The sequence below is a fragment of the Seriola lalandi genome, unplaced genomic scaffold (assembly GCF_002814215.2).
Source record: "Seriola lalandi dorsalis isolate HSWRI2012SDOR001 ecotype SW California unplaced genomic scaffold, Sedor1 jcf7180002054544, whole genome shotgun sequence".
NCBI lineage: Eukaryota > Metazoa > Chordata > Actinopteri > Carangiformes > Carangidae > Seriola > Seriola lalandi.
Genome location: NW_019525097.1, coordinates 1,057,607 through 1,175,663, shown reverse-complemented (window position 1 = coordinate 1,175,663; position 118,057 = coordinate 1,057,607). Strand labels below are relative to the sequence as shown.

General features: G+C 40.1%; 5 protein-coding genes across 8 annotated transcripts in view; all 5 read right to left on the bottom strand.

Moving 5' to 3' along the window:
• opn5 (opsin 5) overlaps nt 1–5,394 on the bottom strand; it is a 42,719-nt gene extending 37,325 nt beyond the window's left edge. Inside the window, exon 1 of the mRNA XM_023415202.2 lies at nt 5,262–5,394. Within this exon, the coding sequence (XP_023270970.1) occupies nt 5,262–5,394 (133 nt within the window). The remainder of the gene's footprint in view (nt 1–5,261) is intronic.
• Nucleotides 5,395–30,796: 25,402 nt separating this feature from the next.
• Nucleotides 30,797–33,374, bottom strand: LOC147818635 (uncharacterized). Its single transcript, XM_087176212.1, has 3 exons — nt 33,250–33,374; nt 31,190–33,066; nt 30,797–31,011 (listed from the first exon to the last, which is right to left on the bottom strand). Exons 1-3 carry the CDS (start codon nt 33,372–33,374, stop codon nt 30,830–30,832), a joined length of 2,184 nt encoding a protein of 727 aa, XP_087032338.1. The 3' UTR covers nt 30,797–30,829.
• An 11,473-nt stretch (nt 33,375–44,847) lies between these two features.
• On the bottom strand, nt 44,848–96,473 carry cd2ap (CD2-associated protein). Of its 3 annotated transcripts, none has more exons than XM_023415026.2 (19): nt 96,169–96,473; nt 85,093–85,250; nt 78,884–79,061; nt 76,935–77,035; nt 76,159–76,288; nt 75,025–75,203; nt 72,662–72,749; nt 72,125–72,219; nt 70,398–70,496; nt 69,364–69,417; nt 66,168–66,204; nt 64,789–64,851; nt 60,707–60,857; nt 60,358–60,467; nt 56,980–57,095; nt 56,177–56,260; nt 52,169–52,377; nt 51,504–51,567; nt 44,848–48,200 (listed from the first exon to the last, which is right to left on the bottom strand). In XM_023415026.2, exons 1-19 carry the CDS (start codon nt 96,170–96,172, stop codon nt 48,159–48,161), a joined length of 1,962 nt encoding a protein of 653 aa, XP_023270794.1. In that variant the 5' UTR covers nt 96,173–96,473; the 3' UTR covers nt 44,848–48,158. The 3 variants fall into 3 exon arrangements, with proteins under 3 accessions (XP_023270794.1, XP_023270795.1, XP_023270796.1); XM_023415027.2 differs by having other exon boundaries at nt 56,980–57,092; XM_023415028.2 differs by lacking the exons at nt 85,093–85,250; nt 96,169–96,473 and adding an exon at nt 83,486–83,522.
• Nucleotides 96,474–104,459: 7,986 nt separating this feature from the next.
• Nucleotides 104,460–109,779, bottom strand: tcf23 (transcription factor 23). Its single transcript, XM_023415117.2, has 4 exons — nt 108,367–109,779; nt 106,873–107,025; nt 106,405–106,569; nt 104,460–105,279 (listed from the first exon to the last, which is right to left on the bottom strand). The coding sequence occupies exons 1-4, from the start codon at nt 108,532–108,534 to the stop codon at nt 105,142–105,144; spliced, it is 624 nt and encodes a 207-aa protein (XP_023270885.1). The 5' UTR covers nt 108,535–109,779; the 3' UTR covers nt 104,460–105,141.
• Nucleotides 109,780–109,918: 139 nt separating this feature from the next.
• On the bottom strand, nt 109,919–117,504 carry ephx1 (epoxide hydrolase 1, microsomal (xenobiotic)). 2 transcript variants are annotated; one of them, XM_023415116.2, is made up of 9 exons: nt 117,353–117,504; nt 114,498–114,692; nt 114,230–114,410; nt 113,929–114,147; nt 112,875–113,004; nt 112,391–112,605; nt 111,814–111,922; nt 111,530–111,652; nt 109,919–110,942 (listed from the first exon to the last, which is right to left on the bottom strand). In XM_023415116.2, exons 2-9 carry the CDS (start codon nt 114,678–114,680, stop codon nt 110,735–110,737), a joined length of 1,368 nt encoding a protein of 455 aa, XP_023270884.1. In that variant the 5' UTR covers nt 114,681–114,692; nt 117,353–117,504; the 3' UTR covers nt 109,919–110,734. The 2 variants fall into 2 exon arrangements, with proteins under 2 accessions (XP_023270884.1, XP_023270883.1); XM_023415115.2 differs by having other exon boundaries at nt 117,341–117,500.
• Between the last annotated feature and the right edge of the window lie 553 nt (nt 117,505–118,057).

The window sequence follows — 118,057 nt, the reverse complement described above, 5'->3', positions numbered from 1 at the left end:
CAGTGATCACTGTCTAGCCTCCTGGAGGTGTTGTGGGACCAACTAGACGAAACACTGGTGAAAGGAGGTTCCCACCTGATGACCCCAAAGACATGTTAGTTATCACTGCTCATTAGTCTGTACAGCTAAATTAATAGTTATCATAGGACATGTTAAGCTTAGGGAGCTATTCACTGAGTCTGGTCCATTTTCTGTAGCACAAGCTTTGTGTTTATCTTAAACTTGTCCCTATCATTTATACTGTGACTGAGCTGACCTATATCCCCATACTACAATCCATCACAACTTCTCTATTCTTCTCCCCGTTGTTACATGAAAAGGGACGGAAGAATTCATGCCTGTGTTCCCATGAAGGCACCAAGCAGGGTTGCTAGGAGATTGACGACATAAGGCAATTTAAGTATTCACCATGATTCATTTTTAGTTGCATAATACTGTTGCCTATCACTGTTTTTCCCACTTACTGGAATAATACTCTATGCTGACATAGAAAATAGAGGTGATGGCAGCCTGTATCTGTACAGGGGGGTAAGTGAAGAAGCCAGATAATAACTAAAACCACATAAGCTTATGACTGCTCACATTCAACGCTTTCATATCCCACTGCTGATATAAGCATGTCAGCAGACCTCCACTCAGCCCACTGACAGATAAAAGAATCTGTGTTTGTGTGGGATCAGTGTGTATGCAGACCAACACACAGATTAATATGTTGTTGTCAGGCCTTTGTTTAGATGAGGCCTCCTCAGGATTATCTTGTTCCTTACAGGCGCTTGGTCCGAGAGTCAGTGTGTGTGCATGAACTGGTGGGGTGAGGTGGGAGGGGAGAAGGTACAGAGCGGATTAAATTATATTTCTACATGATACTTGTTACACCGTGGCACAGCTGGTTCTCCAATGGAATAAAAATATTTTATAACTGCATTGAGAGTGGAAGCGGAAGACAATGAGATATTGTTGAAAGTAGAGCCCGACTGATCTATATTGGCCTATCAAAGATATATCGGTATTGGCACATATATTCTCAAATACGCGCTGATATTAATACTTTTGTTAAGAAGCAATAATGCAGTGGAAATGCTCGGGTCAAGTCAAGTTATATACGCAGCATTTTATGTATATTTTATTTACATTTTATGGATGTTTTTTATTTATAGTCATTTATTTTTATAGTTATTTTATTTAATTCCCAGTGAAATTTACCATTTCAGTGCATTGATGTCATTTTGGACAATAAAGTTTATTGTTAAACTGTAAAAAAAATCCTGCTTTCATTACATATCTTTTTCACAAAGGTTTACATATATATATGTACACATACTAAAGTGCCTCCTAATTAGATTTAATCAGGTCTGTCTCACCCTGTCTTATCTTAAATATCAAACCACCCACATGACACCTGACTGTATCACTATTTGAAAGAGGCACATAATGTATTTAATTCCTGTCTCACCCTTCACATTAAAAAGAGATGCAGAAGCCTTCGGTTTAATTTGTAAGTAAACAAAACCACCATTACTACAGTGGCATCTCACTTGTAAACCCACATACTAACACTGTAATGTATGTAAAGGATCTTTATTCTTGATTTGAAGAGAGATCCATTAGAACCTGGTGCATGTTGGAGATATATCCAACAGTTTCTTTTAAAAAAGATTATCTGAAAGACTCAAAACTCTTTGATCAAGTTTAGTATTTTAAACTGCACACCATGAACACCACAGTGACTATTCTGTGCTGTTATCAGCTGCTACAGCAATTAAGAAATTGTAAAAAGGAAAAATGTAATAGCAAAATCCACAAAGAAAGCTGGAGACTGAGCAGTCTGCCTGAATTTTCAAGTTTTCAGTGAATGATGTTTGGCATTTGACGAGGGTTAGGTCAGGAGAGTTTATTTAAGATTTGGGGAAGTTGGAAATCTTGTGTGATGCACCTTTCTTATCTTAAGTTAGGACAGGAACATTGACTTAGGAACCACTCTTCTCTGTATTGACTTTTGTCCTTAATCAGATCCTAACCCTTATTACCATTGTTACCAAACAACATTTCTGTAACATCGTTAACTCTGTTCATTGATATGCAACTTTGCCCACATGGAACCAGAAATACTAAAGGATAAAAAGTATTAAAGATTTCTATCATCATATAATGTAATCCTACAAACTGCTGCAGCATTAAAATCCACACTAACATACTATTGGCTGGATAAAAGCACAGGGATTGGTTACCCTGAAAACTCATTAGCTGCTTAAAAACACATGTAACTGGCCCTAAGCTCCTGTCCATGCCTCTGAACTACCATCAACTGTAATATCCTCCATCAGTGTTCACAGATCAACACTGACAGAAATCAAAGGGCAGCAGTCCTGCAACAAAACTCTATTTGAATGTTTATGTTCTCGTATTTTGCCGCTAAAATTATCCCCATTTCCCACAAATCCCCTTAATAGCCTTTACAACTAGAACTTGTACTTCGCCTTCCCCATTAGACCAAAGATTTAATAGAACAAGGACATGATTTATTGATCTTAAAAAGAGAAAACAGCAACTTTACGTACTGTAGATTTGCCAGTCAGTACTAAACTTACACTGTGACCAAGCATGATCTTGACAACGACGCCCTTTGTGCTCCTGGCCGCCTGAAGCCATGTCCAAAGGGACTTTATTCCCAGGAACAGTCAGTAATTTGATTTGCTGTAGAATCACAGTAATTGTAGTCAGTCATCTGCACATTAAAAAAAAAATGTTCTTTGGAATAATTCTCGTTTAAATCCGAGACAATTAAAGAGCATATAGGTGGAGGAGGAACCCTGAGTAGAACACAGGGGGCAGATGGTCCTGAGGTGTGATGGATTCCAGGTCGAGGACGGGGGCCTTTGCCGCAGCTGTAACTTAGTTGTGAGGTAAGGTATCAAAGCACAGCCGGGTGTTTGCATGTAAAGACAATCAAAGATCTCTTGGAGGGGGCAGAAGATAAAACTGGATAACAAGTGACTGGATAACAAGGTACTGGAGAGCCATATTAGAGATTACACAAGCCCCTCCCCTGGCCTGTGGGGTTGTGTGGGGTGTGAACGCTGACACCGCCATTGGTCAGTGAATCTCAGCCCCAAAATCATTCTGAAATTACAAATTACAATTTCTTCCGGACGCGATTCCAAATTCAATTTCCCTTCTAAATTACCTCGACAAAATACAACAAAGATTAAAGAAAAGTCCAAAAATGAAAAGAAATTTGTGGAGTTTTTCTAGCAAAACTTTATTTTTTCCTTCTTTCCAGCCTCATTAATCACCTCTAAACCTCCTCAGATTCATCTTGGTTGGGTTTGGAATGATGCCGTGTCCCACTTCCTCCAGCGACGCTGCTCTAGTGACCCTCGTGCTACTGTTGCTTAACCACTGAACTTAACTGCTGTCTAGTAATATATTAAAAAACAATATAATAATCGGCCACAGGGGAGTTTTATAGAACAAGTACTTCAAGCATTTTTTGCTGATTTTACATCTGTCCTTTTACTTAAGAATGACTCTGAGTGCAGGACTTTTACTTGTAGGCGAGTATTTTTACATTGTGGTGTGTTGTTACAGTTACTTAAATTAAAGATCTGAGTACTTCCTGCCACTGACTATGTTAGGTTACTGACACACTTAAAATGGAACAGAGCCATTGTTAAGAGTATTAATATCTGATGAATCGGCCGGAGCCTCACAATATTCACTGTTTATTCATTTATTTTGCATGGCTCTCTGGTCAGTTAGATGGGAGAGTTTTTGAGTTATTTCTTCTTCTCTCTCCCCACTCTTTCTCCTGAAATAGGCGGAAACAGGAATAGAAATAAGCCGCCCACCCTGAGTCTGGTTCTGTTAGAAGTTTTTTCTGCGAAAAAAAGTTTTTCTTCTCCACTGTCTCCAAGTGCTGCTCCTGATGGGAACTGTTGGGTTTCCCTCCGTAATATTGTCTTGACCTTTCTCTGCAAAGTGCCTTGAAATCATTTATGTTACGATTTGGCGCTATTTAAGGAAAGTTGAACTGAATTGAATTAAATATAATTACATTTGTCCATCCGCAGTACTGGTCGGTAATTGCTATGAATTAGCTGCACGTATACCACTGTGTGGCTAACTGTTAGAGCTTCTTACATTTGCTAACTCACATGTCTCTGGTTTGTCTTCAAACAAGAAAACACAGTGACCTAAAAACACTAACAGGTGACATTATCATATGCGTCACCATTGTCTTTGATCCATCTTTTATGTATTTCTTTACGGCATTTATTTGATATTAACCAAGATTACATTACAGCTAAAAGAATTGCATTTCATTACTGCATGGATTGTGCTAGAGAAATGAATTAGAAATACCATAATACGCTTCAATAGGATATTTCAAGAGCATGAAATGAAACTAAAGTAATTCCAGCAATTACAACAATACAAAACCACAATGTTTCCAGTTGTGCTACAGTACATATGTGTTTTCCAAAGAGAGATAATACCAGTGACATTGATGCTAACAAAAACATCTGTAGTGGAATTGCAGAACGGAGCAGAAGTCTGAGTAACTGAGCGGATAACGCAGCTCGAGGAGAAGATTGAAACGCTGCATCAAATACATCAGAGTGAGCAATACATTGACTCTGTAACAGCTAACGTACAAGGTGCCAAGACACAAAATGCTAACATTGACATTTACAAAAGACAAGTGGCTCTGAGATCCTGAAACAAAGACTTTTCGCTGCTGCTGGAGAAATTGTTGATTGAACTGATGACGTGTATCGCTCCCCCCTCACCGCACCCACTGCTCCACATCCCTCTCAGTAGATACACTCACAGGTCTGTTGCATATTGTCATTGTTCTAAGAGACACACATGTACAAACCGAAACATTGCACAACTATAGAAAATAAAACACTGTGCACAGCAGCGCGGGGACTATGAACTACGGCATTCCTTCATATGCAGTCTGTCAAAGTAAAATCAAACCTTAATCACAGCTGCCTGTGTCCTGCACACCAACGTCTGGAGAGTTCAACCAACTAACATGACAAACCTCAACCGAACTGCTTCTTAGTGGCTTCATAACGTGTTATGTGTTCTCTGATATCAGTGTACATGAGTAAGTTCAGGTTCTGGTTATTGTATGCGCCATCTTTCTTCTTCTGTTTGATTGCAGCAACACTTGATATCACATTCAGTCAAAAGATGAAATAAACATTTATGCAGAGATGAAGAGGGAGTATTTTTCACAATAAGAGACCGACCTATGATGCAGATGTAAAAAGCCGCCACCATATCCGCCTCCCTGGAGAGTCTCGAGGCGAACGGGTCGCCACGGAGCAGATAATGGGGGACAAATGAGGGGTGCGGCCACGTCTCGTTCTCCATCACTGCCATCAATGGGGAATGCCCTGTGAAGTGGAGGAAAAGGCTTAAACAATGAAGGCGCTTCCACACACACACACACATATGGCATCAGGTAAGCAGGACGCATAACTGCATAAATATACCTACAAAACAATTCATGAGCCAATATATATCATGACTCCCCCCAAGCCAGCAATCACAAACAGATGCCACAGGTGTCACCAAGAGATTGCCTTATGTCACTCTAGCAGTGAAGGGAAACCAGCAGCACATTTTGCAGCTTTCCTGACGGATGAGATGATGATGAGCAACTGAGTGAGGTCTAACTCATTTGTGCAGGTTCAAAAAACAGAAAAGGAACCCCACAGTTTTTCTTCACAGAGAGACAGTAGGAAAACACACAGGTGTAAATAATAAAATGAAGCATGGCTAAATTTAATTTAGCTGCTGACGTGTGACATAGCAAATTGTAAACCTGTAATACAGACCAAAGTGAAGAGCCAGTGTTAGCTATGTTAGCTAGTTCTACAGATTAAAAATGTGGCAGAATTAAGTTAAATTAGCAGCTAAAATTAGCTGCTCCCATTAATACTGTCTCCTCACTATAATGCTAAACAATAAACCAAGCTCACAACCTAGTTAGCCAGTTAGATATGTAGCATGCACAGCCGTTACAATAAGTAAATTAAAGATGTTACTTATGTTCTGTGTCAGATAGTTGGCATTGTTGTTGCTAACAGGTGCTAACTGGCTAAATGTGGTAGCAGCTGAGCTTATTTGTTTAAGAGGCAGGCGACATGTAATGGCCTGAAAGGTGCAATGGGGAAATGACAATAATAGGAACATTTTTTGTTGAGGTAATGGAGTCATATCTACACATCTTTCCTTCAGGAAAACATACACATGCCCTAATTTAAACATAGCTTACAGAACAACCAAAGAAAAACCACACCTGATATAGATTTTAAATCTTCCTATCCTATGCATGACATAGGGCCTACGTTATGTTACCTGCTACATCTCTGCTCTCCAACATTTTTTCACTCTGACCAATAAATAAAAAATAAAAAAATCCAATTCTGTCAGGAACACTCTCCTTCAAATTTACTGTTGGTGTCCTGGTGAGCTCACTTCAAAGCAACTGCTTCCCAATCTGAAGGTCATCTCAAAGGAACCCCTGCTTCTCCCCATGGTAATAAAAATTAAATGAGCTAAGACATGGCAACATGTTGGGCGTTATCTCTACATATATGACAACAAATTTTATGGGGAGATATATAGCTGAAATTCCTGGTGCATTATAGAAAGAGTGATAAGGTAATAGTACAGCAAGCAGCTGGGAATGCAGTGAAGCTGCTGACAGCAACAATACGACCAGAGACCGAATAACAGCCTTTAGCTGTGTGGAGCCATACGCTTAAACAGATTGCTCTTTGATGTGGAATGTGTGTGAGGGTGGATATTTGGCCCTCAAGCTGATTGCACCATTTCAATTGACAGGGCTAATGACTTGTTGTCCCATGAACCCTATACACTTGGGCTGGCTCTTTTTAGGGATAGTGGTAGAGAACAGTCTCGTATTGGTTAACAGGGGTGGGGGGTAATGAGAAGACGTGACCCGATGTCATGACAGCAATCATTGAAGAAGGAAGCTGTGGCAGTGGGAAACAACAAACAGCCCAATATCAATCAAAATTGTTGACTTCTGTTCCATATCCTGTTGCCCAATCAGTAAGCTAAGCTATAGTTGCTCTCTTTGCTAATGCAAAACATATAAAAACCGGTGATCTGTGATTAACAAAGAGTCATAACTTTAAAACATCTGAGAAGTAATGGAGGGATGCATCTTGGTTTCAACACCCTCCCTGAAAAAAATGGTGAATTAAAGTAAAGCTGTTGGCTGCTTTTAAAGTAACATTAGCTTGTCTTACAGCGTGCATTGTGTTTGAAATGAGAGCTGCAATTTCAAATAATGTTTACACACACCTCAAAGTGAACATTTACTTTTCAAAGACTAAAGAGAAAGAAAAAGAAACTGTGCTGGTTCTTCCAGCTAATAATCTGTGTCCTCCCTTAGAGAAGTGAATAGAGGTGGCAATTAGGAGTCACTTTGCTGATTCGAATTCTTTCATTCAGTTCAGGTGACGTATTCACAGTCACTGACAACAGTATGTAGCTGATAAGTAAAGCTGATATAATTATAATCAGATAATGATACAGCCACCAATATAACACATAAGAGAATCAATCAAGCTTGATACAGACTTGATTCAAGTTTTTTTTTTTTTTTTTTTTTAAAGGCATTGTTTGTTAATTACTTTAAACCTAGTTTGGCATTTCTGTACTTAAATTACTCCTTACTTATCAGCCAACATGTACCTTGATACCATCAGCAAATATCAGCGTGGACAGTCATTTCAGTTTAAAGATTCTGTGTAAACGAACTGAACATTTCTACACAACTAAATAGATTATGTCCTCATTGCATTGTCGCTAGATTATGAATACAATAAATATGAGTACATTATCTGTGTTTGTGTGCAATGAAGTGATAATTGCGAACACTGTAATTAAGGCCGCGGTACCATGAAGCTGTTTACAAGATTCTATGAAGAAAAGTAATCAACTCTTCAGGTCATACATTTGGAAAACAGATGCTGATGATAGCTTATAGCTGAAATGCTGTCGTTGCTTGCCCCACATTAAATAATAAGACTATTTTCCTGTGAGTGCCGGCATCTTGTTCATACATTTGGAGAACCTGTTGGATATAGAGAAAGTTTGTAGTCCAGCGCTTTTAAATAAGACTGAACTGACAGAGCAGGCTCAGAACTTTCACTGATGCAAAGTGGATATAACACTTTAAATACACATATTTATGAAATGCAGCATCCACCATGTCCAAGCTGTGTACAATATGATCCACCATACAATCTATCAACTTGATAGACAAACAGCGCCAAACAGCCCTATCACTGGACAGAACATTATTAGATATTGGTTGATTACTATATCTGCACATGCAACTGCAATTTGATTAATGTGTGGTGAATGTCAGAGAGGTTAAGGTCTTATATCCACTATTAGTCTGAGACAAGATGCAATCTCCAGTCTGTGGTGTGAAAGTAACATGCACTCCTCCACCAGCCTGACCTCCACATCCTTTGTTTTCGCTTCACTGCACAAAGAACACAATTCAATCTGTGTCATCACAGAACATTACACTTATACAAGAAAATGGAATTTCTGTGATTGCTGGCTTCTGCAGAAGATTAACCTAAACTGGGTTGCTGGTATGAATTTGTATGAAGAAGCAGTTGAAGTAGTTTTAAGAGTAAGCAAAAATAGAAAGGGATGAAAATTGCAAACTTTCTTTGTAGGCAGTGAAATAAGTTTTAATGTGAGTCATATTGTGTAAGTGAGTTGAAATACTTAGAGACAAACATAAGTGCATATAGCCTATAAGCCAAACCGCATTGCTTCATAAATATCCGGAAATGTGCATGTGACTTGACCTGTGATTACAGAAAATGTATGTAATGAAAAATGTATGAAATGGAACTGGTTCAGACCATTAACTTAAAAAACTACAACATATATATGAAAGTCCTTAGAAATATTACTTATTCAAGTAATAATAATTATTCAAGTAATCAACTTAAATGTGATGATTGTATTTTCTTTGGCGCCAAGCACCCAAAATATCATTCACTGCAGATTTAGAGGAGCTATTTGTAAGTTTTGCTATTGCTACATCGCCAGTGTTAGCATTAACAGCTGTTTACTTAACAGTCTTGCCAATAGCTTCAGTCATTGTGTATTTTACAATACAAGAGGTTATAATAAGCCCTCAGAGCAGTGCTACTTCTTCAGGGCAGATTGGACGTTACAGAGACTCAGGATCGGTAAGTGGCGAGACGGGCCTGCCGGGCTGGAGCTAGCAGGTAAGCAGGCGAACTCAACTTTGTCAACTTTTTTTCCCCAGTACAGCGCAGGCGCGTGCTCCAGTGAATTGAATCCTTACAGTACCATGCTTGTTTAACTTAATGTCTACAGTCTGTAGATAAAGACGATGAATCAAATCCATAACACCAGCTCATGAAGCATGTACCACACAACAACCTTTGTAGTCAGGGCTCACTAACAAGGTATTCAAAAGCAAAACTGCCACCACATCAGATCCACACATGCAAACAACAACAGCAGACCATGTCACCAGATAAATCTGAGGAGTCATCAGATGATTAATCAGAGAAGAAAGAAGAAAAAACAAAGTTCTGGTTCACTAATCTGTTTTCAGTTTTTAAGACTTGTTCTCTAATCTTTGATTTTTGGTGAGATATTTGATTATTTCAACATTTATGGAAATTAAACCATGTGAGAAGTTTAGAGGGATAAAATCACAATTTGCTGGATTGTAAACAACTCACACATCTGAAATCTGACCCATATCAAACACTGCTTTTTATAAGATGTCAGAAGCCAAAACGTTGAAATGTACTTAATTACTTTGAGTGAAAGCAAAGAGGGTGTTTCTTTAAAACCTAATATCAAACAGGTAAAAGACTAACTAAGCCACCACAGCCACACAAAAGACTATTAAAATGAATAATAAACTCTGTGTCAATGTCAAAACTTCTCTCTCAACAACTAATCGCCCAACTGTCTCACTGTTCATGACTGAGCACCAGTGTTTGCTAACATTAGATACTGGTAATGAAATTACAAGCTAACGTTGGAAATGAATGGGCGCTGTCTGCTAGCTATCGTCAGTTAGCTAAACTGTAACTTGACGCAAAAGTTAGAAACAACATAACATCAGCGTTCGTCTGTAGATACTTCACACAGTCTAATTCAGAAACAGTGGGTAAGACAATAAAGTGTATGACGCCAACTGAGTAGTTTGCTAATGCCACTTACATTTTGAATCACTGTCGTACGGGGACACGGACGCAACGCGAGCAACTGGCGCGAGCAAGGAAAGTAGACAAGATTTAACGTGAGGGGTTAGGAAATGGTACGGTCCACTTAAGGGGTGTCTGAAATCGTATCACAGGATTGTTCCAAGCTGGAATATAGGAAATATATTGTAATAGTTTTAATTACAGGTTAGAAAAATATATAGATGTTGCAAACCCCACGGATTGTTGTTTTTGCCTCTTTTTTTGGGGGGGGGGGGTCCATATCTTAATCGGCCCCAATACCCCCCGTAATTCAAACCCTGCATATGGTCTCATATACCTGAATTACTGACAAGAAAGTGAGTTCATAGGCAAAGGTCATTATTATAATTTGTTTGTTTTTGTTTCGTTTTGTTCAAATTCATAACACTGACAGATTATCGTTATAAAATTGCTTGTTATTATTATAGCCTGTTACATATTCTCTCCTTTTAGCTTTGCTTTTTATCTCAACCAAGAGAGAGAAATGTCTGGCTCTTTAGCTTATAAGTGCTCTGTTGTGCTCCTGGGTAATAATTCTCTGTTGGGATATCACTACAAGTTCCAAACACTAACAGATAAACCACAACCAAACTTATTCCCAGCCCTGCTTAGAAAGTCATATTGTACAGGCAGTATTTATGGAGAAGAGGAATTACCTACAGCAACAGGGTCCATCTTGATAGAATTAAGATGTTATTGATCGAGTCTTAAGTATGAGCCGTGAAATCCTGTGCATCCAGGATCACAAGACCAACTCACTTCATTCTTTCAGTTCATTTAATTGTGTGCAGCTGATTTCGGTTGAATTCAAGGCTCCACTTTTAAGTCCGATCAAAGTTAATCCACAGATAGACAATTATTCAATGATTGTGCTTTCCCCCGGAGCCACCTGATCTCTAACTAGGTCAGTCCATGCTCTTTTGTCTAAATTAAGTGCTTAACATTGGCTGTAAGAACAAAACATTTTAAGCCACTTTCTTAAAATGATATTTTTATTTTTCTATCTTAGATGACCTCTTCTTTATCCAGAAGACATTCATTGTCACATTAAGAAATTGCACGTGTTCCCTGCCTCTTTCTAACATGTATGTTAAGAGTTATTTTATCCTCTAATTTAGAAAACTTCATAGTCTGTCCTCTCTTTCATATAAAGCAAAGGCTTTCGGCTTATAAGACTTTCCTCCTCAGTTTACCCATGCAGAGCAAAAAGCACCACATGCTGAGGATTTGCTGCCTGCACAGTGATGCAGCAGGTACCTACAGAAATTAATCTTGTTAATCACAACCTCTAACAGAGGAGCACTATGATACGGATAATTACAATTACCGGTAAGTGCTTAAATCACCAGTGCGGTCAAAATACATTACAATAGGACCCATTTTCTGCCTGTGCAGTTAACATGAATCACCACATGTCCTCAGGGGATATTACTCTTACAGATCCGATGATGAATCCTCATTGTGTTGATAAAGCTTTTGCCAGTTTATCTGTTTTATGACAATAATTAAAGCGCCAACCTTTAGGGCATTTTTTGGTGAAAAATGTTTTTTCATATGCGCTAAAAAATCACAGTACAGGAGATTATTATGTGACTTGGTTATTAGTCATGTGTGTGTTAGTGAATAATGTCTGTCACTCAGCTAACTGTGTAACTGTCTACAGACCAGTACATGACAGCTTATGCTAATAACACTTGAACATTGTTTTTCCAAGGAGGATTATATTCAAAGATCCCCTCTGATGAAAATCAAGACATCATACATCACAAACCTAAGGAACCAATCCTATGGCTAAATAAACCTGAACCCCTAAAACCTTGTCAGTGCAGAGCGCGAGAATCTGCGTTAGCACAATCGCCAACACTGTGTGTGCCATTGCCAAGCTAACAAGCTAACAAACAACAAATAAAAGATGCGCTACTACTGCTGCGCTAACTGTTCTCGTCCGTCTGCTAGTCTCTGATTTTGCTGCACGACAGACTCCTCATCTGAGTCTGGATCTGACTGAGGGTCAAACATGTGGTTGAGTCTGTCTGATGTTTCCTGCTGCAGGGCACAAGGTCTGATCCAGATCTCTCAATTAGGAAGTGAGAGTAGAAGTGCCTCCAGCCCCTGTCTTCCTTTTATTCACTTTTGATGTGTGAAAACCATGTTAAACAAAATATTAAAACATGTCTTGAGAGGAACTTTAAATATATATTTAAATATTTCAGGGTTTTTTGGTTTTTTCTATTATTTCGATGTAATTTTTTTGCTGTATGAAGATTGTGGCACCTCAAATCCAAGTAGCATGTTCTCATCATGTGTTGATTTTTAGCTGCAAAGCTTTGTAAGTCATGAATAATTTTTTTTTTTTTTTAAATCTAAGTATGAATGCATTTGGAGCATTTCTGTGTGTGACTTAATGCAGCAGAACAATCTACAAAAACAACACTGAGTCAGTTTATCAGAGCTGGACATTAAATATGACCAGGAACAGAACAGACTGAAAACACTTAATAAAGCTGAGAGGAAATGTAGATTTGGGTAGTAATTCACAGTTAATCTGTCATATTACAATTACATTGTCAATCATCATTTTTCAGCGCAAACTGTCGCTTTTTTGATCTTTTAATGGTCGTCCTTTCTTCCAGACAGACACTGTTTTTCTGATTAAAAATGAACAGGCAAAGGCTTGAAATGCACTCCACTAATCAAGTAGAGAGTAAGTCAAGAGTGAGCAGCATGTCCTCTCTTATGAATGTAAAACTGCTTGTTGCAGGGAGAGCACTCACTCCCATGAGAAAACCATGAAAAGGAACCTTTTCTATCAATACGATGCTGTATCGATTCCCTTAATTATTCCTGATCAATTTTCTGTGTGGGCAAAAAGGTAGGTCATCAAGGGTTTCGAATGTCAACCCAACTGTTTTATGATCTCTGAATCTAACCACAAAGTATAAACGGACCCTCAGTAGTGGACTCTATATAGACAGATCTTTCAGTATATTGCCAGACTATCCAGCCTTACTTGAAATGACCATTTTACAGACATTACAATGAGACCGGTCGTCATCTTTCTTTATGAAATGTCACTGTGTGTGACAAAGCTTTTCACTTTGTCGTGCAAAACACCGCGAACCGCTCAGCATACATTCTTATGAATACTCTCAGATACCGCCACCTCCTGGCATCTGATCCAGCGTTCATCGAGTGACGGTGCCAAGAGAAAGTTTGTAAACCAATTGAATTACCTGTTTTTCTGCTTAACCAGTCATAAAATGTGTCACAAGCATAGGGAAGATAATTTTGCATTTTTATGGCACAGTTCAATTAAATATTCACAGTACTGGTGGAAGAAAAAATAAGTAAACCCTTGGATTTTATTACTGGTTGAACCTCCTTTGGCATCAATAACCTCACATAAGCGCCTCCAGTAGCTGCTGATCAGACCTGCACAACATTCAAGAGGAATTTGTTCTGTTCTTCCTACAGAACTGCTTCATCTCTATTGGATTAAGGTCTGGGCTCCGACTCCAAAAGGCCGTTTTTCTGTTTAAGTCATTCTGTAGTACATTTACTCCAATGACGTTTTCATGTTGGTATGCAGTGCTTTTTTTACACTTTACATATTGATGCATGTTCTTCCCCAACAATTCGACCTTAGTCGTATCAGTCCACGTAAAAGAAAACATTTTCTGTGTTGGGGAGTTTCAATGTGCTTTTCTGCAGTGATTGTCTTTTTCAGAGCAGCGACTTCATCTGTGGACACCATGCTACATTCAACCATGCACCATTTGTGTATGGTCGACTTATAAACATAGATGTTATCAGTTCCAATGCTTTTTCTAAGACTTCAGCTCTTACCCTGGGGTTCAGTTTTCTGAGTTACACTTTCAGAGTCAGCTGGCCACCCACTTCAGGGGAGACTAGCCACGGAACCAAATCATCTCCCTTCATCGACCATTTGTCTCTTCAGTATGGACAGGAACAATACAATGCTTTGTGTGTCTTCGAAGACGCTCAATCACCCAGGTCATGGTATCCCTAAGAGCTGTGCAAGGCTAAAGGACTCGCTCAAGGTTCTTGAAGACGTTTCTCCTCATCTGAAAAGTTTCTACGTCAAGTCAAGTACAGCTCTTAGAGAATGCTTTGTGAGATATTCGTTGAAACAGATTGTGTTTGCTCATAATTGTAAGATACATAATCTTGGATGAAGATTTTACCACATTTTCAGTCAAATGTGTACATTAATGCAGGTAACGGTAAAGGGCTCACTTGCCACTATATTTAAGGATATTAAGAGTCCAGAGTCTGAGTGTTTATTGTTGTAACCGTGACAACCAAGGTCAAGTATGTGTACCACCAAAAGGGGCACTATTTCAGGAGACACTGCTAAGGTTTTCTGCCTGGGACCTGTTAGCTTTAGTCTGTGTTTCAGAACAGTACAATCACAAAGCTAACGTTAACTCATCTACCCAGCTAGCTGCAGCTAGAGCTACAGCTTATTTAGTTGGCAAAATTGACGGTCACTGGCTAGAAATGCGACCGTCAATTATATTTTCTCAGTTAATCCAATCAATCACCCAACACAGAGCATGAAGGTTAAAAAGGAACAGGTAAATAGATTATAAATTCTGTCATTTCAAGGATGCTTTATCTCAAAAGAGGCTTTGATTTCTTTCAGAACGAGTGTCGTCACAGGAGATTATGTTAATGCCGAAAAAGAATGAGACAAAGGTTACAACACAGATCTGAACATGGTCAAAGAAAAGAAGGAAAATCCAGGTTTTGTTTCCTTTTCTGTGCAGCTAAGAAGTCAGAATGTCTTTCAAAGAGAGGGCTGCTTTTTCCACAGTGGATTTTATAAGTCCGGTTAGGAGACTAAACACATTAGACTGCCATGGTCCATAACATGACGGTGTAATGTGGCTGGAAACGAGGGCCTGAACCTGATGCAGGGGCAACATCTAACACTTTGGAGCAGCGCTGCCTACAGCGCTCGATCAAACATCTGAAGGGGGATCAGTTTCTCTGATATCTGCATATACGGATGTGACCTGGAATACAAAACACTCCCTACATCAAAGAGTACGCATCACATATTCAATACGTTGGGAAAGTCTGGGGTGTTTGTGGTGAGAGCTGAACTGAACAGAGCAGCACACACAGGAAACACAGCTGAATGGTCACAATTTAACAGAAATGGAGAAGAAACAAAGAGAGAAATCTCAATACATTCACGATAACATCTAGAACCTACCTGGGTCATTATTCCTGGAGTGATGATTACAAAACTGAATATGGAGAAAACAAAACTATTTTCCCACCTTACGCCCCTGCAGCTGTAAAATGAGAGCTTGAGTCATTAATAATTAAATTTTATTTGATCTTTCCTCATACTCATGCAGTTTGATCGGTGTGGTCAAACAGCGTTGAGAAGGTTTATGGGAAAATTTTACTGAATCTCAAAATGAACTGATTTTTTTTTTTAAAAACTGTGATAAAATATGACGATGGAAAAACAAGGAAGGTGATGCGAAATCGCACATTTTTGCAGGTGAGGTTGAAAACAACGCAGCAGACATTTAACACCTCAGCTAGAAGTTCACACACGTGTGAGAAAAAATCTTTAAAAAAAAACATCTTTAGTAGGATCCAATTGGACCGGGGCCACAAACAGGGGCACGTAAAAAAGTGTTAACAGTTAGACTAACACATGTCTTTGGTCTATTCATGAGATTTGCTGACAATAACAAAAAATATAGAAAATCAGCATCTTCATTCTCCAGCACAGACATATGTTTATCTGAGTCTTTAAAGTCAAACTTGTTACACAGCTGCGTGCGACTCCTGCCGAAGCCTCTCTCTAATCTCTTGTACCCAATCCAACTTTTCCAACTTTCTAAAATTAATTTATCATTATCTTATTGTATCTGTGTCACATCCGGTCACGTCTGTCAATATAATTCAATTTGACTACTTTTAAATGGATTCAGAAGGATTCAGTATTCCTCCAAATTTTTTTTTTTTTTCTTGGCAGAACAGAAAAGGCTTTTAAATTTAATCCAGCTGGTTTTTCTCCGGGATGAAATTTACACACAAAGATATTTGAGAGTTAAATGAATCAAAAAGGGAAGTATTTAAATACAGACTTTATTTTTGGTTTGTTTGGCTACTCTATCACTTGACTTAATTATAAAGTCAAGTCATCACCTGCTCTGACTTAATTATGTGCTAACAATCCACTTCAAAGCAGTTCTCCTCCAACTTCGATGCACTTCGCTTGGATTGTCTTTTCACACAGAAACATTTGGCATTTTGCCAATGAGTCAAACAGCGACCACAAACTTCTGAAATCACTCAAAAGGTTAAAGGAAATTAAGCTGGTGAAACTCTAATATCGGTTAAGTTAAGTTAATTACATGAGCGTCTGAATTATGACGAGAAAGGCAATTCTTAATGAACTTAAAGTGCCTTCACATTTGCATTTTACTTGTTTGGGGGATGCCCGGTGACCATGAGACCATATATCTTCATATTAAATTTCACTTTGTGCTTTGTACTATCATGTTGTTATTTATATTTCAGGATGAACCGATAAGTAGTTCAATGATCATTATGTGGGTTATCAGGGTAAGTGTGAAACAAGCCATTAAACCATGTTTAAGCACCAACCCGTGTCTGGTTGCTGCAGGTTATTCATACACGTCTTGGCCTTGACGTCATGCTTTGGGAAATTAAAACCTAAAACCTAAAACTGTTCTGTTTCTGTACATATATTCATCACGTTTCATTTTGCTGCAGCCAAACCGTGATGATATTTGACATTTCATGCTTCAAACTGACCTGGGAAGCACTTGGAAATGTTTCCACGGCACAAGCAGCTGATTCAAACAGATCCCAGAAAGATTTTTCGCAAATGAACAACAATAACTTTTCAGCTGCTTTCAGCCTTTTTCCAACACAAGATTCAAAGATTCCTACTTGCTGTCCTTCTACTTACTAACTGAGCTTCTGTAGTTGTAGTTCTTTGTGTGCTGGCAGTATTTATATAAATCATGTGGAGCTTCTCTCGTCTGGATATTTGCAAGTGGACAATGGTTTGCAAAGTTTAAGTGGGACAATTTTTTTCGAGAGTGCGGTGAATTACAACCCCAATGCCTGACTTTAAGGAAAATTTCATGCACATATTTGCATGAAATTGACAGTTTTTATATTAAATCTTTAAATCTGACGGCGCAGTTTAAATATCCAAACCTATTTTCACCACAAATCCCCGTGTTTCAAGTACATGTCTCCCTCTTTTCTGCTTTCAAACTACGCTCTCTTTTTCGAGAGCGTTTTAAACAAAATGTTTTCAAAGGAAGAAACTGTCTGAAGACACAGTTTTTACTGCACTGGCAGATTTATTATAAGAAAATGAGGTTGAAATTTCCTCATATCATTCAAAATGGTAATGTTTCTGTTTCTCACACTACTATTACATATAATACAGATTATAAAATCAATAACTTTTAATGCAGGTCATGCAGTACACTCTGAAAGTGTATCTCAGATGTATTTCTGTGTTAGGACTGTTTACATCTCTTACCACAAAATACTGAATTAAAATACATAAAGTGTGTAAAGAGTTTAAAACTGAAATATCCCTCTAGTCATCAAAAATCTATATTTATCTCAGGAACACTGTGTTTTGTTGCCGTAGCTTTTACTGATCTTCAATTCAACCTTTTGATTTGTTAGATGAATCCAGATCAGCAAAAATACAAACATACTTTGCATAGTTTTACGAGGTTTATACAACATGACCTCTCCTGGTTGATGAGAATTGCCTTTCAACACGATTTCGAACTGATCACCTGATTTAATTACCTGCTACAGAAAATGACATATAATTACACGTGTTTCTGCTCCCACTTACCATAGCTGCATTTACATGGACTCTATATCTGGGATTGGTGTTGATGTTGCTCTTACACGACACTGCTGTTGGGTTTCTGGAGTTTTCAACAATTTATTAATGAGGGGTTTAACAGGGAGTTAGACCTGTTGCCCCCAAACATAACTGACAACACTCTGTAGGATAAAATATGAGGCTAGACTGTAATTTGTTTTGCAAACAAATATATAGCCCATGTGACATATATAAACTTGAAATACTTGGTTTCGTAACAATGCTTTATGCTCATTTCTGTATTTTGTTTTATAAACCACCTCGTTGCAAAGGGAAGTGTCATCTTTTTTCTTACTTACATACTGGATTACATTTATTATTGGATTATTAGGTTTTCATATGGTCAATAAAAATTAAACAAAATACATATCTTATGAATGTGCCATGTTATCAGTATTTTTACACATGCAGCTGGGAGCTCTGTGGGACCCCAAGTAGGAAACTCAGCTGAGAAAATCACACCTTGTTTGTTACATGTGCATCAAAATATTATATATATTTCTTCTAATACATTATGAAATAAACGTGCTGGCAGTATTTAATTGAACGATCTTATTTTATTTTATGTTAATTATCTACTATCGATTTTGGACACTAGACAATGGGAAAACAGCATTTACATGTTTTTAATATAATAAAGGTTTATCTAACAAAACGAAGCAGCAAAATAACGGGGACACATTTTAAATATTCAAATATTTGACTTTAAGGTAAATGTCGTGCACAAAATCGAATAAAATTACCATTATTTTTTTTTTTAAAGAGAAAAGTCCTCCTACTTAATGAAGCCACAACAACATCGTTCAGTTTCAGCAGGGAGATCATTCAAACATTAAGACGTGTCATGTTCACACATGTTGATGTTAACATTATTAACATTTACGTGTTAAGTGTATGAACTGTTCTCACTGTGGGAGGAAGACACGAGACAATAAATACTAGGGGGTTTGGTTCATCACTCACCCTTTGGTCATCGGTCACCGGGCATCACGAGCACGAGTTTAACCGCCACAAATAAACTGTTCCGATGTCAGAAGAAGAAGAAGAACAAGAAGGAGAAGAAGAAAAGAAAAAAGCTGCAGGGAAAAAGTCACTTCGCGTCCTGATGATGAAAAATATCCGTGTGGATCAACTTTACCTCTGAGCCTCCACATGAGAGCAGAAGCATCAGGTCTGAATGTCTGACTTCAGGGATCATTTTGTTGAAGCGCGTTAGTCAATAAGCTCCATCAAGTGAAAAGAACGGCAACTTCCGGTCAAATCTTTCAACAATAAAACCCCCTTCTCTCTCTCTCTCTCTCTCATGTTTTCACATTAACCCTCTCTGGGACTGAGCGGTTCCTCGCAAAGCTGTGGACTAATTGTCTGTTCTGAAAGCTTTTTCACAGTGAATAAAGCAGCAGCAGAAGAGAATGCCTTTAGATCCCCAGGGACCGATTGGTTTATTGATCAGCACCGATGATGACTCAGTTTTTCTAATTTCAGGATTCAAATTATATTTAAGGCTCATTAAGGAACAAAAAGCAAATTGAATAAAACATTCATTAGACTGAAAGTCAACAATGAGCTAATGGACACATGAATTTCCCCTAGGGAATAAATAAAGGATCTATCTATCTATATTTTGCATTGCAGAGGCTTTTGGGGGACATTTGTGGTTAGGGCTAGTTTGACTCTCCATTGAGCTGCTGGACTCCTGTGAACCGGTTTCCTGCGCCAGAATGACACCTGACCCCAGATTTGTTGTGTGGTAATTTAACACAACACAAATGAATAAAGGAAATTGCATGTTGCAACATTAAAACTGAAATAATCAAAGTCTTAAACCAGATTCTAACACAGGGACCCTTTGCAAAACAGAGCTGCAATACAAGGTAACAAAGCTGAGCAACCTTCAAGCAGGTTGTATCCCACCTTCATCAATATAAGGCAACAGAGGCCATTGACTATCGGTAGTGGGAGAAGAACTCAGATCTTTTGCTTAACTACAGTGTAGAAATACTCTGCTAGAAGAAGTTTACTTAATACATGCAAGTATTAAGTAATGCAGACTATAGATTATAGATTCATATAAAAATATCAATATATAATATAACCTTTATTTTGGAAGGAAATTGTCAGATTTCCTGCTGCATGTGTGTGTGACTTGACCACCCGCTGTCTGTTGCAGAGCTGCTGCTCTCTGCTGAAGCGTTGCTGCAGACACTGATTGAATCTCAGGGAAAGATAAAGATGTGGTTTACTGAGTGACTACTGAGGGATTAGGAAATTAAAAACTTTCACGGAGCCATTTTAAACATGACAAAGAACACACACACACATACACACGACCACACACACACATACACACGCGCACACAACTCATACTCTACTATGAACAATTAATCTATAATTTTCAAAACAGCTTGAATTACTTTACTTCGTCTTAAAACTTCTGTGCACCAGTTGGATTTTGCAACGTTTGAATCAAAGTAGCTGGGTGAGTGTTGAACCTGCGAATGCATATTACATAACATCTTTTTTTCCCCCAAAATGTTGCCTATTTAGTCATGAACATTTATGAGTGATCCAGTAAAAAATGTAGCAGATTTCAGGTAAACACCAAAATCCTGCAAAGTTGGATGGTGGGTCCAGGTGGGCGGGGCTTAGGGCATGGCTGAGAGTGATGACAGAAGTCCTGACAGTTCGTTTTAGGGCTCAGTTTCGGAATACAGGCTGTGGATACTTTCACATTATTAATATAGAACCTAGATCTGCTTTATAATCAAAATAGACATGGAAATCTACCTTTATACTATGTGGGACCTTTAATGTTATAGTGAAATATTCCAGATTTGAAACCAGATTTTCAGTGGCTTTAAGGCGGGAAACCCCATCTTATTCCACACACTACACGTCCTCACCATGAAGTGTAGGAGGAACCTCTAAGAGCAACTTTACGTTATAATGATTAACAGTATGTATGGCCAGAGCAGGAATAGCCAATGAGAGACAAGAATTTTACCCTCATCTGCCCCATTATTCATTCTTAGGAAATTCCCTCAGTGACATTCTGCAAAAACATAAAGTATCAACTTAATTTTATTCTTATTAATACATTAGACATAAGGAAGGGAGGAATTTTCTGCTGCTAATACACGAGGTACGTCAGAGAAAACGGATTTAGAACCAGATCTACAGGTGCGCACAATGAAGACGAGTGGAAGGTTATTGCAAACCAAATCAGTGCAGCTTTAGTCTTGTGTTGTTGTTTTTCACCGTTGAGAAATTACAGGGAAACAGCAGCTGCAAATTACAGGCTAAATTTATCCTATTATGTGTATTTCTCTAAATAACAAATGATTCATCTTAACTGATTCTAAACAGTTGTGCAGGGAAGAAATGCTGCATGTCCAGTTTCCCCGTGCGCCAACACATGACAAATGTACAGTACATGCATATAAATCAGCCTCTGGCAATGAGACCGAGACGTTATTTAGTGGTGGTTGTAAAATGAAAACTATAAGACTCTGTATTTGTCACCTTCCCCTGACCCTGACTCGTTCAATACACTAACTGCACCGTGCAGCATCGTGTAGCATTTAGCAGCTGAAACAGGTATTTCCACAGGAGTGCATTGATTTCCCTCCATACATCAGAAAGTGACAAGGAGCTAAATGAGAGGCGTGTTCCTCTCCAATGGACAGTTTCTCCTTTAAAGATGATAAAACTTTTCTCTGTTTTAACACCTTATTCTTGGCTGTCATTATTTCTGACATGCATAGCCACATAGCCACAGCGGCAGTATGAACAATACTACCACTGAATAAATGGCGACATCATTAACGGATTTGAAACATGACATCGAGTTGAAGCATCCGACCGGTCTTTTGAAATATCTGAGTGAATGATGATCACAAGAAGTCGTTAAGAAAGAGTGAGACCATGAACCAACAGCCGCAAGGTTCCTCCACCTGAGTCACACTCACAGCATTTATACAAACAACTTATGCTCACATTGGTTTTTCTTGGCTTTTAAAAGAAATCTCTGTCTGTGACTCTATAGTGATTGGTGTATTTTGAGAAGGGGCAGTGATGTGAGGCTGGGATAGACGGGTAACAGGAGGTTCTACTAGGAAACATTTTTTTTTATAAACAGAAGAATTGAACGTGAAGTACTTCATTTATTTTTGGACTTTGAACTTAGTTCAAATTCAAAATTGTGAACCATGAACATGAACTAGTTCATTTTAACCCTTGTCAGCTGAACTTTGAGCTCGCTCTTCAGTACGTTGACGGACTGGCAAGATGTCTCTCTCCAGATGCATGCTGGGATTGAATTCAACCCCTGTCACCCTGAAACCCTGAGCAGTTTACTAAACAAGTGAAGGCAAAGATGAAGTGTCTATTGTTCTGTAACTCGCTCCAAGGGGATGTGATTTCCATTTTTTTTTTGCGTGCCTTTGTATAAGGCTGCAACAGTGACGTGGGCGCTTATGTGATGAATGAACTGCGTAGTATAAACCTCATACAACACTCAGTATTACGCGAGCACCGTACCAGTACCCGGGAAAAATAAACATAACATTCAGGTCATGGGCAGAAAAGTGGATGAAAGTAATGACTGAGGTGATTGACCCTCCACCTCACAGAGAATCAGCTTTCCTGCCGAGGCGCATGTTTGTGGATGTGGAGCTGCCTCAAGTGTTTGTGTCATCATTCATTACACTGAGTTCAGAAACAAGTGAGACACTGTCCTTTGTTCTAAGACCAGATCGACTGCTGCATCAAGGATGGACTTTTATCCTGTGATCTCAGCCTCCGTCATGGTCTCTGGCATAAACAAAAGCTCATCTTGTTTAGCTGCTCGGTGCAGCTGGGGTCACACTTTTAAAAATGCAATACACTGCACACTGGAGTATTTACAACTTGTGTATCACTGAGACTGATGTTATTCCCGGGTTGAATTTTTGAACTACTTTCAAGCAGCTGTAGTGTTGCACTGTCTGCATGTATAAAAATGCAATGCACCACATTGAAGGAATATTAGCAGTGAAAACACAAACACTGCTTTATAGTTCCAGTTTCACGCTCAGAATTCAGACACTCAGACGTAATGGTGAGTGACAGTAAAACCAAGTTTCAATTCTACATCCATTTACACAACAGCAGACTGTTTCACATAGGTGAGCTTTCATATTCTGATGGAGGACTCAGTGTACACCACTGCTGCTGGCAAGAGGGGAGGAATACGTCTCTTCAGATTCACTTCAATAAATGCTTTAGCTCACAGCCTTTCATCAGACATCAGCTTTACTGAGTTAGAGTAAGGGCAGATGACTTGATAGTGGTATGTCAATTGAATTTGAATTAATTAATTAGTCCTTGCCAGATGATCAAGCCAATTAGTCTGAACCTAGAGGAAGAGATTGTGATTATTAATTAATTTTCAGTGGAACAATTAACATGTTGTTGATCAACTGTCATCCCTCGCTCTCAGACGGAGCCATCGCTGCCTCTTCAAGCTTAACGCACAAAGTTTGGTTTCAACACACGTCTGCGCATATGTGTAGTGCTTCGATATCATAACTGATGTCAGAACAGTAGCAGTTGAGTCAGCGGTTGTGGATACTACTCTGGTAATTTTCTCTGCACCGTTGTTCTGTCTCTCATCGAGAGCGGAATGCATGGCGGTATATACAGCTTGGTTAGCGACCATTGGTTGTACACCACTTTTCACGCTGCATTGTGGGATACTATGAGTCCACTCTATGGGGTATAGTAATTATTAATATTAATATATTCGGACAGGACTACAAAATAGCAAACTCACCATATAGTGAATTATATAGGGGAGAAGTGAGTGATTTCAGACATAGCTAGCGTTCAGAGAGAATACCCTGCTGCTACCACAAGAGGGCAGTAAATCACATGATGCATGTAAACAGGCAACAGATTCTTCATGGGACGGGAAAGCTGTTCTGTGATCAGATGTAAGGAGAGTTATCGATTCCACACCTTTACCTGGAGGGACTCCGCTGACAGAGACACAGTGCGACTACTCCAGTTTATATTTTAGACGTTTCCATGCAATCCGTCCCCTCCAGTGTGGGTGGAAAAAAAAACCTGACACACCTGAAATTGCAGTGATATGCTGTTGGCAGCTTCCACTTAAAACTAAAGATTGATTTCATTCCTAGCATACCTCTCTGATACATAATATTGTATGATTCCCATTTACTTCTAGAGGTGTCATTAACTGGGAGCAGCTGAATCCACAGGAGACCTGGTCCATCATCGGTGGAACCATTTGGCTCCATCCAACATTATTGTCCCTTTTGCACGACTTACTCACTCCAGCCTGCTTTAACACCTTTAATGGAGCCTTTCAGTAGAGGTTCAGTCTCGGGTCAAAGCTCTAAGCCTATGCATTGTTTTTAACGGTTCTGTGAACTGTGAGAGAGCAATACTTACATTTTAAATTCACAAGAGAACCCAGATAAAATGCCAGTTAAGATCTCATTCAATCTCCATCCATCCTTGTGATGAAACTCCAGCAGCTGCCAGTTGAAGCTGGAGAGGCTCAGGAACATAGTCACAAAACATCCTCAGGTCAAAACTAAGATTACCACATAAGACTCATGCTTTTTCTTTTTGAGGTGAAATGTGTAGAAAACATACCTGCAGACTAGTCACCTACTGCTGTTTTAACCAAAAATTATTTGTGTGCTTCATCTGAAAAGTATCAATGTGCATATACAGTGCATTCAGAAAGTATTCAGACCCCTCCTCTTTTTTTTCACATTTTGTTATGTTGCTAAAATCAATTAAATGTATTTTTCCCCTCATCATTCTACACCTAATACGCCATAGTGACAATGTGAAAACAGACATTTTAAGAGATTTTTGCAATTTACTTAAAACGGGAAAACTGAAACATCACACTGACAAGTCTTTAGATCCTTTACTTGTTTGAAGTTCGGCAGTGATTACAGCCTCCAGTCTTCTCGGTTATGACGCAACAAGCTTTGCACGCCTGAATTTTAGGATTTTCTGCTCTTCTTCTCTGCTGAGCCTCTCAAGCTCTGTCAGGTCTCTCCAGAGATGTTCGATCGGGGTCAAGTCAGGGCTCCGGCTGAGCCACGCAAGGACATTCACAAAGTTGTCCCCAAGCCTCTACTGTGTTGTCTTGGCTGAGCAACCCCGAGCAACTACTGAAGAACTCACTTCAGACATCACCGACCCGGAAGACACAGGTGATACCACTTACTGTACAGGGGAATGGCAGATTCCAGAGAGAAGGTATTAATCCCATAATACAAAAAGGATAAAGCTTATTCATTATTCTTGTTGCTGTCAGAAAATACTATGAAATGACCAAAACAACAATGGGGGATAAAGAGGTACAGCTCAGGTAAATAGCTTGGAGCTAGCTACAGTGTATTTGTGTGACTAGCTTCTCCTTTTGGTTTAGCTAATTGTATATTTTACATTGGTAATGGATGACACATTTGGGGTTGGATGGTTCTTTGGAATGAGTTTATAATCTGTCCGAACTAATTTGTAAAACATGTAGTTCGACCGAGTCAGAAATCAAGTGTTTACACCGACCGCTCGCACTCAAAGGTGGACAGGTCACAGAGGTTTCTTTTCTTTGGATTTGTTGACAAGTGAAAACAGCCTGGTTCGTGAAGAGAGACCAGCTTGTTTACAGCACACTCAAGTTTACCAGAGCCCAGTGAACTGTCTCATGACTGACTCATTTATATATTATTGACAAGAGCAGAGCGGCTCTGTATAGCCTCCCTACTGGTTTCAGTTAATTGGTTTAGAATTGTTCAATCAATGCGGATCCTGGTGAGGACTGAAGAGTCAAAGACATTACTGTATCACAAACACACATACTCCCATATGCACAGGCGTGCTCCTCCTCCACTCCCTGTTTTTCCGTATATCTCCCTCTTTACCATCTGTGCAATCTCTTCCTTTTTTCTCTCTCTCTCTTTCTACAACCACCAGTTACTTCAGTGACACTATCAACCAGCTTGCACCTGTCCAATCAACACCCCGGCTCCATCAGCAGCCCAAAATGGAAACACAGGTGTACTTTCATATTGCATGTCAGCACTTTGTCAAAAAAAAAAAAAAGTGGTGTGGTTACTATAGTTAACACAAAGTCTGCACACACATTTCACACATGCTGCGTGTGACGCTGCTTATGGTTTAACAATATGTTGAGGAGCTGCTGAAATGTACAGTGGTGGAGTTAAATGAGACTCATTTACCATAAGCTACTGTATGGACGGTTGAGAACGGTAATATTAAAGCACAGGTGGCACCATTGGCGTATTTTTTTTTAGGTCGTCCGTCTGTCTGTGTACGTTCGTCCGTCTCATTCTCGTGGACGTGATATCTCAGTGATGCCTTTATGGAACTTCATTAGCAAAAACATTCACTGGGACTCAAGGATGAACTGATTAGATTTTGGTGGTCAAACATTTAGTCATAACATCAGCAAACTGTCTGTTAATATCTAGGTAAAGTTTGCTAATGGTAGCTACCATCACCATGCTACTGGGCACACCAGCTGCCCGTTTTCCTGAATTAGATTTAAGATCTTATTAATTTGATTTCACACTTGGAACATGAGGCACGATGGTAAAGTGATTGCAAAGGCTTAAATTAGACACTTTCGCATGAACACAAAAACACATGCAGCCACACCTAGGTCTCGTGGGTAATCCCTGACAGGGTGACTGACTCAAATGTTCTGCAGGAAGGAAATTCCTGTGGTGTAATTCAAGTTAGAGGAGGGATGATGGAAGTCTTTTTTTTTCCACCTGATCAGCGCCCCGCCGAAAACACCGTATGATCACAGGGATGAGGTAAAGGCTGATGCACTCACATGACCAGATGCCATGTCCTTCTCATGACCCTATCTGACCAGATAGCACTCGGGAGATGTGAGAACATTTTAATTTAATACATTTGATTGTTTGTTTGTTTGTTTGTTTTTTTGCACCTAATTCTTTGTCCAGTTAACACTTTCCTGTCCAGACTTTTTTTATTTACTCAGTAATTAGAATTTACTTCAAAGCAAAATACCGCAACTGAAAATATTATTGCATTTAAGAAGCATAAACTGAAAACTAGCAGTAATAATCTGCTTAGAGAGTAAAACTGTGATTCCCCAGAGAAAATGATATTTGGACTTCAGCTGTAAATGATATTGATTCATCCTGGGCACAGCTGCTTTGTTGCTATTTTACTGTATAAACTCAACATGTGCCACAGCTCACCTGTTAAACCTGTGACCAGCATTCGGTTAATAAGGCTACAATAAGATCACAATGCCGCATCAGAAGATTTAAATAATTTAAAATGCACTCTCTGTCCTGCTTGACAAACAAACTATTGTCCATTTAATAAAAAAAAAAAAGTCAGGGCTTTTTCCATCATTCTGTGAGCAACCGAGATCTAATTTTACACTGCACATGGTGTGGTACAGTGACAGGAGTTGTTTACCCGGTTGAGATGTTGGAGGCGTGCAGCCTGTCGCATGCAGCTCCTCATCTAACAGCTCCACTGTGGCTGCTCCTTCTTATTCAATTACTGTTAATCAATACCTGTGGTACATTTGTGTTCGTCGGGGAAAGGAGGTTCTGTGGTGCACACAGCACTTTATGCCTTTCAACAGCTTAGTTTTAATTATTCAAGTTTTTTTTTTCATGTTCTTAAATGGAATTTTAATGACATTTAATGTTTTAATTTTAATGCAGACTATTTCTCTGCCTCTGTAAAGCTCTTTGAATTTCCATCTGAATGGTGCTGTATAAATAAACTTGCCTTGCTCCATTACTCACTGCAATATTTCAAACCGATCTACTGTCAAAAAAACTACTACTACAAAATAACCATTGTCTTGTTTTGCAGACACATTTTTAATGACACTACTTCATAACAAAAGTGAACTCGTATTTCGCTATTTAAATGCTTTTAATGTGAAGCTGCAGCACTAAGAAAATGTCAGTTTTCATTTAGCATTTTTCCAGGAATGTCACCTCAGACCTCCCAGTTCATAAAACTATAAATGTATTTATTCAAAATTGGTTTATTCAAGCATTAAACCAAGGACGGAGTCTACGCAGAGTAAGATGTCCAGTTGTGGTGATAGCAAGTGACTTGACTTGAATTATGACACTGGGTAAAGTCGCACAGTAACATAGGAAGTTCTCAAATGCTAACAAGTTTGGCGCCCCAACTGGTTCCTTTGCGTGTGTTAGCCCTGAAGTGATTAGTGAACCAATCAAATTACAGAACCAAGACTGTCGGTCTCCGCTGACATAGGAGGGAATATCAGTACAGAAAAATGAATAAATTCATTTTTTTTCACTTAAATAAGTTGCTTATTGTCTTGTTTTGTGTTTTGATCTATTTTGTAAAGATAAGTTAAATCGTTAAGTTAAATTGTGTTTGGTGTTTTGTTGTTGCAGCTACTGTCGTATTTCCATTTTCATTGTGCTTTCTTTGGACCACGGAAACAGCACAAAAGCAAACACAAAGAGAAGCAGTGGAGACTGGTAAACACACATTTGTTGCAGGGATGACGGAGTTGAATGCAAATAAGAAACTGACTCTTATTGTCTGAGTTGAATGTGGATTGAAGCTAAGCTTGTTGTTTGCGTTTATTGTCTACGTTTTGTTTACGTACTTTCAGCAAACGGTACTTCATGTTTCCTAGCGTGAAGACATGAGAGGCATCAATCGGCTTTACATTTGTGCTTTCAGCTACATGCTGATGCATCCGCTCGGAGATTTATCAGCTGACTGAAAGCATCAGAAGTCAACTTTTTTTTCTTTTTTTTTCCCGGAGTAAAGCAGCTGCACAGTAGGTTTACGGTCCCCAGCTGAGATGTGCCGTCGTCTTGCCCACTAATTTCTCATCTTCCCGGGGACTTGTTCTTTACATGGTGAGCTTCTTTTCAAATAGCTGCAGCCTATGAATTCAGATTCTTTCTCTCACGTTTCCCCCCCCGTCAGACTCATTTCACATATGGCAAGACCAGTTTATTTCTATAGCACATTTCATACACAGAAGCAATAAAAGTGGTTTGCATAAAAATAGATTTAATAAAGAATAAATGTCACATTTTGGTTTGAATTAAAAGAATCAGAAATAAAAGAGGAAGAAGAGGGGAAGCAAATATGGGCATTAAAATCTACTAACAATATAAGAATAAGAATGAAACCAGAATCCTTTCACTCATTTATCAGTTGAAGGGAATGATAAATGAAAACAGCGGCGCAAAGGTTGGAAATAGGAACAATATACATTTCAGATCACGCTCCACTAACTGTCTCCTGAGAGGGAAGATTATTGCAATCTCTTCTTTTCTGAGGAAATAAAGAGCAAATACTGCAGTAATCTCAACTGAAATGTCTGGAAAAAGAACATGACGAGAATGACCCAGGATCTTCTTCATATATCAGGAGGGTTAGAAAACAATTGAATTTGCAAACCCGAGATTTAGAAAAGAAGATTGTACTTTTGAAACACAGACACTATGAAGTTAGGGGTCATTCTGTGAAGCGCTTGGTAAAGAAGTCGCAAAACAGGAAGCAGATTAAGAACAAGATATTTTAACATTCAATAAATCTTCTTAATAATGTTAATAATGTACAGTTTTTGTTTGTTTTGTATTATTTATGTTTTATAAAATTAGACCAAACAACACAATATTTCCAGAGCAGATGCTTAGTACCTCTGTGTTAATGTGTGTTAATGTGTGTGAGGAAGCGGGAAAGAGAAAAGATGTATTTTTCACGCTGCATCAGTGAAAAGCGGCAGACTCTCTCTCTCTCTCTTATGACGCTCTTACGCAAGAAGTGAGTAATTACTGTCCACACCCTGTCAATACAGTTCAGCAACTGTTACTTGTTCTAAATGTTCATTGTATTCAATTGTGCTGTAACCATTATTGCACTTAGTTTCAAAGGCATTCAATCATTTATATTGTTATATTACTGGAAGTATTGTTTGTGTAATGATTAGAGCTCAGCACCAGTGTGTATTACAGTAAGTAGAGCAGGTAAGATCAGTCTGAGTAAGTTGCTGGTGGCGTAAACCATAAACTGCAAACCAAGGTGTGTAATGTCAGTCAGTTTTATTCATCATATTTGCAATAAATGGGAACATCAGCGAAAAAGAAGTAGTAGTAGAAGTGTATATTAGGGCTGCACGATTCCAATTATTTTTGGCAGATATTGCACTTGCAATGTGAGTCACGATTTCAGTTGGAATGATAATTTTTGCATTTCACTTTCACTGAGAAAAATATAATAAGTGGCTTCTTTTCAAATAGGGCTGGGACTCCTCTTCTGTCGTTGGTCTGCAGAAAGGATAGGGGAGGAAGATTTTAACAATTCCCGTTCTGCTTTTCAGTGTCTTGTCCTGAGCTCTGCATCATGAATAAGCGATAAAGGCAACAAAGACAAAAAGAAAAGTGGGAAGATTTTTAACAAACCCTGGTTTTTAGAAATCTAGAGAGTTCCTCATAACTTACCTGTTGTGGATCAGATCTTCACACCACACATGAATGCTGGGGCTTTACTCGCTCTCTGGGCAGAAGCAAGTGATGAAGGGTCTGCCCATTGCGCTGGTAATAGAGGAGAACGTCCTCTTTTGGGACGAGCACGTCTTTCTGATGAAGGCAGGTATTCTGCACATGCATGGACACCAGCATCGCTGCGTTTCTTCCCTCAGAGAATCATCGTCTTTGCGTGTGTGGAAAACAAATGAATATATACATTAATTTCTTCTCGGGACCTGTAATTATTCAGCTATATTATTGATTCACTGCATGATCAATATAACTGCAATAAAAAATGGATTTAGTAATGAAATGTTGATATTTGCAAAGCGGGGCTCTCAGATTGACACTTGTTTAGAAAAAGATGAAGTATTTACCAGGAAGCTCATAGTCGTCCTGGTCGGAGGTTAGATCGATGACGGCGGTGGTCTCGCTGGTCTTCTTGGACGTTTTCTTGCAGCACAGTCTTTTGAATTTCTTGATGAAACCACAGGTCGTTTTTTTTGCTGCATTTTCATGAGGCGATGCCAATATTGGAATTCCTAGCTGTTTCCTCAGCGTGCTCACAATAGCCTCTTCAAAGCTGGGATCCCCTGCTGCCGTGGCCCTGCGCATCTCGCTTACAGAACCAAACTCCAGCAGGAGGTCGGCAAAGAGAGTCTCTGTGATGTCCTCACAGTTTTTATTCAACAGGGAGGCTTCGAGAGCCTCGTTTGAAATGTGCTCACATGCTTTCTTTATAGCCTCGCTCACTATTTCAGTGATTTCAATCCCTTTCTTAGTAAGCATATGCTGAATCAGCCAAGTCATCACAGTACACCTTAACAGCATGTCTGAGTGCGTCGAGGCCTGGGACTCACTGACTAAATCATACGTGTCATCCGAGGCTTGAGAACTAATTCTCAATGGCACTGCTACATGCTCTCCTATTGCATCTATTGTAAGAAGTAAGTCAGGCTGGAATAACAAGTCCTGTAAACTAGGACCCGGAAAGAAATGTCCAGACCTCTTTGATTTTAGCGCTGACCACAGGAGAACCTGCGAAACACAACGAGCGACAACCTCTTCTGTCTTCATGTAAAGGATACGAGCAACAGCGCCCGGGGCGCCGATGTCGGATCTCCTCAGCTGTCTATAGGTCACACTGTCGCACACGCGTGTTCTGGCTGGCACTAACGGAATCTGGTAGTCAACTCCGCTCATTATCACATTGAAGATTCTGTCTGTGAATTCTCTCATCTTAACTTTGTCGACATCCTCCAGCCCATCAGAGGCGGCTTTTTGAAGGTCGTATGTCTCTTCTGCCCCCTGCTGTTCCTCCAAAAACTCTTGTACCAGTTCATCAGCTATCTTCTTGATAATGTCTAACTCCTTCATGGGATCTATTTGATTGAAACAGCCTGTTATGCTAATTACAGGAGCTGAAAAAAAGGGAGGGCTCTTAGGATGGGACTTGGGTTCATCGCTGTAAGGTACAACGCCTGGTATGGCGTCCCAACCACCGCAGGAAGGCATGGAAGCTTCCTGTCCATGTGTTTCACTGTTTTCCATAGTCAAAATTCGTGTGTTCACGCCAACTCTGATATAGACTTCTTGATAGTTGCTGAAGTTAATTTCACAAAGTGGCTTTTGAACTCCACCTTTTAGGACTTTGACCATGTGAATGATGTAATTCCTCAGCTGTTTCACTAAGTCATGGTTGAAATTCGAAAAGAGTATGGGGGGCTCCACTTCCATGCCGGGTTCAGGCAATGTGGTCGTGCTCAACTGAGCTCCAGTCAGCTCTTCAGGTGGCTTCTGAGCATCGATGGCTGCCATCAGTATGACGGCCATTTGGAAAGCCATGTCTGTAAGGTCTCTAATGGAAGTCACACAGCCACTGACAAACAACACTGGTATTCTGGACTCCAGGATGGGAGCAGAAGTGGACAAAGTCAGGACTGAGTTCACTGTCCTTGTGATGTGTCTCACAAGTAACTCTGTGAACGACTTGGTAGATACTAAATTCTGCACATCGATCTTCATACATTTAGTCAGCGCTTGTCCAACAGAATCCTCCAGGTAGGCGTGGATCTGGTCCTCAGTCACGATGGTTGAATAAAAGGCCTCATTGGTTCTCATGTATCTGTAGGCCTTCGGTATCGCACAGTCCAAGATGGCCTCTGCAAAAGTCTGGATAATATCCATGCAAGAGAAGGCCAGCCCAGTAACCACATCATAGGTGAGAAGGCCGGAATACAGGAAGTCCCACTGCCTGTAAGAAAACACATAAACAGTCCGAAATCTCAGCACAACTTATGTTATGTAATGTAAAGCAATTTGTACACACCGATTCTTTATCTCAAATGTCTCTAACTACCACACTGTCACTGTTGTAATATTATAGCCATGACTTTATATACCGTGTAAACACTGTATTTTAAGCTGCAGTACTTACTGTATTGGTAGCTGTATCAGACATTTACTGATAATAAATGAGACGTTGTCTTGATCAACAGGTGGCAGGTCAATATGCAAAGGTGTCTGCATCGATGCAGTGGAACACCCTGGTTGTTCTGTCATGGTGATGTTCCTCAATTCAATCTGAAAGACAGAAATCCAACCGGAACATTTTAATCTTTGCAGATGTGCCATTATAATAATAAAGGCACTGCAATAGATTACACAACACAGATGTGCACGATGATGTGTCGAACTGCGTGTGACACTAAGGACACCTCTTTAAAGAAAGTAGAGTTTGATAGAAGTGATCCAATATGCTAATACATGCATTAGGTGAGATTAGGCAGCGCAACAAGCTGTAAAACACAACACTGACATATTAACACCTCATTATGTTAATATGGAAAACAGCAGACACAGATCAACATGAGTGCTCTTTTTGGTGTCACAATTTGTAAGACCTGTTTAGATCTCCACCAACTCCTGAGAGTCTTTAGCTGCTTAATGCTCCATAATGTTCACCAGCTAGATATGAACTTTTTCCTGTCTACCGTTTGATGCTGGGCAGGTAGTGTACAGTGGATTTGTTAGCCTGCTGTGGCTAAAAACAATGCTATGATAGCGGTGAGGGTAAACTAAAACAATAAAGTTAAACCAAAACATTACGAGTCATTACGAGGGACTCCTTCCACATTTAACAGCAGTCATCTGAGCCATTGTTAATGTAAGAATATTGAGTTTAGCACCTTTAAGGCTGCGTTAAATTGTTGAGTCTGAGAGAGAGGTCTGAGGAGTGTTTTAGTGTCTTTCAGCTCATGTTTTAGTTTTTACGACACACCACTTCACTGCTTTTGTTCAATCTCCTCGCCCTCATTTCCACCCACTGCCTGTTTTCAGCCTGACAACTACAAAACTCAAAGTTCCTGGAGACCTAAACAGAGCTAAAAGGAGAAACTCATATACTGTCACTACGCTAACTAGACTGAAAGGGTTCATCAAATGTGTACAGTTAACCTGTAGTACGAAATCTAAAATATAAATAAGCACTACTATAAATAAATTATATTAATATTTTATATAACCCTAATAGCAATGGTTGTTGCTCATAAAATTATTTAATCAAATGAAGATGGTAAGATTATTATTAGTAATGGCTGGACAGCATGTAATACCAAAGCACGTGACACTAGCAGGCCACCACACCAGTGCAGATGTTTGAAATTATTCAGGCTGATAAGACTTCTGTTCAGGTTGAAAGTAGGTGAAGCAAAACTGGGAATTACATACTGTAAAAAAAACCAAACTACATGATAATGTTCAGCTGTCCTTCCCAAAAACCAGCTCAGCTCAATACCTGAAATACCTGAAACCACCTGTGTGCTTGTACCACCTTGTCCCATCCTTTTCGCTTCATAACAAGACTTCAGTAAACATAACACCGACCCACACACTCATTTCACCAGTAACTGACCAGCTAGCTTACCTTGTTGTCTTTTATAGAAACGATGGTCTGGTCGCTTCGGGTTTTTCCTCTCAAGTTCCCGCCGCGTTCAGTCTGTTTTGTGGAAAGTCTTAGAACGCGGAGCCAGTCAACAGTTGAGCGCCGTTTGACTTCGATGTGACGTCACTGCGACGGAGTTCTGGAACGTGCGCGCGTCACATCAATATCATAACATTACAGTACTGTACATGTACTATGTATACGTGTATATACACATATTTATCTGACAATATACATGTTGTGGAGTAACATATGAGGGGTTATGAAATATGATGTATTATTACAGATTAAACCATCTATTAATACACGATGCAATACATGTATCTGTTATACATAATATATAAAATAGCCTAAAATACACTTTATGATAATATAACACTGATACAAGCTCTCTGCACACTGAATACTTGTACTTTTGATTCTTCTTCACATTTTGCTGATAATAATGTATGTGTGTTTGTGACATTTAATGGTGGGATATTATTACTTTGCTTGATTAAAGGATCTGAGTATGTCTTCCTCTGTTGTTAAGTGATTAATTTAGAAGTTAAAACCAGAGGAGCCTGATAATTAAAAACCTGAATGTCATCTCTTTCTCAGATACAGAGGAGTTTCATCAGATTTGGTGCATGTTGTGTCCCATGATTAAGTGTCCAAATTATTATTAGATATATATATTATATAGATATTATATTATAGAAACATGGAAGAATGAGTGAGAATGGATAAAATTGTCCAAAATATGTTAAAAAGAAAAATCTAAACTCAATTTAAAGGAGGATCCATCGCAACACAACAGACAATAATCTATACTTAAAAATGTGCAGGACTCAGGGTCAAGCACTACATCTGTTCTTTCAATAAATATCTTAAAATAAATAAGTTCTGGGTATTTTCCCTAAAAGCTATTGATTGATGCTGCATTTTAGGCTGCAGCGATATTTCTACAGTGAAAACACACCAATCATTTTTCTGCTAATAGATATTGGTCGACTCATTCACTCCTACTGGAGCTCTATCTCCTGCGTGCTGCCAGATGCTGCTCCAGTCTTTTACAACTGTCGCCTACGTTGAAGAGGAGAGGTTGCTTTCAAGGTTAAAAATAATAAATTCTCTGGTTACAGAAAATAACTAGTTGAAGCTGTCCTCCATTCATCCAGGCTAAAGAGGAGGGGAAAAATAACAACACAGAATCTAATCTTTTGTCTGTTTCTGCAGCCTTAACAAAAGCCTCTTAAATAGTTTGAATTAGCTCTCAAGGAAACCTACCTGTACTGAACAGAACATCACCTTTCCTTCATAATAGAAAAATGCCCTTTTTCTAAAGTGGAGGTATTTTCCCCAGTAACTTCATGCCATTTTTTCCAAAATGTCACATTTCATTTCATGTCACTTTTCAAGATTGTAAAAGGTCGTGTGCACATCCGCCAGACAACAGCAGGGTAAGTGCTGTGGACAGACAAGTCATGAAATACGAAACAAAGAGTCCCCGAACACATCACGCAAATACTGAGTCTGAGGAAGACCTGTTGGTAGAAACGTCACTAATAAAACATCGATGTGAATTTAGTGTGCAGATTCTCTTCAGCCATGAAGCTCACCGCATTTTACCAGTTCACTCTCGTCAGAGTGTCTGAGTTGTGATTCTGTGGCGTCGGTTGTTCATTTAAAAGCAGAGACTCCCTGATCGTCATCAGTGGATCAATGGGCATCTGTCAGCCAAATGTGATCTAATACATTTATATTCAAAATGACCAAAAACAAATGCAAAATGACCAAAACCAGATGCAAGTGTGTGTGAAATCTTTGTTTGCGATGGGACTGGCAGTTCTCAAGTTAGGCTGGTTGGTGAGAACTTGAACAATTAATAGTTTAATTTGCCTTGAATCAGCATGCAATGTGCCTTATAAACGCATTAAAGTGTAGTAAGTGCTAAAAAATGGGCATTAGAAAAAAGATGAGCGAACGGCCTGCTGAGTTTCTGGGAACGTCAGTGGAGCTGAAAAGGCTGATAATTCAATCCCGAGACGAGGCGCACAGCGGGAGCCTGATGATTGGTTTGCACTGATGTGCTGTGGCCTGAAACACTGCTGGGGTTGTGTCAGGGTTGGCAGTCTTGATTGTAATCTGTGAGGTCCTGCTCTTTGTCTGGGACACATGAGGCTGCTGTTTGATCCATGTGGTGTGCGGACATGTCAGAGGTGGACAGGAAACACATGCAGCGACAGGCATGTGAAACGGCAGCTATAGGTGCTCAGGTGGACGGGGGGTGCAAAAGGAGGGTGAGGGCTGAGCAGGCGAGTCTGTGGAACAGAACCAGGAGCATGGCGGGCAGAGCAGGTGGAAGATTCAGCAGAACGGGTAAACAACGAAGGAGCTCGGGAAGGCGAACACACACTGGAGCCTCAGTGGAAGGAGACCTGGAACACAGGTAAAGCACTGGGTTATCATGAGACAAGAAACAAACACGAGGAACAACTTGTAACTTGAGCAGGCCGTGTGTTAGCATCACAAGGCCGACTGAACGATCTGGCGAGGAGTGGAAGGATGATCCAGGGTCTCTGCAGAGGGTGATTAGTGAGTTGGCAACAGGAGGGAACTGGATAGTCCGCCCAGAAAACACACACACACACACACACACACACACACACACACACACACACACACACACACAAACACACGGACAGGGACTGAGACAACCTGGGAACAAACAAGAAACAAAAGGGAGGGAATCACAGCTGAGACAAAGGGAAATGGGGAGGGGCGGAGCCAGATGAGTCAGGATGTTTCTGTATCACAGTTTAGCTAACATTAGCTAGCAAACACCGTTTACACTTCAGCAGCTAAACTCATTAAACACTGACACGTATAAAAGAAATATTAAAGCTACATATGAGATTTTAAACAATAATATAACAGCAAACAACTATTTTCTATGTAAAGATATAGTGGTGTAATGGCGTCCTGAGCAGAGAACAAAGCCACACCCCCTTTCTGTGTGTTGTAATCCAATTTTAATTTACTCAACTAATTCAAATACAACCCCCATTAATTTTCTATGAGGAATAGGGCAATTTTGAGTTACTAAAGGGATGCTGATGTTAGCCTGTTAGCCTAGCCTTGCAGGTAATGCTCTTTGGCTCAGCAGTGAATTTCCCAATTGTGGGATTAATAAAGTTAATCTAATCTAATCTAATCTAATCTAATGAAAGTACATTTCACTGGGAAAAATCTGGTCAAGCATTAGCATCAAAACTAATATTTAGAGCCTCTCACCGACTTAATCTTGCTCATGTCGGTTCATTTGGTTAATGCTTTCCCCAATATGTACGTTCATGAACTGTCCCCTTGACAAAATACCACCTCACGTGCAACCACGTGCAACTAGAGGAGGCTGAGACTTTTGGAAACCATGATGCAGACACCTGCCTCGCCTCCTGATTGGGCAGTGATGGATAACTATTAAAGTTAACTCCAACACTTTGTTTAATCACTTGGAACACAATCACATTTCCGAATATGCAGAGTGCATGGCTCAAATAAAGAGAGACGGATAAGCACCAAAGTATTCATTAATCGTAAGTTTGAAATAATTGTGGTATTGATTTAAAGTCATATCGCCCGGTCCTAATCCAGTCAGTAAATTATAGCCTGTTGCACTTTAACAATAAGAATTGAGCTGAACAGTACAAAACAAATATATGTTAGTAATATGGTAACAGTTCCTTTGCCAGTGGCTGCATCACAGTTTTTCTGAAGAAATTGAATGAAGCTGCTGTTTCTGCTGCTGTGTGTTAAAAGAGGAAAACACATCAGAGGATTTGTGAACATTAACAAGCTTAGTTGATGCACAGCGCTTGAGGCATGGTGAATGAAAATAAATTGAATTGGATGTTTACATGATATAAATTTCAACTCTTATTAACTGTGGAAAATAAAAAATTCTGCCCTATTAGCCCCATTACGTCTGCACTGAGAGCAACATGAAAATACAACAATTTCAAGAGTGTGAGTCAGAGGAATCTGCTCATGTCTCAGTGAAAAGGGTGGACAGGGCCACACACACACACACACACACACACACACACACACACACACACACTGAAACAGTCTGAAAAATGGCCTTTGGGTGAAGGCGTACTGTATGAAATAAAAAAAGGCGTGTGTGTTTGTGTGAGATTCTACGACTGTGAATGAGCTTAACACATGAGCTAACAGACATTCTACTTTTAACACACATTTAGACATGTATCTTATAGACAGGGGGCTTTTACAAGTAAACAGAAGGAATATACTGAAGGGATAAATTAATTAATTTCACTTATCACAAACCTGGAGTTGTGGTCCGTGACAAAACGTCTCAAAACCCTTCGTCCTAATTTGCTATATATTCATGGTTCCCAGAGGATGACTTCTAAAGACTCTAAAATCTGGATTAGTTATTAGTTTTTTGGATGAGACATACTGTATGAGTGGAACACAGCAGCAATGCGCAGAAAACAAATAAAGTAAAAGAAACAGTCATGTCTTCATGGTGAGTGTTAAAACGCCAAAGAAAACAGCTGGGTCTTTGGAAAGGTTTTAAAGATAACACCGGAAGGAGAAAATGTAATAGTCCACAGTTCCAACAATGGAAAATCCTCAATCGACTTTGGACACTTCTATGGTAAGCAGTGGACAGAGGGCCGTACAGGGAAGATCACAGGGGGAGATATGGTCTCTCTTCTTGGTACCAGTGTGGAGTCTTGAACCGGAGAGAGCTGCAAGAATCGAGGTGAGAGGAAATAAAAGCATGACCTACATTCTCCAAATGTTTAACAAACAGGAATGATTTTCATTTTACGACTTAGGTTATATTCTGGTTTATCTGAAGGAAGCTCCACCTAGGATTTTTACATCATCAGTGTGATTCAGGAGGGAGTTAACGCTGCACGGATCACAAGGTTTAAGCAGGAGGTAAAGCTGGGTGTCGTCTGCATAACATTGGAAGGACATACCGTGTTTTCTAAAGATATACTCCAAGATATGCTGGGGATATAAAATAACATGGAGCCAGAAGGGTGCAGAGAAAGAGGACACATTATCAGCTCCAACAAAAGCTGATCTGATTTCTCTTTAAGATTAATGTGATCAGCACTAAAAGCTCTACCTTGGTTTTTAATGTACAAAAAATAAAAAAAAGTAATGATTATTGTTTTATATTATTTTCAGAGGCAAATTGTGTGATTATGTTTTATTTTTGAGACAGCATGTAAGGTGGATCTGTTTACACTAAAATCATTTAAATAATCATCCTCTGGACAGATTAAAGTCTGCCCTCACTAAGCTTTCACACTCACTATCATAATAGACCCTCTCCACGAGGCGGGAAACTGAACACCTGTTGTGCCTCCATTATAGAGTTTCATGGAGGCTGAGCCCGATGCCCTTTCTGTGGCAGTGCAATTATCCCATGTCCAATTATGTCTTCTGCTTGTCTGGGATTTGTCGTCACCATTCTGAAGTAACGACGGTGATTTTAGATGAAAGTGCAATAGTTTAGCGCAAGCATCAATATGCTGGGGTTTTCCTGACTGTGGTGGATGAGATGTGCAGTGATAATGACATGTTGAGTTGAGCCGCTAAAAGATACTATGCTGATACCATCTTGGTTTTCAGGGGAAAGTATTTAGTTGATGATATGGTGATTCCACAAACTTTCAAAAAGCAACAGAAAAAACAAAAACAAAACAAGACATTATCTTTCATTTAGAGTCGTTCGTGAGCCTAGTATTCCCTCTCTTTTCACATATAAATAAATAAAGCATCTATCTATCTATCTCTGTTTTTGATTTCAACCAGCTCCTGAGGGAAATATCTTGCTCTTTACTGTGTTAATCAGCTAGCTGTAGTAAATAGTCAGCTGTAGTATTTATGTTTAATCTGCTGCTATTTTTCATCTTTTGAGTGGATGTTTAAAGGAGATCATTGTAAGTTTTGCTATTGCTACGTAATGTTAGCATTCACAGCGGTTTACTTACAAGTCTTGGCAAGAGCTTCAGCCATGTTTGCGTTTACAATACAAGAGGTTATAACACGTTCTCTGAGCAGCGCTACTTCTTCAGGTAAGACTGGACGCTAAGGTGACTCGGTATCGGAAAGCGATGAAACAGGAGCTAGCTGGTTAGCATGTTAACTTCAGTACAAGAAAAGAAGTGATAGAAATGGAAACAAAACAGGAAGGATGCTTTTCACCACTAGAGACAGCTCTGGCCGAGTAAAGGAATGACGTTCGATGCTGAACTCACAACGTTTCTCCTAGACCGGTAAGTAAAACAGCTGTTAATGCTAACATTGGTTATGTAGCAATAGCAAAACTTACAAAGAGCTCCTTCAAAGCTAAACTATGAACATTTTAATGTAAAATAAGTTAATTATTTACCATAAAAACAAACGTTAGGTGCCTCACACATAAAACAAGTCTCTAGGACATCCTTCTTCCACCTGTGCAATAGTGTGCAAATTAGAATCATCCTGTTTTAAAAGGAGGCTGAAAGACTAGTCCATGCATTCTCACCTGTAGACTGGACCAATCATTTCTTATCATCAGGATGTCCCAACAACTGAGTGAAACGCCTCCAGTTGAACCAAAATGCTGCAGCATGAGTACTGACAGGCTCAGGTGAGTCCTGAACCAGCCCTTAGTTATGCTGCTATAGGCCAAGGCTGCTCCCATGTTGCACTGAGCACTTACTGTCTCTCTCTCTATCTCTCTCTCTATCTCTCTCTCTCTCTCTCTCTCTCCATGCATTTATATCACTCTACTGCATGTCATTAACTTTGTGTTTTCTCTCTCCTGTAGTTTGTGCTTCTCCTCTTTGTCCTCATTCTGCAGGTATCTCTGACTCTAGAGCTGCAGGATTGAGATCTTCTACTGCTGCTCAATGGTCATCATCATCATCATCATAATCATCAATTTTATTTTTATTATACCTATAAATATCATTATTATCATTTTAACAACCAGTCTGGTGGTCTCTCGCCGTAAAAAAGGCATTTTCTTCCTCTCCACTGTCACCAAGTCCTCAATAATGGTGATAACTGTCAGCTTTCTCTCTATAATATTGTAAGGTCTTGACCGTACTCTGTAAAGTTAATGTTATGTTATAATGGTGCTGCACAAATAAAACTGAACTGAACAGAAACAACTGAATTCAAACTGCCTCAGCCTTCACATAAGAATACAGTACAATTTCCATGTGTCGACTTTGTGTGCGTGCATCCCCCACCCCGTCTTGCTGCACTAATGGAGATGAGTCAAGGTTCAATTTAATTGTCCAAATTTAAAATATAAAAACCAGCGAGGGAAAAAAAAAAATTTTTAAGCTGCACTGAGATAAGTTCAGCAAGTCCCAGTGGCAAAATGTGGACGGATGACTATAACCTATAATAAGAAAATGAAATGGCATCGACCAAAATTCACATGATACCGATAAAAGGGTCAAAGCAAAGAGAGGCCAAATTAAACTTAAGAAAGTGGCAGAGAAAGGAGGAGGAGGAAATTCAGATATCATGCTCATTTGTGACTGTTTCCTGTTTTGCTGCTTGCCACAGAAACCCTGGTGGATTGGTTTCATTTACCACAGGAGGCCTTTTGTTCCTGCTCTTACTGTCCAAACAAACATTCATCAACATGTTCATACACACAAGGTTGATTTTTATCTTCTGAGCTTTTTAAAATAGAAAAAAAAAAACAGACTTCCAGGAGTTTCCCCGTTTTTCTAATTTACATTTTCAGCTGCCCTCTGACCACGGCTCCCTTCCTCTCCCTTAAGTTAAAGCTCACCCTCATGTCAGAGAATGACCTTTAAGATCCTCTGGAGAGACTGTGCAGCATGCAGTTGCTTAGCGCCGCAGCAGCAGCAGATTATTCTGAGGAAGCAGAAAGAGAAATGATGTGCTGAGACATTTCTGCGTTCTGTATTTCACACTTTCCCCGACACGTATAAGCTAAGGTTGCATTGCAGTCTGGTCTACTGAGACAACAACCTTCCTGTCCTGTACATCTGTTCAACACAAATGTTCAAGACAGTGTGAAATGACTTGTTCAGAAAGAAGCTCTTGCCTTTGAATTATTGCAGACTGACACCTAAACCTGGTGCCAAATTCACTTCAACATTATATATCAGCAAACCGATACTATCAGACAATCTGGAGTAATATGTTTTTAACTATTTAAAAAGGTGCGGAAAACACTTTTTTCTCTATAAGCTTCTCACCATGAGTAACACACTACTATATGAATAAAACAAACAAACAAACAAAAACAAAAAAGGTGATGCCAGGTACGCACTGAGTTGGGTTTGAACCTTTAATTAGAACCTGATAATTGCGTGTTAGTTTAGTGACTCTCAACGAAATCTGAAGAAACCACATCCTTCCTGACGAAGCAGATTTTTAATTTTAGTTTTTACGTGTTCAACTCAAGGGGAGACGAAAGTTTGTAATACAACTCTGTGTGAAGAGTTAGAGTTATGGCTGGTGGCTGTAATACGACTGAATATTGCTTTAAGACGTGGAGTCGGAGTTTGGATAAGAGCAGATGCCCTGGAGCAGAATTATAAATCTACATTTATAATTCCTCATTTGTAAACACTGCACAGTCTCATAACTGGGCTCAGTCCACTTCCTATGCAGAATTTATAATTCACTGATAAATAACTGGCACACCAGGCTAGACAGAAAGGAGTCCGATACAATATCAGATGAACACATCACCAACGGCTAATTTCACTGTAAGCTGCATTTCCTAAGAAACTCTCTTTCTTTCTCTCTCTCTCTCTCTCCTCTGAACACTCAATAGTTTCCACTCAATATTTCCAAGAACGCTGACATTTTGAAGAATTCAAGCATGAAAAAGCCTCGAGGCTGTTGTGAGGCAGGGAAAACTTTTAAGTGATGCCAGTTGTCAGGGCAAACAAGGCACGCAGAGCTTCGCCAGTTACAGCTAAAAACAGACATCAGTTACAATGATACCAATTTACTGCCCCCTTATGGCCACAGCAGGCTATTGTCCCTGGACGCTAACGACCAGCCGCCGTATATATAGGTTGCGTCATTTTCATGGGCGTGGCTGTGTCCCATCGACAAAGGCTTTTTTTGGATGTTGCGCAATGTGGATAATCTTGGGATCCTTGACTGGTGATTAGCTAAAGCAGAAGTGTGCTTGCCAAACTGTCTTTGACTCAGCTTCTACTGTTCTGAGATCAGTTGGGATGTTGCACGCGTTATTACTCACATGTGCGGATGCCGGTGAAAACTAAACGGGCGCATTAAAAGATTTCTTCAACACTTTTCTTCCTAGGCATTCAGCGGTAGCATTAGCAAGTAAACTAGCAAATTACACTGTGATTTATCATCTCATTAATATAAGTCGTCTTACTAATCGCCTTGATCAACGTGCGTGATGTCGAGGAGTTAAGAGTTGAGGCATCATGAAGCTACTTGTAAGGTTTGCTGTTGTTACGTAGCTAAAGTTAGCATGAACAGCTGTTTACTCACCAGACTTGGAAAGAACTTCAGTCCTTTGAGCAGTGCTACTTCTTCGGGGCAGTCTGGACGCCACAGTGACTCAGTACCGGAAAGTGACGAGACAATCCAACCGAGCCGGGGCTAGCCACTTAGCATGCTAACTTCAGTACAAGAAAAGAAGTGATAGGAATAGAAGGAATAGAGTAAAGGAATGAAATTTGATGCTGAACTCGCAACGCTTCTTCTAGAGTGGTATGTAAACAGCTATGCTAATATTAGCTATGTAGCAATAGCAAAACCTACAAATACTTCCTTTAAAAGGGTAATTTTGAAGATTGCCATAGAAGTGATTTTTCTTTATCGTTTATTTTTCCCGTATACTTCACATTTGATATGTTTAGTGTCAGTTCAAAGGAATAGTCCTGATACTTGGAGTGCAGAAAGATGAAGATGTCCAGGCAGAATGCATCCAGATCCAGGAGCGCGGGGTGTAGTAGCTTCCTCAGCTCTGCTTGCCTATCTGTAAAAGTCACCACATGCCACTGAGGGACGCACAAAGACAAAGAAAAACAGAATAGTCTGTGACAGTAAATAAAGATGATATTTATTCATTTTTTGGAAAGAATCTCAGCTCATGCAAGGATACAGCTCATGTAAACAAAATCACTTGAAAATATGTTATAAATGTGCACAGATTTTTTGTTTTTCTTGGTGTCAAACTCTGGAATGTACAATACGTGATAGTTAAGCTGCATTACAGATATAACATGAAGAGCTGTCACCCAAACCCCCTGGTCCCTCTTTCCCCACATTGTAATTATTTCATTGCCCAGCCACATTGTTTAAGAGTCGTGTGCTAAAAGAAAGGTTGTTTTATTTACGTCAGGCATCAATATATTGCATGAGTGCCATGCTCGTTAAGGTCAGATATACAGTATCAACTTGGTCAAAGCGCTCCGGAGTCCAGAACTTAGCATCATGGACGCGGTTACACTTCAATGTTTTCGTGAGCAGACACCAGCGAAAGCATGCACACACACACACACACACACACACACACACACACACACACACACACACACACACGTTGGACACATGGAATCAAGCCTGAGGATGTTTAAAAGTAAAGTAACGCTTCTTTAAGACATTTGTGAGATATCTGCAAGAATTCTTTTTTCTTTTTTTAAAAACAAAACAAACAAAAAAAAAAAACCCCACAGTATTAGATATGAAATAATTACAGAACATTTGACTTGAAAATTTAATCTACTGTCAATATTGTGACTAATACTCAGGGCTTAAATATCCCTCTAACCCGTATGGAGGCCAGAGGGGGTTACACTTGGTACTCAAAAGCATCTCAACACCGAGATAAACTGGTTATCGGCACAGAACTGCACACTGTACACTCAGAGCTCAGGGATACAAGCTAGGCCTCACTGAGGGTTACTCGCATCCTACATCGCATTAGTTCGACTTGCACCATGCTCTACATTTCTGCAGCCCTGAACCTTGTAAGCAGTGGTGAGAATCCACATATCCCAGTATTACAAAGAACAGTTAGTGTCCTAAGTGTAGCAGTAGTTCTGTGCTGACAGAGCAGCAATGTGCAGTAAGCAACCAACCCTTTGTATTTTCTGTTGATGAGCTTCATCTTAAAGCCCCTATGTGTCCTGAACACTTCAGACTTTGTGAGTCAGCCATGCTAGCAGCTCTGTGAGATTATGCTTTGAACTAAATGTTAACATACTCCAAAAATATGTTTCGTAACGACGTGACCAAATAAAGCAATTACAAGTTTTTGTTTGTTTGTTTGTATTTTTTGTACTAAAATCTCCACCTCAGAACGGATCTTAGTAGAACTGTTTGAGGGGAAGAAAAGGGATCACTGTCATTTTTTTAAATATATATAATAAAAAAATGAATTGCTGCTGCTGAACTCCTTTGCTGGAATGACGCAGAAGTGTACTCCAGGGTGTGCGAGTACACTGTGACATCACTGGTGGGTGTGGTTACCCAGTAGAGTGTGGTCAGAGAGGGCATCTAAACACTGCTTTTCAGAGTGGTGTTAAAGTTACTCTAAAGTTTTGACCTGATGGTGGTGCAAGATGAGATGTCAGAGGATCACCAAAGTTAGAAGGACACATCATCCGATAATGATAAACATCTGTAGTAAATTTTGGGCCTGTGTATGAATTTAATGTTGAGATATTTGACCAAACCTTTGACCAGTTGGTTGGTGTTATGTAGAAAGGGGATCACCAGGGTCATCCTTTGGGGACCATGAATGTCTGTTGATACTTATCAACATGTTTCAATCTGGACCACAGCAGCGAACTGACCAATCAACTGACAGACCCACTGATGACTGATCTCCAGAGCTGTGATGCTAGCGTGGCTAAAAAAGACATTTTGGCAGGCACATATATTGCACCAATTTGCAGTGGGATTGTTTCAAGAGAACAATTTTTAAAGATTACACCATCACACAATTCTACACAAAGGGGCTTTAACCATTTGCTCCTCCAACAGAATGAGAATAAGGAGAATATGAGTTTATTTCATTATAATTTTACGCTTTTACTTTATGCTTCCAGTTATTTTAACTTGTGTACTTGGAATGTGGGAAGAGATGTGGATGAGACGACAGGCATGTCGCATGTACAACAACGACAGGACAACGGATGAGTGCTGTGCAAAACACAGTACAGAGCAGAGAGACGAGGCTCCTCTCGGATCATTAGTTTCACTTTGAATCAAAGAGGGATGGGAGACGGGAGAGGAGAGGTGGAGTGGACCGCGGCAGGGATGATGATGGCCAGATTAAAAATGGAGATGATTGTAATGAGGCTGTCTTTTCCATAAACGTGCCAACATCTTGTTGCAACAACTCCTTCCTTTCTCTTCTCCTTGAGCTTTTTTTTTTTTTTCTGCATGTGGAGGTTTGTCTGCATCACCTGCAGAGATTCTGGCAAAAAAGGTCTGAGAACATTCCCAGTGGGTGCAACAGTCTGACAAAAATAGAAGAGACCAGCACAGACGAGGCCCTCGGTATAGCATTTGACTAGGCATGTCAGTAGACTTTAAAAATATAGATATACAATATCATGCTGCAGATTTTCCAGACACCATCGTGGTAAATGTAAGCTCCCATCAAACACTTAATAGAGTTTTGTTTTTAACAGGCACAGTAGTGTTACCCTGGATAGGAATGCTAGAAAACATATAAAAGACAAAGAAAAACAGAAAGCAGAGCTGTGTCTCTCTCTGAAGCGCTGCAGCCGTGGAGTGGAGTACTGCTCACAGGCGCCGTGGAAGAAAGACAAAATAATTTGCTGTGAGGATCCAAAGTCGGTAACTGAAATCAAACATTTTCTTACTTTTTTTTTTCTTTTCTTTTTTCTTAAATCAACTATTTGTGCATTATTAAAAAAAAATATGAGAAAGAAAATTAGGCGAGGAAAGAACAAGCGCCCCCTGCTTTATACAAAGTCAGTAGTACTGAGAGTGAACCTCCTCCCTGAGGAGATCGAGGAACACCAGAGTGAAGGGGAGAGAGTGTGAGTGGCAGAGTTACAAGTCCAGCGCAGTAGTTTGAAGTAAGGCCTCAGTTTTTCTTGTGTTGGCAAAATAAAAAAAAAAGAAAAAACAGAAACATATACATCTGTAACTTAATTACATCTAGCTTGAAAAAAATTATATGTGCAAAATGTAAATCTTACAAATGTGGGGAGAGTTTATTTTTTTTGTAGATCACTGAAAGAGGATTGTGCTCGAGGTGGTTCATCTGATTCCCCACCCTCTCTCCAGCCGTCCAACTGCCCTCCTGCTCTCTGGTTGGTCGACAGGCCGGCAGCTGACATTGAGGCTTGCTGTTGACTGCAGCACGAGCTTCACGTCGAGTGGACGGTCCTCTTTAGCTTTTCAATCTCCATCTGTGAGGACACACACAAACACACACACACACACACACACACACACACACACACACTTGTTCAGACTGGGAAACTAGACCAAGTTCGGGTGAAATAATTCACAGTGCTGTAGCTGCCAGAGGAGGCTGAGCCCATGATTCAGCCAACATCACCCCCGCTGTGAAGCACAGCGGTGGAGGTGTCCCGCTGTGGAAGGGATTTTTTAGTGTCGGGGATTAGGAGAATTGAAATGACAATGAAGCCCCATGCTGGAGGAGAACATGAGCTGAGCAGCAAATCTTAAAGCGTGTTCACACTGATTCTAAAGGTGACGGACACGACTTTGAAAGTCACTAATGGACCAGTTAAGTTTATTCTGCCCAGTATTTATATTTCTTTAGCCCCCTGTTTTTTTCTCTGACTTTAATAAAAGATGTTTGAAACTCAGTAATTTCAGGTCATTGTCTAAGCAGCAAGTTTGCTGTATTTGAAGGCGATCCAAGAACATCTTAACACATTTTTTAAGGAACACTTTTGGTTATAAAATAGACCGGAACAGATTAGGAAATTGATTTCAAGCATTCCATTCCTCTGAAAAAGCAACATTAACTCTTTATATGTGCAGATTGATCAGAGCGGATTCAACTTTTAACTGACTTGAGCAACAACTTCCATTGGACAAACAGTCCAAACACATACGTGCACATGAAATTTTCCCGACAAACTCAGAAAGACCAACAGGACTTAATAGTTCACGAAACCGGACACCGCTACAACACACACACCCAACACACACACATACAACCAAGATGAAACGATACCCAGAAAACAAAAGAAAATGTTTGCGTTACGGAAATAAGAATGTATAGCTCTGTCCGACTGAGAAAGAGAAAGAGAAGCTGAAGCGGCAGTGGTGGTAAAAAATAAATAAATAATAAGAGACTCTGAGTACTTGTGAAGTCAGTGGAAGAAGATTTTCTCATGAAGGGAAAAGGGAGAAAGCTGTAAATCCTCCATTCCAATCATCATCTTGTTCCTGTAACCCTCATTACTACAACTACTACGATGGAAGCATCTGAATGAGCACCCTTAGGCGCTGTCTGACCCCTGCTGTTAACTACTGGATCTCTACAGTGTGGATTTTTCAACCCGAAACATTGTTAAAGACTCTGAAGGCCGCGCGTGTCTGACTATAACTTCGATTTTACGTAACACATCGTACATACGTGCCGTAGAACAGCAAGATGGTCCAACCGATTCCTCCCACTCGATCTGCCTCAGACAACAGGAGCTGAATGTGTCTCTGCACGCTGCATCACACACTCTGTGCAGCTTCACAAGAAGGAATTGCCATCACACTTGTTGTCCCAGGACTCAAGTCCTGAGGGACAACAAGTGTGACGGCAATTCTTTCCTTTATTCATCTTCTTCTTTGACTAGTGTGTGTGTGTGTGCGTGTGTGGTGTGTGTGTGTGTGTGTGTGGGCTGTGTATGCCCGGGGCTCTCTGCAGGAGGTTCTCTCCTCTTGCAGATTGATTTATATTGGGGGCCATGCTGCGCAGGGCTGGGCCGTGTCCGCTGCCGTTTCACTGGAAAAATCTAATGGTCACAGTCCAGGTCACGTCAGAGCGCGAAGAGGCTTCTGACTGCAGCGAGGGAGAGTCTTGAGGGACTGTGAAGGTCAGCGAGTAAAGCAGCCGACCGACTGAGCGCTGCGCTAACAAGCTAGAATGGCTTGAGGGAAAAACGCTGGCTGGGGAGTTCTTCTCAGCGGTCACAAGACACTGTGTAAAATAGTAAAATTACTATTACTAAAAAAATGGGTTATACTTGTTCTCCATTTGTACTAACTGACAAACATTTTCTTTTGAGTCGTTCACGAGCATCTGACAAAAATAATAAATATGCAGGCGTTCCAAATCCTGGTCCTCATCTCTGCTTGAAGAGTTGCATAGTGGGTAATGTAGGCGCCAATTATTGACAACAGAGAAGGATGTTCTGGTTCTGCTGCGTAGATTTCGATCTGACTTTTTTTTTTTTTTTTATTGTCTGTCATGAGACAACGTTAAGAGTGCAATGCTAAATCTTAAGCTCCAAAAATGCTGGATCCTACAGTTCCCACAATGCAACTCCATAGTGAATTTCAAGAGACCCTCCCTGTCTCTAAAGATGTCTACTTCACTCAAACTTTGTAACTTTTGGTGAACATTTTTAAGTCTCAAGCTCAAGGTAAGAAAGTAATAAAACACAAAAACAAAAGCACAACCCCAGCTGGAAGTTTTATCTGATAAGAGGCAGTAGGAATCATGGGGCTGACATTTAACAAAAGAAATCTGGTATTGAGGTATTAACAGGTTGATAGAAAACATGGCCTGATGTGCCTCCAGCAGATTCATTCACTTAAACACATGTTTAAAGGAGCTATTTGTGAGTTTTGCTATTGCTACATAGCCAGTGTTAGCATTAACAGCTGTTTACTTACCAGTGTTGGCAAGAGCTTCAGCCACTGTTGTGTTTACAATACAAGAGGTTATAGTAGGTCCTCTGAGCAGCTGCTTCTTCAGGACTGACTGGACGCTACGGTGACTCGGTATCAGAAAGGGATGGGAGCTAGCTGATTAGCATGCTAAGTTTTGTAGAAGAAAAGAAGTGATAGAAATAGAGGCAAAATAACAGGGTTGTTTTCCACCACTGGAGACAACTCCTGACGAGTATAGCAATGACGTTTGATGCTGAACTCACAATGTTTCTTCTAGACTGGTAAGTAAGTAAACAACTGCTAATGCTAACTTTAGCTATATAGCAATAACAAAACTAAGAAATAGCTCCTTCAAGTTGTAACAAACAGGGTTACTTTAATGAATTTAATGAACATTATCATATGGCACTGAGGCACAGAGGGCTTAGAGTATTTTAATATTAAAATGTATTAACTATGTTCACAAGCTGTAGCCTGGGGTCGCTCCCTGCAGCTGTGAAAAGTTAATCACAGGTTTCAGTTCCTTGTACTTCTGTGGCACTTTTCATATCAACAACTGAGGGCAACGTTATAGAGAACTGTCTGAAAAACAACTGTAAAAACATCTGTTTCCCAACATGGTCTCATGAAGTAGTTCTTGAGAGCCCATAGACCAGCTCTTACCACACTAATCAGAGATGGTCTCTTTAGCCTCTTACTGCTGTTGTTCGGTCATTAAAACTCATTACTGTATGCACCTGTCAGTTATGCGCTGCATTAACTCTGCGCATCAATATTTGACTAAACTAATGAGAGTAATTCATGTGGACAGCCCAGCGGTGTGTTGCTGTGTGGATCAATGTTACCTGCAGGGCCACACGCTTTAGCCTCTCCTCATCCAGCTCTCGTCGCAGCTCCTTTATCTCTTTCCTGGAAACAAATAAACACACACACACACGGACTCATTAGCACGTGTACACTGCCGCAGCATGATCTAACTACTGTGTGTTCTTTGCAAAAACAAGTTTAATTCAAACTCTATGGCGAACGTTTCTTTTGATATCAAACAAAACCTAAATGCCAACACACTGTGAGCTAAACATCCACAAACAAAAACTAAATGTCAGAGCAAATTCACTTCACTGAAATTACGAGTAATGCTCAGTGATCCATATTACGGATACAGACCTATATATAGTGTATTATGATATATAATGATACAGAAAAGTATTAAGTAACCAACATCACTTTGATGTGGAAAATGGGGGGAAAATTGGTTGAAAAAACAAACAAAAAAAAGAGCTTAGAGTGACTGGAGTGTTGTGGATGCATATGAACAGAAAATCACATTATTCATGTCACACCTCATCGTCTTTCCACAAGCTTAGAAACCTTGCGTGATACATTTGGTTTAACACATTCAATTTAACACTTCTGCCCCCTCCCCTCCTCGTCCCCTCCCCACAGCCTCTTCAGGCCGGCGTATTCAACCTCTTCAAACCCTGTTACCATGCGCACTGAGTCTCATTACATTTGCTGGTCCTTCAGCAGATCCACAGACATCAGCAGCTCCTTCATCTGGCCCCTCAGCTCGTCCAGCTGGGAACTCGGCTCCTCAGGCTCCGGCCGAACCCTGCTGCTCTGAGAGACGCTGTTGGAGCTCGGTGCTGCCGCAGGGCTCGGCTTTGTCTCGGCGGACCTCTGGAGAGACGGTGACGGGGATAAGGTGTTTGAGGAAGGCTGCGGAGATAAAGAGAGGAGGAAAAATGTAAAATCAAGGCAGACAGTTGGAGATCTTCAGGGTGTGGAAGTGTATTGGAGAGATGAACATATTCCCTTATCTGACTGAAGACAACGTTTCACATTATGTCCACACTCATCAAATTATCCAGTGACCCTTTGTGCAGGGCTTTGACATCCTGGAAGAGACCACTTCCATCAGGATAGAAACGTTTCATCATAGTAGGGGGAGAAATACCACGACAATTTCACCATTGCATCACAGTGGGGGGGGGGGGGGGTGTGTGTGTCAGCATTCAGGCCCGTGTCGTAGCTGTGATGTACGCCACACATCCACATGCCTATTTGTCAAGAACACAGCGAAGCATGACTCCTCCTCGGACTGTGTCACTTTATCTGTGGTTTTTGAACTCACTGGACTCTCAAATATGCCTTTGTCTTTGTAATGAAGGATTTTTCCACTGATCTCTATTGCATGCTTCTCTATGCAGATGCCGATGACAGTCTGCTTGATGGTGACGTTCTCTGTCATCCAATGAAGAGTTGCTGCTCGGTTTTTCTATCTGTATCGCACTGATGCAAAAGCATCAACTGGCTCTTCATCGACTGTGCGTTGTCTTTTGTTAAAGGTCCCATTTGTATAAAGGTGTTATCCATGTGCTGTTTGATTATAGATCAGGTCTAGCTTCTACATTAATACTGTGAAAGTATCAAAGCCTCAGTCCACAGAGAAATGCACACAGCCTGTATTCAGAAACTGAGTCTTAAAACCAGCCGTCAGGACTTCTGGAACTTTGTGATGTCACAACAAAGCAGTCACCAAGCCCCGCCCACCTGGACCCACCATCCAACCTTGCAGGATTTGGTTTCTCTGAGTGTTTTTACCTGAAATCTGCTATATTTGTATTGGATCACTCAGAAAACAGTCAGCCAATCAGTAGAGAGGCTCAGAGCCTCCTCTCTTCTGATTGGCTCACCGACCTGTTGTTACTTGATGCTCCAGAGAGAAGCCTGAGAGAGGAGATGTAAAACTACATTGAGATGGTTTTTGGTTCTTAAAACCACAAATAAATCTTTTCATGGACATGAAAAAACGTAGAGTGGTTAAACGTCTTCGTCACGGAACCGTTTCCATTCAGACTCCAGCAGCTCCAGTTGTTCAGCTCCAGCCCAGAATCCAGTGGCTTTAATGTCTCCTTTCGCCCACGGGCTCACATACTTTCTTCTGCTCTCTTCCTTCACCGTCGTTGGTGAAGATGTAACAGGGGTCAGAATTTCATTTTGAAACATTAAGAGGACGAAAAGACGGACACACGTAGTGCACGTCCTGTAATTTCACCTCTGCAGGTCTGAGCCACTGTGTTATGAGAGCTCCAAGCCAGGCTTTACTCTGACTGGTCTGTGTGTGTGTGTGTGTGTGTGTGTGTGTGTGTGTGTGTGTGTGTTTCCTTTTAACAATAGGGTGGTCTGATGCTGTGTACCCCCCCAGCTGAACAGCCAGGTCTAATTAGTCTCAGTTAACCATGACCAATCCAGACTAGATAGCATCTGAGGCAATTAATGAAATCCTGAACTGGAAGACTGAACAGCAGGTGGTGGTCCACTGTCTCTCTTTCTATCTCCCTCGCTCCACGCTTTCTTCCGCCACAAACACACACACCACAGAGAAGTGTTTCAGAGTCTGGAAGGTGACAATTATGTGACATGTGTGTTTTGTTTTGTGAGGCTGTTTGAAGGTAAAAAACGTTTTTAGCTTTTTTTTTCTTTATGTTTGTGATATTGTTAACGCCATGTTGCTCAAAGTCCGGCGTCTGCACTGAAGTTATTTGAACTTTAGTTTCTTCTACGTTTCCATCACACAGTGGAATAACAAAGTGGGTGGCAGTGCTCTAGCTCTGCACGACAGAAGTCCATGTCATGCTTTCAAAGAAGGTGGATGTGACAAAAAGATTTTTAAAAAAAGCAATAAAAAAACAAGGGCGGAAGTGTTTCTGAAGGCCACACACTATGTGAGTGGTGATTGTGCATCTCTTAAAATCACGATCACCGGATGTCTTATATTTCTTTTCTTTTTTATTTTACTTTTAGTTCCCTTTTTTTTTTTTTTTAGTTTGGCTTTAGTTTCTTTTCCTTTCTTTTTCTCTCATTTTTCTTTTTCTTTCTATTTCTATTTATGTGTTTATGTTTATGTTCTCTCTGCAGTGAGTCGCTCCAGTAGAAGAAAAGACGTGATGGATAGGTGTTCATTTTTATTATTTTGAGCTCATGTTCTTTTTTCTTTTGCCTGTCAGCTCAATCTTTATCATTTCTATTATTTCTTTGACGCTGCTGAGATCTATATCGTACCATCTTGGTTGTTGTTGGTTCTGACATCTATGTTACTTTTCAATTCTATCATGGCAGCTCCAGTTAATCAGTGTCAATGGCTTGATTTATTCAATACCGTACAACAAAAGTATTGCCAATTTATGCTTGATTAATTGATTATGTGACAAATCATGTTCATTCATTCACAGAGGGCTCCCATGTGTAAATGAGGGAGGCGGATGTTGCCGAGACTGAAGCCTGTGTTTGTGGTACAATTATTATATGATCTGTGTGTGTGATCGTGTGACCGTTAGATGACTGGTGGTGTGATGTAATATTTTTCATGTCAGTTTTCTTGTTGTTTAGACATGATAACAAAGATTTTTAAACTTTTGCATTTGATCAAAACAGTGTCATTGTTTTTTTTTGGTTTCCTGAATAGACGGTGTACCCCCACACACTGTATAAGCTGTTCACTGGATGTTTTAATCCTTTCATTTTAATACGTGCATCCCAAGGGTAAAAAGCATTTGTGATGCAAGGTTAATGGCGAGGCTCAAATTAAACCCAGTGCGACTGGAATCAGGAGGAAAGACGAGGATTTAAATCCACCGGAACAGGAAGAACAACACAGAGCTGTTTTACACAACAGGATTATTTGACTTGTTTTTCCAAAGGGAACTCATTGGATCCGACCATTACTCTTCCCATGCACTTGTTGATGTCGTCATTAAGCAAACGAGATTGGACTGAAAAGACAAGTGGTAAAATAAGTGTGCTTATGTTTGAGCCAGGATTTTCTAGTGGCGGTTCAAGCGGTTATTTGTTTGTACTTTTCTGGAGGGTCGCTGCTTCAACAAACGAGGACAGGAGACGCTGTGAAAACGCACAAACTGTGATTTGTGTGAATGGGTGAATGTGGCTTGTAATTGTATTCGCCAGGTCTGTGTCAAATGTTTTAATCTGTGTTTTGCTTGAGGACAACTTGAATCTGAATCAGACCAATTTACTACAGCTCACATTTAGTGAGCATGACTACATTACTGTGATACTTTTCCATTATTGTACTCATTACATTACACAGAGGATTTATCTTATTCTACAATATTAGCTTATATTATATTATTATATGACTGTGATACAGTTGTCTGGTTGTGCCAATAATGACAAACTGCTAACAATTAAAGCTGATATCAGATATCATCCAAACTGAACTACAAACCCCTGCTACGCTAACATTAGCTGTTGGTCATTGCTCAACTGTTATCTAGCTAATGCCAGCTAACACCACCAGTTTGTGATGCATAGTTACTAGGTAACAGCCAAAAGTTAATTTGAACTTGCAAAATAAATGTTGACAAATCTCAGAAAATCAAAAAATGTGAAGGCTGCAAACAGTATGGATCCTGCTGTTGGTGGATAAAGTGCCATTTGTGTTGTTTACCATCCGTGACCATGATTGGAATCGGTGAATAATGTTGCTGTAACCTACCTTTCTGGTTTCTGTTAGCTTTGGTTTGGCTGCATCCTCTTCACTGAGCTTGAAGGATTTTTCCACACTCACTTCCTTGTTGGGCTGCGAGAGAAAGAGTTTTATTTAGTCTTTAATTTACATCAGTATTTTCATGTGATTTTGAGTTTACAGCTTCCTGACTGACTGACTTACCTGTCGTACAGATAGAGACAAAAAACATGTGATAATCATCTGCCATAGAAGTGCCAATCCACAGTGACATTAATCTTGCACAATTGCTTGGGTGAGTGCAGCCGACTGATATTTTGACAAGTCACTGCTCTGAAAGGTGATTTGAAAAGAGCCGAGCAGGCTGTCATTAAGTGGGCGTTTACCACCTCTCTTATGGTCAGGAAGTGGCTGTCAAAGTACAAATTGCGGATCCGTGTTCCACTAAAATGTGCAGCTGGTGAATGGTTTTTACCATCACCAGCATGCGTGAATGAAGGGAGGTGACAGGTTTCAGAAAACTGAGAGCTGAGGGTCGGCAGAGACAAAAGGAAATCCATGGAGATGCACATAAATTTGAGAAAAGAAAAATTACAGATCTGATGTATAAAAGGTAAAAAAAAAAAAAAAACCCTGGTGCATGCTGGGTATCAAACCTAAACGCTATTTTTGGTCACTGCACAAATGTGTGTCTAGCATCAAGTATTTAAAAACTGTCACAAACATGAAACTGGCACTAAATGTCTGAAGAAAAATGTATTGCCAACATATTCTTTGAGTAGATTTATTACAGAGCTGTGATCTGCGTGTGTGCGAGTACGCTGAAACCTCACCGAATGTCCTCCAAACTGGGCGGGCAGCCTCCTGCCAGGCATCTTTGGTCTGTTCGCAGTGGGGTGAGACAGCTTCTCCGAGGTAGACGACAACTCATCAAAACTCATCAGATCTGCTGAGGGTGCACGAGAGAGGTGGAGACGGAGAAAGAGATAAGGAGGGAAGATAAGATGATATTATTATTTCTAGTGGATCATTTCAGCCATGACTAAGGGAACAAACCACAGCTGAACTAACACGTCTAATTTCATTTCATTCAGTCTGAATGTAATCTAAGTGCTGGCTAACAGCTTGGGCACAGGTTTACTTCCTGCCAGCGATTGATAACAGCGAGCATAAAAATGACTTATTTAATACACTCATATGTTCAAGGGTGAAATGGTCCATCAAGCAGATAAAAGCTGTACTCAACACAGTGTAATTAGGACATATTTTAGGAAGTCAATACAAAAAAACAACAACATGAAAACAAATTGTAAGTTAAGTTAAAGACTCTTGAGCGTAATCACTTTGGACTTTATGGATTTTAATGGTGTAAGCACAAACAAAAAGCTCAGCTATAACATGTTCTGAAATTTTGAGTATGCACTTCCTTAGGCAGCATTTAGCCTCTTTGATGTATTAGCCAACAGGCTAAAGCTAGCACTATAAATAGATTGCATTTCCTCTACCCGTTTTACCTCTTTAGGAAACAGAAAAGTTAAACAATGTAAAGGATCTTCGACCTTATTAGGCTGTGTGTGTACTGAGCACGAGATTCCTATTTGGTTCTGTAGTGCCTCTTAGCTCTGATCTGATCATGGTCCCTTAGAAGTGGTGATACTCATGTTTTTAAATCTCATACTTGGTTTGGCTTTAATAAGTATAAACCTTGAACACATACTGTCAATGACATGAATGTGTTGCTAGTTTCCTTTATGGTACACTAGAGCTCTAAAGGAGAGGGATTTTATTTTACTTGCTGCAGCGTCAGTGGTAGTTTAACAGCAATCGAAAAACAAGACTAGACCTAGCACGTGGCTCACTCTCCGTTTAGACACTCAGATTTGTTCACTTATTAATCCAAGGTGTCAAAACGCCGTTCTGGATCGTTCTGGTCCTGTCTAAACCCTGCTGGCAACTCTCTCGCATGGAAAGTAGCTAACCTTTGTCCAAAAAGTTACTAGATTTTTCGCTGAAAAAAAGTCTCTAAATCTAGCGACAAATGCGTTAAGTTAGCTATAAACTGTTCTTGATTCATTTTGAAAGAACGACGGCCAATGGGGAAACTCCAGCTCAGTCACGTGGCATTCGGCTGAACAATGGCGGAGCTATGATCACTCAGTCAGCCATGGACATTTGGGCTATGGTCCAGCCAAAAAGAGCAAAGTAGGAGCAACTGTAATCCATTAGTGAATGAAAACAGAATATCTGCTACAAAGAGAAACAGGAAACGGCATCAAGAGAAATGTAAATGTTAGTAAAACTGGAGAGTGTGTACTGCTATAAATAGACAATGAGGAATACACTCCTGGTTCCTTCTGCGGTGAAGGGGAAATAAAAGGCTATGCAGTTAACTGCTTATGTGTGGTACCTTGAAGTAAACACACAGCTTGTTTACGAGGGTGTCGGTATGAGGAATGAAGAATAAAAAAGGAAAGAATGAGTCATTCCCACTTTCATTATGTAACGCTGAAAAACTGTCTCAGCTGCTGTGTGACAGCACTTTGCACCTACCCACTGGTAACCTGCGACGGTTGGATGGCAGCGCTTGTGACTGGAGGAAAGATTGAATTTTCATGTTCCACGGTGAGGTGTGTGAGACTGGCTTGTGGTGAGCGATGAATAGCTTTAGCAGCTCTTTACCACCTTTACAAGGCATCTGCCATGAACACAAAACTCCCTAAGGTTGGATCTATTAAACCCATATCAGATGTCTTTCCTCTGTGACCTTTCTGCCTCCCTCTCCGCTCCACCCCGTGCCTCCATTTATCATGAAACTCTCCTCTTCTTCTCTCAAAACATCAACCTCCAAACTATTAATCTTTTCAATGATGTCAGTTCATGCCCCTTTCCACAGTTTCTTTATCACCTCCTGTCTTTTTTGATTTCTCTCAGACGTACACTGCGCTACTTTCGTTATGGGAAGCGATGTCAATTGAAGCTGCATATCTTCCTCTGGGCTTTCAAAGTTTTTATTGGAGGCACATTTGCATATTGATGCACAGATCAACTTTTCCAAACTCAACTGAAAGTTAAAGTATTATAAGTATAAAGTAAAAACTGAAAGCTGAACACTGTTAATTGACAGTTTTTTTAAAGGTTATTGTGAGGGAAAAGTTCATGAGGAATATTTCACTCACTGTTACCATTTATTATTTATTCTTCTACTCTAAACTGCAGCTAATTCAGCCTCAGGGCTTGATGGACTCATACTTTTAAAGTATTCACGTTTGTCTGAAACTAACTATAAAACGGCAGAAATACATTTTTTAATTTCTTCTTTACATTAAATGTGCAAAACCTTCCTTTTAGTTTCACTATTTGTGTTTTAATTATAGATAAATTATAAAAGATTTTTAATAGATTTTCTCTAATGGCAACTTGTAAGTAATAAACTCTCTTAAATGAATACATCAATGAAAATACAATCCGATCCATGTCTCTTCAACATGCAGAGAGACTAATCAATTCTCCATTGAGAACCGGATTCTTGATTACCACTGAAATCAATATCAGTCAATAACTTGCAATTAAGCTGATTGGTCCAGATGAAGGTCACTGTCTGACCAAGGAGGAAAACACAGAGAAATAGTGTCATTTACTGACCAGAATCAGTGGTTAAATGAAAACAGATGTTGGTATATTTTTCTGAAGTGAGGGACGAAAAGAAAAAACTTGTGCTGTTAATAACATTCTTTGTTACAAACGTTAGTGGCGGGAAAAGCCACTTTTATCCACAACTATGTCCAGATGTATGTCCTTTAAAATGAAACAGCCTGTGGACAGAGTTACTTTCTTATGTCGATCAGAGTTGCCTGAAGGTTTTATTGTGATTTAATACCAAAATTCGATTTTTGACATTCGTGAATTGATCCAGACTTGAATCGAAGAAGATAAGACTCATTCTTTTCAGTGTCTGCGAGCCGTCACTCACAGAGGTTGTTCACTGTTACAGGAAACGTCATTTGGGGAACTCGTTCGTCGGCAGCTTGTGGCCAAAAGACAAGAAACTGAAAAGCTGTTCCAGTGGTCAAGGTAAGAAGAAAACTAATTCTATACCTGAATGCAGCTCATTCTTGATAAAAAATTATGACAATAAAGATGTAGAGCAAAAAGAAACTCCTCCATTATCCAGGGTTTAGACTGTAGTTTGAAATCGTTTGCGCTGTACGTACCCATATCAGAGGACTTCTCCCCCCAGTCTCCAGACAGTGTTTTGGGTTTGTTGGGCAATAATGGCTCAAAGTCGGACTTTGGTCGTGTGGAAGGCACCTCTCCATTGTGCCTGCAGTTAAAAGAAAAGATAAACGATCAAAACATTTACCAAATCCACAAGAAACCACGTGAAATGAGTGAACTCTCTTTACAGGATACTATTTCCTGTCTTTGTTATAGAAGACTGTTTGGACAGAAAAGGACAGGTGTTGTTTAAAACATCAGTAGTGCTTTAATAGATGAACAAACACGCTGCATGGATGGAGAGGTGATAGACTGAGAGACACAGAGTCTTACACGGGGACTTACTTGAGGTTTGGCGAGGGAGCGAGAGGCTTGTCGGGCCTCTTTGGTGGTATGCTTCCCTGTCTGCCTTTCCCTGGAGGGGGGATCGGCTTCTTGGGTGGGACCACTGGCGCTGCAGGCTTGGATGGTTTGTGATCTGGCGTGGGCTTGTCAACTGAAACAGAGGGAGAAGAGTTGGGAGAAGAGTTGAGAGGAGGGTTGGAAAGGAGAAGGTGGTCAAAATGATGGGAAAACAGTGAATGACGTGAGAGAGGAGACGTGGCAGAGAGAGGAGGAAGAAGCACAAGAGAGAGAGACTATATCCTCAACAAGAAATATAACAGTTAAACTGACGAGACTAAATTTCACCTTCCTGCTGAAGGTGACTGAAGTAAATAATTTTTAGTCTGAGTCACAGAAAGTCTTTGTTTTGTTTTTGTGCTGAGCTGAAATGAACACAGCTGAACTTTTAGTCAATAATCAGCCGTTACCTCATTTAACCGACAATGACATTTTGTTCTGAATGGAAACAACGAGTATGTGGGCGATGATGAACCATTAGAAACTTTCACAATATCCTCAAATCATGAAGCGCTGCAGCGGCACAAGAGAAATACACGAGCTGACTGTTCAAAAACATCTGGGGCTGCACAAAAATGACAACAATGAACCTCTCAAATCGTCCATCATCCAGGTTTGCCCACAGTCTGAACACTGCGTAGACGTTCAGCTTTGCTTCACGTATGAATCGCGAGCATGTGATTTAAATGTCTAATGAAGCTTCTGGTCGACTGAGGAGGTGAAAAACAGTCAGAGGAAAACATCAAATCTGTGCGGAGCGATTAGGAGACTAACGAGTGCGTCACAGGAAAAGGTTTTAGACCATTATAAGGGAAGATTGCTGATTATTGCATTTTAGTAATTGTCAATTAGTGGCTCTCTTTGAGGTTAGAAGAAGAAAAGCCAACAGGCTGCTTAATTAACTCAATTTAAAAATGAGATTATTTTATAGGGTTACTTTTCTTTAACTGGTTATAAGTGTTTTTTACATATTTAAAAGAAGTCAGATACAGTTTACTCAGCAAGTGTTACACAATATTTTTCTAATGTAATTTTCAGCTGGTGCAGTAATTGGCTGTTTTTTCCACAACACAGCTGAAGTGTGAAGTCTTCACCGCCTGTTTAACTGCTGGTCCCTTCTCACTGAACTTAAGTAAGACTTGTGGGACTGCGAGACCTCACGTCCCCGAGGACCTGCTAGGAAACAAGTGGAGGAGAGAGAAGAGGAAGCGGAGGCCGGTGTAACGAACGAGACTGCAGAGGCAGAGGGGATGAAAAAGCAACAGACATAAACAAAGGAAGAAAGAGGACAGAGACGTCGAACGCGTTGGAGCCAGCGGACTGGCGATAATAACAGCAATTACTGAAGTGAAGCCTTGCATGCAAAAAAATAAAAAATTAATAAAAAAATGAAGGAGCAGAAGTGCGAGCCACATGCATTTGCACTTTGTGACTAACACTTGAGTGTGTCAGAAAAGGTTAGAGCAGATATGTGAAAGACCAATCTGAGGGTGCCAACATCGAACCCTGCGGGCGCCGCGGTGAGGGGGAGGGTTTCTGGTTTATTTCGTGTATGAGAGAAAAAAACAGATACTCAAGTGTGCAAAAGTGACAGAGCTGCAGAAATGACTGTTCCGTCGCTAGGTGACCTGGAGGAGGTGATGCTGATCCCCCTGCCCCCTCACTGTAAGATGTTATATTTCAGCGCTGTCACTGTTTGTAGTTGGCTTGGAATCTGTCTGCTATTTTTATATTTATACTAAAACAAAAACTAAAAAACTCCTATAATGTGTCAGAAATAAAAAGATATCGTACAGTAACGAGACAAGCATGTTTAGATTGACTGATACTTTATCAACCCGATGAACTCTCACTTGTTTTCAATGAGAAAGTTGAAGTTAAAGTTTAAAGTCTAAACTAAGTTTAATGTCGCTCTCAGTCAAATCAGATACTTGTATGATGTTTATGCTCTTGATGCTGCGTGTGTGTTTTGCATGTGAATTAGCATGAACTCGTTTAATATGTGGAGATAAACTCTTCTCAAATGACTCTAAGTGACAATCGCCTGCGCTGCCAGTTTAACATGACATTAAAGAATAGTGAAATTTATAAATAAAGATTCACACGCTACACTGACACTGAGCTTTAATAGCTGCTGGGCTGAAACACATGTTAGTGGATATTTAACTGCTCTGAATGATGGATGCACCTAGAAAATTCAAATAATGATACGATACTGTGACGTACAGAGGGGTCAAAGGTCTGACACCACTTCGCCGTTCATTTGTGGGAAACTGGTCTCATACATTTAGTCGATAAAATGACAAAATAACTGAACTGTGAAGAGAAAACTGAGAAAACATCCTCAGTGCACTTGCTTTGTTACGCCTTTGTTATTATTATATTATTATACACATTGTTTTCATATTCATCATGTAATTATCTTTTCTCCAGGAACACTAAATGTTCACAAGTTGTGACATAATTATAACTATTACTGTTCTATTATTGATCAGTTTTCATTTCGATTAACAAAGCTCATTATCGCCAAACTGAACTCTAAACAGACAATTCAATACTGTGAGGTGCAAAAGATACAACACTGACTCAGCAGTTTAGGTAATTTCTTGCACATGCAAGCGTGCACATGCGCGCACACACACACACACACACACACACACACAGCTCATTTCCTGTGTGTGGCTCAGTAACATAGAAACTGTACTGAGACCACATCGTCTTATAACCATGAACGACTTGACAAAGCTTCAACATGTGATGTGGTTACAAGGAAAACAGACTGAACTCAGGTATGAATGTTTCCTGCAATCACAGAGCAGCCACTAGTCACCACTAACTGTTAAAGATTCATTTTCCTCCCCGTTTCTTTTTTCTCGTAGTTTTAGAGCAATTAAGAAATATACAAAAATATTAAAATTACAAAAGTATACAAAAATGATGAGTAAAATGTCCCCAAAATATAATTTAATTGAGTAAATAACCTAAAGTTATCAGTAAAATATCCGAAAATAATTAGCAAAATATGCTTAAAAAAAAAAAAAAAGGCCTGGTTTGAGAAAGTGAAGAAAGCTGAAGACTGAGAACTCTGAACGTCTCTTGTTGAGGAGAGTCAGGCATGAGTGACAACGAATTCTTAAAACTACAAGCACAACAACCAAAGCGGAAGCAGAAGTTAGATGGAGCAAAAAAAACAAAAAAACAACAACAAAAAAAAACAAAAGAAGAAACACTGATAAGGAACCACTATGACAGTTTTGGTGGAAATAAAACTCTCAGAATTGTGCTGGTCAGTACGGTCACTCATCAGCATCAGAAAAGGACTGTCAGTCTTTTCTCAACTTGTCTGTAACTGGATCCCAAACAGGAAACAAACGTTCCACTTGTATTTACAGTTTAAGGGCTTCACGAGGAAAGGGAGGGAAGGATTTCTGATTTCTTTCCTTGCTCTGAGACAGTTTTCTTTTTCTTTCCCTGATAGCTTTCCAGCTTATCCTACACTTTGGACTGCAGGCTGAGTTTACTCTAACACCAGAGATACTGAGCAATCTGCAAGAAAAATGCATGACTGTCAAAGCAGAGTAATATATCTAAAACGTAATGTATTTAATCCAAACAAAGTTTCAGCTCTCGAGGAGTTTTCATGCTGCACGTTCAAACATTTTAATGTGTGGTTTCTGCTCTTCAAACTAACATTTCTGCAAACAGCCCACAACGCACAGAAATGTAATTCTCAGAACAGTCACGCATGAGCCAATGGCAGTAAAGAGGAAGAGGGCAACTGCAACAGCTTCTTGAGTAAGAGACTATACTGTCTTAATCTGACTGTCAGCTCTGCTCCTCACTCCAGAAAAAACCTGGAGGGGCGGCAGTGTGAGCTTCCACAGAAGAAAAGTTCCACTTCTGCTTAATGTGTGAAATGGAGGAAAACCTGTTACAGTAAGGAAATGAGAGGATGAGAGGAGACTGGGAGGATGAAAAGGGAAATCGGCTAAATGAAAGTTAAGGAGAGGAGAGTGCGACTGTACCTCTGTCCTCTGTCCTGATGGGATGGGGTTTCCTGTCGGCACTGGGAACCTCCGGTTTGGGACCTGAGAAACGAAACATGGTCCAGAGAACAGTCACCTCTGTCAGTCTCACTCGACGGACTCAAGACTCAACAGACGACAAGAGGGAACACACACTTTCACAAGAACAATTACAAGAAAAAAAAAAAAAAGAAAAAAACTACCTCACCTCTCTGACACTCACACACACACGTGCACACACACACACACACATGCATGCATACGCACACAGCGCCCTCTATCAGATATTGAGAGACAGACATATTACAAATATATTGATCCACTTTCATCTTCATCACTGTTTGTGTATATTTGTGTTAATTCATTTGTAGTGTTGTTGCTTTGAGACGTACAGTATGTTTAAGAATCTCAACACAGGCAGGAAGTTGTGCACATATTCACTGATGTATGTCTCAGAAGCAGATGCAGGCAGACACACACACACAGACACACACACACACACACACACACACACACACACACCACAACGGGTGCAAATTCTGTGTTACTTCCTGTGCAGACAGGAGAAGAAGAGTGCATTCTGCAAACTGTAGATCTTGGTGCTGATACCAAGCACTACGACTTTTACCCAAACGCTGAACCTCCACTAAATGTGAAGACGATGATGCCTTTGACTTGGTTAGAGGAGTTTCCTTGGAAATTCCTCACCAGTATCAGGTTGAATCACAACTCAAAGGAGATAATTAATAATAATAAATCTAGAGTATTTAATCTCTGCTGTATGATTGTGAAAAATCCATTAAACTAAATTCTGTGTGGTTGTTAAAAAGGTCTTAACAATGTTTAAATTTAACTTGGTGAAACCTGCAGAAACCTCTAATTAGCGTGACTTGGCTGTGATATTTAAAAAGGAAAATGTCACACTCCTTGCATGGAGCAAACATCAGATATTCACGTTTCCTTTAATAGTTTTTTTTTTTTTTTTAATTCCCAATCATGTTAAAAGGCCGTTCAGGATCTGGAGGGATCATCACTCCACCTTACACAATAAGCTTGTCCGACCCATTTTAAATTGACATTACTACACTGAGCCAGAGACATGCAACCAAGCATGTGAATGAGATAATATGTGTTTTATGGGACTTTTCTCTGTGTAACAGAAATGCATTCTACTACTCAGATCTCAGTCTTAAGTCTTATCTTTAATTACATACATTAGTCTTACTGTGTTCTGCTGAATATAAAGCAGAAGCATTCAAAATGAAGTGTGTTTTTGTCGGAGAGTGTTTGACTGCAGGATCCGTTGCCCTTCCCTCTTCACACTCTTTACTCCTGCGCTGATAGCGTTTAATGAGGTGAGGGTGTAAGGTGTTCTTTACCTATGCTTTTTGATGGTGGAGGTGGCTTCTTTGGTTTCTGAGAAGCGAAGAAAGAGAGAAGAAAAATAGGTCAGAGTTACATCAAAGTGGATGATGACTCATTAACGTACACTGGCATCTATTATCTCAATTACATAAACCTCAACCTGATGGGAAGGAGAAGACGGACAACAAATTAGGTTTGGTCTCAATGAGAAAATCTAATAACATCCACGATTAAATACGAGAACGCAAACCTTTTATGGCAAGGGAAGAAAACAAAGTAAGGAATTTTATATATATAGAGGAGACGCCACAATTAATTAATAATATAAAGAGCCAATCATGTTGTCCAAATCATGTGTGTACATCTTTTAGCTTTTTGTATCATTTTAAAATCACACTTACTTTGGTTACGCTTCAGTTTAATAATCCAATGAACACCAATCAGAATTTTGCTAATGTAACATTATTGATCATAAATATTGTACATCATACTAGAAAAACACACTTCCACTGCTTTTCAATTTGACAAAATGGTTGTCAGTTGAATCTGATTTGTGCCAATTCAATACTAAAAATGTATGTTTTTTTTTTGTTTTTTTTTTAAATCAATTGTAAAGTGATTTCAGCTGTAACACTGCATGGAAACAGAAACTGACAGTCTGCACTTTAAGCACAGATTCTAACTTGAAGAAAGTTCAGTTTCTTCCAGTAAATGAGCTGCTTTTGCTTTGTGGTCTAACACATTTGTGTTTGTGTAACCAATGACAGAATAACGTCTCTGTTCATCTCTGTGGGTCACGTACAGCCGAACACCTTCTTGGCCCAAAACATTCAGGGCGCTGAGGTCTCGAATAAATAAATATAGAAATAAAAAATAAAAAAATCGTATCCAAGCTGAAACATCTTTTTCTCATGACTGATCTCACTGAGGACTGTCAGCTCCCAGTCCTTGGCTCATCTCCTTATCAAAACTTGGTTTCCAGGGTAACAGCTACAGGTGCATTCATAATCTGTTCAGGCTCCATCACTTTTTCACATTTTGGTATGTTGCAATCCTTCAAATTCATGTTTCTCTCATCAATCTACACTCAGTAACCCACAATGACGAAGCAAAAACAGACGTTTGCAGCATCAGCTTCTCTTTGTAGCTGTAACAGCAGGAGAGCTGCGAACATCCTCTCCACATAGTTTCAACCAAAACTGAACATGTAATGCTTCACAAAGCTAATATCTATTGTAAGGGTGTTGCATTAAACACTACAGTTTAAAAATTTTTTCTTCCTATAACATTCACGTAGACTGTGCGACTGCCTGCTTTTTTTTTTCTATTTAATGAATGTACATTATCATCTTCATCAATATCCATTAGAGTGAAATGGAGTCAGCTGAATAATCAGGGATGGTGCACTGACTACTGACAGCCATTAAGTTAGCAAGTCATTTACAATCCAATCCTGTTGTATAACCCCTGTGGGTGTTACACTTTTTTTTTCCAATTAAATGTCATCCTGCCAGAGGGTTTTATTTCACACCTTTATAAACAAACACTTTTGATTATTTCTTTTTTATCAGGAGGATGTGTTGTGTACAGAGCGTTCGTTCTCACTGAATGAGATCAGTGTGAAGTGTGACAGCTTGAATAAATGAATTCTGATAAGCATTAAATAAGATTAAATTGAGGGTCTCACAACTAATGAATGAAGATAACCTCACGGTATCCTTGAGGTTTCATGTCACTGTATTCAACTGTGTGTGCAGCCTACAGAGTCTGAACAAACCAAACATGGAAAATCATCTCATGCAAGAATATGGAAACTGATGTCATCTCTGCATTGGATGTTATGAAGTAAGAAAGAACAGACGGAGGGAAGGCCAAGGTTTGTTTGATTCTCTTTTCTGTTTACGAACATTTGACGAGTGTTTATCAATCTGCCTCTCAAATGGGTTTCATCGGCTTCAGATTTTTGCGCACTTTATTGTGTTTCAGATTCAACTGTATATGGATAAACATTCTGTCCATCAAACTACACTCGACAACCCATAAAGACAAAGTGAAAACCTATTTTTTGAATATCTTGCAAATGTATTAAACATCAACGATGTAAAACTCAGACCAGAACTATTTCTAAAGCTCCGAGTGTTCGCAGTAATTTTGAATTTGAAGAAGTTTGGAACCAGGACTCTTCCTTCTTCAGACCTGAGTAACCAGGCAAAGGTCTCCACTCTGTCTGGCTGGGTTTAATCCGTGTGCTCAGAGTTATTTCTCCTGCACAACACAGTTCAGACTCTGCAGCTCACCTAAAAAAAAAGAACACATTTCTATGTTCCAGAAGGAGCTGTGTGAGATCTGATAAACTGCTTCAGGTGTTGTCACCTGAGTCGGCGTTGGTTGTTCCTGAAGACTAAAAGTTTGAAACTGTAAAGTGAAAAGTTTGGAGAAAATCCAGGGTGGATTTTCATCAGTGTTAACTTTGTCAAGGAAAACTATGATGAAAAATATTCATTGATGATCTTTGTTCACGACCAAAATGAGACACAATGTCTCACATATTTCATCAATAATTAAAAAGTGGAAAAATTAACTAATTGTGGTTTTAATTCAAAGTCTTACTCAACAACCTGCGTTCCTCTGCAGAGTCACACACCGCAGCTCTGGACTTACAAAACCGTTGATGTAGTTGCTTGACCTTTAATATGAAGCGTTTTAACTTCGGTCTGTTTCAGTCAGTAACTCGATGTGATGTCCATTTATGGAGTAGATTTCTTGTGCAATCCACTGAGAGTTAAGCAGCAACAAAACAGCTGGAAAAACTATAAAAACGTGCAGAAAGCATGTGAACATCCATGAAAAGGTAAGTTACCGGAGCTTTACTGTAACTTAAAGTGCTGTGGACGTGGATGTAACGTTTGAGTTACTTTCAGTCGGCTATCTTTTCGTGTTGCCATCGGAGGGAATGATGAATATAAATCATCCTCTATGTCTTTAGATTTCCTCGGACAAAAATCCAATGACTAAAATTTGACTATAACAAATAAATATTTGTCTAAACTAGTTCCCAAACTAAAACCAGTGAGTCTGATCTGTTGCTATGGCAGAGGACGGGACTCCCTAAGGTATTTATCCACTGTCTGTCAAAGTGTGTGATCAAAATGTGTTACACGGCAGCAGGAGAACAAACATCTTCTTTCATCAAGGGCACAGCTCGCTTACCTCCTCCGACTCCTGCTTAGGTGATGATTTCACTGACCCTCTCGACATTGGAGTCTGAAAGATGAACACAGGGAATATAATCAAGCACGTAATCTGTACAATACCTCCAAATCACTTCCTTTAAGGACACCTCGGAGGGCTTTAATGTCCCTCACAGGAGCATGAAAGAGAGTGGGGATGAGAAATCAGTTAAGACTAAACAGAATTGACACAGTCAGCTCGAGCACTTTTAAACGCGACCTGGAGGCCGTCTTCAATGATCGTTATAGATGCCTGGGAGACACTTCTTAACGATAAGCTCCTTTAACATAAAAGGTATCTGGCTGATTATCAAGAGGCCGTAGCACCAATGTGGAAAAAGCCTTCATGAGAAATCAAGCAGGATTTCTCGCATTGTAGATGTGAGAGCTGAGATAAAACCAGCATTTTTTGTGGATTAATCTCTCATCTCCTACTGTAAAATATATTATTTGTTTTAGTTCCTCTTTTTAGTTAAGTAATATTTATCTCCGTTAAGATGTTCCAGTTCACCTCCACTTTAACTTTTGCCAGACATTTAATCACAATACAGAGTGTTTGAGCTTTTTAACTGATAAAAGTGAAAAAAAAACAAGATTTTCATCATTAAAAGAATAAAAAATGTATTTAAATATGAATCTTTTATACGTGTGTATGTGTGTGTGTGACTGGTTTTTATCTCTTACCATGAGTCAAATACACCAAACAACATCTTTAAGACTTCTACATTAAACTGCAATTGATTCATTTTTAAAAACAAGTAATTATGTGGGAATAAATACATTTATACACTTTCCAGCAACACGCAATGGTGATCATTAAATTGTTTTGAATTGTTGACCAACACTTCAAAACCCAAAGACAGTCATAAAACAAAGAAAACCAACAAGTCCTAGAGATTGGAACCGCAGTTCTACTGCTGTAATGTTTGGTATTTTTTGCTTGAGAAAAAAAGCAATGACTCAGTTTTCACAATAAATGCCAATATGTTCATTTTATTCCTTCTATGATCTCACCTCTTTCTCTGCCTCAGGAACCATGACCACAAAGTTGTCAGGAAAGACGCCTTCTGCGCCACCGACCTCCCCTCGCCACCAGCCAGGCTCTCCTGTGTCCTGTGAGACAAGCAATAGAAGAAGAAAAAAAGAGTGAATGGTGGCTGTCTGATAATCTTATTATCTCTCTTTTATCTCCTTGTTGTCTCTTTATTTTGCACCTTTTAAAGTCAAAGCCAATAAAAGCTCCACTGTAAAAACAAACACTTTAGCGCTACTGGTCATTTTACATGCATTTCTGTACAGTCGCCACTAGATGGTGGTAGCTTTACAGAAAACCTCTGGCCAGTGAAACTGAATGAATTGAGGTTATGTGTCACAATTCTCCTGCCATCAAATATCAGAGTCAGCATACTCAAGAGTCATTCTTAAAGAGCTGAGCCAGTCTCTGGATGTTTGAGTTAGCTGGTTGCCTTGTAATGGATTGTTGTAAGACTCTACAACAGGATTAAATCAGTCAACTGAGACAGCTAAAGCTAAAGGGGCCCCTTCAAAAACCTGGAGGTGTGACAGAAAGATCATAGCTACTAACTATGCACATTCAAGTCAGATAACAAAACTGAAATGATGAAGAGTAGAACAAAGCCCTCTCCTGCTACTCGGCAATCACACCATTGTTTGTAAATCAACAAGTGTGAAAGTGTGAAAGAAGGAAATGAAGACATGCGAGGTGATTAGTGAGTGACAGGTTACTGCCGTCTTCTTGGAACACGTCTGACTCTGTAGGGAAAAGGTTCCTCTCTCTCAGTCTGCACAAACAGCCATCACCTCGTCAGACACACACACACCGAGGGCCACACAGTAACTCGAAGACGAACGCCGGAAATCGGTCAAAAACTGTTGCAACACCGTGTGCATTTACTTTGAGCCAGTTTTGAAACTTCAACATATGTTTTGTTTTAGTGTAGTCACTTGTATGATCAGAGCAGGTATTTTTCTGTTAATTAAAAAAGTCTGTTCCGTTGATTTTCCAATGACACAAAATCTAACCTGCGACCTTTATCTAAGCTTTATCTGGCTGTCCACATCCAAGCTGACAGAGCTCGAGAGGATCTGTAGAGAAGGAGAAAATCCCCAAATCCAGATGTGCAAATCTTGTTTTGCGTAATACCCAAGAAGACTCGAGGCTGCACTCTCTGCCAAACCTCTCAGAACTTAGTTGAACAAGCTTCAAGTAAGTACTGATAAAGGTTCTGAGCACTTCTGTCAATGTGATATTTCCTCTTTTTATTTATTTATAAAAATTTCTAAAATTCTGTTTTTGCTTTGTCGTTATGGGGGTATTGAGTGTAGACTCGTGAGGGAAAAAATGAATTAAAAAATGTACATAAATGCTATTACTACATAGCCAACGTTAGCATTACAGCATCAAAATTCATTCCTTTACTCATCCAAAGCTGTCTCCAGCGGTGGAACTTTAACTCTTGTTTTACTTCTATATCCATCACTTCTTTTCTTCTTCTTAAGTTAGCATGCTAACCAGCTAACTCCAGCCCGTCCTGTCTCGTCGTTACACTGAGGAAGTTGCTAATAAGACTTCTTGTCTTGTAAACACAACAATGGCAGAGACTCTTGTTAAACGACCTTCAACACAACTACCACCCACAACAACCAATCTATCAGGTTAGTTCAGCTAGTAAAACTTCTCTGGTTTCACCATTTCAATGCATAAAGGACTGGAAGCTTACCTTGCTCAGGATGTGGATGATATCACCCTCCTTCAGGCTCAGCTCGTCCTCGTTCGTGGCCTCGAAAGCAAATGTGACCTTGCAGTACTCTTTAGCTGGGGAAAGCAGAATATTGGCATCTATTACTGTGGATACACAGATCACAGGGGGTTTACGTGCAAATGCACAAAGGGAAAACATCCGCATGCTACATGTAAGTATACAAAGCTATTATTCGACTATGCTAGCACAAGCACAAATGCGCATACACAAGCCAGATCTTGGTTTAGCTTAAAACTGGTGTATCTGAAAGTCAGTACATCCTGTCTGCCGAACACATAAACAACCCTGTGACAACTGTGACACAGGGTTTTCAGACAGTGGAGCTGTAACTAATGACAGATGTAAATAAGGCTAACAAAGCTAGCACAACAACTTCAAGCACGTAAACAGGACAAGCAGAGAAAACAGTTTTTCTCTCACAGTCATGACCTGATGACGTTAAATACACTTTCCACATGTCAAACCATCCTTTTCAGCACTTTTATAGTCTTTTACCTTTGGATTTGCTGTCTGCGTCTGCTCTCTGCAAGTCTGTCGTGTTGGGATGGGCGGGCTTTGCAGCAGATGGTAATGATGGGACTGGCTAAAATGAAGCAAACCATACATATGGAAATGATTCATTGGATATGGGTGGATATATGGCCTCATGTAGAGGAGTCCTGTCAATGAGACGGCTTGCGTCAGAGCTGAATGAGTTGAATCATCTGATCGTGGCTCTGTGATTAAGTATAAATGAGTATAAATAATGCTGTTAATTGAAAGAAATATAACTGAAAGAGCAAGTAAAGAGTGAAACATAGAGAGGGCTTGGATCTTTTCTGCAGCAAATGATGATGAGCAAGTCACAAAAAAAAAAGAAAAAAAAAAGAGTTATATGGCAATTAAGAAGCTAAAAATGAAAAGGGATATGTTAGTTTTGAACTTAACTTCTTTAAAAGTACAAAACAGAACTTTTCTGTGTGATAGAAAATGATCAAAAACGTAAAAAAATAAATAATAAAATGATAATGTCAAAAGAAGGATGCTGCATGTCTTTGATATTTCTACTGCTGGGGTAAGTGGATTATGTGAGCTGGTCGAGGCCAAATGAAGACACCTGAGGTTGTGAAAGGGAGAGTGTGAGAGCATGCGACGTGGTGGCATGTGAGGAGTGGAGGAGAGTGAAGGAAGCCGTGTAAGTGGTGAACCAGAGTGTGAGGGCTGTTGGGAAGAGGAGAGAGAGAGATGGGAAGAAAGGGAAGTGTTTCAGATCAGAGCTAAACTGAGCCTGTGTTGTTATTTGTTGTTTGTCAGTGTGTTAAATCAGTGAACCACTGGGCTCCATTCTTTCATGTGTCTTGTTTGTTAATGGCAAAATGCAAGATTGAGCAGCTGATGACCCACACAGCATGATCTTCACTTCATTGTTTGCAAACTGAACGAAATGATCCACGACAGAAACAAGCTTCAATCTAAAATACTGTGTGAGGTGAGGGCAATATTTCCTCACTGAGTTTTTTTTTTTTTTTTTGTCAGGTACATTTGCTGATGGCGGGGGAAAACAAGTGTGTTCACAACAAACAGAAACTTCAAAAGAATCTGGGCCTGTTCCTTCAGTGTAAGCAGTAAACAACAGAGCTCTGACGCTAAATCTGTGTGAGGCTGAATCAGGAGATTTCCTCCAAAACAATAAAGAATGGAGATAAATGACACATGCCATGTAGATGTAGTAACGTGATGTTATTGAGACTGCGGAGGATGTTTACTTAAGACTTCTGCAAATACGTGTCAGGGGGGATATTTTTGGTAAAACTTATTATCGTCTTTGATTAGATTATATCTGTACAGAAATTAAACACAAACGTAAGAGGCCGTTTTTAATAAACGTATGATTGGCTGCTTCGTCACGCTGCACTGGACAGAAGCTGCTCTGAGTCACTACGTTAGAAACAAACAAACACACTCGTGCCAGACACCAAAGAGAGAAAGAGAAAGGAAAAGTGGTGTGAAAATTAACAGGCTGGTGCATCACTGCTTGTGTTGTGCTGAACAAAGATCTCCTGTAAAGTAACAATCATAATGCATCTTTTTAATTTGCTGTAAGATTTTTTTTAGTTGCATCACTTTGGTGTTTTTCATTGTTTGAACTAGTGCGACATCTCACCCTCTCACTCTCTCTCTCTCTCTCTCTCTCTCTCTCTATCTGCTGAAACTTCCCTCCGTCTGTGCAGCTGATTTTACACCTGCTGATCTCGGAGGTTAGATTTTAGACAGGAAAATAGGCTCAGCACCTGGCTGTGGACTAACCACTGAGTTTCCTTTCCCGCTTTAAAATACACATTGCATGGGCCACATCTTAAATTTCATACGAGGAAAACCTTGGTGTAGTCTGTAAGTAAATAAGCACATTTGCTATCAAATTGTTTAATAAATAAATAATAATATTTAATAAATATCCTCTCAAAAAATAGTAGTAAATACAGTAGATGTGCAATTTAAAACTACATGTTTCAAAAACTGTTTTAAGAGCAGTTTTAATATCCATGTTGAAACCCACTTTGGTGATCTGTTTTAAAAAAAAAAACAAAGTTTAAAAACCTTTAAGTGCTTCAGTTATTTTACTTTTCAATATAATTCAGCTGTTCTAAACCATTTATTTCTGAACAATATCTTCTAAATGTTTGATGCTCAGTATCTCCAAACTGATCGTTTTAATACTGGGGAATATACAACGTTTTGCAGTGTTATGTATTTGCAGTGATAATCATATATGTAAATATACAGAAAGGACATATCATGATGCTTTTTTCCACGTTCAACTTTCACATCATTTCTTGTCATCATGTACACTGTATATTCTGAGTTTGCTTCACACTTACTCTGTCCTTCTTCTCCTCCATGTCGGGGCTGGGCAGTCGGACCTTTAGCTTGACCGAACCTTCCCTGAAAATATCTCCGAAGCCGACGCCTCGGATCTTCTTGGGCTGAGCGATAACGCCGTTCCCTGAGGCAGGCTGAGGCGATGTGGGGGTGGTCACACTTTCCACTGCACTTGCATCTGGGGAGAAGATACAACAGTGAGTGAATGAATCCACGAGTATCACATTTTACTGCTTTCCCTCCCGCTGTAATACCGTGTAGCACAAGACAAATGATTTGTCTCGTAAAATACCAATTTTATTCCCCTTTCAGCCACCGGAGGGTGCAACACTTGTGTTTGTGTATAACCTAAGCTTTACAGTATTACGCAATTACATATATGAATGAAAAGATTAATTCATAAAAGCTCAGTAACTCAAGTCACCACATCTCTAATGTAGAACAGATGCAGGATGGGGGACTTGTATCATATTCCATTTAGCACTAATATTTATCAAATTAGCACGTTCAAACGCAGTCTCACACACACACGCACACGCACACACACACACACACAGAGCTGTTAAATGAGCTGCCGTACCTTCCAGTCATGTAACTAGCAGACAAACGATTTAGCAGATTAAAGCCTCAGCCAACCTTCTTGTTCAGACTTGTTTCAACTGGGCTGCATTCACACCTTAGCAGCTCCACCACTAAATTTAATTATACTGACGTGCACATTAATGTGTGATAATGCAGCAGCAGCAGCAGCAGCAGCAGCAGCAAAAACAACAACAACAGGGTGGTGAAAAACGCTCTGCATTAACAGTTTTTATATTTCAATATTTCAGCCAGAGAATAAATGTCTGAAAAATATATAAATATCTGTGGATGTAAACAGCTGTTGTCATTAACTATGTGAACGTCCTGCTATTGTTCTTGTACAGTGTTCCTGAACATCATGTTCATTTTAAATGTCACTGTACACGGACTTGACAGCCACATTAAAGTTTACTGAGCTGCAGCAAATGCACCTGCCTTGAGCTTTGTTTTGGCATCAAGTCTAAGCAAACATTAAATTCCAGCCTCACTAAGCTGCACCCTTCACACTTCATAAAGTCCTGCTTGTTTTTTTTTTATGTCTCTGTCTTTACCGGTCTCATCTGCTGCTGCGGCGTCATTGGACTCTCCGTCCTCTCCCATGGCGTCCAGCTCTTTGACGAAGTTGGAGGGGAACAGTCCCGACTTGCCGTTCACGGTGCCGCTCCACCAGCCCTCTTCAACCTGCACACAGACAAATAAATGGAGTAATGCAATAAATCTGATGGTGCTGGGGTCCTTTGCTTCCACTGGGCTCAACTTTAACAGGAAGCTGCTCTGGATAATGCACCTCACCCACTTTTTCTTATCTATCCACAATGCATAAAAGAAAAACAAAACAAACACGTTGAACAAGATCTGAAGCGGCGTCTCCAATATTCAATCCTGCAGTTAAGGAAGTAAAAAAAACAAACTGTGAGGAAATTCACCAGGATGTTTAAAATCAATCGATACAGAATAATCACAATGATCTGTTTTCCTTCTCAAGTCAAGCTCACCACACAAAATTGTTTTTTCTTTTTTTTTTTTTTACAGAAACATATTGGAGCTTCTTGTTTTACTCAAAGTGCTCTCTGCCGCTCGGATCTCTCACTTGTTCCAACTTGCCACGACCACTAATAACCAGTCATCAGTCAGTGTATCTTCAGTGGTTAAAAACATAACATAAATGTAGTATTTTACTGAAGTCTGGTGTGTTGTTTAGCTGAAACACTGGTCTAAAAAGACTAAAGCCAGTGTAGATGTCACAGGAAGAGAAGGGGCACTCAACGTGACCTGGTCAGATTTCTTGTGACATGTATGAATCAGTAAGTGATGATGTTAAAAGTACCTCTTCAGTGATTTCTATGATCTCTCCGATTTTCAGCTCCAGCTCATCTTCATTCTGTGGTTGATACTCAAACAGCACTTTGCACTGTCTCTTCTTGGGCTCTGTGAAAACAAAGGGAGTCGAAGAAACAGCAGTTAGTCAAAGCAACCTGCTGTGTGGTCTCACATGGGCCCGCGTGCCCGTCTGCGTTTTTTGTTTTTGCCAAATAAACCGTATGAGCACGTCTCTCTGGCCTCCTCCTCCTCCTCAATGTCAAAGGGGGTGGTGTGAGAACTTAGACAGGTGACATGTAAGCAAGGTTAAAATCCAGGAAGTAGGAGGGCAATAAAGAACCCCACCCCTCAAGGAACAGCCGGACTGTTCTGCAAGGTGATCCCGTGGCAGGCAGCAGACACACCCTGCTGAACAACTTTAAAACCAAAGAAGAAATGGTGTAAAGTCCAGTGACTGTGTAAAAAATTTAAAGTGAGTTTAGGTAATAAGAATACAAGACATTATGTTTAATGTGCATGGGGCCCAGTCTTGTGACGCACATTTCTGTACGAAGCAATAACAGACATGTTGTATGATCTTCAGGTTTAAACACTGGCCCTGGGTATGTTTCTTTGTTATAAGATTTCTTCCTGAGCCTCTTCCAAATGCTACTGTCCCTAAATCCAAATACAGAGAGGTGACAGCTGCTGCTTTAGGTTGATATTCTATCCTGCTTCTAAATGTAAAACACATCTTTCAGGAAGGTACACGACAGACTGACTAACTCCATTTTGAGCCACCATCCAATCAATGAATAAATCATCAGAAAATCCGAAAAGGCATCAGCAATCGTCTTTTCAATCATTCAATAGTTGGAGATCATTCAATAACTGGCACAAGCCTGGTCAGTTTTATTTTATCGCAGTATCATACTGTCGACAGGTTTGAGCGTTTGCATTAACGTGTGCGTTTGTCCCGTTTCACCTGTGTATCAGTTAAAAGTGGTCGCACAAAATTCATCACCATGATCAGATTTCAAACAGCGCTGTTTTGTTTACAGGTGAGTTTTTCCCTGAAGTCGATCTCTGATCTTTTTTCTGTCGGAACAGAAACACAGTAACAGCAGCTCAGGGGGAGACAACAGAGACAAAACTGCATTCATGATAGGATCTCTGAACAAGACTGGACACGGTGGAGGAATGCAACACACATACATGTGTATGTATACATACGAGAGTGACTCAGTGGAGGGCGTACCGCCGCCAAGCTTCGCTGTGGCCAAACATTACGTAATCCAGATTATTATCTGCATCTTGTACAAAGTCATACACCTCCATAAATGTTCATAAAAATCTGAACATTATTTCCTAAGAAACTGAAGAAAATGTAAAAAAAAAAAAAGTTTTACAATGTTACATCAAAGGGATAAAAAACTTCCTGGCTCCGCCCCTTTAACCAGATCTTTAATGGGATCTGCCCCATCACTCGTGCAAATCAGTTCAGTATTTTGTGCGCAATCCGGCCGACAAACCAACAAACAGACACAGGTGAAAACATGACCTCCTTGGTGAAGATAATAATATTGTTTTAACCTGCGAAACGCCACATGCTTGGGATTTGCAGCAGAAATGTAAAGACAGTTTAAGTCTTGTGAGGCCTTCGTGTTCCTGTCATTATCCGTTCAGCGAGTCTAACGTGGCCAGCTGCAGTAAGAAGTAGGGATGTCACAAGACTTCAGTACCAAGTCAATGCCAAAATGCTGAAATCATGACGGTACTTGTTTTTCTACAGTACCATAGGCACTGAATGTAGTGAAGATGTCAAAGTGCAGGAAATGAGAAGGCAGAGCACAGTAGCAGGTCCGCTGTGAAAAAGACAGCTCAGGCATTGATAGTGGTAGAATTTCAACAGTGTTGGTACATCCCGTGTACGAGGTATGACTTTATCCGAACACACACAAAACTGAAGCATCTTACTCTTTGCAGCTGCGGGCGGCTGAGGCTGGAAGCCGCCAGTCGGGATGCCGATGGTGCTCATCCTCTGAACCAGGTTGGCCACGTTCCCTGCGCTCTTCTCTCTCCTCGGAGGCTGAGAGGCCTCTTCTTTTGGCTCGTTCTTTGTTTCCTTGACCTCTTTGGATTCCTTCTTCACTTCCTAAAAAAAAAAAACACACATCACACACATTAGGTACTACTCATGTCCTGACCACTGACCATAAACAATATTTTCTAACCTCAACCTACAATCCTGAATTAAGTAGATGAGGATATACATACTGTGTCAGAAGATCGGCAAAATAAAACCCCAAAAACCCCTTTGTTCCCCTTCGGACTGCAGCCAAACACAGTGTGGTCACCAATCCTCTGGATGTGGTCAGAGAAACATTTTTCCCACAATGACAATAAACAAAACTCATCTCCAAACTACAAACAACAGCTACGCTTACACAAATGCACATCGGACAGGAGGCAGGCACCTGAGACACTGACAGTGTCATCAGAGAGGGATTATCAAGATGTTGTTCAGATGGAAAGGGGAAATGTGAACCACCGTGCATCGTTTTCACATTGCATAAGGGGAAGTGAACAGTGTGTGACGTGACGATCAGCGTTCTGGTGAGCTACAGAATCACAGAATAAATCGGAACTATGGCAACCAGCACCAGCGCTCAATGCAGCATTGTGCTAGTCACAGCCCACTCATGCTAAATCTAGCTGTTGCTAATGATCCCAATTACATCACAGTGAGGCTGTAAAACAGCTGCCACATTCTCCCAGCCTAGGAAACACCCTGACAACAGCGCAAAGTCCAAAACACACCTTCACTAGATACTAATCAGGATAATAAATGGCAAGTGTATAGATGTATGTGGATACGCCAACATAAACGTGCACATACAGACTGCCACATTCACACTTCATTTACACCTATGGGTCATTTAAGAGACTCCCATCAACCTAAACTGCATGTTTTCTTTGGAAGGACACTGATGCCTTCATCACTCAGCCCTCTCTGACTGTGTGCATGTGACATTACTGACACATTAGTCAATGACCAGGTGGCTATAAAAACTAATATGTAGGAATCCAAGTGTCTTACTTAACGTCACAATCAGTTTTATCAGGTAAATCCTAAAAGTCCAAACTAACTCTTTCTCCTGTTAAAGACCTTTTCACCTCAGTGCAGCTACTGACACGTGCATCATATATGCATCGATCCACCCTCCATTTTTATGGAGATAATTCCCAAATATGCCTTCCACTAAAACCAGGAGACCCAAACTGTATTTAGGCTCATAATGGGCTTATAGTAAATCTCTCAACAATGAAGGCACAGAAAAAAAAAAAACCTTTCTTTTTACTCCTGACTATGTGTGATGGTCTTTATCAACTTGGAAATCAGGGATGTCAAATAGGTGAAATGCATAATTTACCATCTTGATAAAGTCCATCTCTAATATTGCAATACATGATATGATCACGAGTTACATTCAGTTGTTCTTTTTTAATAAAACAAACTTATATTATTGTATTTTATGAGTCAAAAAACATGAAGCAATAGAAACAGTTGTGACCAGGTTTAAGAGGGTGGTGCATCCCTTGCTTTCTGCAGCTGAAAAGCATTTCAATGGTCTCCTCAAAACTCAGACGCTTAACCACACTTACCATACTGCATCTAAATTGTTCACAATAGATAAGATGTAAGTAACACCTGTTTTTGTATCTCTACATTGAATTTCCCAAGAAACATTACTGATTTATGACACTCAGCATATCCTGCAACCCCCAGGTCACTCCTGTTTGTCACTCAGTGTAAACCGAAGTCAAAAGGAGATCCCAGACGCAGAAACAGGGCAACAGAGTCAGTATATCATCTTTAAATCTCAAAACGAACCTGCTATATAAAGAAAATGCTCATGATTGTTGCTCAAGTAGACCAAAAGAGATTGGACTGGTGCTAAGTCGTTTCCAGATGTAGCAGTTAAATTAAATGTGTGAGAGAGACAGAGAGGGAGAGAGTGTGTAGCTGAACAATGATCCACTATCCACTTCCTGATTCACACACGCTGACTTTGCAATTTCACTAGAGAGGAAGTCCAGCTGTGTGTGTGTTGGTGTGTGTGTGTGTGTGTGTGTGTGTGTGTGTGTGTGTATGTGTGTGTGTGTGTGTGTGCGTAAAAATGAATCAGCTACAGAGACAGATTCATTAAAGTTCACAGCTCTGCTGCAGAAAACTGACAACTACGAAGAGAAAAGTATGGGAGGACGATGAATAAACACAAACGTGTTACTTTGCCATTCTCAGTTATCAGTGAGTTGTTCACCCACAATGCTGAAGAGTGTGAAGGGGTCTCTGCTGAGCGCTTAACAAGTGTGACCACACATCGCCCCACACACACACACACACACACACACACACACACAAACTGTTTTCCACTTACTGATGCCACACATCCAGGGTGTTAATTAGATCGCACATACACTGAGCACATCAAACACGGGCACCATCTCTTCTCCCAGCGTGGTAAGCTAACTCAAAAGCTTTCTCAGTTTCTTCTTGTGTTTGACAATCTTATGCTTGAAACTGTGAACTTTGCTAAGACAACAGCACAACTCACTTCTAAGAAGCACTCTGCTCTTTACTGTAGGAGGTGAAATTAATTAGCGTTGCATTAAAGCACATCCCAGCTAGTAGATGTGTTTTCTCTCAGCAGCACCGACTTCAATGCTCAGTTGGCAGTTTTACAGTTTCATAATCATCATGAGTGGATCTATCAGAGAACAGTGACCCCCCCGACAATGATTTCATCTAATGAAAATCCACTTCCATCACCAACAGGGGACATAAATAAAGGGGAGGGCATTATTTAAAAAGGTAGTCTTCATTAACTTCGCCAGACTCATAAACCAGCTGGTATTAGCTTATTGTAGATAGATAAATATTGATTTATAAGTCAGCAGATAAAGAAGAAATACTGGTAAAGAGATGGCAAAGATATATTTGAGGTGTGCAGTCTGTGTTTGTCTTAAATCTCAGCTGATTTCTTTCACAAATGCAGTATTGGTCAATTTATAATGTGTCCTTTAGGGAACATAAGAGGTGTGCTCCACTGACAAAAGGAGAGGGGGGGGCCTCTAAAATCATAAGGAGGTCAATTACTGTAGTTTGACCATTAACAGTCAGCAGCTGGAGCTGGAGCATCAGCTGTTATACACTTGTGGAGGTAATTAAGCGACGTTAAAACCCTCAGCGCTGGATCGCCTTGTGTCAAAAAGTGGATTCTCTGAGTCACAACTCGACACACAGACATGAAACACACACCTCTACATTCAGTATGATTTGCGGTTCTGAGTGTATCAGTATCTGTGACATTCATCATCGTCTAAAACTGCTTAGGAAAAAATGACGCCCCTCATAGAACCTGCCTGAGAATAATCATGTTTTCATGTTTTCTCATCAAAGATCTAATCAGTGTGAAAATAATCCAGTGTCTGTACATCAACGGGTTTACTGCAAACAGGAGGCGTTAAAGAGCTAATTCAGCATATTTTGCCAATTTGACAAAATGTAAACAAATATAAACCGAAAAGAAAACAAGTCTAAAGTTTTAGTCCACATCGCAGCTCAATTAATATAATATACTTTCACCAAATTATTGAACGTGGCAAAATCTGTTGACTGATGTTTTACTAGAGAATGAATACTAAATTAAGTTACTTGTTTTGTGGTGGATGTTACTTGTCTTAATGTATTGAATTCATAAAACAATCGAGATCTTGTTTGTTTGTTTTTTTTCTTTCTTTCTTCAGTATATGTGTATTTTTTTTTTTATGTGTAATTATTACATGGGTGTTGAAATTCCTCAAAGTGGGTCGTGATAAAATTGAAAACAAAACTCACCAACTGTATTCCTCCAATGTGTCATATACACACACACTCACATAAAATCATACACATCCAGGATAAGCAGTGAAAAGTGGCAAAACAAATTTGTTCCAAATTAGAACTGAATCCAAAATGCCAATTGAATTTCAATTCTGCTTATCGGTTCCTGAGCACAATAACCCTTTATTATTACAAAGGCTACACTTCTACCTGCCAGCACATGTCTATCTGACTATGTCCCCTATCAACGCAACAGCACGTCTATTTGTTTAGATACGAGCTAGCATGCATAGCTAACGTCACAACAGTGTCGACAACAGTTAAAGATGGAAGGAAGGGAGAAGGTAAAAGAAAGGAGAGAAGAAGAAGGAGATTGTGGGTGTATTCAGGCTCCAGTTTGACACTTTTGAAACATCTATCTCTGGAAATAAATCCATCTCTCCAGCTGTTCACCCTTCCACCTTTGTTCAAGTGCTTTACTTTAATACTTGTGTCACTACAAATTACAAAGAACGCAGACCCCAAATTCACCGTATGTACAGTGAATTACTCAGCAGAATCAAACACACACAGATATTTTTATCTTTATGGCAATCTTCCACTGATTACAATCATTTAAAGGTTACTTAATCAACAAGATAAAACTCAGTTAATCCTAACTAACCATGGCAGAGCTCAGTTACATTCCTTACCATCGCAGGCATGTCTCATGTCCCCCCGATCGCTCAGCTACAACGCCAATTAAAGGGAGCAGGAAGAAGAAATGCAACATCTCAGCTGACTGTAACTTTGTTGGGAGTAAAGTTCAACAGCCAGCAGGCTCCTTAGAGGATTAACTATCCAAGCTCAGTGACTGGGCCAGGCTGTTTAGCAGATTACCTATCTCACTTCACAGGATTATGGGATGGGGAAAACAGGAGAGATGAGAGAGAAGAGAGGCCAGAAGCAGTGTAGTAGACTCATTTCACACTGCATTTGCTGGTGCACAGAGAAAGGAGATTTCAGAGCAGAGCACTGAGGTGCCTCAAGTGCTCGACCAGGACACAACAAGAGATGACTATGACTCAACTCGCCTCTACACAGATCCCACTGGTCTGCTGTATAGTTAAGTGTCTGCAATCATCAACTGCAAACTGAGTTTCCAAATTTAACTGGGAGCATGGTCTAGTGTCATCATCATTTACAATATGCCAGTGACATTTCACATCAATTCATTTGAATTAAACAGATTTTTTTGGCAGTGGAGCTGTATATATTGTTCAGTTATTCATTTGTCACAAAGAAAACCTATTTGGTAATGCAAATATTGGCAGTGGAGCTGGCTTTGTCCATGATGTCTTCTCACGCCAGGTATGAACTGATGTACTTAGAGCTGAAATCAAATATTTCTTAAGATGATAAAAGTGAGACTGGACCATCTAGCTAACATTAATTTCAAACTTAAGGCTGGAATCAAACAGGAAAACAGGAAACAAGGATTAAGACTAAAGATGGCTAATGTAGCCAGTTCTAATCTTAGACTAAAAATAGCCTTTATGTGCACATTGTAATAATTTTCAAATGATGCAAAAACAGAAATTAGAATTAATCATAACAATTATGTGGCCCAGCCCTAGCCTGAGGAGTAACATGGAGTAAACTGTGTGCTGTGTTCACTGCGTCAAATTAAAAGCCCTCTGTTGATGACAATATCTAGACAATTAGTATTTCTTTTTTTTTTTTTTTTTGCCACGATGAATGGAAGTAAAATCATGTGGCGCTGAATGATTCTAAAATCTAATTTCCCTTAACAAACATCAAACTGCATCAACCCACGCTATCAATAGTTTGTAGGCTCACAGGGAAAACACAGAGCAGATTAAGAGCTGCTTTGAAATTGTCCTTGTGATACCAATAAAGGCTGGAGGGAAACATTTGACTCTTTATTTTTTTACCATCAATCACCTCACACCCGATTCAGCAAAAACAACGACAGGCCTGCACATACACACTCTTGCTGCATCAGTTTGTGATGAATTACAGACACACAAACTCTAAAGCCGCTTTTCCACTGGTCAAAAAACCCGTTAAGGGTTCGCTAACGCCAATCAGGCATTTATCTGTGATGGAAAAATGCTACAACTGGCATTTACTCCCAAGGTCAAATGACTCTGCAGTAGTCACAGGTATTTATCGGCTCCGGCTCTGATCAGCAGTGATGTAATCACAACACCTGAGTGAACACACAAATTTTCGCCCCTTTCTTCGCACTCGCACTTACACCCGTCAAATGAACATAAACTAAACCATTTCTTCTCACCTTCACAAAGTTGTCAGGAAAGAGCCCCCGTTTCCCATTGAGGTCGCCCTCCATCCAGCCGTCCTCCTCTATATACCGCACGTTCTTGATGATGTCGCCCAGCCGTAGGGTCAGCTCGTCGTCATGGAGAGCTTCATACTCGAACTCCACCACCACTTCTGCTCAGGACAGGGTGAAGGAGGAAATACAGAGAAATAGAAAAGGAGACGGCGGAAGAAAGAGAGGAAGTCAAACGAGGGGGAAACAAGGAAAAGTAAGAAGAAAGGAGAGGCAGAGAGAGGAAGGCCGTGGGAGAGGAGAGATAAGATGAGGAAGTTTAGGAAAAGAAAGAGAGGGTGGGGATAAGGAAAACAATAACACACAGAATTTAACAAAAGATCAAATTGACATTGTAATGAACAATATGTTCAAGTAATATTTAGAATAACTTTCATGTGAAAACATTATCCTTCTACTACGGTAATAACTAGAGCCCGACAGATTTATCAGCCGATATCGGCACATCATCACAGATATATCGGTGCATATATTCTCCGATATGTGCTGATATTAATACTTTTATTAAGAAGCAATAATGCAGTGGAAATGCTCGGGTCAAGTCAAGTTATATAGGCAGCATTTTATATATATATATATATATATTTGACCCTTTGTTTTCGTTCAAGTTAAATATTTACATATTTGTTCTTATGTTTTTTTATTTATAGTTATTTTGTTTAATTCCCAGTGAAGTTTACTGTTCCGGTGCACTGATGTGGACAATAAAGTTTATTGTTAAACTGTAAATCCTGCTTTCATTAAATATCTTTTCCACAAGTGTTTATATATAAATATAAATATATATATCGGCCGATTTGATTATTGTTCAATTTAGGTTGTTACATGTTTGGTTTATTTTTTGGTCCTATCACCAACCTTCACTATCTATTATTGGCCTAAATGTTGGATTTTTGAGACCAATATTGGATACTGATGTTTGGAAGTTTACAAAACCTATAACCTACTAAGCTGTACCCAATTTTGGCTGATAGTAACACAACACAAACAATCTTGATACACTGGAATTCCTGTGAGATTCCCGCAGGATGGAAATCAATTTCACTATTCATCACGGGACTGGGATGGGGGCGGGGAGGTAAACAGGGGCGGGCAGGGTGGGAAACCCTAACCCTACAAACAGAACAACAAACAGTGATGATAAGAGAGAGGCAAGCAGGACTTACAAGCAGAGTGACTGATTCCAGTGCAGCAGGTTGAGCAGCCTCTAAAAATAAGCGGGCTACAAAGGACTACCTGGTAGTGAGGTATTTTACTATGTGGTGTGGCCCTTTCACACATGACTCACAGCTGAGAGACTCCACTGGCATGCTTGGCTTCACACCAAGCACAGCCAAAACAAAAACATGCACTCTTCACCGCATCTTTGTGTCTCTGTCCTAAACACACACACACACACACACGTACACCCCTAAAACACCTGGACAAAGTCATTCAGCACTAAACTACATGGGTCAGGCAGGTCAAGATTAACTGCTGTAAAACTTGGCTCAGTATTAACGGTTGGTGCATCTGTCTGTGCCTCTGAACTTCATCAATCTTGGCTCAAACACCGCAGCAGCCTGAGCCAACCTCTGGCGAGAAACTGGTCCTGGCTGATGATTTCAGACCATCTTTCCTCTCCACATCAAGTGCTCAGTGTTTAAGACGTTGAAAAAAGGATGAGAGCAGCAGCAGTTCAAGGGGAGGGAGAGCCTGACTGCCAGTTCCGCTATCATACTGCTGACTCAAACACACAAAATAACAGGGTCAGGGGGTCACGTATACACTGTTGATGAAATTCAGGGAAACTCCAAACAGGCTGGTAACGATCACCATAATGTCATGGCAAATTCATTGGAAAAAGCAGACAGAGCCAATCATGAATTGGTTGCTTTCTTCTTGAAAGCATAATTTCTTGCATAATCCCACATTCATGTCATAAGATTTACACTGCGATTATATGAGGCTGCAAAGCTGCCAGCTCTGACAGTTACACCTCAATAAAATCCAATGTTAACACTAAGACTGTCAATAAAGCTTTTTTAAATGGAGTTACATATTGTTTTTTTGTATCTGGTTTCATTTGTTAGCAAAAAGCCTTAAATGCATTTACACTCCCACAACTCTATCAACTAAAGCTGCAACGAAATTAATCAGCAATCATTTTGATTGATTTACATTTTATGGTGTTTTATTTGTTGATTGATTGATCAAGAACATAATCCTCTCATTAAATAATAATGAAAATACTCATTAGTTGCATCTTTGTTGCTGACATTGCATTACTGCAGCAAAAGACAACCTGCAAAAGCAACACTTTAACTAATGTAATCCATTTCATTTTTGAGGTTGGACCCACAACACAAAATATTAACACATCTCTTGCCTGAAATGTCAGAAAATATTGAAACATGTCAATCCCAGTTTCCCAGAATTCAAGGTGATGTTTTCAAATGTTGTCTAATCAACAACAAAGATACTCACTTTACAATGATGTAAAAACAGAGAAAAACAGAACATCTTCACACAGGAGCTGAAGTAAAGGATAATAAACTTCCTCAGCTCAGGTTTGGTGGAGACCAGAGAGACATTATGGATCAGAGAGGGAAAACACTCTCAGGCAAACTGAGTAACACTTCCTTCTTTCAGCCTGTAAATTACGAGCCCAGCTGCTGCCCAGTGGCGTCACAACCCTCAGCGCTGCACCCTCTCTCTGGCCCACCGGCAGACCAACCACAGGACAGAACCAGGCGGGACTATACATGTTAAGAAAACAGTCAGCTCTGAGCATTACACTCTAACCAACAGTCTAGACACAAGAGGCGCAGGAAGAAAAAAAACACACCACACACACTGAGAAATACACAAATAAACAACTTAGCCAAGGCCCCAGACAGTAATTTAGGGCTATCTGTCCATGTAACCACAGGAAGAGATACGGTCTGCTCAGCTGTAGTAAACAAAACAAGAGGCCACACTGACAGGCACAATCATACTCCAGCGAGCTAATTCAACACACGGGGCAGTGCTCATCTTCCAGATGACTGGATGAGCAGCAGAGGGACTTTTGTGCAACCACAAAGATTACAGTCCCTCAGCAACCGCACAAACACACCCTGCCCAAGGAACGCAGGCCAACCAAATCACTTCTACACACACTGCTATGATGGGATTCTTCCCACCGAACTTATCTTTACGACACAGCATAATAATGTGTTACTTGAATTATTGTTATTGTGGTGGAAAACCGACACAAAACTAGGAAACAGGAAACAGTTTGCGTGATTTTGTTATTTTTATATTCATTACTTTAAACTGCTTTTAAATGTGTTTATGTGAAAAGAGTTCAACAAATAAATAAATCACATGGAGGACATGATGTGACTGAAATTTTCACAATAAATAATTTTCAGTCTGAGTATGTTTGGATGTTGGACTGTTGGGTTTGGGATTTCTATACATGTTCTAGACAACTGAATAATTGATTAACTGACAAAATAACTGGAAGATTAATTGATGATGAAAAGTTAGTAGCAGCCCTATTACAGTGTTATTGCGTGTGGCTTGTTTCCTTCCATCTACAAGGTGGATTAGTTCATACTTGAAACCTCTTGTTTGGGAACTGAGCAGACTCAGTTTTGTTCCTGTGGAGGATTCTGGTACTGGTATCTGTACTTTGGATGTAGGAATGTGTGGTGATTATAGCTGTAATTGCAAAATGTCTTCTTCTTTGTTGTGCAAAGGTCAAACACAGATGAACCCTGGTCATTTTTCAGGACTTAGTGAGGCCGCTGCAGCTGAATGAGTGCAGGGAGCGATAGGTGTTGGCCTGCGAAATACCTCAGAGGTTTGTTCCTCAGGAGGAAATGCCTTTCTAAATACATTAAATGCAGTCAGCATACAGGTGGTCTGTGTGTGCACGTGTGTGTGTTTGTGAGTGTGTGTGTGTGTGTGTGTGTGTGTGTGTGTGTGTGTGTGTGTTTGTTTAACGATATTCCATGGGGTCCCAAAACCCGGAGCCCACTATACTTGTGGGCTCTGTCAGCTTTGTTTTAAAGGCTGATTGAGGGTTACGGTTTGGATTAGGGGTTATGGTTAGGTATTGAGTTGTGACATTTAATGTTAGGGTAAGGGAATATATTATGTAAATGTTGGTCCCCAGGAACATAGAAAAACTGAGATTTGTGTGTGTGTGTGTGTGTGTGTGTGTGTGTGTGTGTGTGTGTGTGTGTGTGTGTGTGTGTGTGTGTGTAGCCGGAGCAAACTTCCTGCTACTCCACTGCAGTCAGGCAGCAGCAGGGGGATTCTGGCCTAAATAGCTGTAATCACTCATGAAGGGCAGAACTGAGATTTTTTTCTTGAGAAATGAAAGTGAAAAGAAAAACAACAAAAACAGAGAAACCTGGACTACAACCATCTATTGTTAAATCACAAAAGGGCCTTCAATCAGGGTTTATACTCTGGTTTTTGCTGGGGTTAGAGAATTGTGATATTCATACTGGCTTATTATTAAGCTTTTCCAGGCAAAGTCAGTTTACTGCCTGTCTTTTTTTAGTGCCCATAAAGCTTACACTGGTTGTAAGTTGGTAACTGACTGAAAGAATGCTAAAGCCATTAGTTTTCACTGCCAAAGCAGGAAGCTAGCTGGCCTGCATGCACGCCTCCCTGGCTAGCTCTGTGCTAATGCAGCAGTGAGGATGTGGGTCAGCAGGTCTGCTAGTCACTCATGGCCTAAGTGCGTCACATCAGACTACACAGCAGAACGCAACAATATGATGCTTATATCCTGTTACAAACATAACAAACTCAAAGGAAGTGAATTATTATGTGACATTAATTACATAGCTTTAATTCCAGTCAAATTATTAAAAGGATATAAAACTCTATCAACAGCTTTCTAAAACAACATCACGGGACACAGCAGCAGCAGCCACAAAAACACTGCAAAAGTTGTTGTGGTGTCTTGGCATAAGCACAGAAATAGGTCAAAAAGCTAAGAGCTACAGCCAAAAGAGCATCCACTAAAGTGTGTGCTGCCAAGCAGATGAGAGCAGAGACGAGAGCCAAAAGACTGTCCAAGAAGTATATGATATACATAAGCAAGATTAGAGATGGTGCCGAGTGTCCTGCAGTGGAGGCTTCTGGCAACAGTATCAGGAGTTTTGATCGACATCTTAAAAGTATTGTGATATTTACGTTACTGATGACGTGTCTGAGGTAATCCTGTAACAATTATTTGATGACACAGCCTACACTTCTAGACTATAATGACTGTGTAAGTACCCAACCTCAGCTGCGGGTAAACTGTCTGATACATTCTAGGCTGCAGAAAAATTGTATCAGCATTACTCATATCCTGACTTTTGCTTCTCGATGGCCTAGTTGAAATTTAATGCGTGTTAAAATCCATGTGAAAGTTATTGGATACGTAATTAAACATCTACAAGACAAAACAACAGGTGCAGTTGCTGTTTTTTAGACAAAAGAAATGACAAATAATACAGACATGAGTAATAAACGTCTCTCCCCTCCAGAGCTTTGTGTGTATGAGATATGGATTGAGATATGAGGTTTCCGTTCACTAGCCTAAACACCGTTTGACTGTATGATACAGAGATAAAGATTAACCACATCTTTAGACTTACACAAACCACACTACCATGCTACTTCCTGGCTGATTATTTGGTGTAGTCCACGGGTTTATGGGACACCAGCGACAAAGGGAAAACAAAGCGGTGTTTGAAGAAAAAAAAAAAAAGTGAGAGACTGTGAGAAAAATAAGGAGGAAAAAAGAAACATGCACTAACACACACTGGGGAATCGTTCTCATTAACAGTGTGGCATCACACCTCGGCCTTAGGGAGTGGTGGCAGAGGATTCCTGACATATTTGCTACAGCTGACACACATGGGTGAGTGAGGGAGAGTGTCGGACGGGCAAAAGCAAAAGGAGTCAGTCTACAGCACTTGGGTTGAAACATGCCCACTGAGTCCTTGTGTGCACCATTGCCTCTGCAGACGTATATGCAACAAGTTGTGACAGCAATCCAACAGAAATCATGTCCCACTCACATTTTCTTTGCCTCTGATGATCCTGATCCAAATTTTTATCTTTTGTGTATTTCTATTATATTTTTGTTGCTTTCTACACCGCACAGCTGCAACATGAATACTCAAAGTACTCAGTAAGCCTACGTTCAAATTACTTAAGCATTACTTATTAAGAAAATTCAGCCTGCTATAGAGCTTCCTTTTAATAAATGCATACAAAAATGCAATGGAAAATCCTTTATCCTTTATATTGCACAGCCAGCCATTAAAAATATCAAGCTATACTCCACCCCCAACCCTTTAGATCCCCTCGGGACGATTACGTTGACATTAAGATTGGAAACACATGTAATTTGTGACTATAAATCAAGCTAGTGTTGTTATATCCAGTGGTATGGGTGAGTATGGTGAATGAACAAAAACCAAAGAGGTCAAGAGGCTTTGCGTTGAACAAATCACATTAAACTACACTGCAACACATCATACAGAAACTCAGTGGAATCAGATGAGTTGAATGAATGAGCTGCTGATAGTTCGCTCAACTCGCCCAACAAAACTAGAATATTAACAGCTGAGGGTTAAAACTGACGTAATAAGTACTAAAAACAAAACTAACCATGATGACGTTTAGTATTGAATTCAGTCCCAGCCCTGTACACTAAGTGACTGGGAGCAGCCTCACAAGTTGTCTTTGTACCGACTCTGGTACAAAATGACTTCAGCAGCTGCAGCTGTAAGTTCTTCATGTCAAACGAAGAACTGACTCTTCAAACTGAGAAAACATTAAAGGAAAGCAAATCTGTCTGTAATGACTGTCAATGTGGCTAAACAGCTGATTCAACTTCAGCCGATTCATCTTAAGTTTATTGAACTTGTTTTTCAGTTCAGTTAATTTAACTTTAATTTAAGTTAGTTTTACAGTTTGAAACTCATAAAATGAGGTTGACCTATTGATTGGTTATGCATTCATAACTAGTTATGTTCGTCTTATCAGATACAATGCAGCTTTCTTCCCCCCTCAGAGTCAAATTCACCAAACTTACACATTTAGAGTTGGAGAGCGACTTCAATACTGCTATCTTTCACCATCAGTATTGAAGTTGACAAATTCAGTCTCGCTACACATATTTCCAAGTGTTTTTATCAGTGTTATTCATCTCTGTATTATTGTTGCTTTCAAGTGTAGCAAGTAAAGACATTTTTGATCGTACTGCCTGTTCCTGTCTGTGCATTGGGTCAAAGTTCAGCAAACGGAAAAAAAACAAAACTTCCAGGTTATTGAATTCCCCCCCCCCGCACAATGCTTCCAGGTAAAGAGTTTGACAATATGGGTCTTATATAAGCCAGTGACAGGGAGGAGGATGTTACAAGGGAGGGAGGGAGGGGGGGAGAGGAAGGAAGGAAGAGAAAGAGAGGGGGGGAAATACTCAAGGCCACGCAGGCGAGCTGACTGCCAGGCAGACTGTCTAGATCAGTGTGCTCTCTGTGCTTCTCTCAGTCACTCTCACACACACAATCAGAAAAGAGGAAACCCATAACTGCATTCCCTCTCACTGCTCTGAGAGGTAGCTGAGGGCAAAGTGTTACCGGGAGCAATGAAGTGGAGACAGAGGAGAGAGAGAGAGAGAGAGAGAGAGAGAGAGAGAGAGAGAGCCTGCTTCCTGCTGCTCACCTTCATTTACCCGCAGGATAGTGTGACGATAATAGCTGAATATGTGTACTTACCAGCCCCCTACCAAACATTACACACACCTGGGAGCTAAGCTTGGGCAACCAGACAATCAGATATGCTCTGAACAGGGTTATTCAGGTTATCAAACCTGCCCCGCTTCACACATTACATAACTAATAGTTCTAGGAGTAAACAAAAGAACTACAGCCCTTTTTTTTTTGTTTTAAATTATAACCAGTACTATCACCATCAGACTATTACTTGTTTAAGTGCTGAAATAATGAGTCAACAACAATTTATCAATCAACAGAAAATAAACTGTCCACCACTTTGATAGTTCGTCGTTTAAATCACTTTTAAAGCACAAAAACAAAAAACTCATCCACAATATAGCCTGACTGATGCTAGATTTTTGATCATGATATAGCTATGAATAGTAAGGTTTTTTTATAGGTGCTATTTGTACGTTTTGCTATTGCTTCATAGCCAATGTTAGAATAGTGTTTACAATACAAAAAGTTATAATTCATGGTCTGAGCAGTGCTACTTCTTTAGGGCAGACTGGACGTTACAGTGACTCGGTATCAGAAAGTTACGAGGCCTGCTAACTTCAGTAGAGGAAAAGAAGTAATAGAAAATAGAAGCAAAACAAGAGAGCTGCTTTCCGCTGCTGGAGACAGCTCTTGGCCAATAAAGGAATAAAATTTGACGCCAAATTTGTAACGTTTACATGCAAGTAAACAGCTGTTAATAATAACATTGGCTCCTTCAATGGCTCCTGTCAATGTTCTGACCTGAGTACTCAGTAGTTATTATTATATTATTACATGAGTACTCAGTAGTCATGGTTCGCAGCACATCCCGTCTTCAGACTCGACCTTCATTTTGATCTCTACTACACACCTGTAAAGTTTTGTGCCCGTATCTTGCACATGACACTGTCGTGATGATAAACATACAGATAGACATATAAACACCTGCCTAAGTACTCAAACCTCCTCTGTGGTAGTTCCCGCTACAGTAGTTGTCTCCAGCAACACGTTGCGCTACGATGACACACACACAGACTCACAAGATGAAAACAACACCAGCCCCTGCTGTCGCGGCTGGTTACAATCTTTATTCAGATTCCTTAGAATTCTTTTTTTCGCTCTCCACTGATATTTTGCACATTTGAGAGACACAGACAAGTAGAGAACTGTTTTGTCAGGTTGTTATCAACAAAGACAACACCTGAGTTCCTGCAACACAGTTTTACATTTGAAGACAGTGATCAAAGCTGTATTGTTTTTGTACAGCTTTGTATTTTCTCTCACTAAAAAGGAGTACTGCCCGATAACCATGACCTCTCATTCATCAGTGTTTGGTTCAGTTTTGCAATTTAAAGTCTTTTTCTCTGTAAATTAGTACAAAAGGAGTAAAAAAAAGTACAAATAATGAACTTCTAAGCACCAGATTAGCCAGGCTTGCTAAACTGACCTTCATCAGTTAAGTTAAAACCAGGGTGGGAAACATGAGCACATTCCCGTAAATATTGAGTGAGGCCACAGGGGTTAATGTTCAATCAGACTCAGACGTTCTGGCACATATCCAGTCTTTGTTTAGGTGATTCTGTGGAATGCTGCAGTGAAGTAATGAAATAACTGGGGCGTCCTGGTAGTCTATGGGTGTAAGAAGTCCATGTAATCACAATGTCCTCTCTTCAAATCTAGATGGGGACCTTTAATCTATGTCACGCCAGCTTTCTCTCATCCCACTTCCTCTCTATACCATCCACTATCAAAATATAGGCACAATATAGCAAATATAGGCACATGCACAACAAATTCAGATTTTAGTTGATCAACCAGTTGGCAAATAGGCTGCGTGTAGCCTGAGCTAAGTTCAGAGGAACGCAACCATGCAGAATGTGTAGGGCTCTCAAACACACACAGCTCGGACATGTTCAAACACAGCACAGAGATACCCTAAGCAATGAGCAACCTGAAGAAAGAGACATACCAAAGAGAAGTATAAAGCATTACAAGCTAGAAATGGATACTAGTTAAGAAGCCTGTCTATGGTGGATTCTCATATAGACCACAAAAGAGAGATCAATTTTATTTTTCTCCTGGGTTCACATTTTTAAAGAACAACCCAGCTTGTTCTCTGATAATCCTCCCCACAACTTTTTTATTCTCTGTGCAATAAATACAGTGTTAGTTTCATATGTCTCCTACACCCTCCCTCTGTTATTTCAAGCTAAGTTTAAGCACCAGTTTAACAGAGTTCATGCAGAACAGCTTTGTTTTAAGCAGTTCTGAATTAAGAGTGTGCACGCAGAGTCTGCAGCTTCACACATCTGAGGGCTAATCGAGGCCAAGATTAAAACCTGTTTTACAACATAGCAAAGTTCTTGAACACGTCCTACTGCAACACAACCACACGAACTACAGGCTGTGCATCTAGCAAGAAGCAGTTGGCAGGTTTACAAAAGGTTTGCAATGTGCACACAAAGACCAAAGTTTCCTCTACATTTGACAATGACAACACCCACTAGCTATGTGAACAAGCATCATCCACTCCTGTTTATGACATCAGGGACAGCAACTATCTATAGCTGCAATGACAAAGTTTCACATAGAAATACTTTCAATCTCATGATAATTGACTCCATCACCTCGGGAATCATGGTCGTTTAACAACCTACTGTAAGGTTAAAGTCAGGGGTTCATTTCGGTTCAGTGTTAAGTGGTGACAAGTCAAGTGTTGCATTTGTGTGTGGGAAGTCTGTCACTGTCATGTGTGCACAATAAAAATATCTATTCCTTCCATGAGCCTTAAATAAAGTGACAAAAAGAGGAAGTATAACCTATAACATCAAAGAAAGCTTACTTGATGTCAGAAGTTTCCTGTCGGTGGGATTACTTCAACAAATATACACTGAGAGCACTTTTAACTTTGGATAACTGAAGAATAAACTGTGAGTTTCAGGCTTCTCCGGTGTTTTCAGAGCAGTAAACATTTTTTTGCAGAGGCCGTGTTGACATCAGCTTGAGGTAGCTCATGTTAACATTAGCTAGAAATGCAGCCAAATCCAGGGATGGAGGTGGCGTTATCCAGTTAACCAAACAGCTAGCTGGCTAGGCTAAACGGCTAGCCAACTGGCTTGCTAACTTTAACTCCTTATTGCCAAAAGCTGAACGTATAATTTAAGACACTGACACTTGGTTTAACGCTTTACGTGGGTTCGACTTGTTTTATGTGTTGAGTCGAAAAAGAAAAGAGCAGTTAACGTATAAACACAACACAAGCGCCACATCATGGAAAACTTACCCATTCCTGTCCTTCGCAACGCCTCGCTATCAAATGTTGGGAATCTCGTATCCAGCGGGCTCGCTGCTAGCTAGCGACTAGCCAGGTAGATGTGTATAATCGACCACAAACTGTTTTTTTGTCGATTCACAGCCGGTAAAGAAGTCAATTCAGCCGTTTATCCATTCGCCCTTGCCCCAGCAGCAGCAGCAAGAGAAGCAGCAGCAGCAGCAGCACCGCCAGCCTCCCTCGTCCTCTCTTGGTGGTGGTACAAGATTATTGTGCAGGAAGTTAACCAGGAGTCTCCACCTTTCTTGGACTTGCCTCCGCGGGTTACCGCTGGCTGCCTGCTGCCAACAAAATACTAAATAGCAGGAAACTTCGCGATGCTTCAGGCGGGACAGTCCCGCGAGAGGAATGTTTAATGGAATGTTGATCCCCCTCCACTCCCCCCCCCCCCCCCCCCCCCCCTTCCTTTATTATTGGCCCACTCAGCAAGTACAGTAACTACTGTGCGTGTGTACAGTGCGTACAGTGTGCGTGTGTGTGTGCGTGTGTGTAAGAGAGAGAGAGAGAGAGGGATAGAGATACCTAATTACTTAATTAACTTCAGCCCTTCCTAAATATTGTGACACTTAAGATTGAGGTTCCAGGGATTTTATGGACGTATGAATCGAATAACCGTATTGAAAATGTACAAAATAAATACTATGACTACTTATAATAACTGCTAACGGATTATTGTTTGAATACTGTATATAATAGGGTAATAAACATAAAGTCAGGGTTTTAACATAACAAAAAATAATCAATAAAGATGTGTTTAAAGGCAGAAGCCAATGTTGACAACAAATGGAAAAACAGCTATTACTTGTATGTAAAGTGCAGACTGTAGGTAAACCAGACACAGGTGTTAGGCCAACCTGAGTGATGGTATGGTGGGTAATATGTTGTACGTGGTTTTTAAGGCTGGCTTTGATAGTTTCCTGTAAGAAAAAAAAAATTCCACTGCCACAACTCTGAATGAAAGAAAAAAGTAAAAGAAAAAAGACATTAAAGAAATGACATTAAAAAGCCACAAGTTATATCCCCCACTGGCAGTTTATTAGAAACACCAAAGTAAAACTGATGCAGGACAATGAAACACCTGCTTGTATAACCTTCATGAAGGAGGATTTATTGCAGGACTGTTGTATTAGATTTCATTGATTGTAGCTTAGTGTACCTAATAAACTGCCACCTGAGTGTATGCATTACAATACCTTTGACAACACAGGTGAACTGTAAAAAGTCCAGTCGTGCAACTCAGCACTGCAGCCGTGATGTGTGAACTATACATGTGTATATAGTATAAGTACATTCTGTAGCCAATCACCAGACTAAAAAGAAAGTAGGGTGCATGAAGGTGTTGTTTAGTGTAATGAGGATGCAAGTAAAGGTAAGTGTTAGTTCTTGTGGTGGTGTGGTGGTCAGGGTGAGAATCAGCAGCCACTACTGTACAGCAGTTTATTTTAACCATGTGAAGAAATTGTAAGCGCACAAGACAAACCAAAACCAATCTTCTATTTTTTTTATTTTATTCAAGTTCCTATGTTTTCTTTTAATATGATTCCTCAATATTTCCAATATTTCTTATTTAAATCTTATTTGACGCACTGAGTTTAGGACAAGTCATAAAATAGTTGGCATGAAAAGGGACAATAGGTTCCTTCCTGTTGGCTGATTGACAGCAAGCAACATGGGAAATATTCACACCACACCCCAAACAACGTGGCTGCAGGGAAGGAAATGAAGTGAAACCTGTTGAACATATATTTCTGCTATAGTCTAAACTATGTGTTGTAAATGTAAATGAAAGCATCTTCATTTCAAATTGATCAGATTAATGAAATTACCTTCAAATAAAGTATGTATGACATTTTTATTAACTTTCTGGTGATAAATTGACGTGTACATTTGTAATGTAAATCTTTAAGACAAAAAAGGTTTGACCTTGTACTCAAATGCTTCCTACTATTCTGTTCGAAGGCGAGCTATTGCCCAACAGTTGTGGCTGCAGCTGGCACACTGCCCCGCTGTCAATTACACCAGAGAATGAACTGTTAAAAAAGGAAGTAGTTGAGGGCAAACTCATTCTGACAGACGCCACTGAAGCAACATGTCAACAACCTTTCAAAGGGCAAGGTAAACACAAAATCTCTGCAAATGTGTTTGACCGCTACCACACAAACACACACACACACACACACACACACACAGAGAGAGAGAGAGAGAGAGAGAGAGACAGAGGCGCACAGAGTGAGGTTAATTTTCGGTCAGTATGATCTCTTTTTTCAAGCCGTATAAAAATAGACATACACAGTTTATACATAGACAGATACACATAAAATGAAATGAAAATGGACACAAACAGATTCATTCATACATTTTCACATTCAAAAAAAAAAAAGGCATGTGCAGGTGTGATTGTAAATACATAAGAACAACCTTTTCAAATGTTCCAGTGAAATAAGAGAAGATAACTTCATTTTTTTTTGGAGCTCATTCTACTTTATTATATTTTGAAAATTGAAGATAACATAAAAGGTTTAAATTACTAGCTGCTCGGGGTTTGTGGAAATAGCTCTGGGATGTGGTTGTATATAGAAAATAAGTTTTCAACTGGTACCTTTGCAATTAATTCATTTCAATGAACTGCTAGGCAACGCAGTGAGCCCTTCACTCGGAGCACAGCAGTCAGCCACACATGAAAAAATGTAATTTGTCTACGGGCGAATAAAATTCAACATACTACATGTACAGTTCATACAGCACATGAATAATAAGAAGCACAAGCAAGATCTGTTTCTATATGAAAATATAGAATATAAAAAATCTCTTAACCACATAAAATTTAATTCATTATTAGTGGAAAATTTATTCTGAGACATTTCCTAAAAAGAAGTCTTTAATGAGATGTGTTTCCAATTAATTAATTCCAACTGATATAGTTCAACATACATAGAGTCAAGTTAAAAATGATCCATGGTAATGACTGATTGTTTGGTTTCATATGGAGCAAGATCTCTTTTCTTTCGGCCTAAAATTCGACCAAACTACTTAGTGCTCCCTGGAAACTCAGCCTGACGTTTCTCTATGTGGCTCATCAGCAAAAGTTTCCATGTCAGAAGCTGCCATCAAAGATACGCTGACAAAGAGCACTTGACAGGAACACTGAAGCTGCTCAGTGTCAAACAGTGACAGGCTGCAGTGTGGTGCGCAGCTGGCAGGTATTTCAGGTGTTGGTAACTCCGGTGATAACGGGACATTTGAATGTGAGATTTGCACAAAACTGTCCTGTGACTGCCTTAAAAAACAAAGACAAATCAGATGAAAATACCGGGAGCTGGTCCCAGTGAGAAGCCTTCCTGCAGACAAACATCTACACTGGACAGTTACTGGATAAAAACAAAGACTGACACTCATAAATTTTACGTTGTGCAGGAAACGTATTGACTCTAAGCCCCTCCAGCCCTGTTCAATTGCATCATCTGCTGTAACTGTGCTTACAAATTAAACACCTGTTGCTCAGTGTGACGCGGCTTCACTGTGTAATCCAGAGCCACCTGGTGGGTGACATCTGAAACTGCTCATATTTCAGCCTGCACTTTATACTGTTAAACAGCAGACGGTACACAGAGATGTGTGTGTGTGACTTTAAACTGAGGTCAGGACACACAGCTCCCTCCAGAGGTCACACAGAGAAGCTGATGTGTGATACCAGTTGTTTTAATTGGACAAGTTTATTTTATTTAATTGATAACTAGCCAATCTGGCTAGTTTTTAACTACACTGCTGAGTAACTATTGGACCAATTTATTGTGTTAATTTAACCCAGCAAGATGTGTTAAAAGTTCAATCCAAATGCTGGGTCATTTTTAGCACAATGCTGGGTAAATTCTACCACATAAACTAGTTGATTGATTGATTAGCATGTTCCTCACCTAGCATATATGCTTTACATAGTTGAAATACAGTTTTCTTTGCATTAACAGTGTAAAAACTTTAATAAAAAAAAAACATTTTCCCTCTCTATTTTGCGTGACGGGGAGGTTGGGTTGAGCTCAACGAACCACATGTAACATGAAAAAGCAACAAATAAACAAATATTAAAGAAGGTCAGAACTTGCCTGCTTCTGTTCCCGGCGGCTCCAAAGCCTCAAATGTCACTTCCTCTTTGTGATGTGGAAATGTTCTAAGGAAAAATGGCTAGAAATAGTATGTTAGTCTTTATAAATAGTATTTTTCTCATGTAACATCACAGCAAGAGTACTTGACTTAATGGTTTTAAGATTTGGAAACACACTTTTGCACATTTTTGTGCTTTATGCATCTCATCAAACGTCGCGGACCCAAATGACTCCTGTTTCATAGAATGACTCAGCTTTCGTCTATATGGGGATATAGTGGTATGGCTTTATTGCAGATCAACTTCTGTTAGTGCATGTACATGTGTGCGTATACACGTCTTGCTGTGGTTGTGGGGACACAGTTGGGTTTGAAACCATTGGTGTGAGGTTATTTTGGACAGTTGTGGCAGCTTCAAAAGGCTTTTAGAGGGACAGGATGAGTCTCTACGACATGAATGAAACTGAAAATAACGTCTTTTGTGCAGATGGAAACGTGAGGAGTGAAGTACAAGCACCAAGCAGAAGGCACATTCAAAAGTTCTCCAGGAATTTACTAGTTATTTATTAGTATCTTGAACTTCGCACACAGCTGCTGTTGGACTTCAACCTTCACTTCCCGCCACAGTTCATGGATTTTAGCTGCAGCTTATGAATTTTGAACATTCCTCTGGATTTTGTGTCACTTGCAGCTGGACTTCCTGTTTGCTGGTTCACTCTTTCCTTTCCCGTGTCCATGAGACAAAGCTTGCAAAAGTTATCTTTATTTCATTTTTCTTCTGTTATTTGGAGTATGTGGTGGGACTGTTTTATTTATTTTGTTATGTATCATTTTATTTATTGATTAATTCATTCATAATAGGATAAGATGAATGAAAGTGATTTTATTTCCAAAAGATCAAAGGTCAACTTCACTGTGACATCGTAATGTTCTGCAAAAACACAATGCTGTAACTCAGGGAGGAGAGATTGTGACCATATTTCCTGCAGCTTGACTGGTTGGATTTTAGTTCTAGTTAATTTGTTGTTAAACTGAAGCAGTTGCTGGTTTTATTTCAAGCTTTGTGTTTTTTCTACTTACTGAAATTCCACACTGAGATGAAAGACATCCTGGTTCATAATGTTAATGTCGAACCAAGATTAGTTTTACAACAGTTGAATATAATCCTATCTCAGACAGATCTGTGGTGATTTATTTATAACATTAGCATTGCTCAGCAGTAGAGCCAGTTGAAGGAAAATAATCATTTGTCAGCATCATGCTTCTCCTCACTGTTTTCATTTGCTCTCCTCCCACTTTCACCTTCATTTTGTGATTTGTTCTCCTTTGTCCTCTTATCTTCTCCTTCTTTATTTTCTCCATCGTCCTGCTCTCTCTTCTTTCCACCATCCTCCCCTCTTCCTCTTTCTCCTCCTCCTCCTCCTCCTCGCTGTCATCCTCTCCCTTGACTTCAGCCCAGTTCAAGCGGAGGCTCAGCCAAAGCGAAGTGGAGGAGGAGTGTGGCCTCACAGATCCATAAATCCAGCCCTGTAATCAGCATGTACCGGCGATAATGAGCAGGAGATAGTGAAAATATGTTGATTATCTCCCAACATGAGGGGATGAGGGGGCAGACACTTTGGATACATGCTTTCTTGAAGCTCTTCCAGTGGCATAAATAGCTGTCTTTACATGGGAGCATGGGCGAAAACACACACACACTCTCTCTCTGAAGGCGGCCGTATGGTCTCCAGATAGAGATATTCCCACAGGAGTCCTGCAACAGATGCTCTGGCCCCCGCAGGGCCCTGATCTCTACATCATGGAGTCAGTCTGGGATTACATGCAGAGACAGAAGACACTGAGACACAAGTGGATCTGCTGAGTGTAGATGGGGGGGGGGGGAAACTGGATTTTGTCTCTACACTATCCTGTGCCTACGCCTTCACATGCACAGTCGCAGCTGTGAGCCCGGTCCTGCTTCTCCTTCGACCTCCGTCTCTCTTGCAGTTGCTTTACCAAAACATCTGGCCCCTCCTTGTCCTTCTGTAACCTCCGCCTTAGTAGTCAAGACTCTGGCAGCTCCAAATTTGTCATCACCACTACACGGGAAATCGGGAGCTCCACCCCCCACCCACCCCAACGACCCTCCACCCACTCCACAGCTGATTTATAGAGCTAGCCTTGAACGCAGGGCTGTTGCTTGTGGAGCAGAGCCCATTTTGTTCAAGGACGAGAGGATTTCAGTGAGTCTGGTCTCTCATCTATAGTAGGCTTCTCTTATCCACTCCGCATGATCATCAGTGTGATTTACTGCACTGCACTTCAGCACTGAGCTCTTATTTCGGGAATTACAGTGTAATCATACAGCTTTTCACGATACGTAGTGAATTACGAGTTAAGATACAGGAACAACAAATATTGTGAAACAAAGAGAACACTGGGAACTGTCACTTCTTTATCTCAAGATGTCTATTCAAACTGTGCTAATGTTTGGCTTGAAGGTTTTTCAAAAAGCCAAAGTAAAAAAGTCCCGTATCACAGGAGGAAATGCCCAAACACTGACAAAATAAACTGCAGGATGCTTCTAAGGAATCAAAATGACTCCATCAACTGTTCAAAAAGCAGAATATAGTTTAGAAATATGGGGATTTGGACATTGAGCTTTTAATTATTTCTCAGTTGACAAAGCTTTGATGTGCTGTGCAACATCTGGGCTCTATGGCATCTATAATGTTAGTTAAAGTGATTATGGAATTTAATCTCACTTTTTGTTGTTTATAAAAATGCATATCTGAATGTATATTGAAATCACTATTAATATTTCTTTTTGTGAGGCTATTTATTATTCTCTGTACTCGGGTCTCTCTTGTGTATGAGATCTCGATCTCAATGTGACTTCCTGATTTGAATAAAATGTCAATAAAAAAAAAATAACACAAAATTTGAATCTGAATCTCACTTGTTGTAAATGCTCAGAGTGAAAAGGCTGCTCCACTCGGCCCTGGTGTGTTATATCATCAACACGTCAGTCAAATGTTTTCATTAATTTCTCAGGTTTTGATTATTTAATACACTGACTGTGAGATCTTTGTTTTACATCTGTAAAACTGACATTTTGTTCAACTTTGTGCACGTACGAATAATTAGTGTTTTGTCGGCAGTAACGTAAGAATTCAGGGTTTACAATTGTCAGGTGTTCTGTGTGTTTGTGTTTGTGCGTGGAGCTCACCCCCCGTACTTACCTGGGTAGGTGGTATGTTCCAGTCAGGTGAAGAGGAGAAGGTAAAATGTAAAAGTTTTTGTCCTTTCTATAGAGTCATGCCCCATTCCCCATGTGGTAGAATCAGGCAGTGTTTGTCCAGCTGTGCTCTGATTGGTTCTACCTGGGGGCAGTTTGACTCTCACTCATGTAGATCACAGTCACCTGCGTGATGAGGTGAAGCTTGTTCTGCTTTGTGTCGGTGATTTGACAGAACCTGACGAAGATCCCTGTCGATGGAGACGTTGCTTTATTAAAAGTGCTGGGAGCTGAAGGCCAAATACGATCCTGTGTCTTTTATACTTCACTCAAAGATGCTCTCATTCATTTTAATCAAAAGGTTATTTTTTCTGATGCAAGGTCACAATAAACTGTTCTTACCATCAGTCCCCATAGAAATACTGCAGAACAAATAGAGCAACTCTTATATGGTTAAAGCTGCAGCGACAGTCACCTGCTGATACATGTTTGATGATTATAGATTATTGTTACATCTGACTTTTGTTTGTTTTATATTAATTGATCACAATGAAAAAAATCTGGAATATATCATGTGAACAAAATCATTATTTTTATCAATTCTTCCATGACTGAAATTGGGAGGTTTAGCTCCACCCACTGAGGTCCACTGCAACCAATGGGGTTATTTCTGCCTCTAAAGTGTTGTTTGCCCCACACAACACACACACGCTGTTATTGCAGGTGGTGTTTTACTTAAAAAAAAAAACAACTAAAGAAAACTTGGGAAGAACAAGAGAAGTGGTCATTACTGCAGGCTGCCATGTTCCCACAACAATCCTCCCTCACTGCTAATCTGTCTGCCCCCTCGCCCCCCCACCCCCACTCAACACACACACACACACACACACACACACAATATATATATATAAAATAGATAAAGAAGGAGAACCTAACAAAGATAGATTTTTATTTTTCTTTAAAGAGCACACAGGTGATTGAACTCTTCCATAAAGTGAAAGTAAAATAAAATCAAAACACTGCATAAACCTTTAAATCAAGATAATAGGTTACACACTGTTCCTCCATGTAGTGATTTGTGGCATAATTAGTCAAGTGAAGCAGCTTTTTCATTTCCTTGTGTTAAATCCGGTCCTGACAACCTGCTGTCTAATGCTCAGATAATGATGTATACTGTATGTCTTCCTCTTTTATTTGAGGGCAATGGAAAACCATGACTTTTTTACAAGCTTTTTGTTTTTTTCCCAGTGCGCGTACATGCAGATACACGTGACAAATCAAAACTTAAACTTTTATATTCATCGGGATGTTGAATTAAGGAATTAAATGAAATAACTACAAGGAAAATCAGCTTTCATAATTTATTGTCTTTTCCAACGGTCAGAGATAAAAAAAAAAAAATGGCTACTGTCCTTGTAGCCGTACATTTGAGCCCTGTCCTTCATACTTAGATAAACAGAAAACTGCAAGACTGTATTCAGTGAATGTATCTGGGAAAACTGGCTTTGATGTGTCCTTTGCCATGAATAGTAGCTACATGGCTAGTTATGATAGAAGATAAAAAAAAATAAAATAAAAAAACACAGTGAAAGTCACATGCTCTATCGTCACTCTTTATCTGCTTCCAAGGAGGGTGACAGAGGGTGTGCCCCATCCCGTCCAGGTGGGGGCATCTGATTGGCAGAGACTCCTGATAGCAGCTCTCCCACGCTGCCGCAGTAGAGCAGGGAACGCATGGGCCACTTCTGAGGAGACGGCACAACAAGTCAAAAACCATCTGGGTAAATGTAAAAGTCTTAAGTTCTTCACATTATGTTACCAGACATTTCATTAAAATGATACGATCAGACAAATATGTAATACACTTCTGCCGCTAAATCTGTGGTCATGAGGTATTTTGGCTTTCATCTTCCTGTCAGGGAACTAATAACTCTTTTGTTGGGCAACAGCTTATTTAGAGAAACTTTAAGCAGCTGTGACTTTAAAATTTAATCTCCCGTATTGATTTGGATGGGATAAGCAGTGAAAATAGCACAAAAACATGATTAGATTATCTCTTCTGATTGAGCCACTTTGAATGTTACCTTATACTGAAAACTTTGTCATTGAACCGGGACATGCCATTAAACCTCCTTTGTGTGTGTACTACAGTTAATAATGTAATAACTAACAGAGCAGAACTTTATAAAACGTCCCACTGAACAGAGTAACTTATTCTTTAGAGCCACTTTACATTATCGGTCAAGACTGCAGAAATTAGATCTTCAATTATGACTTAATAAATCATGTTTATTATATTAATATAATACATACAATATAATATGTAATGTCTTTAACCAGCACTTTGTGTTGATTGACTGGTTTTATGAACTTTTCATCCACAGACAGTATTTCAGGTAGTTAGCTAGCTCAAGCTAATTAGCCAAAAACAGCTAGTTATCTGAAGGTCATAATGGTGGTTTTATAACTAGCTAAAATAACTAGCTGTCTAGATGTAATATTGGCAGTTTCTTATAACTAGTTTAAACCAGCTAGTTATCTGAATGTTATGATGTTGGTTTTATTTACTTATAAATAGCTAAGAATACTTCCTACATATAGCTAGCTAGCTAACTTTTAACTTCAGTAGTCAAAACACATTATATATATTTATTATATATAACCACATTTATTATTATTATTTTTTTTTTTTACATCAGTGTACATCTTTCAGTGTCTTTGCTCTTGACCACCTGACAAATATGTTGTTTTAAAATCTATTTCAGCTTCTGGCGGGGGGCCCCTGAGGGCCGCAGGCCATGTAATGTTCATCAGTAACAGCCAGTGTAAAGTACTATGATTAGCCAGAGGCTATTGGTTCCCAGCCTCACCTTAACGGGATGGAGGTATCCACCCGGCCTGGACGACAGGGTGTGCTCAGCCACAATCCCTCCCTGATCCAGGGTCTCTGTTAAGTAGGCGATGTAGTTGGTAGCCAGAACCAGAACATCCAGCTTGGATAACTTGGTGTCGGGTGGGACTGAGGGCAGAGCGGCCTGTGGGGAGAGGAGGAGGGTGGACAAGGCTGGATTCAGCTCTGAATCTGTTAGTATTAAATTCAAATGTTTGGGTAAAGGTAGAACTGTACTTTTTTTTTTGTAAATGCAAGTAGAGAGGCTTTTTTACTTTTTGTATTTCATTGAAAGCATGAAGAGACAAGGTCAACTTTTGCAAATAAACTCATCAAACAGAAAACATAAATATCCAGTCAGTGAGAGCATGAGAACCACAACAGCTGGTGTTCATAGTGAACTCGCTGAGCTGGTGGGGAGTGAAACGTTTGTCTGTGTCTGGTGTACCTGCAGACTGTGGAAGGCCTGTCGCAGGTTGCGTACCCGGCTCCTCTCTCGTGCCGCATTTTCCGGCGAGTGATGATTCCTCAGCGACCTGGGCTGGACCGAAGACCCACAACTGGAGCCAGAGTTTGATCTGGACCCACACATAGACTGTACCTGCAGCAGAGGACGTGTTTAGAGCCGGACATGTCTGCACTAACAGGACATGAACATAAAACAAGATCTTATTCAAAACCTGTCTTTTGAAGATTTATATTGAGTCTGGAGAGAAATCTAGTATGCATAGGTTAACAGTCACCAATATGAAAAACTTTGACAGAATAAAATTAATCATACTCTGTTAATTAATTAATTCTTCCTGCAGTGCATATTATAAACATATACTTAACTGCCTGAAGGTACAAAGGTACAGGTGAAAATCAACATTTGTCTGCCCCAAAATCATCAGTTATCATTTAAGCCCTCTTCCATTATTATTACTCTCATTTACACATTGGACATTTACAAGTACCACATACATATTCAGCAGAAGGCTGTCCACTAATGTTCATGCCACTAAGAGAAGCTTTTTGAAATTATGTCAAGAGTCATGAAGAAAACTGATAACTTGTGCTTCAAGCTACTGGACGCTTTAGTGCTTGGAAAAGATTTATGTGCGATTACTAGAAAATAAACTGACAGACCCTTTTAATATAGGATGTGATTTGTAAAAAAAAAAAAAAAAAAGCTGATTCTTTAGAGTGTGGTTTAAAATAATAAAATAAAAAAAACAGTGTTTAACCCAGCCAGCATTGCTCAGGACAGCCTCTAAATATACTCGTACCAGAAAACAGGCAACAATGAAGACACAAGCATCATCCACATGCCTTCTTCATGACTGGCCTGGATGGGCTCTTTTAATGCTTCCATCTAATACTTTACTTGTTGTCACCGTCGCTCATCTTCAGCTTTACAGCTCATACTAATAAGGTAGAGTCAGGGAGCCTCATCTGACTGCCACAAATGTAAACTACATAAATCTCGGATAAAGGGACAGATGCATCCTTCATCCTTCACTTATCCTGCTGCAGCAAAACAAGTACAATGTGTGTATCACTCTGTTGGAAGTATTGCATGTCCTCACTAATACTCTGTAAGTTGTTCTCTGATACAGAAGCCTGATTCACTACATTTCTGCTAATGGAAGATTTACGAGGTTACATTTGTGAACAAAAAAATTTTTCCAGTTATATCCTGGTATGTTCACAGTGCGGTGAAGGTTGTGCGACATCGCACTGGTTCCTCCGAACTATTAATTGCTGTAGCAGTAGCAGATCTGTCTTTGAAACCAGGATTGTGCTTCAGTTTTAGCTGTGAAAACCGTATGCTGCATCATATTTACTTTTACATTATCTTTATACACAACTGTAACTACCATACATAATTATTGCCTGTTTGTTAGTGTGATTAAGGTGTATCCTCGGATGACTTTAAATTGGACCGTTAACGCAGACTTACCCACTTCCTGGGCTCCCGGCTGCTTTGCAGGCTCTGCTTATGTCGGTGCAGGGATGCTGGGTTGCCGGCTGCACCGGGCTGCTGGCTCTGTGGCTCCGTCGTGGAGCTGGAGTCCAGCTGGTGGTTCGCTGCAACCGTCATGAGACCTTCCAGAGGATTAACCGCCATGGATGCTACCGAAGTGGCCCAGCAGACCCTCCTCAAGACTCACTTTTGTTCAGTCTGCTTCTATTGGCTGATTGAGAGTTTTCTTTCCCGTATTAAAGATTGTCGTCAAACTGTCATCTATTAAGTCCTTTGGTAAACACACTACAGAAATCAGTCTGAGGTCATCTTTCCATCTAGTCTGAAAGCATCTTTTAAATCTTAGTGAGATTTTAAAAAACTGGCTAAACAACAGCTGAGATTACTCATCTACTCTCAAGAAAAGCAAAACAATCTGTTCTGTGATCATTTTTTATGCCGCATCTAAAGACTCCACAAAGTCCACCGGACCTCTGTGGCGACCCGGTTCCACTCAGACCCTCAAACAACTGGTGAAAGCGCCATAGTCACTGTCTGGTTCCCTAAGCATCACCGTCCATCCAGAGAATTCCTCTTAGTCTGACCCTCTCGCTCTCCCTCTCTGTGTCTCTCTGCTTGTTTCCTTATCGGGTGAGGTAATGTGGGGAACTTCATATGGTCCTTATCTCGGCAGCCCGGTCGTCCTGATCCTCCCCTGGCTGTTTGACTGCCAAGAAGAGCAGGCAGGCAGGCAGTCAGGCCTGGGGGAGTGAAGCAGTGGGAGGGTGTACCGAGCCAGGGCACTGGGGGGCTTGGGAAACTCAAAACTCTGCTAAAAGCTGGACTGGGTGGGATTGGAGGCCCGGGACAGTGCGACATTGAAAATTAACAAAGATAGGCGGAAATGCTTTTAGGTTTGGTTGGAAACGTTTGTGGCATCTTAGCTCTGTTGGACTTCTACTGCATCTTAGGCAACGAACCTGATTTTGTGACTGACTACACACCAGCAGCATTCTGGGCAAATGCAGTCCAACTCCAGAGGGTATTACAGCAAGCTAACCACATCTGCCCAGAATTTCCCATCCCAGCAGAGGCTCAGCTCGCCTCAAGTTTAATGAAGCTCTGTGTCTGTTTAATGAGAATATAAGATAGTGGATATAATTCACTCTGTATTTTACTGTATGTGCATATTTATGTATGTGCTTCTCTGGCTGTGAAATTCACAGCTGTCTCTTTAAGTGTCCATCATCTTATGATGAATTGAAGTTGTCAGTGCTTCTGTTTCTGTGGTTTAAATGTGTACTTATCTTGATTGTTAAAATCCGGCTTGAATCTTCGATGATTTTGTTTATTAACTTTAACCAGAATCAGTTTTTTAAGGATAACTGAAGTCAGGCTTTTCACAATAAGGTCTGGCTTTCTGAACTTCCTTTATAGAATAAAAAAAGGAAAAACAATAACATAATGACACACAATACATGTGATTTGCCTTTACCATTGGAGCTATGTGGATGCCCCAGAAGCTGTTTCAAATGACAGATAAACAGTGTTCAGTATTCAGTACTCAGCTTTATCTGGTCAAAAATAAAACGTCATGATCAGAGATACAACATGTCATTCTGCTCATCTTGAAATGGTAGCAGACACTGCAATTCATTTTAAATGACAAAGTCTAAAAAGGGAAAGGTCTGATTTTAACATAACTGTGAATGGAAATAGTATTGAAGAAGTTGGAAAAGAAAAACATTTCTAATGAGTTAATTTCCAATAATTTACATAGTATATATATTCTGAATACAGATAATCTGAAAAGATATGTTCACTCTTCTTAATATATCAAAGTAGTGAATATAAAAAACCTTTAGAAGAAGCTTCTAGTCTTGAGGTTGAAGTTTAGCTAATCAAAGTCAATCAACGAGACATGTTAAGTCGATGCATGTTACAAACACTAGCAAATAAAATTTAAAAATCAAGCATAATTTGAAGGTTTGAGGCAAATCATGTAGCATCATGGTTGTGGCTTTAGTAAAGTAAATGTTTTATGTTAGTAGTAAGAGGAATGCTGTCAACACTACAACACCAAGTGCCCCCTGACCTCCCATCTGCAGCTGCTTAGCAAACTGTTCTCAAGACTACAAGGCTTGTTGTGAGTCGGAGACACTGACGCTAGTGTCCGGTTCCTGACTTTAAACTGCGCTGACACATGAAGCTATGGATTTGTTAGATACTAATGAAGCACGGCAGCTCTTATCTCTCTTGACCTGGTAACACATGTGTCTTGTCACTGCTCACCACACTTCTCTGCTGATCGGCACTTTCATTCTCTACTTTTAGTTCATTCACCTGTTCATCAGTCCACTGTCAACTACTGCTTTTTCTTCTCCACTGTCTTGGTGAACTTCTGGATGTCCTCGGCCATCAGCTGGGGCTCTTCCATGGCAGCAAAATGGCCGCCGCGGACCATGGGAGTGTAGGTGGCGAGTTTACGGTATTTCTGTGTGACCCACAGTTTGGGCGTGTGCATCAGCTCGTTGGGGAAGCACGCAAACCCGGTGGGAACATAAACCGGGATCCTGGGAAGAGATGATGATGGGTTAACATCAGTTTTAAAGAGAGGGGGTTATGGAGAACAAGAACTATCCAGAATTTTAGTATTAGAGATGTTAATACATAATTTAGATAAATTACTTCACACAGTTTCTACATCTGTTCTTTAGGCACCACGAACAATCCAACATGCTACGTGCAGCGACCCACATGTGATCTCCTCTGCAGGTGTGTGTGTGTGTGCACTGTCCGCAACAACCTATATGTGCGTATGTGCCGCGCTCGCATCCCTGTCGGAGTTGTTGTTGCTCCCTGACACTGCAGTGGGAGCGCTGTGGACCAGTCTGTAGCAAGTGCACAGGAAGGTTGTTGTAGAAGCAGAAACCAGGAGCAGCCGAATGCGACTGTTCTTTGACACTTCCAGTTTGTGCATGGTGCCATTTTACAGCATGCATGCTGGGTTCTACTTGCTTTTATGTTCGTCTGTTTTGTTAAATAAGCTGGTTATCTGATTATCAGTGTTTTGAAAGGGAGCAGAAAAAGGAGGTGAGCATAACACTGTTTTTGTTTTGTATCTCTCAGTGTAACCTGTAACTCTTTGGTTGGCACTCACTTAGAGTGGGGCTGGTCCAGGCCTTTGCCAAAGTTTTCCTTGTAGAACCTCATGGATGAGATGATGCATCCAGACACCCAGTAGATCATAACATTAGTCAGCAGATCGTCCAGAGAGAACTTCCTACAACACAAAGCACAAACAACAACTTATATTATAATAATGACAGTGGTAGACACTGGAGGAACTGTTGTTTCACTGCTAATACATATGCTACTGCTACTAATGATATTTAGAGCACATATCAGCACTGACGACCTTCTGTTCTGTTCCACTGTCTTTACCTGGTGAGTCCTCCATCCTCCAGGTTCCTGAAGTCACGGTCCGTCCATGTGGAGAACTTCTCCAGGATGTAGGCAGCCAAACCCACTGGAGAGTCATTCAGTCCTCGACCTGAGGGGAAACACAGGGGCGCAAATTATTTGATCATGGATTTGTTGATCAATTAAATTGTACAATTTGTACGTTTGTTGTGACTATAAATCGGTGAGTTTAAAGGGGCAGTTCACCCAAATCAAAAAAATATTGACGTGCTGACCATTTAAGATCCTATTAATCCTTTTAAGCCCTGCTAAAGCCAGTTTAGGAGACTACAAGCATTTTTCTTACAGCAGTGTTAACTGAGAAAGTGCACTCACACAGACACATAAAGTTCTCTAGGATGTCCAGTCGATGTTTATGTTTTGCTCATGCCTACTTGCCTAAAGTACCAATAAAAAGCTTCAGCTGTGGTGATGCTGCTTAAAACTTTTTTTTGCCAGTCTCCGTTTTTTTTTTCTCTCTCCAACAAAATAATCTCACGTTGTAAAGTGCAGTTTACAGCATGTTGTAACTTTGGTGAAATGGGCCCCATGTCCTTACCCACGGTGTCAGGCTTGGTGGCCTGAATGTGCATGTAGCCGGACTCTTTGATGGACTCCACCACCAGTTTTTCCATGCAAGGGTAGAGACGCTGAATATCCACGTCAGTGAAACCGAAGAGCTTAGGGAAGCGACGGCCAAGCAGAATGGATAAAGTCATGGGCAGACCGGGCTTAGAGGGTGGGGCAAAGTTCACATGCAAGCCTTTGACTGACCTGTGGTATGGAAAAAAATGAAAACAAAGGCAAAACAGGGGGTAATGTAGTGTTACCTCATTTAAGCATTTACAAAAACAGTGCACAGAAATACATAAATATATACATTTCAACAAAGGTCTGGTGTCTCCAGGAAAAGTGGTTGTGCTCTGCAGGATTGATGCCAGCACACTTCATGCATACAATATGAAGTAAATTAAATAAGTGATGTGAAAGCGTTAAGTATAATTATTATTTCCAGGTGTTGAGATAGTTCTTGTGTATATTACTTGGGGTCCAGCTGAGCCATGTTGGTGGTGACCAGCCATCCCCAGTCTCCTCCGTGAGCGTAGAACTGCTGGAAGCCCAGACGCTTCATAAGTTTGTGGAAGATGTTTGCCGCACAAACCGAATCAAAGCCTGTGCATACACACACACACACACACACACATACACACACACTTAGAAATCGCCGTATGACACTATGCAGTTTCTACAGAAAAGGGGAGGAGTGAAATATTTACACATCGATATGATGTGGATTTTGTAGGAAATCAGCTGTACAGCTTTATCAATGTAGTAGGCCCTGATCAAACAACATTCACCTTTTTTCATTGTTATTGCTAGTTTGTACATTGCCTATATGCATGTACAGTTTATGCCTAGCTATATCTAAATTGATCTAATACAATAGCCCATTACCTACATTTTGTACCTATATCTTTTACTTTGCTGAAATTACTTCCATTATGTGACAGCTGGTTGTTTTACTTCCTGTCTTTGTCCAGTTTCCCTCCATTGGGATAGTCCGCCCCACCCTGATGTGTCTCACCTGTGACCAATCATCCCTTCCACCCTTATATATTTAAGTGTCTGTCCCTCAGTTTGTCTGTTTTTGCTCCTGTTAGTTGCCCCAGTGATTTTCTTTTCATGTTCTGGAGTATTTGCCTTTGGTTTTGGATTTTCTTTTTCTTGCTGCACCAGTTGGGACTTTGCTTCTCCCCTAATATCATAATAATGCCTAGTGTTTGTTTCCCTTTGTTGAATAAATCTTCTAAGGTCTTCGTTAAGTCAGTTAATCGTTCATTTAAATAAATCTCTGGTTTGGAGTTGGTGTGCAACTGTTACACTTCTCACCAATGCTGTTTTCCAGTAGCCTTACACGAATAAGTAATCTGTTTCTCACGCTCCTCATATTTTTATACCTAGTTCCTGAGAGAAATTATATTTACTCAGCTGTATTTTTATGGTTCAAATGACAAGAAGCACAAAAGCAGTTTTTCTTCTTAAAAGGGGATATCCAACTTCCCACGTCTGCAAGAAAAAAAACATTCCCAGACTCACCTTTCTTATGTGGTGCTTCAGAGAAGCCGTACCCTGGTATGGAGGGACACACCACCTCAAACACGAGGTCGTCTGGATCTGATGGTTCTGTCAGCAGAGGGATCAACCCATAGAACTCATAGAAGGAGCCAGGCCAGCCATGGACCATTATCAGAGGAATAGCAGTAGTTCCATCTGGCACCTTCTTGGGCTTCACATGCAGGTAGTGGATATCAATGCCTGTATGGAAGGTGATTAAGTAATAACAGGTTAGAAATAGGACAAAATGTTCTTCATGAAACTGTCAGCTGTGCAGCCTCACCTTCGATTTTGGTTTTAAAGTGGGGGTACTGGTTGAGTTTGTCAATTTGTCTCCCCCAATCAAAGTCATTTCTCCAGTAAGAGACAACCTTCAGCAGATAGTGGGAGTTGAAGCCATAATTAAACTGGCTGTCCTCCAATGAGGCAACAGGACGCGTCTGGTCTATCCGGCTGTACAGGTCCTGAGAGAAAAGAGGGGAGGAAATGTGAGGGCTCCTGCAAGCTTTAAGGCTGTTTTAATGCTTAACTACCTCATGAGGGTATCTAACCTTCAGCTCTTCATCACTGGTGGTGACTCTAAATGGTCGAATGGTGACGTCCTCCTCGCCATCAGGAGGTGCTCCAGCCCCCCACCAGCCATCCTCTATCTTCAGAACCTGGTTCCTGCTCCTCTGAACCAGGAAGAAGATAAGTCCTCCGATCACTAGACCAAGCAGCACCTCTATGAACATGTTGCTCAGCGTCTATACCAGGACAGGGATGGATACAGTGTATTCAGATCCCTTCTCTTTCTGCTTGTTGCAGATTTAATTTTAAATACATACCGAGGTCACGGTGACCTCAATCTTTGACCTTTGACCACCAAAACATTATCAGTTCATCCTTGAGTCCAAGTGGCCGTTTGTACCAGATGTAATGAAATTCCCTCAAGTCGTTCTTGATATATCGCGTTCACAAGAATGACACAGGCATCAGGTCAGTGACCTTAACCTTTGACCTTTGACCACCAAATTCTAATCAGATCACTCTTCAGTCAAAGTGAAAGTTTGCGCTGAGCAAACGTAATCTTACGCCTTTAAATGAGTATATACCAAAGATAGAAAGCAGTTGATAAATGCAGGGAGGACAACAGTTGGTTAAGCATCTTTTGTTGTTTTACAGGCTGAAGAGATTATGTTAGACCACGAAGATTATGTAGGAAAAGCAGTGGATTTGAAATCAAAATTTCTCTTATGGGGATATCCCTTCGATTGGGAGGAACCATTATAAAAGTCAGCTCTAGAGAAATCTCTCTTTGACCTGTTAAACAAGAGCCAGACAGAAGAAAAACAATTTTCAGCTATGTGTAAAACCACCTACTATCCTCAGAGTCATCTGTAAGGTCACCAGCACCTTGACCTTGAGCTATCCCAAATCTTCAATGACCCACCTGTGTTTTTATATAAATAGCAAGTAATTTAAAAGAACATCAAGTTTATGCAAATTTTTCCCATAAGAAAACAGGAATTCCTGATGCTCAATGTCCCACGACACAGGAAAAAAAAAAAAAAAGTTTCCTATGCAGATTATCCACCAGCAGCCAACTTTAATGAGACGAAACATGACAATGTCATTTAGGTCAATATTAAATAGATAAATATATACAGAAATAAATCAATATGCCTAAGCTGTTTATCCTGCCTCCCTTCATGAAGAAGGGAAGCATGATAGGTTTATGGGTCTTGTGCACTATTTTATCCCATATAACATATGATGACAATGAGCATGCTTTTTGACTAATTGAAAACTTATAATAATAATAACAATATTGAGTCATTTTGTATCCGTCTAACCTTTTTAATGCTAATTTTTGACTGGGGACGCATATGCTTTGAGTAAGAGATCATCATTCAGACCAATCTCTGTAGTCCGCTTGTGATGCTGCCCATACATATGATTAAGGCTGAAAAGACTGAAACGTTGTAATAAATATTTCTGCAGTAATCCAGACAGTGTTTGGGAGTTTTTTCTCTGTTTTCAAGTTGCACCCTCCTGTCACTCATTCAGGTGTGCAGAGATCTTTTTTCCAAAATACGCATCTTTTGTTAGAATCCAATAATTTGATTGTTCAAGTAACATAATACTCTATAAACCAGAACGAACTGAAACACATTTACAAGTGAGTAAAAAAATACCAGTGTGAATAGTAAACAACGGTCTGACACAACACAATGAACACTTATCACTGTGACTCTCTAATGTAATTTGAGTGTAGGTTAGAATGATTTTATAAGTCATGAGTTTAGAGAAAAATGTGGGAGCGGCCAAACAAGGGTGTCACTGTTGTTGTAGTCTGTGAGCAGCTGACAGGACTTAGTAAAAAATAAAAATTGGCTGACCAGTGACCAAGCCCCTCAGCCTCAGCTCCTGAGACCTGCACCACAAAGCTTTACCTATTCAGGAGAGCTGCAAGCAACCCAAACTCCGTTTCTATGTGGTTACCAACCTATACCTGGACATTTTATATAGATATATCACAGCTCAAACTGACAGACATTATTAAGCAAGTGAGCGTTGGACATTGGTACTCTGCATGCTGGAGTTCAACGACCTGTCAACGGCCTCATGCACACAAACACAATACAGAGCTGCTTTCTAGAATAGACTGGGGGGGGGGGGTATTTGTTACCTGATTAACAAGCCTGTGTGCTACATACTGGTTTGAACTTATAGTATCAAAAAACAGCCGTTAACCGTTACTCGTTTTACTCTGTACTCTGTGCTAGCTAACGTGAACCATAGCTACAACAATCAGTTAACATAACTGACCACCATTATGACAGTTGGGGGGGGGGGGTCCCTGCATCAACAAACCATGCGACCCCCCCGACATACCAACAGTTAGTACAGAAACAGAGGTATTTGCTACCTGATAAACAAGCCTGTGTGCTACAGACTGGTTTGAACTTACACCAATAACAGTCGTTAACCGTTTCTCATTTTACTGTGTACCTTGTTAGCTAACGTGAACCATAGCTAAAGCAAAATGTTAACATGTTATCAAGCACGACAAAATTATTTACGTCGACGAAGTGCAAATATTTTCCCACACATTATCTCTTGAAGTTACGTAACTGTGTCGAGCCATCCAAAGCTAAAGTCGTTGTTTAGTGTGGATGCGTGTAAATAAAATATCTTTACTTTTAACTTTGGGTCAAAACAAGCGATTCTGCTCAGAAAGTCCCGGCCCCAACTCTATCCTCATAACCCGGACCAGTTAGCCTGATATCTGCCGTTCGATAGCTCTGTTTCAGATGCTTGATACGTGTAATAAGTCAAACGATTCAACAGTCAGTGTTATTTTACCAGAACACATCACATGTAACACAAAGTTTTCGTTAGTTTTTTTTACCTGTTGTCTTACCGCTGCGAGGTGCGGGATCCTGGAACCTGGACACTGCCGCCGCCGCTGCTCTCCTGGGTCCCGTTCGATTACTGAACTGTGCTCCCTTCCCAAGCTCCTAGCTCACTCCATTGTCATATTAATGACAAGCTGACAAATTTAACTTTTGAATTTAGCTGAATAAAAGTAAAAGTTTATTGTTCACATCATTAGACGTGAACATGGCGGGGGTTAGAGGGGATAAAAAAAAAAAACAACAACTCCTAAGAGCTAAGTGTGTGTGGAAATATTGAACTCGATGACAGGACATGTGATTTGTATGAACAAGCTGAAATGGTGCCTATATATGCAAATGGAGTTGAAATTTAATATCCATAATAATAAATAATGTTATATCTGCATCATCACCTGTAAGTATATGTTTCAATTTTTGTTGTTCAGTAATTCATTTTGTGCAGAGAAAATGTTCATAAAGGTGTAAACTGTAGTTTGTTTTTAATTAACTCGTCTATAGTATGCATCTGTTCTTGTACTTTCTGTACCACCTGCTGCCATTTAGGATCAACAAAGTATCTCATTCACACAACAAGGGCAATTTCTTCAATATGCACAATACAATACACTCCACCACAAGATGAATACAGGAGAGATACCAGCTGTACTGGGCTAAATAAACATTTATTGAACATGTAACTCAGTATAAGAAATGGCATGTGGCGATGTGGC

Coding starts and splice junctions, on each gene's coding strand:
- LOC147818635 (XM_087176212.1), bottom strand. CDS start 33,374: ATGACAGAACAACCAGGGTGTTCCACTGCATCGATGCAGACACCTTTG. Junction 33,067..33,249: donor CTGATACAGCTACCAATACA/GTAAGTACTGCA, acceptor GTTTTCTTACAG/GCAGTGGGACTTCCTGTATT. Junction 31,012..31,189: donor GGACGACTATGAGCTTCCTG/GTAAATACTTCA, acceptor ATTCATTTGTTT/TCCACACACGCAAAGACGAT.
- cd2ap (XM_023415026.2), bottom strand. Junction 69,418..70,397: donor TTCCTGAGGCAGAGAAAGAG/GTGAGATCATAG, acceptor TTCATCTTTCAG/ACTCCAATGTCGAGAGGGTC. Junction 66,205..69,363: donor CTAAGCAGGAGTCGGAGGAG/GTAAGCGAGCTG, acceptor TTCGCTTCTCAG/AAACCAAAGAAGCCACCTCC.
- tcf23 (XM_023415117.2), bottom strand. CDS start 108,534: ATGGCGGTTAATCCTCTGGAAGGTCTCATGACGGTTGCAGCGAACCAC. Junction 106,570..106,872: donor AGGCCTTCCACAGTCTGCAG/GTACACCAGACA, acceptor CTCTCCCCACAG/GCCGCTCTGCCCTCAGTCCC. Junction 105,280..106,404: donor GATACCTCCATCCCGTTAAG/GTGAGGCTGGGA, acceptor CCGTCTCCTCAG/AAGTGGCCCATGCGTTCCCT.
- ephx1 (XM_023415116.2), bottom strand. CDS start 114,680: ATGTTCATAGAGGTGCTGCTTGGTCTAGTGATCGGAGGACTTATCTTC. Junction 114,148..114,229: donor CTTTAAAACCAAAATCGAAG/GTGAGGCTGCAC, acceptor CCTTCCATACAG/GCATTGATATCCACTACCTG. Junction 112,606..112,874: donor ATGGCTCAGCTGGACCCCAA/GTAATATACACA, acceptor TCCATACCACAG/GTCAGTCAAAGGCTTGCATG.